The sequence below is a fragment of the Cyprinodon tularosa genome, unplaced genomic scaffold (assembly GCF_016077235.1).
Source record: "Cyprinodon tularosa strain WSP-4 unplaced genomic scaffold, ASM1607723v1 ctg559, whole genome shotgun sequence".
NCBI lineage: Eukaryota > Metazoa > Chordata > Actinopteri > Cyprinodontiformes > Cyprinodontidae > Cyprinodon > Cyprinodon tularosa.
Window position 1 is genome coordinate 35,464 of NW_024039295.1, and position 121,896 is coordinate 157,359.

General features: G+C 38.6%; 6 protein-coding genes across 10 annotated transcripts; 2 read left to right on the plus strand and 4 right to left on the minus strand.

Annotated features, from left to right (window-relative positions):
• The first annotated feature begins 1,846 nt into the window (after positions 1-1,846).
• Positions 1,847-46,038, plus strand: LOC119796737 (double C2-like domain-containing protein alpha). Of its 2 annotated transcripts, XM_038305422.1 has the most exons (12): positions 1,847-2,148; positions 2,335-2,481; positions 10,719-11,080; positions 11,367-11,446; positions 13,570-13,644; positions 13,904-14,013; positions 25,138-25,264; positions 27,743-27,802; positions 35,026-35,225; positions 41,189-41,270; positions 41,421-41,517; positions 44,681-46,038. In XM_038305422.1, exons 3-12 carry the CDS (start codon positions 10,723-10,725, stop codon positions 44,815-44,817), a joined length of 1,326 nt encoding a protein of 441 aa, XP_038161350.1. In that variant the 5' UTR covers positions 1,847-2,148; positions 2,335-2,481; positions 10,719-10,722; the 3' UTR covers positions 44,818-46,038. The 2 variants fall into 2 exon arrangements, with proteins under 2 accessions (XP_038161350.1, XP_038161349.1); XM_038305421.1 differs by lacking the exon at positions 2,335-2,481 and having other exon boundaries at positions 1,849-2,148.
• Positions 46,039-55,155: 9,117 nt separating this feature from the next.
• prrt2 (proline-rich transmembrane protein 2) lies at positions 55,156-67,226 on the minus strand. Its single transcript, XM_038305429.1, has 5 exons — positions 66,940-67,226; positions 59,900-60,190; positions 59,421-59,716; positions 59,208-59,337; positions 55,156-56,913 (listed from the first exon to the last, which is right to left on the minus strand). The coding sequence occupies exons 2-5, from the start codon at positions 60,126-60,128 to the stop codon at positions 56,897-56,899; spliced, it is 672 nt and encodes a 223-aa protein (XP_038161357.1). The 5' UTR covers positions 60,129-60,190; positions 66,940-67,226; the 3' UTR covers positions 55,156-56,896.
• Positions 67,227-67,452: 226 nt separating this feature from the next.
• Positions 67,453-77,505, minus strand: kif22 (kinesin family member 22). The gene is made up of 13 exons (XM_038305424.1): positions 77,341-77,505; positions 76,874-77,087; positions 75,743-75,870; positions 75,430-75,587; positions 73,611-73,820; positions 72,610-73,006; positions 72,175-72,295; positions 71,754-71,874; positions 70,231-70,411; positions 69,638-69,729; positions 69,235-69,435; positions 69,074-69,133; positions 67,453-67,658 (listed from the first exon to the last, which is right to left on the minus strand). Exons 2-13 carry the CDS (start codon positions 77,059-77,061, stop codon positions 67,629-67,631), a joined length of 1,887 nt encoding a protein of 628 aa, XP_038161352.1. The 5' UTR covers positions 77,062-77,087; positions 77,341-77,505; the 3' UTR covers positions 67,453-67,628.
• Positions 77,506-77,782: 277 nt separating this feature from the next.
• Positions 77,783-81,262, plus strand: pagr1 (PAXIP1 associated glutamate-rich protein 1). 3 transcript variants are annotated; one of them, XM_038305427.1, is made up of 5 exons: positions 77,783-77,984; positions 78,227-78,409; positions 79,781-80,114; positions 80,723-80,811; positions 80,897-81,262. In XM_038305427.1, exons 2-5 carry the CDS (start codon positions 78,235-78,237, stop codon positions 81,130-81,132), a joined length of 834 nt encoding a protein of 277 aa, XP_038161355.1. In that variant the 5' UTR covers positions 77,783-77,984; positions 78,227-78,234; the 3' UTR covers positions 81,133-81,262. The 3 variants fall into 3 exon arrangements, with proteins under 3 accessions (XP_038161355.1, XP_038161354.1, XP_038161353.1); XM_038305426.1 differs by having other exon boundaries at positions 77,785-77,984; positions 78,205-78,409; XM_038305425.1 differs by having other exon boundaries at positions 77,786-77,984; positions 78,202-78,409.
• Positions 81,263-84,183: 2,921 nt separating this feature from the next.
• On the minus strand, positions 84,184-100,277 carry tlcd3bb (TLC domain containing 3Bb). 2 transcript variants are annotated; one of them, XM_038305439.1, is made up of 8 exons: positions 99,870-100,277; positions 97,494-97,526; positions 96,944-97,147; positions 95,129-95,212; positions 94,720-94,945; positions 94,457-94,552; positions 88,100-88,209; positions 84,184-86,419 (listed from the first exon to the last, which is right to left on the minus strand). In XM_038305439.1, the coding sequence occupies exons 3-8, from the start codon at positions 97,066-97,068 to the stop codon at positions 86,152-86,154; spliced, it is 909 nt and encodes a 302-aa protein (XP_038161367.1). In that variant the 5' UTR covers positions 97,069-97,147; positions 97,494-97,526; positions 99,870-100,277; the 3' UTR covers positions 84,184-86,151. The 2 variants fall into 2 exon arrangements, with proteins under 2 accessions (XP_038161367.1, XP_038161364.1); XM_038305436.1 differs by lacking the exon at positions 97,494-97,526.
• A 1,228-nt stretch (positions 100,278-101,505) lies between these two features.
• On the minus strand, positions 101,506-114,735 carry maz (MYC associated zinc finger protein). The gene is made up of 7 exons (XM_038305435.1): positions 113,683-114,735; positions 113,364-113,514; positions 105,539-105,975; positions 104,882-105,129; positions 104,744-104,807; positions 104,487-104,658; positions 101,506-103,611 (listed from the first exon to the last, which is right to left on the minus strand). The coding sequence occupies exons 1-7, from the start codon at positions 113,713-113,715 to the stop codon at positions 103,265-103,267; spliced, it is 1,452 nt and encodes a 483-aa protein (XP_038161363.1). The 5' UTR covers positions 113,716-114,735; the 3' UTR covers positions 101,506-103,264.
• Between the last annotated feature and the right edge of the window lie 7,161 nt (positions 114,736-121,896).

A 121,896-nucleotide genomic window follows, 5' to 3' on the forward strand; every position in this document is an offset into this window, starting at 1 on the left:
CAGTTAAGAATGTTTGTTTATGAAGTTCTTATTAGTTTTAACATAGCTTGTCTAATAAAAAGGGAAAATGCTTGTTGTTGAATTGATGAGATTGGATGGTGCTTCTGAGATAGGTGGAGAGAATAGGTGGAGTAGTTATTAGTAATAAATATTGGAGTCACTGCAGTTTTAGATAGGAGAATTAGTGTTAAATTCTAATGTCAAACTAAAATCATGCTAACACAAGACATTTTTATCAGATCTTGTAATTGCTAGGCTGGCTATATTTTACTGAGTCATTTGTTCTTTTGACTAGAGTGTAACTTGACTTTAACTTTAAGTCCTACTCCATTCAGTAAGCCTTTATTTCCACCTGATTCTATTAACAAATTCTACTCTGAATGCTGTACTACACTATTATGTGTACTAGCCATACTTTCTGCTTATACAAAACAGCAGTTGTTTAAACTTTTCAAAAAAGGCAACAACAAAAAAACACCTGAAACAAGTATTAGAATTATTGTAATTGACAAACTTGGACAGAATTGCAGGTAACCCTCATTGAATGAAAGCAAAACCCACAATGGACCCATGAATAACATGCATTTGACAAAATTAAAATACATAACAATTCTATGAAGATGAATAAATGAAAGTTAGACATTGTGTTTCAACCATACTTCGACATAAATATTAAAAAATAACTCATTTAACAAGCCTGGAACAAAATAATGGCACTCTAGAAAGGACTGAACATAATGCGACAAAAGGGGCTTGTTAAATAAAGGCATGTTCATTAATTAGCCAGTGGGCTTATATATAGAGAGCTACTGTTAGTTATTCTGCTGTTTGGTGACATGGTGTGTACCACACTCAACATGGACCAGATGAAGTGAAGGAAAGAGTTGTCTCAGGTGATTAGAGAGGAAACTATAGACAAGCCTGTTAAAGGTAAAGGCTGTTCTAACCATTGTTGCTCACCATCAAATGTGTAAAACAGGTAAGTTGAAGCAGATTGAATAACTTTGTCTGGAAATAATGGACAACACACAAAATACATTGTATAAAACATCAGTTACCTGAAAAACAATATTTCTTCATGTTCCTCAGGAAAGCTGGAAACATATTTTACAAGAGCATTGTTTTATTGTTAGTACATTTCTGCCCTATAAGGAATCCTTTCATCCTTTACAATCTATTTGATCTCCAAAAGACTTGGCTTTTAGTTTTTTCTTATGGTTTTGGGTTTTCAGCATTTTCAGCGTTTTCTCAATGTTCTGCATTTTTCTTTCGAAAATAACTTTTTGGGGTTTCGTATATGTTTGTGCCTTGTTCTTTTGTGCTATAGGATCTTAGTTTCTCTATTCCCCATATTTAATAATGTTTAGTGTCAAAATTCTGCTGCTAAACAGTCATTCTCCCTCTGCTTCTCTGTTTTCTTTGGGCTCCAGCTGTTCCACATCTCTTCTGATTAGCTCTTCTGGTTCTTTGTCGATGTGTCAAACCCCATCCTCAATGGATTTAAGCTCCTAGTTATTTACATTGCTAATCCTCCCATAACCCCGTATTCAATGACTTGTTTCTACTGAAATCCTTGTAATTTTATTGTAACATTCTTGCAACTTTTAATTATTAAACAAATTTTTTTGCTGCAGCCTCTTTCTGTACTCGAATCTTTTCCTACCAAAAAACACATGACAGTTGAGTCATTAATACTTAGGTTTACTCAACAAAGGATGGGCGCAATGTTCTCTTAAGTGAGAAATAAGTGTGTGTGTGTGTGTGTGTGTGTGTGAGGGATGATGGAGGAGGATTCAAGAGCAGATAAGGCAAAGCCGTCACAGTCACAACTGACTGTTAAGGAATAAATCCCTGCTGCCTCTCTCTCTTTCTTGCTCTCTTTTTTAACTCCATCCTCTATCCTCTCCCTCCTCCAGCTTGCTGCTCTCCTATCTCCCCTCTTCTCCTCATTTCATCTCAACTTGGAACTATCAGCGCATTCATTTTTTAATGACACTCATTGCAGGCGCTCAGTGTCTCTCCCCCCGTCTGCCTCTGCTCCCAGCTCCCCTCTTCACCACCTGTTAGTCTCCCATCTCCTCCCCGCTCTGGAATCCCCTGTTTTTCCCTGTTTTTTATGAGGAGTTTCACGCTCGTTCTTTCTCTGAGGTAAGCCAATATTTTTGTGCATTTATTTTAGAAATCCACCCAGACTGAATCTGCTTTGGAAGCATGAAATATTGACAGAAATTGCTTCAAATTTGAACATCTCTATATTACCTGTTTTACCCTCCATTTTTTTCTCTATATGGATAAACGAAACCCTTAGACCTTTTCTTCTACTGTCTCCCAGAGCAGACAGATGCAACATGTGTCTGATGTCAAGTCTTTCTCTACTTTCCTCCTTAAATTGTCCACCAAACCCACAAGCATTTGAAGTTTACTCATCCCTGAGAATAACTTGTCTTCCAACAGACATGCCTTCTCTGCCACTGTGCTAAGGTATAAATTGTGCTCCCTATTACAGTCTAACAAGTAGCTACAGTGTGAGGCATTGTGCCATGCCATCTGCCTGTCATTCCGAGAGCTTGTTATTTAAAGGTGAATGGAGATACCTGCAGGTGCCTATTGTACGCATGGTATAAGTGGAAGATACCTTTTTGCAGCAACAGGTGAAGTGAAGAATGATGGAGAGATAATGAGAGGATAAACAGGGGGGGAATAGGGATGAATTTCTGACAGTGAAGACAAGAAGGTAGGGGCTGAGAGAGTGTGAGTGCCCCATGCTTGTCATATGATTCTAATTTAAAGTGAAGGAGCTAAAAGAAGAGGGAGGGGGAGGTCGCATGTTGCACAGAGATGTTTCTGACTGCCGGATGCAAGCTTTCTCTGTCTCTGTCTGTTTGCTGGAAACCTATGTAACGTTGCAAACCCAAGGTGGGGGCATGTATCTTCTGTTTGCAGACATAGAAACTACAGATGTGGCAAATGTCTGCAGGATACAAGCTGGGATATTATCTGCATATATTCATTTATTTGAAATTATTGCATAATAAGTTTTAAAGAAAGTAAAGCCACCTTATATTTCTTTATTTTATTGGAATAAAATCAAAGTTTGGGCAATAGTTTGGTGTGGTTTTATGGAAGGTCTATGGAACTGAAAAGATGTTTTGGTCCATTATTTGGACCAGATTTTAAACTGTTTATGATATCATAGACTCTTTTGGTGAGAGAAATTAAGATACATTTTTTTTTCTATTTAGATAATTTCTAATTAAAAGTCTGGTTGCCATATATTAACAAGAAATCCAGAGCAGGAAGAAATGACAGAGATGCCCATACAATGTAAGAATGAATTACCAGGAATTTTTATTGAAGAATCTTTGTCCTCTCCCAGCAGTGAAATGTTTCTTTGGTTTCTCTGAATGTTTTGGTGCAACACTCCCTGAAATACCTAAGAACAAACTAGCAGAGGGTTTTTTATATTTAATCTCCTCATCTCTTCTAAATATATGTGGTATCATGCACTCTAAAAATGTTCCCTTTACATTTTAGAGAGAAATAGGCCCATAGCATTACAGATCCTCCACCATGCGCAACAGCTTGTGTGGGAGTATTTTCCTCATCCATTTACATCAAACATGCCTAAAGGATAAACTCCTAACTCAGTTTAATGTAAATAAAATGCACAATTCCAATTAAACTCTAAAATGTCTGACATTAAATTCTTATATTTTAGATGGACGCTTTTTACGAAAATATCTGCACAAGGTAAGAATATAAGAAAAAATCATGGGAACATTTTTTAATAAACAGAACATGAATAAACACAAGAGTGAGCACAATGAGAATGAAACTTAGAAAAACACTAAACCAAAATGACAAAGTACTAATAGAGAATTAAAGTCTGACCAGTTTAAGAGGTTTCAAATTAAGAAATTTACATTTTTAAAGGTTTGCCCAGAGTACTAATGGCTCTGATACTGGAGATTTCTTAACATTAGACTTTTCCAATGAATAAGTTTTATCATATTGGATTCTTTAGCAACTCCTTTCATAGACATTTTAACGAAGCCTTGCTTATACAATGTCCAATCTATAGTCTGTAGGTCTGAGTTTTTCCACCAGAACTTACAAAGCTTGGAGAAATGTTTCCTTGCCAGAAACTGATGAGCAACTGAGCGTTAGGGTGATGGCACAGCAAGATATTTTTTTGCTTGTATGCCAACACTTTTTCAATGAGCGAGAGCATGACGGGAATAATGGGAGGGCCTCCAGCTGGCAGCGTGGGGGTGATCAATCATCAGCTCCCAGAGAGCCTCTGGTTCCCAGAGAGCTCTGGGGCCCGCAGGCTTTCTCCTGATGTACTCGTGCTCCTGGTGCTGCTGCTTGTGCTCAAGCTGCTCTAGCTCAAGGCCACATCTGCCAGAACCAGGAGCCGAATGACTGCACACATCATGTCAACAGATTTTACGCTCACAAAAAGGCATAATGTGTGTGAATGCAGAAAGTAACGATCAGACGAAAGTGTGGCTCCATTTATCTTTGCACATGTGTGTGTTTGATGAATTATACATTTAACCAAGGATTATCATTATGCAGACTGTTAAGTTTATCTATCTTTAAATCCATTCTAACATTCATAACAGAAGCGGCGTTAACTTATTAGCTATGCAATCAGACAATTCAGATTATATCCAGAAAAAGGGGCTTGTTAGTTTCATTTTGCTGAGTTTATTTTATATACACTGATAAGAGTTTTGATTTATCTCTTTGCATTATTTAATCAGAAGTAGACAAACTTATAAAAGGCTGAAGGTTGTTTCTGCAACTGTTAATTGGGCAATAACTAAAATTATACAACAACTCTTGTGTGACAAAGTTATTCTATCACTCCTTTATGAGACCGAAATAGTCGCTGATGGTTTTATAAAGTCGGCTTTTCCATCATCTTCCATCCCTGAGCCAGAAGACTGCCAAAGTCCTTTCAGTCTAATGAGTGAGGGAAGCTGGCGTTTTGACACGTTTCAGCGTATTTCAGACGGCAGTTTCATCACCAGCCAAGCTAAAGCTGGATGAGCTGCGGTGCATCTCACCCACCGCTGAGTTCACAACAGAGGAGGCTTGACCGCGGATCACGAGTGACCCCGGCTGCTGGTAATTTTGCCGAAGGTCAACAGTCAGGGGGAGCAGTTTCAGAGTCACTTTCTGCCGGGGCATTGCTGCTCAGATTAACTTCATCATGATGAATGAATGTGTATCTAATTTTTTTTGTTGTTTTCAACTCCGGAGGAGAAAGTTTACAGCAACAAAACAAACAGGATACAGTATGGTTTGACTAATCTGATGTTAAAGAAGTACATTTTAGGAAAATAGACTTGGTTTTTGAGCAGAGAGCATTCTACGGTTGGTTATCTAGCAATTCATACTCTAAACCAGGTTGCAATTCAAGGAGACATTTTTGCCCTTATTCTCAATGAAAACGTTTATCTAGAGCTGTTAAACCTCCATTATACCCTTTGCCTAGTTGTAAACACACCATATTAATTGTCAGTATTAATTAAGAAAACAACTTTATATATCGGTTTGATTTAAAAACAAAGAAAAAGGTCAAGCCTTTGCAATAAACCAACAATTTTCCTGACTGAAACATTACATATGGGAAATAAACGTGAAGCTGCAGCAAGAACTGAAAAAACAAATACCTTATTCTGCAGTGGAAATCTTTTTTTTTCTAATATAGCATGAAAAAAACATAGTAAACATAATATAACTAGCCTTTTATTTTATCTTTATATCTTAAAATATATCTCATGTCTTTAACAGTTTTAGCCAAAGTCATGAAGAGCCACTGCTGTCACACAGTGCTGTCCTCTAGTCTTTTCACTTATCCTTTTGGCTTCACTGAAGGGCTGTTGCTTCTATCCAGTGGGTGAGCCTGTCCATCACAGGGCAACAGGAACATACCAGAATACAACAATCCTTGTAAGCTCAGACGTGAGGAGACCACAGACCAATCTACCCAGCGGTCATATTTTTAGAGGAAGCTGGAGTAACCAGAAAGAATCCACAGATACACAGGGAGAGCCGTACATACTGCATGCAGAAAGGCCCCCTTCCAGCAAGCCCTCTGCTATAGCTGAAGAATGTCTGCCAGCATGTTGCTATGCTTTCTTTTTTTTCTCAGAATAGCACTGACAAGTCTACACTGCAATGCCTTTTATAGGAGCATAAATACAAAACACTTCAAGACTAAATGTATCCTGAAAGACTGAGGTGGCAAAAGGGGTTCAAAGCTGTTACATTCCTGAGCCAACAAGTGAGGCACTGAAGCCCTTTTTTTCTTAAGAATCATCACAGCAACACTAAAAACAAGATATTGCTTGCAAAGACTAAAAAAAAATATGACGCTGTATGAAGAAACTCCTTCAATACTGTGTTTAACCCGCAACTGAATTAATTTGAACTTCTGTAAAACTATTGAAGACATAAAATATTTGTTTTTAACCAATATCAATTTTAGATATTTAAACATGGCTTCAATGTATTTTCTTCTAACAACAGTTTTTTAAGGTAATTTTAGTCATCTTACAGAAGGGCGGGGTCCTCAGCTTACAATGACAGTTTGAACAATGTTACTTTAGGGAAGACCTCTTTACAGCATGTCAGTTTGTTATGCATTAAATCTCATTATTAAAACAAATGAGACAGAACATGTTAATGCAAAAACTTAATAATAATCAACAAAAACTGTCGTTTTCATGAATAATCTATTATTTTTTGATGATGGTACAAAAAAGGCAAATTAGGCTGAATTTTTTTTTTTTTTTACTAACTCAAAATATGTTTGTTTTTTTAAGAGAGAAGCTCTTTAATTAAAGGAAAAAACTGGAACAAAACATCAGACTCTGAACAGATGTAAAATTGATGGGAAAATCCTAAAAATTTTAAATCTTCATCATAATTTTCATACATGACCCAAATTATCAGGGTGATTTATTGAATAAATGCAATTATTATTGAAAAGTTAATTTATTTAAATAACTTTAATAATTAATTGAAACTCATTATATCGATTAATAAACCTTTATATTAATTATACTCATTTAATTTTAAAAAGCGACATTTAAAACAGTAGAAAAAGAATATTACATCAGATTATTACAGCAGAACATTTTAATACACATATAAAGTATGCTTAAAGGTCATTATTAACTGACAAACAAGCCTCATCTGTATTGGCACACTTTTAGCCCAAAATGTGCAGACAGTTTGTCTCTTGGATCATCTGTTATTGCTACATCCCACCGTGGAGACACAGGCTGGTTTATCTGGCTGAGGGAGAGAGACTCCTTTAGACAACTAGAGATGTGAAGAGAAACAAAGAAAAAACATCTAAGCAAGTAGTGCGAATGATAATCAGATATTTAACTGAAATTAAATTCAAACTTGCAAAGAAACATACAAAAAGAAAGAGGAAACTTGCAAAAGAATTGGGTAAGACCTTTTTGTACATAATTAAAGTAGTAAACACTGAAGACAAAGCAAACAAAAAAAACTAACGAACAACAACAAAGCCAATTTAGATGAAGAAAGACAAACATCAAAAAATCAATACATTTTGGAGGATTTTTAAGGACTTCTGTGTTTCGGGCTCAACTTTACAACTTTCCCCCCCAAAAAATTCAGCAAAGTAATCACATTTTTTTTTTTTGTTAGGGTTTGTTTTGGTGTATGCTGCTGCAAACTTGGTATTTGCATAGTGTTGGGGATTTAGCAAGAGGCATCCTGGTGCTTAGAAAGCAAGACAAGATTTTTTTTAGAATTTGAATTTAAATGAGGTCTATAGCAAACTAATACATTTAATCTACTTTTTATAATAATTCTGAAGGTAACGAACATCCTGGTTAGGTTTTTTGTTTATCATAGGGCTAGCAGAAAGACACAAAAATATACACAATGTAAACTCCCCACCTGTCCAAGAGAATTTTGACAATCATCTATCTTTACTGATTTATTATTTCCAGCATAATGTGATTGTGACTTTCTACAGGGAGCTAGAGAAGCAATATATTTACACAGAGGTTAATCCCTCATACTAAATTGTATGTTTGATTCAGGTGGAGGTATCGGAGAGTGGAAGTTTTTGTCAGAGGGCAAAAACTAGGTCGATGTCCAGAAATCAGAAAGCTCAGAATACTCTGGTGAGAGGAAGGCAAGGCATGGCATAAGGCAAAAGCAAGGTCAGGATCAGTCAATCAAGTATGGAAGAAATGCTAGACATCTACTTGTTATGATGCTTGTATATAATCTGGCAACAGTTGCTGGTTTGAAGTCTGGTTGAATACGCAAGGGAGCAGGTGGTAAGTATGAGCACTGATGAGAAGAGGCGGAGCTGCACAGGTGGGAAGAATCAGTGATTATGATGCCAAGAGCAGAGCTGAATGTAAACAAACCAGTTACTTTGTCAGAATCATGACAATTACAGATGAAACCAGACATTGCACATGTATCTGCCATGGATTTTTTCCAAAGACGGGTCTAGGATTTAGAAGTTATGTCACATTTAAATAATACCCTTTTGCTTTTGGGAACTGCTAACTATTTTGTTCAGCAATCAATCAGGTGTTTACAACACAAAATTTTGATACATACAGCTTTTTCAACAGTGGCAGTAAAATGAACATTTCTATTTTTAAAGCGCAGCAGTGATCAAAATGTAAACAGTGTAGGAGAGACATGGTGTAAAAGGCATTGATGAGGAAGGTTCAGAGCAGAGCAAAAACAAAAACATGGTGCAGAATGCAGTATAACACTAAGTTTAATTCTATTTAAAGGTATTTGAAAATTTGCCATGTAGTGCAAGTATTTTGTTTACAGTATGATACAGAGTCTCAATTTGTGACTGAATTCAAGTTTTCAACAGTTCAACAGTCTGATGGCAGTGAGGAAAAAGATGTTGCAGAACCTGTTGTACCTGCAGTGAATGCTGTAAAGCTTCTTCCCATAGGGCAGCAGGGAGAACAGTCCATAGTGGGGGGTATGAGGGGTCGCTGATGATGTTACAGGCCCAGGACAAGCAGCACTGGGATGAAATGTCTTTTATGGTGGGAACCCTGATGATCCTCTCTGCTGTTCTCACCCCTCATTTTCTTCCAGTCTGAAGCATTGCAGCCTCCATACCTCACAGTATTATATCTGTTGCGGCCGTTAGAGATTTTCAAAGCTGGGGCTCAGTGGCGGTTTCTGGTATGGGTGACATAGGCAGCCACCCATGGCTTATGGCTTTGCCATAAAGGGCACAAAGGGTGACATGAAATTCCCCCTCCACTTGCATCTGTGCTCTTGCCCAGTTTTTGTTTAAGATGGACGATAAGTAGGATGAGGAGCGCCTCTCTTGGAATGTATGTGAGGGTGTACGGCTGTGACTTCTGGACAGAAGTTGTGGCTGTAGGGTTTTTACAGATTACTAGAGTATAACAGGTGAGCCCCATTGCAGCACTGATCAACTGAGTTGCCTTATTGGGATTCTCAGTGATGTGCTGCTTCGTTTTTCATGCAACTTATTGATGGAATATAAAGCAAATATAAAATATATTTACTTTGGAGTTCTATGTACTGTAATGATGAAGTGTCTCACAGTTAGTTGTGTTTTGTTTTAAATAATAACCTGTATATTTGATCTAATTCATTTATTGTTATAAACCTACCCACAATCAGCGATTAGTCTATTAATAAGGCTACAGGTTACAACATAAAAGTATAAATAATCAGCCTAATATATATAAAGAATAGCCTAATATTGAATATATTTTTATTAGTTGATTGTTTTGCATGTTATTTACATCCATCAATCTTATATTCATAACCACAAATATCCTCCTTTACAAAATTTAGACCAAATCACCTGCCTTTTCAGAGGTGACAGGAGGGCCTTTTCCCATCATGCACCATTTTAGGCTCCTCGTACTGCTGATTTAAACCTCTGAAAATTGACCCCTGCATCCAAATAGAGCGCAGACGTTTCCTCGACTCGTTTTCAGAGGATGAACTCCCAGACAGCACAGAGGAAGTGCAGACATTCACAATATAAATACAAACTTCTCAGTTTCAATCGATTAATGCAGAGAGAACAGAAGGTAGTCCTGGGGTGGAGGGGGGGCTTTCTCCGCAGTATTGAGGCATAACGCCCCCTCAAGCCCTGCTGTCTTTAGAAAACCAAGGCTGTGATATGTGTGTTTTCCTCCCTCTCTTTCTGTATTTTCATTTTGGGAGCAGAGCAGACCAGTCAGCCATGTGCTCGACTCCCTGCAACCACAGCTTTATATAACTGCAATGGGCTTTTCTAACAACCCAAGTGGACAGAAGAGCTTTTCAGCCTGGAAAAACTTCCTCCTGTAATTACTTGTCTGAGTATGAAGGCTTGTCAGGGATTTTAGATATCAGAGGTGCTTAAACACAGACGCACACACTGCAATTTCATTGTGGATTGTAATTTAACTCAGACATTTTCCGTCCATTATCTCTTATCCTTCCTCAGCAGGTTTATTCAGATTTGTTTAATTGAAATGCAAATTTGTGCTCATCCTCCCCTGTGTTCTGTGGTCTTGTGAGAAGCTACATTAAACGGCTTTAATTTGGTTCAAAGGGTTTTTATTAAGAGGGCCACTTGTGGTAATAGCTTTCTGAAATGACTTCTTTAAGTGTTGGTAACACACTATAAATATGTTTCCCCTCAGCCCTATGACTGTGCGGAAAGGAAATCGTTTAGGCATCTCCATCCAGGAGCACATGGCCATCAATGTCTGCCCAGGCCCCATCCGTCCCATTCGTCAGATCTCTGCATACTTCCCTCGTCTCTCTCCAACTTCCTCCTTCTCGGAGCCCCTGTCGCCCAATCAGCTGACTGCGCCTGCACCATTAAGCCCTGGCAGCGCAGGTCAAGGTGGAGGAGCTGTTGGAGGAGGAGATGGAGAAGGAGGAGGAGGAGCAAACAGATGCCTTTTGTTACCAGGAGCTGCAGGAGGAGGGGGGTCACTGTCAGCCATGAGCAGCATGGACACCTCCATTGAGATCGACAGCTGCGACAGTGATGATAACAGTGAGTCTCCTCAGAGTGATGATCAGGTTTCATTCACAATAAACCTTGAAAATTACACTGACATAAATCTGGAGTCATAAAAAGCTGATTTTATTTAAAAAGAAAAATTCTGTAAAGAGACAGTTTTAGATTGCAGGAGCTGGTCAATATTTATTCAATATTCCCCCACTCACCTCTCTCCTATTTCTCTCCTTCTCCTTTGCAAGTAATGATGTTCACATAATAAAATAAATTACCTGTATAACTGGTGCACATTTCTTCTGACTTGTCGTTAACTCCCTTCCAGCCTCCCTGGGGACGTTGGAGTTTGACCTTCTGTATGAGAGAGCCACCAGCTCCTTACACTGCACAGTCCTCAAAGCAAAGGTACGGTGTCCTTGGAAAACTGCATTATGACCTCTAAATGCTGCCTGTCTTGATGGACAGAAAACTAGCAAAGGCAAACCAGCAAGGGCGTAGGTTTGATCTCAACTTTGGTAGGGACACAATTGGTCTTAAGTTGAATTGGTCTGATGTCATTGGTCCTTAGCATTATGCATGCTCCCATATTTTTTATGCTTGACGTGAGCATAGGGGCGCATTTTGTTTAAAGAGAAAACAGCATTTTTTGCTACATTTATACAAATTTTATAAGCACTACACACACAAGATGCTGTTTATCAATATTTGAAGCATCAGTGGCTCAAAATAATATAAAATTGGAAAACCTTAACACTTTGAAAAGGGTTACATTTGAACTTACCAGTGACTAAGACTGAAGGTAAATATGTGCCTTTTTAACCAAATATAGTCTAAATATGTCTGTTGTACGTGTATTTATGAGGTGCTATCTTTTGAAGAAATAGAATTGTGCAGAGGTAAACAGAAGTAAAACCCACTCTTATTTTTTTTCTGATATGCCGATATTCTCTGTATTGTAAAACAAAGCAAAATAACATATTCAAGGGGCTGCAAATAGATTTATTGTATTTACATGAGTGCGGGAACTATAAGAGGAACTGACACTGATCATTAACTTCAATATAAAAGTTGTGAGAAAAGAAGCGACTGCTGCAACAACGCTGTATTGTAAACTATAAATATGTTTATTGGTAGGTACAAGTAGGTCAGGACAAAATTTTGGTAGGGACATGTCCCTATGGTCGCTATGCAAACCTACGCCCATGCAAACCAAGTTCATTTATCTGTCTGTCATGACTTATTCAAGAAACTATTAAGAGATCGGCTTATGAAACCATCATTGTGAAACCATGCCATATGTGCACTTTTAGTTACACTAAGGTAACAATATCTTTACAAAAGGTAGGAAGGTACAGCTGATGATATTACGGCGCTGATTAGATTAATTTATATTAAATGTGAGGATGTGGGGATATCTGTGAATGTGATCTAAGGCAACACCTGAAGTACAAAGCTTTCTTGTGTGACATCATCAGAAAATGGAAAATACATTAGCAGAGATATCAGTGACATGTAAGAAGTCCTGTACATTTACCTAAAGGCCACTCTGAGAGAAAGAAGCCATAGCTATAAAAAACTGGAGAAAAAGACAGATTACAGTTTTCAAACACATTCAAGTGGGTCACAGCATCATGGTGTGTGGGCGTGCTTTTCAGTGGATGCACTATGAGAACTTTACATGAAAATATTAAAGCAGCACCACAAGACATCTGCCAGCTTGGCCCAAATTGTTCCTCCAAATACCAATAATTAGTTATAGAGTGGCAAACCTAACATGTTTGACCCAAATCAAAAGGTTTTATCAAATGTAAAATAAATAATTAATCCTTTAAGTTTGTAAGAAAAATTACACATTTATTCTGATATTAGTAAGTAACTATGGTTACTGATATAACGGGAGTTGGGAATTTTGATTTAATATTAAACAATGATAAAAAACAGATTAAGCGCATTTTATTACTACATGCTTTTACATATCTGGTTTCAGCTGCATTAAATGTTTACTCTATTATACACTATAATATCTCACCTCTGCAGAGCTACAGCCTGTGGACACTGGAGATTCTCCCTACTGATCCTTCTTAATTTAAACTGGTTGGCAACACATAAAATAAAATGTGAAAGTCATAAACTTTTCTTTACTATGTGGTTGTCACATAAAAGATTTAGTTTTGCATTTCATGATTAACCTTTTTTTCTTTTGTTTTTTGGGTATTTTAACACCACTAGGGAAGATAGTTTATCTTTTTTTAATAAAGTTGTTTGATAAACAACACAGGGAATATTTTAGGCTGGGAACATTTGTAATATGACAACTCAATATGACTATTAGCCTCTTACTTTATTAGTTTTACCCTTCATAATCGGGTTCTCTTCTTATCTACAATTAAATGTTATTAAAAAAAATTTAAATGAAACCCTAACTTTGCAGCCTGGATTTGGTTATAAGAAACGTATTCCATTGCTGACAGTTTGCAAAGTTACTGCCCCATTTTTTTTTTTGTTACTGCTTTTATCTTCTCTGTTAGGGTTTGAAGCCGATGGATTTCAACGGTTTGGCTGATCCCTACGTGAAGCTGCATCTGCTGCCAGGAGCCTGCAAGGTTGGATTTTATTACCACAAGTGGTTTTTCTTTCTGTGAAATTGAACGAGACCTTCAACTTCCTGTCGTGGGGAACATTGGAGGGCACTCTCCAATCATGGTCTCATTTTAGAGTTGTATGATGAAAACACATATGAATAAATCAGCAGTAATAGAATGACCTTGGAGCCTGTGAGAGCTGGAGTTATTTTTCTGCTGTTTGCACGTTGCAACAAAAGGTAGGAGTGACATTTACTTCTCCCCTCTGTTGTGTTGGCAGGCTAATAAACTGAAAACAAAGATTGTTAGAAACACACTTAACCCAGTGTGGAACGAGACTCTCACCTACTGTGGCATCACCGAGGAGGACATGTACCGTAAAACTCTCAGGTGTGTTCTTGTTTTCTCATTCGCTTCTTTTTCAACTATTTTAGATCAGACTCACCCTTACAAAAGATTCCTTATCCTCCATCTTCATCACTGAAGCTTTCCCTTTGAGTAAAAAAGTCTTTCAGAAGTTCTCAATGCTCCTTCCCTCTGTCCGTTGGGGCTCTTTCGTCTTCTGTCAACTCACCCTTGTTCCTTTTTATCCAAACATCTCTCCTGTCTTCTGAGATCAGAGAAGATCTTGCCTCCCTCCTTCCGAAACATCCACCTCTCTTTGTCGCTCCTTCCACCTGCCTCGTTGCTTTCTCTTTTTCAAAGTCGCACTGACAGATTGAGGTCAGACCATGCACTGCAGGGTGGTTTAATTTCATTGACCCCCCCCGGTGGCAACCAAAGCTGCGAATTGTTTCCGTCTGTGACTAAAACTTTGTCCTGGTGGACATGAGAAAGGAATTTAAAGAGGAACAGCGGGTTGTCTCTAAGGGACGATCAGAGAAAATGGGCCTTCTGACGACACTTAACACCAACTTTAGACAGTGGTGGCTTGTATGTAGAGGACACCTGCTGCACTTCATTGCCATGTTGCTTACGTATGAAAGTTGAGGCTTGGATGGTCTTTTTTTTTAGCTTCATGATTTTCTTCAAAGTCTTGAAGAAAGAAGTAATCTGAAAGACAGTGCTTCTCATTTTTGGAACGGGTGTCAGGGTATAATCAAACAAATTCAAATCAAAATTAAGCACAAAAAAAAAGTTTTTAAATCATGATTTCATTTCTTAAAAAAAAAAAACCAATAATGAGCCGACCTTCTATAGCCCTATAACTAGTTGTTCCACCCTAGATAAATCCAGGTTTGGATCAACAGTCCTTTTTGTTGCTATGGTGGAACTTTACCCTTCTCTGCTTTGCCAAATTGTTTTTAAATTAACCATATTGGAGGATTTCAGTTCCAGAATCCTGAAACCACATCTCTATAACTAGTCTATAGTTTTTCCTGGCAATTTCAAAACCTTCTTCTCAGAGAGAGACTTGCTAATATGATCTGGATCATTTTCTTACTGCCTTACAATTGGTTAAAAGAAATATCCCTGATTCTGAACCGGATTACCACCCCTTTACTTCTCATAGACATACATCAGACTGAACATGCGCCTTATGAGTCGTGCACAACGATTCGTGGCCCCATTTTATGTATCTGTCAGACAAAAAATGTTACTACAGCAGAAAGTGACAGACAGCAATGAAGTGCTTAGAAAAAACTGAAAGGTTATCCATCAAGAACAGGGGTGTCAAAGGCTACGTTTGCACCGTAGCCTGAAGTGACCCAAATCCGATTGTTTTGCCAATATGCGACCTGGATCTTTTTATGACAGTCTGTACAACAGAGATCCAATTTTTTTCCAATGTGACCCAGGCCACTTGGCTATGTGATCCTGAATCTGAACTTTTCAAATGCGACCTGTGTCTGAACGGCCAGGTCGTATTCATCTGACCTGTATGCCATTAATATCCGACAGTGGTCACTCTTCTGCTTCTTGCTACGCAGAAGTGGCAAGAAAAACAACAACAATGGTGGATGATGATGCGGAGAGCAGTATTTACGTTTAACCATCTTGGAAAGATTGAGTTTTTAATGTTGGGAAAGATCGCTAGATGTTCTCTGGCACTACCATACATGTTTATTTCCATAAACACAGAGCATGCTGGCTTGTGATGTAATTGCGTCCTCTACTGCGCATGCGGGACACTTAGGCTGTATGAAAGCAGTTCAAATAGGAGATCACATACAAGTCACATATATCTGGTAATGTGAACGGCAACGCAAAAAAAAAATTTGATTTCACAAAAAATCAGAATTGAGCATCAAGGCCTGCAGTGTGAACGTAGCCAACGTGGTTCCAAAAGGGACGTGTGGCTGCAGGTTTTCTTACCAAATGAGCAATAGCACACCAGACTCCAGTCATCTCATTAAGCCATCATGTTCAGATAGGACTCACTTGATGAGATGACTGGAGTCTGGTGTGCTATTGGCACTTTGACACCCCTGGTCTAGAAGGACTACAGCCAGATTTGAGTCCAAATCATAGGTGGTGCTAAAAAACTTAAAAAAATGGAGTGAGATTTACCAAGATTTGGACCATTTTTTGAATCTTCTTCTCTCACTGTTACTCTTAAAGACCCCCTTCTCTTGACCTTTTTTTTTGTTCTTTTATGCTCTTTAGCAGCCTGTGTATGCAGGGGCATGCATGCAGAGGTATTGCTGCCTTTCTGGTGCTTCGGAATAACTGTTCTGTTTATAGATGCATGAGCTGGAGGAGCTGCTTCTTAGCAAAGGCTCAGCCCTTTGCTGTGCCAATGGAGGAGAAAAGTCGTCTCAGTTCCAATTTATTATCAATTCTTAACTGAAAATAGTCTGTATTTGCTCAATCTCACATCAGTTAGTCAGTTCTTATTGTCAAATTATCTGTTTAATACAAAATTTGGTATAGTTCTGTTTAAGTCACAAACATTGCCCTTAAAGAATTTATGGTTTTATGGTATAAGCTCTTGAAGTAATTTTTAGAGTAAAGCCAATCCTGGGAAGGTCTATTATTGTTGCATATTTCCTCCATTTGTAGATGATGTGATTTGCCTTGATAACTGCTGGTTTTCTGATGTCGTAAGGTGTTAGACATTGCTTTATAATATCAATCATAAGTCTGATAGATGTAAGTTATTTTGGTTATATCCACACAGAGCAGAATAAAGTATCCACATGTAAACGTTTGAGTGAAAAGATTAAACCAGTCAATGCCGGAGAAGTCTTAATAGATTTAGTTTCGAGCAATAATGGTGCCTCAAAAAAAGAAAAGGAAGAAGAGGGAAGGAAGTAAAGCAGGACATAAACATCCAATGTGGAAAAGACAAAAAGAGGTGACTGTTTAGACCAACAATGTGGAGATCATCGCAGTCACTGTGGAGGAACAAAATGTGTTAAACTGAATAGCATCCAAAACACAACTGGAACTCAGTAGTCTGCCATTGTTGTTGTTTGTGTAGAGAAATGCGTGTTATGGTGTGTTCAAACCAGATGCGGTGTCCATGGTTAGTAAGGTGGATTTCCTATGTAAACCATGCAGGGAGGCGGCCAACGGTGAACTACCCAAGGTGAGAGTGTTCACTGCTCCGCTCTCACCTTGTGCTAATAGATAGAAATGAGCCGTTGTCAAACCGCAGCACCACAGGAAGAGAACAAAGGGCTGATCTCTGAAGTTGAAACAAGCTGTTCTAACTTTTCTATGAAATCGCAACATAGCAGCCAATCAGGGACTGGTTGTAGGTGAAGCTTTTTTCACTTAAAATGGAAAACCGTGAAAACAATGTTATAAAAGTTAGAATAGGTGGCTTAAAAAAGAACAGTTTTAATTTAGTCCCAGAATGACAGTTATCATCCTCACTTACCCTCAGCACAGACCACAGTCTGTGGATGTCCACTGCTCAGCATTGGAGCTTTCTGCATGGGTAAATTAACAATAATGTCCCGCTAAATATGAACGTCATCTAGACCAAAGTGCACTCTTTTTTTCTGTGCTTCCGGGAAGGGTTTCAAATATTGATGGTAATCCCAAGCCAATTCAAAAGTTGTTCATCGAGAACAATTTAGCATTATTCCGTGATGTTAAGTTTCCCCTGTGCTTTTATTATGAAATGCCGACAGCAAGACTTTTGGGGTTGTGGAATTTGGTGATTAACTCCATATTAAACAATCATTCCAGCCACTAAATAAGGTAAACATGCTCACTGTTATATATTCAATACCAGCCCAGTAATGACATTTGATGTTATGCCATAACTTTATATCAGCAAAGAGAACCCCACTAATGTCTGCTGGGATGGTGACGTCATCAGCAGTAATTAAAAATGATTCTTTTGTAAAAACCAAATCACAAATGACGGCTTTAGTTGAACGAATAAAGTAGCACTAAAAATGTTGATTAGTTTTATTCAATTTTGGGGATAGGTGACCTCTGGGTGACCTAAAATATTGACCTTTAATTGCTCTAAAACAACAGTACCACACCTGATCCATTTTTATGTATTTATTTTATTCATTTTTATAAATTACCATTTTAAATGGACAAACCTGCACTGAAGAAGCAATAACCATTCAGTCTTTTTGCTGGGTTTTTTCATGTCAGTGGGGTGTCAGCTTCATGCAGCTGACGGACCTCCTACTTGATGCAGTCCAGGGCGCTGTGCATGCGATTATAATTTGGAAAGAATGCGTTGGTTTCTTTGAGCTCACCTTGTGTATAAACTTTTTTTTCACACTGCACAAAAGAATAAAGCCATTTTAAACGTACTACCTTTTTTTTTTAACAGAATACAGAATACAAATAAGAACAACATAAAAAATGATTCTATTCTGCCCCCCCCCCCCCCCCCATATTAATCACTTTGAATTGTCTTGCTTCTGAAATGAATATCAAAATGCTCAATATTTTTCTGTGCACAAATGTTATTCATAGTTTAGTGCTTTCCTCCCAACATCAGTGTTATTACAGGAAATTCTCAGCAAATACATAACACATATTGCAAAGCCCTTGAGGCAGCAGTGTGCACAGCACCATGTTGTTCTGCATAAATTTTAGGGTTTCCCCAGTTTATACCAATTTAGAAGAAATAATACAGATGACCTGTTAGTGCATATGAGGTTATCCTTGCTCTGGTGCATCTGGGTCAGTGTACTGCTTCAATCTGTGGCGACTATGACTTCTGTGAAAATGTCAGTGAATGTTAAATGTCAAGGCAAAGATGGGTCATACATCATAAAAATGACAAGAGGCAACTGGTTTCACCAGGAGGGGATAAACACCCATGTTGAAATCCTAACCTAACTTGTCAGGCTGGAGGAGAATAAACTGAAAGCAGCAAAAGTCGAATAAAATCAAATCCTTTTCAAGGCTCATCTGTTCTGCAATGAACTTGACACAAAATTAGTATTAGAATTTTTTTTTATTGCATATGAGCTCAGTTCTCTACCAATGTTTTGTTTTTACTTGTTCTTTATTCCTTTTTTTGTTAAAAAAAAGAACACTCTAGTCCCCCAGTTTTTGTTATTAAATCTACATGAATATCAATATAAGTATTTAAGGATTTAAACACACACATATTGAACCAATAGGCTTTGTCTAGTAGTAAGCACATGGCTACTTATGTATTCAGGTAGAATCAGATGAAAGGTAGTTCTATTTGTGTATTTGTGCTCATGTGCAACCCCACTGTGAAAACAAAATCATAAAACCTCCTGCACACTGCATTTTTCAATGGTTTTCTTTTCAAAGTAACAGTTGATCAATCACAAAAGCCATGTCCCTGAATCCATTATTACAAAATTGAGAAGGTCAGAACCTGAGCAGACTGGAAGAGGAGCTGCAGATAGATGTCTTGTTTCACTCTGCTTTAAGTGGACTACAGTACAATCACTTCTAAATGTTTCCCCTCGGTGTACAAGGGCTTTATATGTGTGTAACACATACTTGGACTTTTACTTTGTACTTTTTTGTGACTGTAGGCATTTCAGATGAGTGAGGAAAAGTGGAGGAAATAAATGATCATGGCTGTAATGTTTACCTGGCCCCTAAAGTCCAGGTAAAGGATTCAGACAGACTAGAACAGAGCTGAATGATAACAGCAGCCATCTGAACAGTCCTTCACTACACAAGAAAATGAAAGTCAGATTGTACAAGCTACAATTAGTTCCTTTAAAGCTGACCCTGAAGAAAAAAACATATTTGAGGTATATATGACCAAAACGGTTATTTCAGGGGTGGTGCCAACCATTTGCCCTAAAAGCAAACACTGTGTGGTGCCCCCTACTTGGAAAAGAACCATAATACTCTATTTATTTGTAAATAACTTCTTAATAAAAATGTTTTGCTATAAATTGCAATCTTGAAAAAAAAAACATTTAACTATTTTTGCACCAACAACAATACAAACGCCTCCACAAAAAAGATGTGGAAGTACATAGAACAGTGTTTTTTACCTACCATGGAGAAAAATTAACAAAAGCAACAGATTTTAACAGGGATGAAAAAGAGGAAATAAGTTAAGTACAGTGAATAAAATACAACAATGTGAGGTATAATACAGAACTAGGGCACATCCTATAAATGATGAGGATAAAGTCCTCTAAACATAGTTAATGAGTATAGATCAATCTGGAAAATGAAACAAATTTATAGTTATCAATTCATCTAACAGAGAAGGCTAAGAAATCCAGAGAAAACCCTGCATGTAATGGGAGAACATTCAAAATCGAAGGTCTAATACATGAGGTTTGCTTCATGCCAGTAGTGCTATAACTGTACCACCATCCATACTAGAACCAATCATCTCAACCTTAAATCTGCTCTTAAAAAGAATGAAGTAAAGCTTCTCTAAACTCATATTTTCAGGACTTTACATTAATGTGAATAACAAATCCATAAAAATCCTTACAACATTATATTTAATATTTATTTGATCTCTTCCTTTAAACATATTTTTATTCATCTATACTCTGCTTCAGGGCTGCTCTGTGGCGCAGTGGGTAGCACTGCTGCCTTGTAGCAAGCAGGTTGTTGGTTTGATTCCTGGCCCGGGGTCTTTCTGCATGAAGTTTACATGTTCTCTCCAGGTACTCTGGCTTCCTCCCACTAACTAAAAAACATGACTGTTAAGTTAATTGGCTTCTATAAATTCTGCTGTGTGCATGACTGGTCGTTTGTCTCTGTGTTGCCCTGTGACTGACTGGCGACCTGTCCAGGCTGTACCCGCCTCTCACCCATTGACAGCTGGAGACAGTGCACTCTTGCAACCCCTACTTGGGATTAAGTGCTTTAGAAAAGGGATGGATATAGTCTGTTTCATTAAAAATGTAGTGATGCAGTGTACCAGATTCTGCAAAGAAATGTCTATAGCATGATCAATTTCATGTTTAAAAGAGGACACTTAATTATTTGACATTTAAGTCAACTGTTTTAAGTCTACAATCTGTGCATGGTATAATAAAAGGTATTTATAGTTCAAAGTCCTTTTTAGGTTTTTGCAGAAAAAGTCATTTCACTGGAGGCTGCAGAATGGCTTCACCTTTCTATTCTAACAACGTTTAAATTGACCCTTGAACTGTGTGAAGTGTTAAAAGATGTGTTATTTTACTGGTCTGACATGGATTTGTAGGTTGTTGATGACATGCTGACACAATAAATCATGTTGTAGTAAATACAAGCTGTCATAAGGGACAGTAAAATGTTTGCGTGGCTTCATGCTGTAACAAGTGAACCCTAACATCCAGTTGACAAACACATATCTTCCCCCACTTTTAACCTTCTGATCTGTTACAGTATTACTCATTGCTCCATCTTCCAGTCTGCTGTGCTTATTTTCAACATCTGTGGGTGACTTAATCCTTCTTTGTTCTTATTTGCTCCTACCTACCCCCTCAATGTTTTCTTCCATTTCTCCTCATAGTTTAATATTCTATTTTTTTTTTTTTTTCATTTTATTTAGTTATCAGACTAAAGATTTTCTCTGGAGATTAAGCACATACTGCATAACTGAGTTGCAGCACTTTGTTTTATAACCACAAACAAGGAAAACTGAAGGCGTGACTGCATCCTCTCTGCTTCTGAAGCTGAAAGAAGTGAGGAGACTTTCTGTCACTGAGGATTAGTTTTTATAAATAAAGATTTGAAACTCATTAGCTTTCAGTAACCTCAGGTTGGGATGCACATTAAAATTCTTTCTTCTGTCTTTAACCTTTCTTTCTCACCCGCGTCACTCTATCGTCATTAGATCTCACATCCACAACCTCCCCTTGCCTCCTTCGCTCCTGTCTGCTCCCACCCACCAACAGATCATAGCCAACATCATGGCCCTAAATATAGATTTGTTTAACCTCTCGTAATGCACTTACGCACTGCCTGTATTCCCTCTGATGGAAACGTGACAATTATCTGTAAGGATATGGAAACACATCCATTGCATTACAAGTGCATTAAACTGTTGTTTCTATATTTTGTCATGTTACAATTAAACTTTTTTGTATTTGATTGATATCTTATGTGATAGACCAACAGAAAGTTGTGAATAACTGTTAAACTGAAGGAAAAATCAGATGACTGCAAGAACTTTTTTCATATTTCCTGACTTCAGAACGGATTTTTTATTTGTATTTCTTTATATGACAGGGACAGTATACATCAGAATTAGCCAAGAGACTATTTTTGATCTGTTGTTCCTGGACAGATCTTAAAATTGTTTACCTAAAAACCCAACAGGAAGAATTGAACAATCCTAATATAAAAAGAAATAAAACAGTAGGGCTGAAGCAGTTAATCAGATTAATCACGATTAATCGATTATTAAAATAATCGTCAACTAATTTAGAAATCGATTAATCGTTACATGAACTAAAGAGACTGTAAACATGCCTTTAGCTGGCAGAGCAACACAATTAGAGCAGTAATTATATTAAAATTATTATATATATATATATATATATATATATATATATATATATATATATATATATATATATATATATATATATATATATATATATATATATATATATATATATATATATATATATATATATATATATATTCAATTCAGTTTATTTATATAGCGCCAAATTCACAACACATGTCATCTCAAGGCACTTTACAGTTCAACCAGATCATACAGTCAAATTGATACAAAGTTTTCTATCTAAGGAAAACCAGTTGATTGCATTGACTCATTGACTCAAATACAATCCCTCACACTAAGCATGCTTGTAGCGACAGTGGAGAGGAGAAACTCCCTTTTAACAGGAAGAAACCTCCAGCAGAACCAGGCTCAGTGTGAGCGGCCATCTGCTGAGGCCGACTAGGGTTCATGGAGACAGAAGCAGAGATACAAAAAGCAGCTGTAAAAGGCGGCCCAGTCCAGGAAACACACAGCCAGGCAGACAAGCTCCAAGGCAGCTCCCATGCCAGAGGACGAAGAGAGCACATCCACTCAGTCACGGTCAGAGAAACAGGACCACACTGGAAAACAGGCCGATCTCCAACATCTATAAACAAGGGTGTTGATGGAAGCAGCACAGCTGATGTTTCTCTCCAGGATGACGTCACAGCCAAACAGGAACAGACGAGGCAAAGCTACTCTGAGGAAAAGCAGAGAGAGCAGAAGGTTAGAGATTGAACTAACAGATTCTGCAGAATAGGAGAACAGAGAGAGAATGAAGCAGAATGATGAAATGGGGGTCCCTATGTCCTCCAAAAGTCTAAGCCTATAGCAGCATAACTATAGAGATAGCTCAGGATAACCTGAGCCACTCTAACTATAAGCTTTATCAAAAAGGAAAGTTTTAAGCCTAGCCTTAAAAGTAGACAGGGTGTCTGCCTCACGGACTAAAACTGATAGTTGGTTCCACAGGAGAGGAGCCTGATAACTAAAAGATCTGCCTCCCATTCTACTTTTAGAAATTCTAGGAACCACTAGTAAACCTGCAGATTGAGAGCGAAGTGCTCTGTTAGGAACATAAGGAACAATCAGATCTCTGATATAAGATGGAGCTTGGCCATTTAAGGCTTTATATGTGAGAAGGAGGATTTTAAATTCTATTCTGGATTTAACAGGAAGCCAATGAAGAGAAGCCAGGATAGGTGAGATATGATCTCTCTTTTTAATTTTCATCAGAACTCTGGCTGCAGCATTTTGGATCAGCTGAAGGCTTTTAACTACAGTTTGTGGACTTCCTGATAGTAAAGAATTACAATAGTCCAGCCTTGAAGTAACAAATGCATGGACTAGTTTCTCAGCATCACCCCTGGACAGGAGATTTCTAATTTTTGCAATGTTCCTCAGATGAAAGAAGGAAATTCTAGAAACCTCTTTGATATGGGATTTAAATGACAGGTCCTGATCAAAAATAACAACAAGATTTTTTACTTTATTATCTGAAATCAGTTTAATCCCATCCAAATGAAGTGACTGGCTAATCAGCTTCCATATATATATATATATATATATATATATATATATATATATATATATATATATATATATATATATATATATATATATATATATATATATATATATATATATATATATATATATATATATTTATATTTATATAATCATTTTGTGTTTAATATAAAAAAAAATTAATCTGTCAATGTTTTCTATCCAGAACTCCTCAAGCGGAAACATTTTAGTTTCAGCTGGTTTCATTTTGTAAAAAGAAATCTTCTTTAAGGAACCTTTAGATATCAAATATTAATCGATTAATCTAAAAAATTATTGACAGTTTAATCAATCTTCAAAATAAATATTAGTTGCAGCCCTATTAAACAGATATACATCTTCAAATCTTGTTGGCAAAGACAGTGTTCAAGTTTGCTAGACTATGAATTTTAGTTTTAATAAAAGTAAAATAAAACATTAAAATAATGACCACTAAGAATGCAACCTATGCTACGGTCATCATTTGCTCAGATGAGCTGCTGCAGGAAGGAGGAACTCTGCACCTGCAGATGTATCTGTGCTTTAACACACCTGCCTGACTCGAATAAGAAGGTCATTAGCAGGACTGAGAACTTGACAGTTTAGGGAATAATTCAGCCGCCTTGAGGAACCCTGGTCTTATCAAAGTCCACACCTATATTGATTAGAGAACTGGTGTCTGTACATGGAAATATACATGCACAGACATGATCCATGTACAAAGCTGATATAGCCTTTCACATTAAGGTTAATTTGTGTTCTTTTTCATTCACCTTTAAATCCAGTTTTTTTGAGGCGGTAATGTGAGTAAATCCAAAAAGCTTTGCAAATGTCAGTGAGTTTCCTGTCGGCTTCTTTTCTAATTCAGTTCAGCCTTCATCGCTGATTTAATTCCCTTATTATATTGCTGTAGTGACTTTAGGCATTTAATAAGATGTTGCATGTTTGAGTGCTTTACTCCCACACACACGTAGACCACCCTTGATTGGTCTCCTTTCAAATTCATACCCCTGACTCATTACCCAGCTACGAGCTTATATTTTATTCATGCTTCGCTCACTATTTGTCATTTTTTACCTCCCCCTACCGACTCTGTCTGTGTCCTCTAGGGTGTCTGTGTGTGACGAAGACAAGTTGACACATAATGAGTTCATCGGGGAGTCGAGGGTGGCCCTGCGCCGTGTGAAGCCTGACCAGACCAAACACTTTAACATCTGTCTGGAGCATCCACCTCCTGTGAGGAAGAGAGAGAGAATAAAACACAGGAGGATGAGGAGGCATGGGAAAACAGCAAATTGGAAAATAAATGTGCGAGAGGGAGGGAAATGACTGGAGGGAAGTGTATTGGTCGGTGCACTAATGCTTTCTTTATGACTCACGAGTGCAGCATTTTGAGTGAAGACAGACCGACATGGAGGAGATGGGGTGACCTGAAAAAGTAGATATTATTTCTCAGCCGTTAGGGAGGCCTCTAAACATCGATATTTATCAGCCCACTGAAATGCTTACCTCTCATTTGTGTCCCATTTATGAAGTCTTTTTTTGTTTTTAAGAAAATGTTTCCAGAAAGCAGTCATCCTTAAATACCTCACGTTATTCAAAATGTAACCTGTGGAGATAATTACTTGTTTATCTACACAGGATTATTTTTATGCTTCCACAATAAATCAAGATATAGTGCATCACACCTGAATTAAATAACAGGCTCATAAGCAGGCCTCTGCAGAGCAGAATTACATGCTAATGAGGAAATACAAGCAATTAATTCCAGTGTGTTGGTGGAGGGACGCAAATAAAAGCTGCAGCAAAACAGCCCTTAAGGACTGAACTTTCGGCACCTTGGATATACTTAAATATCCCTTTCAATTTGTGTTAGAAAACACATAGAGACAAAAATAATTACATATGGGAATTTGTTTACTTTGGTCCAAAAGCTGCAACTAAAGCAATGTTTTTAATTAGCTCTCAGTCCCTCTCAGTGATTATCGTCCAGGCGAACTGACTTTTTCTTTTCATTCCCTCAAGAAAACAATAATTTTTTGTTTCATGTTTAGAAAACTTATTTTTTGAAATGCAGAGTTATTTGTGCTTTCATCCAACAGTGAAAAAGCACTCTATCTGTTCTGTGAACAAAAGAAAATCCACAAAGCTGATTTTCATGTAAAGCTTTGATATATGATTTATAAAGATTTATCCTAGACAAAAGGAAACTTTCCCTACCTACCAATTAGAATTATTTAAGCCTACAAATTTGTTTAGGCAGCAAACCACCTGAGAAACCAGCAAGCTGTGGACTAACTAACTAACTAACTAACTAACTAACTAACTAACTAACTAACTAACTAACTAACTAACTAACTAACTAACTAACTAACTAACTAACGTAAGTTCTCATTCGTAGCTCAAAATCCAAAACATTCATGTTATGTTTAAATGACCTTGAAATGCAAAAAGACAGATTTGGTGTTTACAAAACACCTGCTCTACAGCTATGTAACTCTACGCTGTTAAATCTGTGATATTTGCTAACTATTAGTATAACTATGATCTCACATAACATTTATAATACATAACATAATAACATAATAATCAGCAAAGCCAAAATAATAAATGTATTCCTGCAACACTGCTGCTTTTTTAGCATGAGAACATAAGTTGGAGTCCTGCTAAAAAAAAAACTGCAACAGGCATACATAAAGAAGCAAGAGATGGACTGAATTATTCAACACAGAATTCAAGTCAACGCTATAGTTAATTTATTCCCTTTAGAATAAATCAGCAACGCTGCAAATGGCCCCTATTTAAGAATATGCTAATTTGATTGAATGATCCTTTTTCCACAAAAAACAGCTAGGTTCATACATTGCCTGTTTTCTTAAGGCATTTTAAACAATTTCTTGACAGAAAAATAAGGATTAAAAAAAGTGAAAAAGGTTACTGAATACGTTAATGCTTAACATTTGGCTCTGACTATACAGAGCATTTTTATTTGAAGTTCAAAGTTTCTACAAACAAATTTAAATTTGATTTTAATCAAAAACGCAAATGGCTGCTTAAAACATTTTTTATTTAATATATTTAACCCACAATTCAAAAGAAAAGCAGCAACTTTTGAGATATGCAGTGTTTTTTTTCTATTTGATTTGCTTCTGCTAGTTATATTGACCCAAAAACATGGTTTCACCCCCACAAAACTGCAAACAAAGACAGAATTATGTCTGCTCCTATTGCAGACAAATAGCTTTTTGTGCAGCCCAAATGTCAGCCAGGTCACGTGTGTGAAATGAGCACTGTGAGATCAGAAAAATGAAAGGTGAAGAGGAACTGTGAGAGGCGAGGGGGGGTCGTCCGAGATTCAGTAGACACCGAGAGAGATGAGAAACAAATGGATTAAAAAAATAAAGGGGGTAGCAGGGGGGCTGGTGTGTGAAAAGCAGTGGGATGGTGCTGGGGTTTTGTTCTTCATGTGATCGAAAGCTCTGCTGGTATTAGATTATCCCTCTGAGGCTGGTGGCCACTCTGCGATCAAACAGTAAAGCCCTTCTGTCATCCTATGAGCCAGACACCGTTTCAGCCCTCTAACTTTTAAAAGTGGCTTTGCCTCCAGTATGATAGATCTGTCCCTGTCTCCTCATCCTTATGTTTCTTCTCTGTCACTCATTCTATCCTAACATTTACCTTCTTCTCTTGCTCTCTGGTCTCCTCTGCCTCCAGCTGCCTTCGCCGACGGCGATGAGCACAGCCCTGAGAGGAATCTCCTGCTACCTTAGAGAGGTGAAACATTTTGCTGAACCTCCTGTTCCTTTGCTTAGTTGTGTTGCTTCTCATTTCTGCTTCTAAACTTGTCTTAAAGAAAATACTTTGCATAAATAATTATAGAGTTTAGGCCTTGATTCCTCTGTTTTGAGTACATTTGCTCTCCTGTGACAAAAATTTGGTTTCATGCTCAGCATTTGTTCTATAAGCATCTATTCCCTAGATATCTGCCAGCTGTACAAAGATCCCTCAAACAGCAGCTGTTTTCCTAAAGAGAATAAGTTACCAAAACCTTTACCAGATTAATGGAAGTCATTTTAAAAGCAGCTATTTTGCAGGGAAGCTCCTGAACTGCAAAATTTCAAACCTTACATTTATAAGAATCTATCCGTAAACAGTCCAAGATTTAAAATATTGAAATGCAATTTCACACTAATGAATTATTAACGAGTTAACATCCACTGACTCTACATGTTTGCCTTTCTAACAGGGCATGAAATAATCCAGTTATTAGTTAATAGTAATGATCATTTCTGAGACTTTTCTCGATAAAACAGATAAATCAATATAAAGTGTGCTGTTTTAAACTATTCAACCAATTACTTTCAGGGTAAACTTTAAAAAGAACTTCCACAAAAGTTTTCATTTCTTTAATAGTATTTATTTATTAATTTTTTTTATTTACTTATTTTTTTTATTAAAAAAAATAGTATTTATTTATAAGGTTTTAAATGCATCTTTCCTTCCCCCCTTCACTCCTATACTCCGAAAAACAGCCAGCCTTCTTCTGAAGTCATCTTTGCTGTAGTCAGGGCCCCTTAAAGTCCGATTTCTGCACCATTTAGATACATTTCTGCTTTAACACAACTGAGTCAAGTAATCGGGTCATTAGCAAGAACCTGGTGAAGTTGGTTTCATGCTGAGGAGATAGTTTATTCATTTGTTCAGATGTGTGGAGGCAGGACACGGGACCTAGATGGTTGGAATTTAGGAAGCCTGCAATAGAGTCCATCTGCCTGGGTTGCTTTTCTTTAGATGGACATATAGGCTGGTTAGGGATAAGGAGGAAATGGATTGAATGGACAAAAATGTCTAGATGTGCAGAGATGGTGCAGTAAAAGACTTGCAGAAATGATTGTATTATTCACATGCCTGCGGTTGTTATTTGGGGATTTTGTTTAGGTTGATGTTAAACAACATAAGATTTAAAATTGGGGCCACATTAATCTGTTTTTCCAAATGTCTCACAAAATTAGCAAATATGTCACAAATGTAAATGGTTTGTTGCTGCTTTAAATGTTGGGTCTTTTAGAAAGCAGTGGATATAAGCAGCCCTCCAGATAAACCAGCAGCAGCATAAAGATGTCAACACAAGCCAAGCATGAGACCTTAGGAGGAGCGAGCCAATAGAGCGAGCAGCTAGTGACGGGACAAATGCTGAAGTGAGGAAATATCTCCCAGCAAAAAAAATGTTTGAACTTCAAATATGAACAACAGGAAAAAAAAAAATATTAACTGCTTATTGACTCTTCAAGTAAAACCAGACAACTGTAAAAAAAAAAAAAAGACAAACTTTTTTTTCTCTGTCTGATGTTAAGTTTTCCTCTTTTTTGTTAGTTAATATGAAACCATATATATATCCTTTATTTTAAAACAATAAAGGAGATTTTTTTTTTCCAAATGTTTCTTTCTATTAACTTTCATCCAATGTGTGATTTAACATACAATTATTTTGACAAATTGCCAGAGAAAGTTATAAGTTAGGAAAAACATTGGGTTTTTTTTCCACAGGCTTCACACATTAGTTTGATGATACTATGACCCTACTGATGGGCCATAGTACCATTTAACCATGAGTCCTTATGTCAAAAAAAAGTTCTTATGTAAAAAAAAAAAATGTTTTAATAAACCACAAGAAACGTTTCCTTAAATTGGGGTCTTTGTCCTTGAGTGCATTTTTTAAACTAGTATTTGGCTTTTTATGTTGTTTTTAGGCACAGTTGCTATGCAGAAGAAGGACTTTGGCTAAAACTGGGATTCATATAATCTCCCAGTGCATTTTTGGATTATTTCTTCTCACTTTCTTAAACAGTCTTAGCTTAATTGGTTGTTCTTAATTGTCCTCAGGTAGATATTTTTCTAGGTGTCTTTGTGTTGTCCTCTGATGGACCAGTCCAGGGTTCACCCCACATGAGTAGATCAATGTTGCTTTTGGAAAAATGGCTTTTTCTTCTCTGAGTGGCTTTTCAGTCCATGTCTGTCCAAGACTTGTCTAAATGGGAAAATGACTCTCTCTTAGCAACTACAACTTCAGCCAGAACACATATTCAGCATGATCTAGGGGAAACTGAACCTGTCTCAATAGTGTTGCAAGACCATCCCATGCTTTGTACCTTTATATAATCCTCTAAACATCTGAAAATTAATCTGTGCACTGAAGCTTCAAGGTTAAATAATGAGGTCCATAGTTATTGTTCTTAGATATCTGGGGATTGATTTTGCACTGTGTATAAGATGTCATCTTAAGATACATCTAAAAGCACCAGAGGTTCTAGACTGGGCTTAGTGCCTATTTAGCATGATCTTGGCCCCTATTATGAAGACATAATACTTAATACATTTGTGATGATGGAATGCATCAGCACCTAAACTATAACTGATTGTTTTTTTTTTTTTTTTTTTTACATTTACAGCTTTATTTAACAATAAGAAGATGTTACTCAACAGACAGTGAAAACAAGCATATTTTTATATAGTTGTGTATTAATTTGTGTATTTTGTCAGGCAGCATGATGGGGACCATGTCCTGCAAATCAATGGCTTAATGCAACCAGCTGTTTTCTTTTTTGATAGAGACTTTGAACCAATCTAACTGTATTGTCTTTGTCAGACATGGGAAGTAACGAAGTACAAATACTTCGTTACTGTACTCAAGTAGATTTTTTTTAATATTTTTACTTTACTTTACTGCTTATTTTTATGGCGACTTTTTACTTCTACTCCTTACATTTTTACACAAATATCTGTACTTTCTACTCCTTACATTTAAAAAAATTGGCTCGTTACTTTAGTTTTGAATCATTTAAATGGAGTTACCGTTATTATTTTTCACCTCATCAATACCAAATTCAATCTAATTGGATGGGAATCTACGTTGCATTTGACACACCACTACAAGATGAATCGACAGATTCGGCGGTATTCATTAGCTGCAAATCATTGCAGCTTGGTGGCAGTGGCGTTAGCATAGTAGTATGGACGACGAGATGATTGAAAATGAACACAACAGAGATCTAGTCCTATTGGCAGACATCCATTTAAAATGTAGGCAATGGCATGAAAAAAGTGCTTTCTAACTTTTACTTTTATACTTTAAGTAAATTTACAAGTTTGTACTTTGTTACTTTTACTTGAGTAAAGAAGTTTAATCAGTACTTCCACTTTTACCAGAGTATTTTTTAACACAAGTATCTGTACTTTTACTCAAGTATGGAAAGTGAGTACGGTACTTTTGCCATCTCTGGTCTTTGTAAAGTGCCTTGATATGACCTGAGTTGTGAATTGGCACTAAATGAATAAACTGAATTAAATAGAATTGATATCCAGGACTGTCCAGCTGTCACAAATATGGGAAAGAAAAACCTAAATACTTTGCATTTTCAGCATGATATCAACACTTTGATAGAGAATCAGAGATGTCAAGTAAAAAATAACTTTTACTTACTTAGTACTCACTAATACTTTTTTACCTTAAGTAGAAATTTTAGCTATCTATACTTAACTGGAGTAATTGTTTTTTTTAGATCACTTATTAATTCTACTCCTTACATTGTTTTTTTGCTACTCCTCACATTGTAAAAATACACCCATTAGTTTTGTTTCATTTAAGCACATTTTCATTATGGCCTGTTGGTATTTGAAAAAATAAAACCATCTTTATAATATGTTTCACAGAGACAATTAAATTATTTGTCGTTGGACTTGGTGCAGCACCAATTTGTTGTTTGCTACGTACAAAAATAAATCGTTTTTCAAGATGATGCCAAATTAACTTTGACACTGTTGCCATTAGTTACACAACTAAGAAAATAACGATTAGGAAATTTTCACCAAATTGAAGAAAATGTTCCTTTAATTGGGTAGTGAAGTAAACAGTATATAAAGCTTCAGTCTATAACATTTTTTCCTGCATTCCTTTTATTTCTATACTTGAAGTAAAATTGTACTTTAACACTTTTACTTGAGTAAAAAGCTTAGGTTAATACTCTAACTTCTATAAAAGTGTTTAAAACCTCTACTTCTACTTGAGTAATAGACATTAATACTTTTGTGACCTCTGCTTAGAATTAACCTCTAAAAATACATTTATACTGCTTAACAGTAAGAAATCATCTTTTTTTTTTTTTTGTTATAAAACCTTAAAAGTTGTAGTCATATAGAAAGGGAACAATAGTGGAATCTTTCCATTGGCAAAAACACATCTCAGACCAACTGAGGGATCAGCTTTTTAGGGTTTTTTTTTTAAGCATTTTATGCCTCCTGGCTTTAGTATTTTCTATGGATAACACCAAGCTGTTATCAAAGCGTTTGACAACACATGTACCAACAGGGGCAGATTCAAAGTGACAGATAAAAGAAAGAGGCAGAAACAGAGAGAGAAGCAGGAAGGATGTTCTTTCAGACCCATGACTCACTCTCCTATAGCCTTCAGCACACATACATGTATGTTATTTATAGAAGAGATGTATATTTTGCTCTTTAAGTATCTGAATCCTTTTAAGAGCCCAGTTTCTACCCACTATCTCTGCTATTTCCTCTGTGATATCACAACCGTCTCCGCTTTGTATCTCTAAATCTCTCATTAAGTCTTATCTTTAAGGTTTGAGGTAGTCAGCCTAAGCGATCAATATGCAACATGTCCATGTTGCCAAATCGCTTTTTTTGATTGTCCCCACAGACCGCTGATTTCCTTGTCCTAATTTATTCTTTGTTTCTGAGGAAGTTAACACTACTGCCAGCTGTCCCTTTGCCATCTGTCAACTCTCAATGAGCTGCAGGCTTAAAGAACTCGCAATTAGAGGATGACTTGCACCAGGTAGCTGGTAGTACAATGGAACAGACCTTCACAGATCGATAGAGAGCAACTCATTAGCCGGGTGAAAAATAAACAGGTAGCCAGCTGTAAACAGTGAGAAACAGACAGGGAGGAGGGTTAATTTATTGGGTGCGGTTGCAAGACAGGAAAACATGGTGAGACACTGGGTAGATAAATGAGGCAACCTTGAATCTGGTGAAAATTTTAAAGTTTAACTTCAGTCTGACTAATGAACCTGACCGGGACTCTACAGTGCTTTTGAATTGATTTAGTCATTAAATCTAACAGTGACCGACTTTCCTTCATTTGATCAGCTGCTCTAGTTCAATCTGAGAGGAAATAAGATCCAGAATACATCTTGAAGTTTATATCGTTGAGAGGGCTGGAGTGTTTGAGCGTCATCGATGAAGTCAACAGAGCGCTCCCACCTGCCAAGAGCAGAGCAAGAGTGGAATCAGGAGGCCAGAGCTGATGCTGCCTGAATCCAGGATGTTGTCAAAGGTTGAATCGGTCGCAAGTATAGAAAAACATGAGTTTCTTCGGAACTCGCTAGCCTAATCGACAAGATTGATCCTCTAATTTCACATGAATAAAAATAAATTATAATTATAAAACCTACCAGTGACATGATAAAAGTTATCCTGCACTTTTGGTTTTGAGTTTTGACTTTTGGTTCTTGAGTGGTGCAGGTGAGAGGCAAACTAACCTTACACACAGCATCCTCTGAACTGGATGATCACGTAGCTAACTTGCAAACCTGCTGACCAAGACACCTACATGTTTTAATGATAATATTTAAATCTATACAGTAACACTTCATACATGTGTCAAAAACTCACACGAAGAGAAAAGACAATTAGGAGAAATTTATTGATACAATTACTTTGTCTTTGGTGCTCAAACCTCGGCAGGAAACAAAGCGCTTAATTTTGATAAACAGGAGCAAAGGCTCCCAGGCCTGAAACTGGTGGTGGAGTGGAGATAGATGAAGTTGGTCAGTCTGTAGACTGCTGGTTAGCGAGACGGTATGCTGAGCTTTATGGGGAGATCCAGTGGATTGAGTGAGCTGATACTAGAGCTTTACTCAGGGACCTGGAAGATGGAAGTCCAGTTGGATAACACAGGGTGAGAGAACCTGTCCATGATGAGCAAACATGAAGCAACAGTGGAGAGGAAAAACTCCCCATTGGGACGAAACCTCTGGCAGAATCAGGCTTAACATGGCGGTCTTCTGCCGGACCGGTTGAGATGAGAGGGAACGCAGTAAGAATCCGGGAGGAATGACACTCTGATGAAGCTTTAGCTACGCTGGTGGAGGAGGGGCTGGAGGTGGGTTGAAGCGGTGTCATCTGAATGAAGTCACAGAGCGCATCCACCACCTGCCACAGGAGCAGACAAGAGAGGATCAGAGGCCTTTTAAGATGAACTTTGGATGCTGCTTGGAATTCATGGAGGTGTGGTTCAAAGGTGATCGGCTCTGTCGCAGGTGGATGTATGAAAAACAATGAGTTTCTTCAGTTGAACTTCCGCCTAGGCTCTATTTCGTATCAAGATTTATCCTCTAATTTCATCATGAATAAAAATAAATAAATAAATAAACCTACATCATTGTTGACAGTGATACAGGTTGTCCTGCATCTTTTGGTTTTGGAGGTTTGACTTTTGGTTCTTTTGAAGTGGTGCAGCGGTTTTGAGACTTGGACATAAACTAACTCTTTTAACCACACAAGCATCCAAAAAAATTACTGAAAACAAGTTTAGGAATGGATAACGTTAGTTGCAACCTTTGCAAACCTGCTGCACAAAAGACAACCATCAGATTAAGATAAATTTTAAACGTTTCCCCTATATAAGTCTTTAAACATCTAGTCATACATGTGTCAGTGGCTTTCTGCCAGCTACAAAATCCACAAATAAAATCAACTTGTGCAACCAGTGCTTGTTTCCAAAAAGATCCAATTTGCATGTTAAATAATTAAACCCTGCTATGCAAACAGTTGAAATTACTCAATAAAAAGCTAACTTTTAAAAGATTTTCATAGCCATGTATATTAGTGAACATGTCAGCAAAACCTGTACACTCTCAGCTCACTAATCATGTCCTCGTTGTGTCTTTCTGTTTCCATCCAATCCTCTCCTCCTGCAGTGGGAGACGGAGCAGCAGAGAAGTCTGGAGGAGAGGGGCCGTTTGCTGCTCTGCCTCCAGTACCTCCCCCCGAACGGTGACAGCGAATTGAAGGGCGAGGCCAAGGAGAGAGCTCGGGGAGGGCTATGCGTGGGCGTCAAACGCTGTGCCCACTTGGCAGCCATGGATGTCAATGGCTTCTCAGACCCCTACGTTAAAACGTAAGTCTTACATTTCACGTCTCGTTAAATTGGTTATTCAAGACTTTGTAGGCCCAACTGTCCTTGACCTTTACTTCAAGGAGCTTCATTTGTGTAAAAAATCCAACATGCATCATCTAAAATGCTTTACTGATATTAATAAAAATTTAACAGAACATTTAGTTCTGATCCTAGTTTAGATTTATATTCCCTCTCAGATCTCTGTCATGATGAGCTGTTGACTGGGAAGAAACCCAGAAGCCTTTTTTTTCTCTCAGTGACAGTCCAGCCCAGTCATCTGGCTCACCATTTGGTATATGTCAGGTCTTTACACTTACCCAACTCAGCGCAACATGTTCATGAACTGACTTTTTAATGTCTCAAAAACCAGACTGCTACTAAAGGAGATCCACTTTGTTACAAAATAAAAGACAACATTTACTCCATCCCTGATGGTCACACTTTTTTTCCCCATCTGGAACCTATTCAAAATGCAGGGGAGCATTTTAACAATAGCTCTTTCGGGTTTTAATATAGCTTCCTGGATCCATATGGCTAAGAGAAAATGTTGGTACACTGAGTCCAAATCAGATTTATTTGGATTTTTTAACTTTAGCAGCTTGTATACTCATAATTGCATAAACAAATCAAAGAAGAATTATATGGATAGTGAGACATACTTGATAGTGCAAGTAAATTAAGATGAATTAACCATCATTAGCATCATTAGTATTTAGTTAAGCATACTTTTGCTGTTCTGACCTCCTGGACACAGGATATATAGCCAAGCTTCTGTCAGGATTCCTGCGGAATTCCTTAGACTTAGAGAGATTTATTTTGTTATTTTGTATAATTGAGTGTATATAAAAAGTCATTTCGTTTAAAACAGCTCTAGAAAGTTTCATTGATTGGCTAATAAGTGGACATGGGAGGCATGTGCCACTTAATTTACCCAATCAGCTCAAAGAACTCTACTGAATGTCCCTCCCTTTTTTTGAACTTTTTCTATAAGCAGTCTTCCAGAGGAAAACTGTGTACAATTGAACTACACGTATGAGTCTGGTTTATACCAGGTTCATACTAAACCGCTACGGATTAGGAAAAGGATGTTACTTAAAGGTATAGAGGACGATCTTTTATTTCTGGGTGGATCATCTAAATAAGTGGACCTCCTAATTGTCAATCATTCTGGTGATATGTTTATGTAAGGTGGTCCTACGTGCTCGTCCCATTAGCTATCTTTTTCTGCACATGCCTGCTTTCAGACGTATATGTGTGGCGAGCTTTGGTTTCAGACAGTCATTGAAGCTCACCTTTTTCACCTTGGTTCTTTGAAAATGACCGAGGGTCGTTAGAGAAAAAGTGTCTACAAAGAAAGGCCTCAGAGGAGGCAGATATATCCCGAAACACTTCCTCGCAAAGCGTTATGGGTTTTGCTGCAGCTACCTGACAGAGGTGACAACAGATAACAAAGATGGCGCAGGCACCACATGAGAGTTACGTGACCAACGGGGAGCAAAAAGTAGTGATCATCTGTCCAAACAGTAAGTTAACTGAGGTTACAATAAAGTCCACTATATAGTCCCCGTTGTGTATCTGGATTTAGGGGTTAGGTTGGACTATGAGAACAGCAACTTTTAAACAGAGCGTGCACAAGTAGAAATGAGCTTGTGCATGCTGTTGCACACGTGAAGAGGTTGGGTCTTTTAAAAGATTCGCGAAAAATCCTCCCCAGTACCTTTAAGCTCACATGTGAGTCCAGACAGGTGAGCAAATACTTTTGGCAATATAGTGTATGTTTTTCTGAGCTGAGCTTTATCAAGCACAGCTGATGTAACTAACGAAGCCCTCAGTTAGTTGCATCAGAGGTACCTGAGACCACAGCAAATAGTTGCTCTTATGAGGACTTCAGAGGTGGTAATGGGAGTAGTATGATTTAGCGATGAATTTGCATTATATCCTTTTAATAGTTGTGTTATTTTAAAGCGGATTCAATAATATATATTTAAAAAATTATAAAACTAATACATTTAATATTGTGTAAGTTTGTAGGTTATAGGGGGAAAATACTACATCCCTCAAGTCGTCTAGTTTTTGTGGTTCTAAATCTAAACGCTTTTGCCCCGCTGCAGCTCTAGGTGGTGAATACAAGACATCCGCCTTAGATTGATTTACTGACAGTTCACACCTATTTTAGGATGACCCTGCTCCAGTTTATCACTGCCATACCTGTTTGGTCTTATGAGGCTCCTTCTTGAGTGATAGATGGTTTAAGTTAATTCCACAGAGAGGAACGGTAACAATCTTCCATTGCATATGTGGAAGCCAATTCAAGTCAATGTAATCAAAATGTGTCAGTGTTGAGAAGGTGAGGAATGTTCTAATACAGAGTAAAGCTCAAAAAATGTCATGTTCGGGGTGTATTTTACTCCAGAAGGAGAAGCAAGATGGGGAGAATTGGATTATGTTGTTGTTGTTGGTGTCATAAGGTCGTCTGGAATTTCATTACTCACTGAGGACAGACAAACATTAGCGCGGGTCGCTGTCTGTGTGTCAGTGGCTCGACCAGGAAGGGCAGGAAGGTCCTTCAGTTGAATTATCCAACTTGACAGAATGTGAATAAATGAGATGTAAAATCTCTCTTTGTGTTCACTGACTGGTGAGGCTGCTAATGTCATATGTGGAAGAATTTAAAAGAACATCCATAGGAAGCTGCAAAAATAGTTTGGCTTTAACCTAAATAGATTTTTTTTTTTTTTACAAAAATGTTTTAATTTCATATTTAAACCCAAAGAGAAGGAGATGCTGATCGAAGTCGCATTAAACTTAATCTTCTTTTAGTTGCATAAACTATTGAGACTTGTGCATTTTTATGCTTTAGCACAAGCCTAGCGAAAATTACCAATAACATTTTAAATGAGGCTCATGTTACTAGTCTAAAAGCTAAGAAAGGGATTCCAAAACTTTTATTGCTGGGCTGCGCTTTCTTTTACGAGAAATTTTTTACTTTATTTCTGCTTCTAAATATTTTCTCCCTGCAAATATATCAAAACTTCAACTAAATAAGTAATTTGGCTTAGAAAAATCTTTCTAAAATATAACAACCTGAAAAGCATTTAGAAATTTGCTTCCATGGATTCCTAGTTGCATGTAATCTCTGTAACATCTTGCAACTCAGGAGCACAATGTATCCATGCTCACCTTATTGTTTTCTCTCTATGCTTCTAACATCAAGTTTTATCATCATCTTAACATCACCCAAACCCACTCATCCTTCTCTCAGCAATCTTATTCGCTGAGCATCACATCCTGCACCTGCTATCGTTTTGGATGCATGCTCACATCCTTGCCCTTTGGTGGGAGCTTCTTCCCAGATGCTTTGTTGTGTCTGAGAGCGTGTGGGAACATACGCATTCTGAGATGTGGGTGGTGGGTGGAGAGCAAATGCGAATAGTGATTTTGCCACTCTGCTTCCAGCTGGCTTAAAAATAACCTGTGAATTTAACGACCGCCTGCAAAGCAGTGCTGAGCTGGAGTCAGTGCTGTAATCCTGATCCATCCTCACACTGTTTTTTTGTTTACATTTAAGAGGTAATGCTTTTCTAACACTAAAAGTGCAAAAAATGTTTAGTGTTTTTCGTATTTTTTTTTTATGTGTGTTTTTTTAAGCGTCCGATAAGGACGCGTCTGTAGCTTAAGACAGTAGGGCAAAATATACACTGCCTGAAAATGATTCTTAAACAATGATTGCCATGAGTAAAAATAACACGGTAACCATAACTAAGAAAAGTTTTTTACTTCTCTCCAAAGTATTTTAAAGCACATATAATTTAATTATGTTACACCTATTATTATTTTGTTTGGTCATTTTGATACATAGGCATAGAATAGAATAAAATAGAATTCAATTTTGTCGTCATTGCACTGTCAAAATTACAAAGCAACAAAATATAGTTTGCATCATCTATCCAGAAGTATAAATATGTATTTACATGTGCATAGAGACTGTGTATGTTTTGACTATAAATGGTATATATAAGCAGAGAGTTTTTGCAAGAGGCTATAAATAAATACGTCAACTATATACAGATCATATAGGAAAGTTAGGATATGGATTGTATATATATATATATATATATATATATATATATATATATATATATATATATATATATATATATATATATATATATATATATATATATATATATATTAGTAGGGTTATAATACATGTTAAATAATGACAGATAATAGCAGATAAAAGATTTACTGATTATATACAGCTATAATTGAGTATGTGTAAGTGCTGTTGGATCCGTGGACGTGTGTGTGAGGACAGTTCATATGTTATTGTTGTGTGTTGGGTTTGTGTTTTGGGGCGGGGGGGGGGGGTGTACAGTCCTTATAGTTGGTGTCAGGAGGCGTTCAGGAGTCTGACAGCTGTGGGGAAGAAGCTGTTTCGATGCATGGTGGTTCTAGTCCGTAGGCTTCTGTAATCCCTCCTAGAGGGCAGGAGTGAGAAGAGTGTGTGTGCAGGGTGACTGGAGTCTTTGGTGACTTTCTCGGCCCTTTTCAGACACCGCTTCCTGTAGATGTCCTTGATGGCAGGGAGCGGTGCCCAGGCGATGCGCTGGGCAGTTCTCACCACCCACTGTAACGCCTTCCGTTCAGAGGCAGAGCAGTTCCCTTACCAAACTTTGATTCAGTTGGTGAGGATGCTCTCACTGGTGCAGCAGTATTAAACTATTAAATAATAATAAAATAAATAAATAATATGTTCTAATTGATTTGAATTAATTATTACTCAGGTTATTATGCCTTTCTACTGATCAGGTCCTTAGGGAGTTTTGCTGCGACCTTCTCAGCAAAACAGACACCTGCTTATTTAACAACTATAGTTTAAAAACCAGCATCTTTTTAAGTGCTTTTAATGTTTTCACACAATGATTGTGTTTGTTTATGTTCTACACAGTCCATGGGCCAACATGAACACTTGAATGGAAAATAAAACTCATTCTGATCTCATCAATTTGACTATATAATCTGGTGAACTGTAAAGTGCCTTGAGATGACATGTGTTGTGAATTAGCGCTCTTTAAATAAACTGAATTTAATTTAATCTCTTACCAAAATCGTTCAGGAAAAAAAAAAACATGTTGTTTGTTAGAATCCTGATAATAACCAAATTATGTCCTTTTGATATATTTAAACATTCATCCAAATAAATATATTTTCCATCCTTTCATTTATTGAATAATTATTAATACTTAGATCAGCACTTTTTCATCCTCCATTCTTATGTCCTCCAATGATTTGATTTTAAGGAAGTTAACCATTGATGATGTTCAGTGTTAATAAAATATTGATTCTTAACACATTAGCAAACAAAACTGTAAATTGTGTAAATTAAATACATTTCTGTTGTTTTTTCAGTTACTGAGCTTCGTCCAGAGGGATGTAAAAAGGAGTTTCTCTGTGCTTTACCTTTTGTCTCTTAACAACAACAAAAAATCGGGCATCTAAAAAAAATTTAAACAATTTTAAGTGTTAAGCCCATTGCTTATCTTTTTCAATTCAATCCTAAAATGAGTGTTGTTAAATTAAAGATGAGCCATCTTTTTTCTATGTTCTCTGGAAACCCATCATTGTTCAGTTTAAAGTTGCCAAAATATCTGATCTCTACTCAGGAGTGGCTACATTTAGGCTCATTTGTGCACTGAACCAGTCCAGAAATAAAAACAGATAATTTTATTTAAAAAAACACAACTTTGACTTAAAATAATTTTTCTATAGATACGCTCATCCTAGAAGTTATTCAGGATAAGATGCAAGAGAGAAGAAAATTAGTTAGACAATGATTAATTATTTTATGTTTCCCCACATTGACCTTTATTCCTGGCATTTGTTGTTTCTTTTTGCATCTGCTCACTTTCATGTTGAATCAAAAGGGTCAGACATGACAGAGTCCCACGTGTCTGTTTCAGGTACCTGAAGCCAGATGTTCAGAAGAAATCCAAGCACAAAACAGCAGTGATAAAAAAGACCCTGAACCCAGAGTTTAACGAGGTAATGTCCATGTCTGTTTATTATAAGTCAAACTGGATGCAAAGTTTGGTTGTTGCATAAAAAAAAACCTCTAAAGTTTTTTTTCTCCTATCATCTTCCACCTAACTAGATAATATTTGGTGACCTTCTGACCTTCTTTATACCCCCCAGGAGTTCTTCTATGAAATCACCTTCTCAGAGTTAGCCTCTAAGACACTGGAGGTCACAGTGTGGGACTATGACCTGGGGAAATCCAATGACTTCATAGGTGAGTTTATTTTAGAAACATTGACAGATAATAACACCCATTTTTTTCTGTTTGCTTTATTTTTTTTGTAAGGTCAACTGTTCTTTTCTTCCTAACAGTCTCCTTTACCACAGCAGATGTTAGCCAAGATATTTTAGTGTTGTGAATTAGTTGCTAACATAAGTGCAGTGGAGCACTGTGTATAATTTGCAAAGTTTAGTCACCAAATGGGTGTCTGTTTTGTTTAAGCCCACCAAAGGCTACTCTGAGTAGGCGTAAGTGATAACATTTATCTGGGTTGTTCTATTTAAATCCAGTCTGATGCTTCTGCTTCCTCTAATATATTTTCGTTATAAATTCTAAAGCATAAATCAAACCTGTTGTTTTTTATCCTTCTGGGAAAGAAGAGATAGAAAAAAGAGATAAAAAAGGACAGACAACTTCAACCAAAAATGTTCCATTAAATTAGATTCAGTTTATTTATATAGCACCAATTCACAACACATGTCATCTCAAGGCACTTTACAGACACAGTTCAACCAGACTATGCATTAAAACTGATCTATCTAAGAAAAACCAGCTGATTGCATCGACTCATTGACTTGAAGGCGATCCTTCACCCCAAGCATGCTTGTAGCGACAGTGGAGAGGAAAACTCCCTTTTAACTGGACGAAACCTCCAGTTGAACCAGGCTCAGAGTGAGCGACAATCTGCTGAGGCTGATTGGGGTTCAAGGAGACAGAAGCAGACATAGAGAAAGAAGCAGAGATAGAAAATGCAACTGTCAACCAGCACCAGGAGACACACAGCAAGGCAGATGAGATCCAAATCAGTTCCCATATCAGAGGATGAAAGAGATCAGATACAGTTAGTCACAGTCAGAGAAACTGGACTACTCTGAAAAACAGACCGAGCTCAAACATCTACAAACAAAGGTGTTGATGGCAGCAGCACAGCTAATATTTCTCTCCACGATGGTGTCAAAGCCAAACCAGAACAGAACAGATGAAGCTACTATGAGAAAAGCAAAGTTTCAAATCAAAATGTTGAAAATATTTAATAATTAGCAGCTAAAAGCAGAATTCTGTCTCAGCAGATAAAGTGGAGTTTTATAAAAAAGGTCAGAACCTGTATTGGAAAACAGTTTTCAGGTCTTCTGGTGCTTTGGTTCTAAACTTGTAGCTGCAATATATTCCTGTGATGTAGTGCATCTAATTGTGAATGCCATACCAATCTGCATACAGCCAGCTGACAGTCATTCATGGCGTGCAATCTGTCAGCATAGGTGACAAGGCCAGCCTCTCTTGTAAATATTCAGTTCCTAATTTCTGCTTTTTTTTCTGTTCAAACTCTGCAGTTTGAACTTTGTGTACTGTGTTTAATTTTTAAAGAGTTTAAATCTAGATTCATTCATCCCTATTAGCCTGTGGCTTATTTGTGCAAACTGCATAACTGTTTAATGCATGAACTGACATGACCTTATCCAGGGTCAATCATAATCTAAATGCCACTAATTAAAAAACTAATCAATGACCTTTAGAAATTATTTGGTACAAGAATGGGAACTAGAAATCAATATTGCCTAAAAGGAGGAGATATTTTCTTTGTTTTGTGACTGACCTCTTATGGGCACCAAAAGCCAGCATCTAAACCTTAATCTTTTTCACCATCCTCTCCTAATCTGGAATATCGTGAACTTTTCTTTCATGAGAGACATATACCCCCATCATCATCTCCTTCGAAAAATAAAGAATTTTTACAAAAAAATTATCTCACAGTATAAATAAAATAAAAAGCAGATATCAGTTTAACTGCATAAACATTCAATGCTGATAGATTATTTTTAGACATCAGATAGACATATGTTTATGGTGAAAATATTTCAGCCAGGAATGCATGATGTCCAGTTTAATGAACATAATATTTAGCCGTTTTCTCCAAGTATAAAATCAAAACTTCAAAACAATATAACATTTATATAACACCTTAGATGTTATTGATGATACTATATGTAATTTTGTAATACTTAACTACAGGGAGATAATCCTAAAGTCCAGTGAATTTCTTGCTGTCTATTGGCCAGTGGGTGGCAGTGTACTGAGTGAGGTAATGCAATCTATTGAGGTAACTTATATGCTAGTACATCAGCATCCCTTTATCCCTCCATCTCTCCCTCCTTCCATCCCTCCCTCCCTCCCTCCGTCTCTAATAGGAAATATTATTATCCTTCTACTTGCTTGATTAATGTCCCTTAACAAGTTGCACTTTCTCCATTCATCCATCCATCCATCCATCCCTCCACCCACCCATCCATCCCTCCATCCTTCCATCAATCTATCCATCCCTCCATCCATCCATCCATCCATCCATCCATCCATCCATCCATCCATCCATCCATCCATCCATCCATCCATCCCTTCCTCCCTCCCTCCGTCTCTAATAGGAATCATTATTCTCCTTCTAATTGCTTGATTAATGTCGATTAACAAGTTGCAATTTCTCCATCCATCCATCCATCCATCCATCCATCCATCCATCCATCCATCCATCCATCCATCCATCCATCCATCCATCCCTAATAGAAATAATTATTCTCCTTCTAATTGTTTGATTAATGTCCCTTAACAAGTTGCACTTCCCCCATCCATCCATCCATCCATCCATCCATCCATCCATCCATCCATCCATCCATCCATCCATCCATCCATCCATCCATCCATGGTGCAGTACACCCGGTAGCTAGTCCATCATAGGACAACAAATAAGCACAGTACCAGAGCAAATTGACAGAAAACTCAGAGATTATACAAGGTATCTTAGCTGCAATCAAAGGTAAATCCACAGGCGCTAATTTTTTTAACTTGGATCTTTGAAATGAGTCTTACAGCCATTACATTTATCAGGTTTAATGGAAAAGAATCATTAATGTGAGAAAACTTCTAGATTAGACGACACTAAGTGGAATATGATTATTCAGATTGTTAGGAAAAAGAGAAATTGTTATGGTGTTCCTAAATGACCTGAAACAGGAACAATATTCTGCTTCTTTACATTGTGTTTGAATATCCACTTTCAACAGTACCGTGTATTTGTTAACATATTCACAGGTCCCTGAAATCTAACTCAACTTGTCCCTCTATTCACTTTTGAAACTCTCCTTCTCTGCATCTCTCCTCTGAATAGGGGGGGTATCCTTTGGGTGCCACTCGCAGGGAGATGCTTTGCAGCACTGGATCGACTGTCTGAAAAACAAGGGCACCAAGGTGGAGCGCTGGCACACCCTAACCAACGAGCTCCCGGGCTCCACCCTGCAGGAGTGAACTGGGCCTCCATCTTAGTGCTGACGCTGAAGGAAAAGCACTTGAAGTCTCGGACTGGGGGACGTTTCACCGCATGCTCTTGAGACTTTCTGCATGACTTTGATGGATTCATACCCTGCTTACTTTGTCTCAGTACTGAAAGCAGCATTCCAATCTGTACTCTAATGTTTGATCTAGAGGGACCTGACTTAAGATATTCAGACATTCATGTCTCATGAGAGAATTTAATGGCTGAGTAAAATCACCAAACTGGTTTAATCTAATTCAACAAGAAAAACCTGGAAATACTGCATGTCTGTGTGAGCAGGGAGACAGTTTTAATCATCCTGCAGTTTGACTTCCACATGGGGTCCCTCATGTCAGGCGTGCTTGCTTTTATTAAATCCTGTCAGTAATTTTCATTAACTCCTGACATTAAATCTGGACGTTAAAATCCTGCAGCGCTCACACCTCTCCCTTGCAATATCTTTTTTTTTCTCTTCCCTGATGCTTCCAGTAATTTCTAAGTGGTCTTAATCCTGTCGGTGGGTTCCAATCTATTGATCTGCCTGTCACTGGGTTGCCTTCAGATGGCCCAGTCTGATAAGATAATTAACTCTTTTAATGTTGATGGTTCCTGTGAGTCGTTTGCATGTTTGATGTTGATGGAGCTGGACCTTGTGTCGAGCTCTTCTGTTTAAAGTAAAGGGAATTTTAATCTAAATCACATTTCAATGTTTGATGTGTCAGCTCTGATATTTCTGTGTCAGGTTCTTGTCAATGCCTTTTTTTATATAAATGAAACAGAGGGTGGTGGTTTGATTAAGCACAGAGTCTTTACAGCTGACAAGTGTGCATGGTTGTTGTCCGATGCATTAAATGACTTCTTCAGATTTCGTTTTAAACAAAATAAGAGATAAACTGTGTTTAAAAAGTTGTACGGTATCCCTCTGTCTCTGCTGCTTGACCAAGCTGCAGGGTTGATTAGTGGTGAATTAAGGCTAACACTGCTACTAATATTGATAATACTGGTGGTGTTCATATGGAAATACATTCTGTGTTTTAGCTGTTTTGAATATTTGTCCTTTTAGGAAGTGAGCATGATTGTTGTTTGCTCTTTATAAAACATGTTTATTTATATATAAATGGTTCCAAAGTGGCCTCTGTGAATCTCTGATGTTATGCACAGCCCAGTGGCTTCCTAATAAAGCTAAATACTGCCACCTAGCCTCCTGAACCTGACACTGCAGCCTCTTCTCTGACTAAGGCAGTGGTTCTCAAACTTTTTCTGTCATTCCCCACTTTGGACAAGAGGGAATTTTCAAGCCCCGCCTGTCCCCATCGCCCCAACACTATGCTAATGAAATATGCAACAATCTTAAAATGTTCCAATTTTATTGAAGTAACAAGTAGTATCTAAATACAAACTATCTACATCAAATAACAGCAAGCTCAAAAATAAAGAAAATAAAAATGCAGCTGTGTCAAAATTTGTATCAAGCTCAAAGATAGAAAAAATTAAAGTGCCACTCTGCAATCTGTTAATAAAAGAAAAGAAGTGAAATCCATCTGGCAATACAGGTCTATTTATCCCTGCATTAGTGGCTGCAGTGAGCCTGTTTTGCATTGCAGTTTCTCAAAACGGGGTTGCAGGCTTGATACTGCCACTCTCAAGTCATGCTCAATGTTCAGCTGAGATCTGTATTTTGTTTTCAGTGAAGCAACAGTTGAAAAGCCCATCTCACAGAGATATGATGTGGCAAAGGGAAGAAGAATGCACACAGCTCTCTGCCCGATGAGTGGATACTCCCTCTCCACTCCAAACCAGAATTCACTATGAGTCTGAGCATTAAACCTGAGCCTCAGGGTGGAGTCAGACGTCATTTCAATAAACTGGTCCTGTTTATTTAAGATAAAATATTTCAAATTCAGTTATTTATGATCTACCTGCGCCGTCAATCCCGGCGCACGTGCGCTTTATTTGCAGTCTAGACGCTGAGGGTAAACATGCTGTGTGTCTGACTGCAGCGCTGAGAGGGACTCCTGCGATAGCGGGGGAGAACGGGGTGGGGATGGGGGAGGCGCCCCACGGCAGCACCTGCCGCTGGAGGACAAGAAAAGGAACGATACGTGCTTTCACGTAAGAGTCTCCAAAAGTCGCTAATTTGTCGCTTGTCGCTTTTTTGATAAAGAGTCGCTGGAGGGGTCTGAAATATAGCGACAAAGTCGCTGAGTTGGCAACACTGGGGCGCGAAAGTTTATTCCGTTACAAATAATATGCCGACGTTATTTTGGCACTTCAGTTCCAGGTGAAATTTTTCTAATGTTCTTTTAATTAGACTGCATGTAGGCTAGTAATGATTACTTTGTGGGTTTGATTGGTCTAAAAAGCGGCAACATACAGCTATAAGGACAGTTTGCTCTCACACGTTCTACATTTATAGTCACACACACACACACACACCGGAACTTGGCGCGCCCCACCTGTCACGTCTCAATTCCCCACCAGTGGGTCGCGCCACACACTTTGAGAACCACGGGACTAAGGTGAGCAGAAAAAAAATCTTTATTAAAAAAGAAATGTAAAAAAAAACACTGATTATAGCACAGGTAGAATAATATCAATGTAAAAATAAATGCTTGAGACAGTCCATTACCAAAGCTCAGTGTTGGTCCAGTGGTTAGGGCATTGAGCTTGGAATCCAGAGGTTCTGAGTTCAAGCCCCACTGCCACTGTGGCTCTCTGAGCAAAGACCCTAACCCCTGATTGCTCCTTGGGCACCGCACAATGGCAGCCCACTGCTCCCCAAGGGGTCGGTGAAATACAGAGGTAAATTTCAACAATGTGAGATCAATAAAGTTCAGTTATTTATTTAAATCTTTTGCTATTTGGTGCAACACTACAAAATACATGAAACTGAAGCTTTATTTTATCATTTAAGATTGACTTTAAATGTGAATTACAGGGTAGCAAAAGTGACACCAACGATAATTTCTCATTAGCTTTCTTGAAAATGGGGAATTAAAGAAAACAACTAACTAAAGTAAGCAGATGCATTTTAAACTTCATAAATCAGGGAATGTCTACTAGAACACAGGTAACAATTTAAACTACATTTAGAAAGATATGCTGATGAAGGTTCTCAGTCATCCAGGTCATAGTCATTCTGTAAAAATTAAAAAAACATTTGAATTGAGAAAGCTTCCTGGAGAGATAGCGAAACGTCTTCAAATCTTGGAAACCAAGTCCAGTGGATATTTTTTGAATTTTTACGGAACATTTAGAAAGAGAATTTTACAAAATTATGATTTTCTAGTTTTAGATACCACTGTAATAAAAGATTTATTTGTTTTGGGGATTTTCATACATCTTTAATAGGTTTACCAAGAAGCCAAGAAGAGGCAAAATTGCAAAAAGTCTCTTTTTGTTATTGATTTTAAAAGTTAGACTTGATATCATGAATTCAAATAAATAATTTCATTTTTTCCAAAAAAGCATATTTTGCTTCAGTATTAACAAGAGTTGGAAAGTATGAGCACAGCTTTTAACATCAATCCTTGTTTATTTGGCTTGTTACCAGTGTTTGTATACTTTCACCATCAACAGTTGAGGTTATAGGACTTTGCATTTAAGGATGAAGTTTTCATGTTATCTTCATATCAAGAGTAAGGGATAAATTAAGCATGACCTTTTGTGCTCAGTGTTACTTTGGGTATTTGGCTGCAGCTGTTCAACATAAACGTTTGTTAAAAGTTAAAAAAAGTTAAAATCAAAATAAACATCCTAATAAATACACCAAACAAGTTCCTAAACATTTATACGAGGGCAGAACACTTCCAGATTATTGTTTGCTTGTTTGATTTGCAGTCACTTGTGAACGACTTTCCACAAGAGAGATTGCTAACCCAGAAAGAAACTGCTGTTTCAAAAGACCCACCATCTTCGAGCTTGATTGAATTTAGCAGCTGCTGACAGTAACAATGTGCAGTAAATGCCATCTGGAGAAAGGTTTTATGTTCAGAAGTGTCAAACACTGAGCTATACGGACACAATGACAACTTTACATGTTAAAGTCATCAACATAAACAAAAGTGGATGTCCAGAGTAGTAACTAATCCAAAGAAAAAAAACACTTCAATCTTAGGGTGGCCTTGAATTCAACTCAGATCAAAATATAATATAAGAACTTTACTTAAAAGTGTTATCTGGGCCATGAAATCAACTAATATAAATGAATCTAACCCATTCTGGATGGATGGATGGATGGATGGATGGATGGATGGATGGATGGATGGATGGATGGATGGATGGATGGATGGATGGATGGATGGATGGATTTCTTTTAGAGACAATCTTAAATTTACTGTTATATAATCATTCATCATTGACAAAAGAATGGCTAGAATAAAAAAGATAAAGCATAAAACTGAAATTAATTTTATAACCATGATGAATGACTGTTAATCTTTGAATGACAACATAACAACAGGATGTTAATCTTGTATTTCAGTGACACATTCTTTTTTACATTTAGGTCAGAGCCTGAGAAAAGCTTGTCTGATTTCCATTTAAAGAAATTCATGCCAAGCCTTATTTTAGCTCTGCTCTGTCGGACAGGGCGGGTCAGGGATCAGTGTCGGTGCATCACAATGTTTATGTAAAAACTCTGCTGGTCACCAGCATCTCGCCGTGAGAATCACCACAAGCTGACTGACCAAATCAAGAGCAGAGTCAGTGCTGCTGAGGAGGAGGCTCAGATTAAATTATGAAGGAGGGAGGACATGCAACGCTCTTAGCAGCAGCACAGTTTGTGATTATTGTGCATTTCCACTGCCTCCTAAGAGAGAAAGATGTTCCAGGCGAAATAAGAGAAGGCTGCTGATGTTTCATCTTAGTCACCATTAATTCCTGGCTGACTCCATGACAGAGGATCTGTCCTATGCAGCTGATGTCACAAAAAGATACAATCATAGTACTTTAACACTTAAGATATTTTGTCAACTATATTAAAATGATTTACCAAATATACAATATCCAGTCTGCTTTTAGTATTTAAAAAAAATAATTGAAACAATTAACTGTGTGAACCTTAAAGGTACCTATTTGTAAACTGAATTTGCACACAACCTTTTTCCAACTACCTTCAGAAATCAGTAATCAGTGGATAGCTAATGAAATGGAAATTACCTGAGTTCTCCATAAAGTAATTGTGAAAGTCTTTAGAAGTTCTGAAAAATGTGTCAGCTATGTTATTGTATAATTGTATTGGTGGTAAGTGTCATCCTCAAGCTCAGGTCCTTTACCAGAAGCTTGGTAGAAAGTACTTCTTGAGGTCTAGGAAGGTATTTATATGTGTATATATATATATATATATATATATATATACACATACATATACATATACATACCTTCATATACATATACATATACATATACATACCTTCCTAGACCTCAAGAAGTACTTTTCCAGAACTTACCAGATACTTTACTGGAGATTTCATAAACTTATACCTGATATCTTCCAATAAAAGTCAAGAAAATAAACCCTTGACTCCAGCGACAGAATTCTCTGAAAGGTATCCAGTCTACTAAAATTCCTGTTAAGTAAAATTTTTAACTCAGAAGTTTCATTTAAATACATGAGCAATGACTTTAAAGAGAGTAACTATTACATTATAACTAACTCATAAGAAAGTAAAATGCAGATAAGCACAGGGTAGTTTGCTGTATTATGTAGTGTTATATACATTCTTATATACTCTACTTATACATTCATAAGACTTTAAAGGTAAAAGACCAATAATTTTCCTGATCCAGAATAACTCCACCCACATCCTTAGCCACAACATATTTATTTCAATCAATTTAAACGTAAAATTCCAGTCTATTTCTCCATGCAACAAACGAAGTTACATCTGTCTGTTTGTTTGTTTGTTTGTTTGCAGACTGGCATTAGAGCAATCATGATGCATCCAAGCGATGCCAAGCTGAATCAAGTCTCTGTGTTTATTTGTGACCCAGCTAGATAATCTCTGACCTGCTTTCTGCCACTGGATGTATTTCCATTGGATCTACTTATCTCCCTGTGAGATGTCCTGTACCATAAAGAAACTCTTAAATTAGCTGAGAGAGAAGAAAAGTGCCTTTAAATGTCAAAATGTTAACGGGTTGATGCAGGAATTGCTGTTGTCAGATTTTAGCAGAGCAGTTTCATTTCTGTCAGTCTTGTCAGTTTATTTTCCTCTCAGTCGGCAGTTTTTCTCCTTAATGTGTGGCACAAGTTGCTCAACATATTTACTCTACGTGTTTGAGGCATTATTAAGGGTGGGATTGTTTGAATTTGGACCATTACAGTTCTGGTTCCAGTTCTGAATCCTGGTTTTGATACCAATTACTATTGATTCTCGATTCCAAGTCTTTTAAGAAAATAAATCATTAAAGTTTACATTATATAACTTAGCTGCAGCTAATCAGAGTTATCTCTGGATGAAATAGTCTGAACTTCCCATTTAAATCTTTATTCCTTGAACATCTTAGAGAGAAAAAACGATTGTTAGGACCTACATAAATCCCTCAGTAAAAGCCCAATCCTGCACAGCCTTGGTTTTGAAAAGGCCTTTATTCTACAGATTGATGCATTAGAGAGGGGATTGGTTGCTGTATTTCTGTAGGATCAGTCTGGACATTGTCATCCAGTGACTTTTATCAGCCACATTTGTTCCCAAGGGAAGTAAAATATTCAGTAGTTGAAAAAGAGGCCTGGCTATTAATTGGACCCTGGATTTCTTTAAGTATTACCTTCTCAGATGGGAGTTCACATTGGAAACAGACATTAGGGCTCGTCAATAGATAGAAAGGATGGACACAAATGGGAGGATCACATTGAGGTACCTGGCAAATCAGATATTCCAATTCACTGGAAATGATTAGTGCCCTGCAGACTGTCTCTCCTGCTGTTACAGCAAGATGTCTGACGAGAGAGAGGAACTTATTGCTGCAGTGACAGTCATACAATCTGGGTAATATTTATACGACTGCTGCGCTACAGAATGACAGATATTACTACACTTGCATTTTACTTTCTTTATAGTATTTTTGCTTACAGATCAATAAACAGAACAGTTTTGGTCTGAGATAAATTAATGTATACAATATCATCACACTGTATGCTGAAATTGTAGACATTTTACTTTACCCTGTTAAGTTAATGGATTGTTTTTGATTAGTTACTGTGTTTTTGAGACTTTTGCGTGTAATTTGGGGCTGTTCTGCTACAGTTTCTCATCTGGTAGTTCTGTCTCGCCCTGAATACCACACACATTATACCTTCTATCCCTTCACTTTTCATGGGGTCAACATAAGAGCAATATCCAGGGTAGGACAGGGCCGGAGCTAGATGAGGCCAGGGGTGGCCATGGCCCCCCTTATTCAATCATTGGCCACCCCTACCATTTATTTCCCTCTAATACAGATGGTGGCAAGAGTAATAATATGAAGTGGAATATTCAAAACATTTTCATTTTTCATATATTAACAATTACTTATTATATTTTAACAAAAACACTGTGGTTAATTATGCACATCAATATACTAACATTAAAGATAATAAGTACAGAATTCAAGCAGAAATAGATTTTGTGTTTTATGGGGTAAAGAGAAAATGATTTGTCTCTGCAAGTCATCTAGGAGTCTTCAGTGAAATAGATTAATAAATATTTTAATAAAAACTTTTAAAAAATCAATTTATGTGGATATTTGTACTTGTAAATATCAATTTTATGCAGAATGATTATTGATAAAAGTAGGTGAGTAATGACAATGGAAAAGATGTTCGCTCAAAACTCAAACCTGAAAGAATTTTATCGACTATACCTTTTATTTAGAAAGCACGGATAGATAGAAGGATAGTTTCTCTTAATTAGAAAATATGGATGTTTTGGAACAGTGTAGATTGACAACCCAGTCTCATGGGAAAATGTACCCCCACTACATTTTCCCATGAGACTGGGTTGAGATTGACCATGAGGTTTTGGTGGCTATCTACTGTCGGCCACCCCGGCGTACACCCCTGGTGTACATTGCTTATTGCCTGGCCACCCTTATAAAAATGTATGGCTACGCATCTGTGGTAGGAAAGGAATTTCTATCTATCTATGTATATATATACTATATATATATATATATATATATATATATATATATATATATATATATATATATATATACAGTATATACTGTATGTGTATATATATACATACAGTATATACTATATATATTATATATATATATATATATATATATATATATATATATATATATATATATATATATATATATATATATATATATATATATATATATATATATATATATATATATATACAGGTGCTGGTCATAAAATTAGAATATCATGAAAAAGTAGATTGATTTCAGTAATTCCATTTAAAAAGTGAAACTTGTATATTATATTCATACATTACATACAAACTCATATATTTCAGATGTTTATTTTGTTTAATTTTGATGATTACAAATGACAACAAATGAAAATCTCAAATTCATCATATCAGAAAATTAGAATATTACTGAAGACCAATAAAAACAAAGGATTTATAGAAATGTTGGCCAACTGAAAAGTATGAACATGAAAAGTATGAGCATGTACAGCACTCAGTATTTAGTTGGGCCTCCTTTGGCCTGTATTACTGCAGCAATGCGGCGTGGCATGGAGTCGATCAGTCTGTGGCACTGCTCAGGTGTTATGATAGCCCAGGTTGCTCTAATAGTGGCTTTTAGCTCTTCTGAATTGTTGGGTCTGGTGTATTGCATCTTCTTCTTCACAATACCCCATAGATTTTCTATGGGGTTAAGGTCAGGAGAGTTTGCTGGCCAACTAAGAACAGGGATACCATGGTCCTTCAACCAGGTACTGGTAGCTTTGGCACTGTGTGCAGGTGCCAAATCCTGTTGGAAAATGAAATCTGCATCTCCAAAAAGTTGGTCAGCTGCAGGAAGCATGAAGTGCTCTAAAACTTCCTGGTATGTGGCTGCGTTGACCCTGGACCTCAGAAAACACAATGGACCAACACCAGCAGATGACATGGCACCCCAAACCATCACTGACTGTGGAAACTTTACACTGGACTTCAAGCAACGTGGATGAAGTGCCTCTCTTCTTTTCCTCCAGACTCTGGGACCTTGATTTCCAAAGGAAATGCAAAATTTACTTTCATCAGAGAACATGACTTTGGACCACTCACCAGCAGTCCAGTCCTGTTTCTCTTTAGCCCAGGCAAGACGCTTCTGACGCTGTCTGTGGTTCAAGAGTGGCTTGACACAAGGAATGCGACAGCAGAAACCCATGTCTTTCATACGTCTGTGTGTGGTGGTTCTTGAAGCACTCACTCCAGCTGCAGTCCACTCTTTGTGAATCTCCCCCACATTTTTGAATGGGTTTTGTTTCACAATCCTCTCCAGGGTGCGGTTATCTCTCTTGCTTGTACACTTTTTTCGCCCACATCTTTTCCTTCCCTTCGCCTCTCTATTAATGTGCTTGGACACTGAGCTCTGTGAACAGCCAGCCTCTTTAGCGATGACCTTTTGTGTCTTGCCCTCCTTGTGCAAGGTGTCGATGGTCGTCTTTTGGACAACTGTCAAGTCAGCAGTCTTCCCCATGATTGTGTAGCCTATAGAACTAGACTGAAAGACCATTTAAAGGCTTTTGCAGGTGGTTTGAGTTAATTAGCTGATTAGAGTGTGGCACCAGGGGCCATCAATTTTGAACCTTTTCACAATATTCTAATTTTCTGATATGATGAATTTGAGATTTTCATTTGTTGTCATTTGTAATCATCAAAATTAAACAAAATAAACATCTGAAATATATGAGTTTGTATGTAATGTATGAATATAATATACAAGTTTCACTTTTTAAATGGAATTACTGAAATCAATCTACTTTTTCATGATATTCTAATTTTATGACCAGCACCTGTATATATATACATACATATATATACAGTATAGATAGATAGATAGATAGATAGATAGATAGATAGATAGATAGATAGATAGATAGATAGATAGATAGATAGATAGATAGATAGATAGATAGATAGATAGATAGATAGATAGATAGATAGATAGATAGATAGATAGATAGATAGATAGATAGATAGATAGAGCGGCAGTCGATTATTCCTAGTATTCCTAAAGCAGTCACTAAATGTGCATTTTTTATGACTGAGGGACGCAGGTGGTTCACAAAATGAAAGAACCCCCAAGAGTTGAAGCAAAACCCTTTTCCATCTGCCTGTAGTTGTTGCTCTTAATCTTATCAAAACAACACAGAGAACATGTCACATGCATTGTCTTTATTATGAATGTGTTGCAGAATATATTTAATGTGCCAACCTTTCTTTGTAGGTTATCACCATCATACATGAATAAAAATTCATAACATGCTAATAGCTGCAAAGATTATAGAGGCCTTCTGGGAATACAACGATTACCAGGAGGCTGGCTAAATAATTCTAACTCATTTTAACGTTTTAACTAGAGAGATATTACACTACTGATATATATATCTGTAGAATACATACAGTTGATTACAATTAAACTTATAAGGGGCTGCAATAATAGTAGAGAAAAACCAGGATGCAGCAAAAGAAAATTATACCTGGTCTTAAATAAAACCCATTTGTTGGAATTACAATGAGAAATCACAGGTAGAATAATGTTAAGAGATATTTGAAGACACAAGAGATATCATAACAAAGAAGGCTCTACTGCTACATTTCTCACCCACATAAATATATTAGAAATTAACCTTTAAGGATTCTCATTTGTACACAGAAATAGAAGGACTTTAAACATAAAGGTGTAAGCACATTTAGGTAAAAAATAATGAGCTATTAGGGGCTTAATTAAGGGACAAGAACACTACCTAGAGTCTGATTTTAAAGCACCTGTGGATAGAAACTGAGGTTACAGCTGCATCTCTGACAGCAATAACAAGCAATCAGATTTGTTAACCAAATATTGATGCCCACACAAACACACGGACATAGTTCAGCTTTCAATTGAGGCTCTGGAGGCTATAAGGGCATCGCAATCATGTCTGAAAAGGACTTTTTACAAACTTTATAAAAAGGTTGGTTATAGATGATTCAGTTAGACTTGGATTTTGCTACATTAGAGTTTTCCATTCAGACCAACCCATATTCCCAGGTCACAGTGGTCAGTGGTGTAGAGCAGGTACACAGTGAAGTAGCAGAGGAGTGAAAACGTATTTCATGCTCCTGTCAAGAGTTTTGTGTTCATAAAAAAAAAAACAAGCTTTCCTTCTGAACTTCTTTTATTTGGCACATATTTTCCTCGCAGTGACGACTGTGCCTTCTGTGGGAGACTTTTCATAATCCTTCCCGATTCATCTCCCCCAGCTAGTCCGAGCTTAAACCATCCCTTCCCCCTCCTTCTTTGATCCTCTTTTACCACCCGTATGCTCAGTCTCATACACAGAATTGAAGCTCTGAAAGTCATAGAGGACAGTCTGAAACAAAGAGGACACAGTGCTGTTCAGAGTGTTTCCTCTCTGACGAGTGATGGGTGAAGTTCTCCAGTTTGAATCCACTGCAGTGTAAATCCTGCAGCCTCTCCGTGTGTCTGAGGGGATTTAACAGGCGAGCTGGTGCTTCTTGTCGGTGCAGTGGAGGGTGGACTTGGCAGGCATTTTGTTGGGATTGATGCTGTAGAGCCAGTAAACATTTCTACTGGCTTCCCTGTTTTAAGTAGTCGCAGGCTTAAAAAAACATTTGGAGTGTGTCGGCCAGGAGAGAAAGGGACTCATTAGTCTCCATTTGTGATCAGACAGACCACTAAATCCCCCAATTGAGGCCGAGAAGAGCAGCATTTGGTTTATTCTGGTTTCTTCCACAAAAATGAAGGGGTTGTATACAGATTACAAAAACATAAGTAAAGCGCTGTATAACAGGAGCATGTCTGTCACAGATCCGGGTAATGACTAGGCGGTAAAGGTGGTGCAGGTGCAGGTGCGGGCCAGACGTTCAGCTCTTATCCGGTTTCATCCTGGGATGAAACTCAGGTTTTCACATTTACTAAAAAAAGAGAAGGAAGCATATTAGTCAGAGCTATGAGTTCTGCAATGTAATCTGGATATATAAAATTTCAAAGACAAGAGGACAGTTACATAATGAGGGGAAAAACAAGGGTCCTGCTGATTCCCAAAGGTTCTACAACTCAAGTTGCATCTACAATCACTCCTCTCGTCATCGAGCTAATTAGAACATGGCTTGGTTTAATGAGACCCAACAGACTGAGACCGAGTACACTCAGAGGGGAGGATAAGAATCTGTTTAAACTGAACTTAAATGGGAAAAAAATAGATGTATTTACTTAGCCTAATGGAAAATTAATTGTAGAACATTTATCTAAAGGTGAACCTTTTTGTCTGTTTTTTTTTCTATAAAACCACCATTGCCATTAATATTTTTCATGCCATGTATTAACTTTGAAGTAAATGTAACTAAACTTTTGTTCATGTAGTGTCATATTCAATAAGTTAGAATACCCCTTCCATTAAGGCTCGTTTGAAAAACGATCTTTAAGCAGATACTAAACACACTTTTCATTAAGCCCACATTGAAAAGCTCCCTAATCTTAAAGCAGAGAATCATCCTAATTAACATGAGTAAAGGCTTAAAGCATCAGACTCTGTTCTACTCACTGAAATGGGCTACTTAAATAAAACAAAACTTATTAATAATATATAATTTGTTGAATATTAATACAAAAGGTACTTTATTTTTAAAGTTAGAGTGTGAAAGTATGATTTAACAAAGGCACTCCTCAAAATGAAAAAAACAAAAAAAAACAAAATTTAGGTAAAAAACAAAATTACATTTATCTTTCATCCCATTAAAATAATCTCCTCAGGAAAAATAATACGATTCAGTACTTATCTATTTTTAAGAAATAATTTAGTCTGGGGCTGAAACAATTAATTCGATTAATCGATTATTGAAATATAATTTAGTAATCGTTACTTGGAGTAGAGACTTAATCGTTCCTTTACCTGACAGAGTAATCCACTTATAGCAGTAATTATATCAAAATGTTAAATGTATATACAGTATATATATATATTACATAAATATATATATATTACATAAATATATATATATATATATATATATATATATATATATATATATATATATATATATATATATATATATATATATATATATATACATATTTTGGTTTTAAAACTAAAAATGAAGTTTTCCTCTGTCAATGTGCTCTATTAAGAACTCCCCAAGTGGAAAAGTATTAGTTTACCTGGTTTATTTTGTAAAAAAAATTACATTTAATAATTAGAGAGCCAAAGCTCTCTAATTATTAAATGATTAATCGGAAAAACAATCAACAGATTTATCGATTTGCAAAGAAATTGTTGGCTGCAGCCCTTATTTTCTACAGTATCAATATAAGGACACTATTCAAACTGAAAAAGACAAATATATCACAAAAAAATTGAAAGCATGAAATATAAAACCAAATAACTAATATAAAATAACTAACAGCGATAGTGCTAATCTTCCCATTTATTTCTCATATTTACTACTCTTTTCCATTTTGACAAGGGAATAACGTTGGTAACCTGGTTTCTGTTAGTAATATTTACCCCAGCAGGGTAACAGGAAGTTCCGATTTATTGAAAGGTAAACATAAAAAAGGTTAAGGTTGCATTAAGGGTTGCATTACCCTTTAACTTTGTGAATCTATTATTTTGCATTTCTCTCACCACTAAATCAGTGTTCTCAGATTAAAGCTTGAACAACGTTGCTGCAATAAAATAAAGGCTTTTCAAACATCTTTACCAGGGTTGAGTGTTTATCTTAACTTAGCAAGAAAGCACAAAGCTCCACACTAAGGAAGTGACTAAAACCATCACTAATCTGTTCTCAGAATCTTTTTATTTGAAAGGTACAATAAATGCACATTCGTTCGTACTGTGAGCCGTTCAATAACTCACACACTGTCGTACATAGTTTACATACAGGAACAAGACTTCACATTTGGTACAAGCAAACAGGACAAGGAATAAACAGACAATGAAGTACACTGATCAATCTACAGGCATACTGAGGCATGCAGTACAGCTGCACATGTGAATGCATGCATCCTCTGGAAAAGGAGCCATAATGAGCAAACAGATTGTAGCGATACTAGAGATCAAGACCACATTAAGCTCTATATCATTGGATATAGATTAAAGCGGAATAAATAGGTCAGAGGAGAGTTCAGAGAAGTAGGTCAGCTGTGCACAGATACACAGGGGAGTAAAGAGGTGTAGTAAGGGGTTAAAGGTCAGATTTGGGACACTCACTGGCCAGGTTGACAATGCAGGCGATGATTATAACCGTCCCTCCTACTAGTGACACCATGGACAGCATCTTGGCAACACGTCCGAGACGAACGGCACCATCCAGGTTTCCCTGCTCGAGGCTGTTCTTGGACTGAGGGAGGAAATAAACCTCTTTGTTAGATTCTTTTCACCTGACACGGGTTAGCCCCCAACTTGGATAACGTCCCTTCTTACCATGATTGAGTAGACGAAGCCAACAATGTTAATGGGCCACACAGGACAGAAACAGGCCAGCACGGAGAGTAGGAGGTAGTCTTTGACCTTGGTCCTGTCCAGCGGAGGGTTGGTGGCGATGCTGGAGTGGCGAGAAAGTGAGGGCCTGGGCGAAAAGGCAGTGTACCCAATGGAGCTTGCCCTACTGCCCTTTCTGGTTTTGCCGTGATGAGGGTAGGAGACTGAGTGCTGTCTTCTGGGAGGAGAGGAAATGACTGGAGAGGTGCTCTCTGCCGTTCCCGGGTGGATCCCGTTACCTGCACATGAAATATGCCAAGGACAAGCAGAAAGTCAGCATATGTGTACTGGGCTGTGTGTATGTATTTGGTCTCTTGGGTGCTATTCCACGTAGAGATATTTGACTTTGCCTGAGCTTGCTGAGTATGCAGAAGCAAACGACCCAATCTCCAACCAATGCCACAGTATGAGGTCAAACTTACCGTTCTTCAGTTTCTCGTTGATGACGATCACCAGTTCTCCTTTGGATTTGCTGCGGGGAGGCCTCGTGTCGGTTGGGCTGCTACAGCTGTGCAGGAGTTCTTCACCCACCGGTAACCCGCATGGTACAGAGATGGCATCCGGACTTGAAATGGGGCCGTCCTGATCCATTAGCGATGGTTGTTCTTCTCCCGACCAAACGGCAGGAGCTGGATTCATATTAACAGCCATGCTGACAACAAAGTTATGCCTCTGATTGGAGTCAATCCTGTTTGTGCTGCCTGTAGTTAAACCTGCAAGAGCAGAAAGCAGTTTTAATTAAGAGTTTAAAATGGAATATTTGCTGGAATGCAAATATAAATAATTGCTTAAACTACACTTAGAGTTTTGAATCCATAAACAGAACCCATTCAGGAACAATTCTACACTTTTGGAACAACAGCTAGAGTTTTAATCCAAATCTTTTCTGAACATAAAGTAAAACCTAGTTGTATTACAGTGCATAAAAATGAATAGTTGGAAATGGTTGCTGTATGGAAAAACTTAAAGCCACAATCTTTAAAGCGATTGCTTAACTATGTTCATTTAATCTTCCTTTCTAGCATCCTATGGGAGGAAGCTATGCTTTAATTTTGGTTAACTTCAAGTATTTTTATGCATACATCTTAATGCATTTGGCTGAAATAAAGATTATTGCATGAAATGCCAAAAAATATTAAGCTTGGCAAAAAGGTAAGGGCCAAGAACCTGAGACCTTGTGGCTTGTAATATCTTTGACTGAAAAATATGGAATTTTTTATTCATGTTTTGATGAAAGTTTTGCACAGCAGAGTGTAAATAATTGAAATATTAATAATGTATATTCACTAAATATTGTTTGTCGTTAGGCATGCTTTACAATAAGAATCAAATTTCTTTGAGATCTTTGATAAATAAAATACAGCAAGTCACCATTTAAAGAGCTTGAGGCAGTCTGATAGTTCAGCTTGTTGCACAAGTTGTTTTTATTTGTCCATAAAACCCCAAAATACAAGCAAAATTTAAAAATCCGGAAACCCATTTTACAAGGGAAATTTTTTGTAGTTGGTATTTATATAACTTTCTAAGGAAATTTCATTTAGTACAAAGGAAAAAAATGGGACTTTGAATAAAATATGAGCAGGCTGACCACCAACAAGCATGAAAAAAACACACCCTGTCAAACTGATATCAAAATATGATAAAGGTGATTATAATGAGATTATTTAAAGGCATATTAGTGGCTAGCTGCAAACTAAGAGTGAATAAGGTCAATGGATGGTCCAAAACCACTGTCCAAAATCAGATCAGCAGCAGTAAATTTCTCCACTGTGAGATCAATAAAGACAATCAATCAATCAAGCAGAAATGGGGCACTTAACATAGCCATATTGTGCAATTCCCATTTCTGGGGTAAAGGATTTTAATAAACTTCTGATTCAATATATCAAATATTCTTTCAGCTATCTCTAAGAAATTCTATCTGGTTTGGTAAATGCCTTTTACTATACACCAAATTACACTATTATTTGGCTTTGTACTCAAGCAAAAAATGCAAAAGGATTTCATAATGGTGAAGTTAAAAAAGGAATCAAATAACAGACCATAAAGAACCATATTCATTTTAACATGACTGCTGATTGAAGTAACCTTGGTTATTGTAGCTCAGGAATTAAAATAATATGAAAACCAAGCTGATAAGCCATTTGTTTTGCTGATAAGCTAAAGGTATAATGGAGTTTTTTTTTTTTTTTTTTACAAATTTCAGAAAAAAACAGCCCTCTCCACTTTTAAAAATTTTTTACATGCAAGACGTAACCACTCCCGAGAGGAAAAGCCTATTAAACGCATGCAAGAGCATGCACAAGCCCATTTCTCCTGTTTAAAAGTTGCTATTTGCATCGATCATACAAAAGAAGATATGCAATTTTTCCACAATGTCAGACTCACCAGTGGTAAGTGAAAAATGGGGACGAGCACGTAGGACGGCCTTAAGTAAACCTATCAGCAGAATGATTGACAGCTAGGAAGACCACTTGTTTTGATGATATATCCGGAAAAAGGACATTCTCCACAAGACCATTAAGATCAAGGTAATAAAACAACTTGTGTGTTCAAACATAAAAAATAAAGTCAAAGATAAATGTTGTGCAGAACAATGTGATATTGGAGTTAATGCAGTAATAAACCTGTTCTGTCAGACATTGGCATACATTGTTCTAATAAGCATGCACGCACATGTGCAACAGATAGTTGTCCCCACATTGATTTCTAGCAGCAGATTACTGACCAATAAAAACAGGTTTATTTTAACTTCTAAAAAAGCAAATCAGCTTGATTATACTGTTATTTCTTGGATGTATAAACGGCCAAACATGATTGAAGTTTCCGGAATGTTGTGAGAAGAAGCTTCTATAGCAAAAATCATATTAATCACTATTAATTTAATTAAGTTACTTTAGTAAAAAACGAGAATTTAAATTGGTTTAGGTGTTGTTTTCATGTTTAAAATAATAGAAAACATTCCAAAAAAAAAGAAAAAGTAAAACAATCGATTGGACTTTGTTTCAAAGTTTGAAGATGTTTCGCTTCCCATCCAGGAAGCTTTTTTTTTTTTTTTTACAGCATTAGTGGCTCGTTTTTCTGACAGGATAGGGGGATTCGAACCCCGATGGGCCGCGTCGAGAACTAAGGCCTCCATACATGGGTCTTGCGCACTAACAACTGCACCACCTGGATGCCCGTCCAGGAAGGGTCCACCACTTTGAAATGGGTGGACCCCTTCGTCTGTTCCAATTTGCATGTTTTCAACACAAAAACAAGGCTTTGTTTGGCTAATGTAAAAAAAAAAAACTCAAACTATTCCTGACATTTTGAACTGAAAAAGCTTCCTGGATGGGAAGCAAAACATCTTCCAACTTGAAAAAAAAAGTCCAGTTTTTTTTTTTGGAATGGCCATGACCTCGATGACTAAGAACCCTCACCAGCACATAGAAAACATTGGCTGTGGTTTATATTCATTTTGGTTAGATGAAAACCTAAGCGTATGCCGATCTGACAGACAACAATGTGCACACAGTCTGTCTTTTAGCATGTAGCTTAGCCGCAATGCTACCAATAGCTGGTATGTAAAATGGATAAAAGCAAAATGTTTTTAACCTATGTTCCAGTTTCTACTTCTCTGGGAAAACAAAAAAGCTGTTCACAATGCCTGTTAATGATAGGTTTACTCTAGAGTTCCTGAAATGTAGCAATCTAAGGGGAGTTAGAAGGCTTCCCGCCCCAACAGCTGTGTGTCCACAGAGGCTCCAACCTCATTGCAGAATAACACTGAAAATGCTTTTATTAAAGTAGTAATTGCAAACCAACTTGTTTCATAACAATTTTACATATTAAACATTTGCTGCATTGGTTAAATAAGGAACTAGAGTGATTATGTGACTTTATTTACTGCAAAAGTAGCTCCCAGCTGTTTACATGCAATGCTTGTTCAAAGTCTCAGCAGGCTATTTACTTTGACGCGTGTCTTTGCATTGTCCTCCACAGCTCTCTGCTCATATCAGCATTGATTCCACTCAGCGCTGCCCTGAATTCTGTGCTGCTGTTGTCATGGTCTGTTGTGTCAACTGGACACAAAAGGCACACTTCCTCTGAGATGAGACTAGAAGCATATTTTGATTAAGATTTACTTGGTTTCTCAAAGCCGTCGGGATTTACCAGCAAAACATATCCCGAAACCATGGGAACCAAGTTTAAAATGAATGATGTAAACTTCTTTTTGTTGGACATTTAAATTTGTATTTCTATTTTAGCACTGCCCTAAACCTTCCACATCAATGCAGTTTTGCACCATGTCTCTCTTCAGCTGTTTACATTTTGCAACGTGCATCTCCTACGCCGTTTATGTTTTGCACTGTGTATCTCCTACTCTGTTTATGTTTTGCACTGTCTCTCCTACTCCGTTTATGTTTCGCACCGTGTCTCTCCTACGCAGTTTACGTTTCGCACCGTGTCTCTTCTACGCCGTTTACTTTTTGCACCTTGTCTCTCCTATGCCGTTTACGTTTTGCACCGTGTCTCTCCTACTCCGTTTACGTTTTGCACCGTGTCTCTCCTACGCCGTTTACGTTTCGCACCGTGTCTCTCCTACACCGTTTACGTTTCGCACCGTGTCTCTCCTACGCCGTTTACGTTTCGCAACGTGTCTCTCCTACGCCGTTTATGTTTTGCACCGTGTCTCTCCTACGCCGTTTATGTTTTGCAACGTGTCTCTCCTACTCTGTTTACGTTTCGCACCGTGTCTCTCCTACGCTGTTTACGTTTTGCACCGTGTCTCTCCCCTACAGCATTTACGTTTTGCAACGTGTCTCTCCTACTCTGTTTACGTTTTGCAACGTGTCTCTCCTACGCCGTTTGTTTTGCACCGTGTCTCTCCTACGCCGTTTACGTTTTGCACCGTGTCTCTCCTACGCCGTTTACGTTTTGCACAGTTTCTCTTCTAAGCCGTTTACTTTTTGCACCTTGTCTCTCCTACGCCGTTTACGTTTCGCACCGTGTCTCTCCTACGCCGTTTACGTTTCGCACCGTGTCTCTCCAACCCAGTCTCAGTTGGTCTCTCCTACTCCGTTTACGATTCACATCGCGTCTCTCCTACGCCGTTTACGTTTTGCACCGTGTCTCTCCCACTCTGTTTACGTTTTGCAACGCGTCTCTCCTACTCTGTTTACGTGTTGCAACGTGTCTCTCCTACGCCGTTTGTTTTGCACCATGTCTCTCCTACTCTGTTTACGTTTTGCACCGTGTCTTTCCTACGCCGTTTACGTTTTGCACTGTTTCTCTTCTAAGCCATTTACTTTTTGCACCATTTCTCTTCTAAGCCGTTTGCACCATGTCTCTATTTCTCCGTTTACGTTTTGCAGTGTCTCTCCCACTCAGTGTACGTTTTGCAATGGGTCTCTCCTACGCCGTTTGTTTTGCACCGTGTCTCTCCTACGCCGTTTACGTTTTGCACCGTGTCTCTCCTACGCCGTTTACGTTTTGCACCGTGTCTCTCCTACGCCGTTTACGTTTTGCACCGTGTCTCTCCTACGCCGTTTACGTTTTGCAACGTGTCTCTCCTACTCTGTTTACGTTTCGCACCGTGTCTCTCCTACGCTGTTTACGTTTTGCACCGTGTCTCTCCCCTACGGCATTTACGTTTTGCAACGTGTCTCTCCTACGCCGTTTGTTTTGCACCGTGTCTCTCCTACGCCGTTTACGTTTTGCACCGTGTCTCTCCTACGCCGTTTACGTTTTGCACCGTGTCTCTCCTACGCCGTTTACGTTTTGCACCGTGTCTCTCCTACGCCGTTTACGTTTTGCACAGTTTCTCTTCTAAGCCGTTTACTTTTTGCACCTTGTCTCTCCTACGCCGTTTACGTTTTGCACCTTGTCTCTCCTACGCCGTTTACGTTTTGCACCTTGTCTCTCCTACGCCGTTTACGTTTTGCACCTTGTCTCTCCTACGCCGTTTACGTTTTGCACCGTGTCTCTCCTACGCCATTTACGTTTCGCACCGTGTCTCTCCTACGCCGTTTACGTTTCGCACCGTGTCTCTCCTACTCCGTTTACGTTTCACAACGTGTCTCTCCTACGCCGTTTACGTTTTGCACCGTGTCTCTCCTACTCTGTTTACGTTTTGCACCGTGTCTCTCCTACTCTGTTTACGTTTTGCAACGCGTCTCTTCTACTCTGTTTACGTGTTGCAACGTGTCTCTCCTACGCCTTTTGTTTTGCACCGTGTCTCTCCTACTCTGTTTACGTTTTGCACCGTGTCTTTCCTACGCCGTTTACGTTTTGCACTGTTTCTCTTCTAAGCCATTTACCGGTACTTTTTGCACCGTTTCTCTTCTAAGCCGTTTGCACCATGTCTCTATTTCTCCGTTTACGTTTTGCAGTGTCTCTCCCACTCAGTGTACGTTTTGCAATGGGTCTCTCCTACGCCATTTACATTTATCACAGACTATATACAAAATGACAAAGTTTGTCCAGGTCTAAAATAAATTGTGACATTAAAGTTGATGTCGCACAGCTTCTACCAGTCAGTTAAATAACATGCTGCTGTCCTTTTGCAAATCTCTGATACATTTTTCAAATATCCATTACTGTAAAAATGTCCATAGCTGTATATTGGTTAATTATTCTCCAGTCGCAGGTTTACATTGTTAAAACACTTTACAGTACAGTATTTTATCATTTGTCTTTCAACTCTTCGCTATTAAGTTATTCTTATGCATTTTTCTAAGGTCCACGTTTGTCATTTTTCTATAAACTTTTTGCTGCTGTAAACACCAGAATGTTCCCAATGTGGGACAATAAGGAGTTTCTTTTGTATTCTAAAATGTAGGGTACCTTTTTTAACCTTTTGTGGGTTTATGAATATATTAAAGGGGGAAGTTTTTAAAATGGATTGAATGCATTTAGCCTAATTCATTTTTATGGATAATTCAGGCTGAAAAATATATATACAGTTGACATATTTTACAAGTCCATCGACATGGAGCTGTGTCTGTATGTGGGCCACTGGTGACATTTAATCAAAACATTCTCGGTGTATTTACAATTTAAAGGTAAAACCAAGAATGAAATACTGCAGATGCTTTGTAAGCATAAAAAATGCACAATTGATTAATTATAAATAAGGCCTGAAAAGTGCTCAGGAGTCATTAGTGTAGCCTGGTTTGCTGAAATGAGAAGAAAGCGGGTCACAAAGGCAGAGCAGATGGAGGCAGCTTTCTTTGATATCATTGCAGCCGCCATAGACCGTGTGCAGGTGTGCACACAACTGCAAACCACCATATGGTGTCAGGTATAAAAGCAACGGGAAAAAACGGTGAAGGACAAAAGGAAAACACTAATAGAGGCAGCGAGCGTGCTCGTTAATTAGCTCTGCTTTGTTTTCTAGTGGATGGAGTTTAAATGCAAAGAAAAACACGCACACAGTTCAATGCATGTATAAAACCTTGAATGCAATAAACAAACTGACCTTTTTATTGCAACGCCTGCCTCATTAGAGCCGGGTTGCCCCTGGATTCGGCATCGTGGGAGCGAAATTCTCAGATGGAGGCAAAACCAAAATAATCACACGCAAAGAAACATCTCAAAGAAACCTTTTTTTTTCTTCCACTGGGGTTTTTATTCTACGAGCAGATTGTTGTAAATCGTGTTGCGTGTAGATCGTCGCTGAGGCGCAGTGAGATGCGATGGATGGAGTCTCCAGGATGGCAGGGTGGATCCGGGAGGAGGGGTGTGTTTGTGTGAAAGGAAAAGTGAAATCCACCAGAGGGAGGAGGTGAGGGGGGGGGTTATGGCATCATCCTCACTGCAAACCCAAGGACAGAATATATATATATATATATATATTGAAGTTCTTTACATAGGAGACATCAGCTCAGAATAAAATGGAAGATGAAAGCATCCCAGAGGATGGTTGATCAGGGAGAGGAACCATGGACCTGCATGAGAGACGTGACTACTCTATGAAATAAACACACACACCTTGAGTTCATGAGAGGTTTATTAAAATATGTTCGTGTGCCACCAGCAGGAAAAAACATGTAACTACAAAAATATATAAAAGGAAAAAAAAAAAAAAAAGAAGAAATACGTTTTGTCACAGAAATTATTTACAATAATAAAGGCTGGTTGAAACATGTCAGAAAAAAAATAAAAAATTTATTTTCCAAGCGAACTCAGGATGTTTGTCTGCAAGAGAAGAGAATGATAATCCATGAGAATCTTAAGCAACACTACAATATATATTTGACTGAAGCAAATGTTTATGTCATTAAAAAATTTATATATAAAGTCAAATCTGATTAGTTAAACACAAATGAAACAATGACAAGGCCATTTATCAATTCTGGTAATTTAGAGTATAAATAAAAGTTTTAAATACAAGTAAAAAACGAGTAACATAAAAAAAAAAAAAAAAAAGTCATATTTTTCCCCTTTTCCAACAAGCTGCACACCTAATACTTTGAGTATGTTATGTATAAATGTGAGAACAGCTTCCTGTGACAATATTTTACCAAGTTTAGCAAAGAGAAGAGAAAAGAAAAAAAATATCCACCAGATATGTCCGGTGGATTTTTTGTTTGATTCTTTCATTGAAGTAAACCAGAATCTGTCCTGAAGTTTCATTTAGAGTTAAAAAGTAGAATAAAATAGCCTTTCGAGAAAAAAAAAAAAAAAATACTTATTCAATTCATATAATTGCAAATCTAAATCTTTAAAGCATGCTGATTGGGAGATTGACGTGCAATGAGCCAATTCAGGGGTAGAAACACGCAGAGGATCAAAGTCTACATTTAAGACCTATAGAAAACTGACAGGAAGCCTAAAATAATAGATGTATAAGACTCAAAGCTACATAATTAGCCACAGTTTAATTTTAGAAGCATGACCTGGTTTTATCACTTGATAAGGAGTGGGAAACCCTCCAGTCATGCGGAGAATAAAAGCCACCCAACTGCTTCCCGTCAGTGCTGTTAGAGCAACCAATCAGCTTGGAGGAATGAAAGGAAAATTTTAAGCAAACAATCTGGTCAATGATGCTTAAAAAGCCAAGTCTGTCAGCAACTACAAGCTGCTGGTAACTGGGAGTGATTCATCCCAGCTGGTATGGTTCGCCTTTGGATTTACGAGTCAGGCTATGGGCCGTTTTCCCAAAAGCTTATGGAGGGATTTAACATTAGTCAGGAGCTGTGCTGATAGACAACATGTGACCAGACTAGCAGAGGTTCAACATGTCATTTAAGTTCACCAACTCCTAATAAGTGGGATTCCTTAAACCATGAGCAATAATATGTTTCTTATACAGAGATGATCTAGTGCAATGCAAATATATTACTTTGATATTTTCAACCTTCAAAGCAAAAAAAAAAAAAAAGCAGAGCTTGATGATAAAGATGCATTAAACACACATTTTATTTCACATGTTAATCTTTGCATAATTAACATAGAATTACCTCTGCTGTTAGAATGAAATTATATTCACAGGCCTCATAAACTAGTCTATTTATGGATCCTTTTATTAAAGGAGTGCCTAAATCATCAGATCATACATCCATTTTCAGTGTACAGTGACCAGACTCCAACACTGCTGTCAGTTAACCTACCTTCACGAAGGAAGAGAATCTCTTCTCAGACATACCCTCTATGTTCATCAGATCTTCCAACTGCAGAAAAACCATCGAGAGGCAAACCAAAAGCCAGTTTAGGTTCAATTTGTTTGAATAAAAACATGTCAGATTCTGGTTGTTTAAAAGCTCTCTCAAACCTTTATGAAAGGACCATTGATCTCCCTCCAGCCCAGAATGAGTTTGGCCTTCTTGTCACCGATCTGCTGCAGACCTTTCAGGTCTTTGAGGCAGCCCGTGTTCAGAATATGGAGGATTTTCTCTTTGGACTGATCCAGCACAGATTCGTCAAGCTGGAACCCCATGGCGACCCCTTTTGGGTTCTCCTTACCATCTGGGAGCTAGCATAAAAAATAAAAATAAAATATAAACATGTATACATCTGTAACAATTCAAAGAGGACAGGGGGAAAAGTTGACCCATAAATCAGAGTCAGAGTGCGTGTGTGCTAGATAGAAAATGCCCTGCATCAGCTTGTATCTGATGCTTGCAACTCTGCAGATGTGTCAAGCTGAACTCTGCAGTCAGGGCTCAGATGCTGACCTCAACCAGGCCTGAAAGCTTCTTCTCTTTCTTAATGACGCAGACCGACTGTTTCTTGACTGGAAGCTGCTGAAGAGGCTGGCGCTGGGACACTGAAGGAAGGGAGAAAAGTTAGGATCCAGTTCTTTCAGACACCACGACCATCCCCCTCCTAATTCATGAAAAGGGTTTAAATGCTACCAGTTCTGCCAAAATTTAAGCTACACTTCCAGCCTGTAAAGTAAAATTGATTTAAAAGCAAGCAGGAGACCAGAGTTATCTGGGCTGCAGGCCATGATGCTGAGGAGGGTAAAAAAATAAAATCTTCCCTCCTCATCGTCATCTGATCCGTCACTGGCAGCAGAATAGTAGATGTAATTCAGGTGTCACATTGCGGCTCATCAGTACTTCTTGTAATTTAAAAATGGAGCCAAAAAACAAAAAGGAACAGATGTCTGACAGTTTGTCCCAATTGCCTCCTTCTGATTGAAGGACATTTAAAGGTTAGAAAAATCTGATGAATTAACAAATTAAAAACGTTTGCGATTAATTTTCCAACCTATTAAAATTCTGACTTCATAGAAAATCCAGGACGGCTGGAGCGGTTCCCTGACCTTGAAGAGGTTGGACCACGGCCTGCTGCTTAACGAGTTTCGTAACATTTGGCCGTTTCCTCTGCAGGGGAGCGGAAGTGTTGTCGAAGACTGGCTCCTCTGTGGAGCTCGACTTTTCCTTCGCCAACTGACTGAGCAGCAGGGCCTTCCTTTCAAACTCCATCTGTTTCTCTTTGAGCTCCTGCAACAACAACAACAACGGAATCAGAACCTGAAGGACACATTATCCATCTTAATCCGATTACATTAAAACCAATGCTCAAGCTCTATTCTTCTAACATTTTCAATGTTTTTTCCCAGGGGTTACAAATCATGAAATGCTCCCTGCTAAAGCTAACCATGTACTGCCTCCAGGCCAATGGACCAAATCAACTGAAGATCAGCTCCTTGTGAAAGTCTGTACATATTTGGGGTGTGGCTTGCTAAAAATCTGTTGACATGATTTATAAGTCCTGAAAAATGAACAAAGAATATATTACAGTGGCTGGTCTAGAGCAGCTGACTAATAGGCTCCAGAGCGGCATGCTGTCAAATAGCGGTTGGAGTTTAAGATTTATACAAATCTCGATAAAATGGATGGTTTCATATTTAAGATGGATTTAGACATGTTGTGGATCAATACCAATAAATATTGATATTTGAGAATCTATTTTTTTTCCTAATACATATATTACTGTGTCCAATCAGGGATGGATCATCTGACAAACGCTTTAGGCTTTGTCCAAACATCCCCCCTGACCCCTAGATCCCTCGATCACTATATAGAGTGAGGGCTACATATGGGACTGTATAGTGATCTCAGTTTACTGACCGCTCAGACAGATGGTCACTACTTCTTGCTCCCTGTTGGTCACATGACTGCCTCCCTACATGGTGCATGCCCCATCTTTGTTATTTGGCCCGCACAAATCCCATGATGCTTTGCGAGGAGAGGTCTCCTTGCATTGCATTCTGGGATATATCAGCTCATCTAGTGACCATGATTCATAACCGCTTTTCAAGGTGCATTGTGGTAAATTTCGAGTCCACCACTCTTTCATCCAGTAGATGCTAACCCTATATAGGGGTTAGGGCATTGGACACATCCTTAGAACCTTTTGTGGTTTTTATTTTATTTGTTAGGATCAAAGCAGCTAGATTTACATGGAAATAAGTAATGGGGATCAGACCAAAAATGTCTTCTGGAAAGAAGAATATTCTAACTGAACTCTGCAGAATGAGAATAAAAAATGTAAGGTAAGGAGGGGGATGTTTTATGCTGATCAACATGCATGTAAATAGTCGCAAGGATCAAGTTACTCTGAATGACACAAGCTGACCAATTACACATGTACATATATTTTCCCCCAAAGCGGATGAGTTTTGCTTTGCAACTGCGTCTCTCTTCCTGACAGACCCATAAAATTTACTGAGCGCCACAGCCTCGACTGACTATTTTCTGTTGGATAGAACGAGGGAAAAAAAACAAACAAAAAAAACAGATTTAATGCGTTCAAAGCTTTAAAATGAGTGGCTAACATCACCTGGATCTCTCTGCGTGACTCGGCCACATCTTGGAGGACACTCTGACCATCTCTGTCCTGGCAACTCATCATCCGCTTCTCCAGAGCTATCAGTCGCTCCATCACAGATAACTCTGTCAAACTGAAACAGAACCAAAGGCAGATAGGCGGGTAAATATTGGGGGAGAACTGATCTTGTGTTTCAAAACAAGTCAAAAGGTCAAACATCTGGGCTGAAAACAGATGGTTACAGAGCAGCAGCTCATCTTTCTCACAGCGAGGCCAGCAGCTAGAGCTGTGCATCAATTGGCTTTCAGAACAAGCTACCAGATCTTGGCTCACTCTGCTGATAAACCATGACTGGTGACATTTTACAAGAGCAAAAATCTCCTTTCTGAGACACAAAACCAGCGAAAGGTTTAATCAAACTGGGAACTTTAACCTGTTGTAATTTGTAGAGTGAGAGGAACCATCCTGTTCAGGTTTCTTCTCATCTTTCTGCTTTTTCTTGTTTGGCTCAGTGCCAGAGCCTGCTGCTTCGTGCTCCTCTCTGGATCGCTTCACTGGAGGCAGAGAGAAAATGAACGGTTTAGTATTCAGTGCACTGACAGATGGGTGTTAGGATTCTCTGGGGTAAAGATGGCACAAGAAGGCTGTACTGCAGACCCCAATTTACAGACAGCAGCTTCTTCCTAAATAAGGAATCCAGTAAGAAAATACAAATGAGACAACTGTTAAAAGAAGATCTAAAAGCTACTGATTTCTGCTGTTTGTCATAACCTGTAGGACAGCCCTGCCCTCTAGTGGTCACCAAATTAAAATCAGAGCTTCTTCTCTATGAAATCGATTCAATTAATCGGAAATTAACATGACTCACCTGGCAGCACAGGAACTGCCACAGTCTCTCTGGTAAAGGGCTTGTTCACAATGAGCTTCGATTTGGCTGCAAAGTTCAGTGCGCTAAAGGTGTCGAAATAATATTTATACTCTGGTGCAATGTTTGTGATCATGACGGAGTGAGCCGAGCCACCCAGAGAGTCCTGGAGCAGGCGTGTCAGTTTACTGTCCCTGTAGGGGACGCGGACTGCTGTGCCAGAGTTGAGAGCGTCCACCACTTTGCTGAGCGTGAAGAGAGACAGGTTGATGGCGCCGCTCTCTTTCAGACGGATACCCTGGTTGCCGGTGCGGCGGTTATCCTCAGACCCAGCTAGGTCCACCAGGTACAGTTTCCCCGTCTGCTGTCGGTGAGGTAAAGACCTCTGAGTCCGAACCACCTGGAAGGAGAAGATCCAGATTTGAACAGCAACATTAAAAAAAAAAAAAAGGTCAGACAAGTTAAATAGGGTTGATTTTGCAGCAGAATTCTGGAACAGAGGAAACAAAATGCTTTTAAATTAAAGTTTGAGGAGCATCTTTCAAATGCCCCCAAGTCACTTCAAAGCAGCCTTTCCAGTTTTATTACAAAACAATTTAGAAATGTATCCAAATGTATGACATATTTTAAAGAAAAATGTCAAAATTCATAAGAAAAACATGCTTTATTAAACCTAAAGTCCGCTGCTATCATACCAATGAGGAAAAGATGAAAGAAAAAAAATCTTTTAGCAAATTAAGTTTTAAGAGCTACAAAAAAAAAAAAAAAAAAAAGAAAAAAGGACATAAAGAGTCTGTATCTCTCGAGTAGTAGTCCCAAAAAGCACAGTGGTTGCCAGTGGGACTGTTGCACAAGAGAATTGATTTTAGCACCAGCTACCAAATCCTGGTCTACTGCCCAGAGACCACGACCTGTTTAAGATGCTGTAGGATAATTTAGTAAATAAAAACAGCAAAAAAAAAGCTTTATGACCAGGGTCCGTTGTGGAGCAAATAATGTCAGACCTTGATGAGCAGAATAGCGTGACTGCGGCTGGATCGCTGGTTTAACTTGGTGGATGCTGTGGTGCGGTTCAGGGTTGCAGGAACAAATAGTTTCTCAAAATCAGAGAAAGAAGAGAGCGTCGTGTGGGTGAGACCAGGAATGAGGATGTTCTTGTCTTTGTCCTCTCGGATGGGCAAATCTGGGGAGTTTGGTGATAGAAGATCGAGAACCTGAGAGGATAGACAGTTATGATGGATTACATGGCGTTAAAACACTTTGCATTAAAAAACAGGTTGGAAATGTAAAAGAATGTAGATCTGAGGTTACAAATAAGAAAAAAATATATATAGTGCATTTATTCTTGCAAACAATTTATGGAGTTGCTTCAGTTTCTTTAGAAGAAGGGTTACCCATTGGGGGGGATGACATTTCTGCATCTGCTGTTGGTTTACATTCCACTCTTTTGAACAGATACATAACTTTATATAATTTCATTTTTTTTTTAAAGACAAAAGCACACCTCAGAAGGGAAATATACGATACAGTGGAATTCAAAGAAGAAAACAAAAAAAAAGAACTGAACTGCACATTAATACTTTTTCCTTCTTAAAAAGGTTTTCCATATTAAACATGTTAACCTAAAGGAAGGTTTCAGTGTGAATACTTTCACACATCATTTGCATGAGAGTCTGCTAATAAACAATCAGAACCTTTAAGCAGCTCTGCTTTCCTTGTGCTTGTACTGCCACCATCTTTGCTTTGTGTTACAAGAATCACCAATCTAGTCTCACCCTTTAGGCTCAGTCCTACAAGACTGCTTGAAAAACTGATATTTAGCATTAAAATTAAGAAAACCAGAAGATATGAGGAAAACAAATCTGCAAAAGCTCAATTAAATTGCAGTACAGTTTAATTTAGCCACTTCTATATTTAAAATGACCAAATATGATGAAGTCCTACAACTTCCATTAATTGTGGATAATATACCGTAATATGATAAGGGCAGCACAAGCTGCTAGTGCAAAAACAAGTAATTTCACCTTTAAGGGTCTGTTTTATGTTTGGATCCAAATGGAAATACTAACTAGTCTTCAAACATCACAAAAAAAAAATACAAACAAACCAGACGGCAGAAAAAAACATCAGTATTCTTCACAAGCAGAGTCTAATTTAAAAGGTAAAGTGGAGGATCTTCTTTTTCCAGGTGGATCACCAAAATAAGTGATGTTTACATAAGGCTGTCCTATGTGCTCATCCCCATTTTAACTTACCTGTGGCGAGTCTGACATAGTGAAAAAAAAAACTACAAATCTTTTGGAAAGTAAACAGCAATGTTTAAACAGAGCGTGCACGAGGGGAAATGGGCTTGTGCACGCTCCCGCACATGTTTGATAGGCGTTCCCTCTCGGGAAACATGTACAGGGTTGTACATGTGCATTTTCTGTTTTTGTAGAGGGTGAGTCTTCTCAAAAACTTGCAAAAATCCAAATCTAATAACCAATTAAATAACTTTGCTTTCATACCGTAAAAATTCCACTGGACTTGGTTTTCAAGATTTGAGGACGTCTTCAAATCTTGAAAACCAAGTCCAGTGGAATTTTTACGGAATGACTATGACCTCGATGACTGAGAACTTTCATCAGCATATTTGCTTTCATACCGAAAAACAACAGTAATTTAGGTTTTCCATAAACAAGAATACATTAGCCTCAAATAGCTTAGCATGAAACATGTGTACTAAGGATATTTTCTCTTATCTAAACTGCTTTGTCAACATAAGACAATCTTAACAACAGTCAATGCAAGCGATGCATGTTTATTTAGCTTTTTAAAGCATACCTTTTCATTGTAAATTTCCATATAAGACATGCCAACGCTGTAGTTCCATCCGTCATCTTGGGCTTTGTCTTTGGCCCTGACCAGGTTAAAAACCTCTCGCACAGCTCGGGGGATCACACCTGGCTGCTCCCCAGTTCCCAACATAGTGTGGGTCTTACCTAGTGAAGAACTTAAAGTAAGGAAAAACCAACTGGGAACAAAAAAACACTCAGCAAGGCAAATCTATAGAAATCTTGGAGCCTTTTGGCTAAACTCACATATCGATTTATATTGTTCAAACATCAACCATAATAAACTGTTAGATTCAACATACCAGCCCCTGTCGGCCCATAAGCGAACACGCTGGCATTTTGTCCGTTTAAAATGTGCGGCAGAATGGGCTTCACCGAAGTGAGGAAAACCTCTTGCTGTGTGGTTTGCTCCCCATGAAAGACATCAAAACTAAAGATAGAAACATACCAGATTAGTACTCATTTGTCATATTAATATAATCAAAAAAAATATGCCCAACCACCCACTTAATTTTTCTTTTCTTTAAAACAGTCAGGTTATTTCTGATATTAAATGTGTCTGCATTGATTATTAAAAATCTCAGATGCATACTAGGGGTAGGCATTTATTGTTTATCATTATTGTGATAAATTTGTTGCCAAGATAGAATTTTGACTTCTTGTAAACTGAACATCATTGATCTCTCAATGGTGAAATTCACTCTCTGAATCTTAACCCATCCCCTTGGGGAGCAGTGGGCTGCCATTGTGCATTAAGGTTCTTGCTCAGGAACCCAGAGTGTAGGCTGTGGGGATCGAACTGGATACTAGCAACCTTCTCAGACCACTAATCCACCACACCCCTAAAAATGATTGAAATTATATATTAGAATAAGTGATTACAAAAAAATTAATTGTCAAATAAACCCTTCCCCTCTGTCTTTTTCCTTTTTTGTTTGTCTGCTGGGGGAAGAATAGGATTAAATGTGATAAAGTTATATGCTTAGTGCTATAAATCACATTTTTAATGTCATTGAGGTCCCAAAGAAGTTCTCAAATCTGTATAGTTGTAAGTAGTAGTATTTGAGGAGTTATAATTGCTTTGGCAGACGGCACAGCCATGGTTACCTGAGAAAGACTAAAGACATTGTTACTTTTTAAATCCTCCTGCTTACCATAATAAGCATAGTAACACAAAAATAATATATATATATATATATATATATATATATATATATATATATTACAGTTATGACGGCCTTAAATTCTTATTTTTTGTGATTTTACTTTTTCTTTTTGAGATAATCAATTTACAAAGGTGCTATAAAAAGCTGCGTAAACTGATACAGACAACGCCAAGGGTTGTAATCATTACAAGCATACAACTAAACACTTAACATAATAAACAGTCAGTGGTTCTCAAATAAAACAGTTGTGCGCATATAAACACTTACTGGTACTTTACGGTCTCCATTGCGTTCCTCCAGTTGATTATCTCCAGGTTCTGGGAGTCCAGGCCTCGGACACACGGCTGCTCGCTTGGGTCATCCTGTCCGCACATGTAGGGACGGAGACGGACCGCTACACGAACCCTGGAGGTCTTCTTGCTCCCCCCGTCTGATCCAGCCACGCGTTGCGCCATCTTTGAAGCTTCCCCAAAACAAAGGCCTGCGTGACATCAAGAGATCGGCGGATTATATATGTTTCCTTCGTGTTGCAAGTTAAAAACAACATACGTGTACGTCAATACTTCGTTTGGAACCGAACGTCAATCGTCTAAAAACGTTACTAATATGATAGGCTAATAACAGGAAGATGGTTCGACGTTAGCTTGAAAGCTAAATTTAACTTAGGCTGTAGTTTATCTGCCTGTTTTCGGTTAAATAAAGCAGAATGATGCGAAGGTTTTTCTGATGCTCACCGATATTACTGCATTGGCTCTAAGTCTTAATCGTGCGCTATTGTCCAAACTCCAGTTTGAACAATAATCACAAGACCCTTTATCAACTGTGACCGTCGTTGTCTCGCCCTCTTCCCGAACGCCTTTTCAAACTATGAGACCGGAAGTGTCCAACTACCAATCAGAATTCACAAACGCTTCCGCTTTATTCCGGCTTTATTAAATTGAACTGATCGAAAAATATGCATTTTCTAAGTGATAAAAAATTAACTAATTATACACATATTTTTAGAATAAACATAACAAGTAAAATAAGTAGATTTTTATTTGCCCGCGCCATTTTTGCTTACGACAGAGGAAGTGACGTCCAACCCAGATCTCCATCGAAATGCCTTTAAGATTTCACAACCGGTTTATTGAATGAGCGGACCATCCATATGTTTGTTCTATCAGTGGAGTTACTGCGTCCAACGGAACGACGAAACTCGTCACAGACGGTGACCTCCAGCCAAAATGGCGCTATGTTTACGTCTCTTTTTAATCCTTTATTGCACTTAAAAAAAGGGATTCATGGCGAGATGCGATAACTGTATCGCTTGGAAAACGGCGACCCGTTTAAGCACAATTTAACATATCCATGAAATAACCCGTGATACAATTTAAAGGTATGGATCTTCTTTAATTGTGTATATCTAAAAAAAGAGCTTGTAGCCACAGGCTACACTGTAGCTAGCATTTGATGTGCAGGATTAGTCAATTTTGTGCTGAATGATAAAACAAGATAATCCGCAAAAGCTGCACAAGCATTTGGAAGTAAACGTGAAGTCTCACAGTGTTGCTGTTATTTTCTACTTTAATTGCACTAATCAATTATTCTTACAGCAGATCTTTGAACTTCCCGCTGCAGCTGTTAAGATGCAGGCTGAAGCTACAGACTCTGCCCTTAGAGAGGGCATTGAGGCCATGGGCATGAAGGACTCTGAGAAACCAGCTGCAGGCAAAGAGGAGGAGAGCAAAGTGGAACAACAGGACACAGAGATGACAGCTGCAGCAGAGGAGGAAGACTCTGCAGCTAAGGATGAAGAACAAGGTAACTCATTTAAAACCAGCAAACAGCACCTGCTAATCTATTGACTTGCAAAATGATTAATTTTAATCCATCATTCTCCAAAAATATTTGGGTTTCTTATGTGATACCCCCCCTCAAAATGTAAATAAATAAACCATAGATCCTGAAACTCTGACATGCAATTATATATAAATCCCATCTGTTCATTGTAACAGATGTTCCCTACTTAAATGCTGCATAACTGGTTTAAATAAATCTTATGCAAGATTTATTGATATGAGGAAGTGATGGCATCTTTTGATTCAGGAGACATTTAAAACATGCAGGGAGGAGAGTCTGCAGGATCTTGGACTTTAAACCCATGTTGAGGATTTTGTAGCCTTTATACAATGACTCCCTGATATTATTTATCCTCCTCCTATCAATTTTTAAATGGTTGACCACATCTTGCAGGGTTTCCGCGGGTCATTAAAAATCATTAAATTATAATTTTTTTTAAATTAAGGCCTTAATTGGCATTAAAATTCATTATGTTTGATAATGGTGGCATTAAACTGGCTTCGGAAAAGAAGCTTGAGGTGGAGAAAAGGCTAGAGAATGGGAAAAATGCAAATTTGAACCAAAGTGGCGGGAAAACGAGGAACTCGGGACATGGCTGCAGCCTGTCCACTGTGAAGCTGACGAAGGATTTTGCCGTGTATATATATATATATATATATATATATATATATATATATATATATATTTTTTTTTTTTTTTTTTAAGTCATGGGTACTTGTTGACGGCATTAAGATTATTTCTAAAAGGATTAAAAGAGCATTAAATAAGAGTTACTCATTCATGTATAAACCCTGTCTTGGTAGTTGGTCCATCTTGTTTAGGAGCCTAATAAACTTCTCCACAACTTGCTGTCTGCTGTCCCCCTTGGTCGTCGTGATCCTGATCGTTCTCAGATGTCTCTCAGAACAGCTGGTTGCACTGGATCTATGAGTATCAAGAGTTAAAGGGGATGAATATAAATATTGGATTTCAGATTGTTTTGTTAGAATAATATTAAGAAAACCTGAAATATTTTTTTAATTTGTGTCTGGGGATCACATAAAATGAAATCAAAGTTGATAATTAGTCAGATGATTAACAGCCTATTTTAATGTGAGTCAACTACTGATTTATGCAATGGCTGGATATGGAGAGTGTTGGCCTACTGGTTGGAGCAGCGCGCTTGTGCGTTAAGAAGGTTGCAAGCAGCCAACTGCTCCCCAAGGGGATGGGTTAAAATACAGAGAGTGATTGTACCCATTGGGGGACAATAAAGGGATTTACATTACAAATAAAAAAGAGACATGTGTGTAAAAGCTAAAACTCCTATTTTTATTTTTATCTTTTGCTAAGATGAAAACACAGATGCATCCAAAGGAGAGACGCAGAATGGCGAAAGTCAAGCAGAACCCGGAGGGGACGCTGAAGAGGGGAAACAGGCTGCGGTGGCAGACGACGATTGGGAGCTTCCGTACAGCGACGAGGAAATTGAGGACCCCAAAAACTGGATGCCTGCTCCGGCTGAGATCAAAAGACTCTACGAGGTCCTTGCAAAAGGGGAAATGCTGGAGCTGAACTTTGTGCCCCTCTCCAGAAGGCCACCAACGCCAGAACGCACCCCTTCGCCTGAGAGGGACGAGGAGGAAGAAGCAGCAAAGGAAAGGGAGAGGCTGGAGAGGGAGCGCAAGTTAGTACAGCTTTTAATCCACTTCTCAAAAGAGAGTATTTTGTTTTAATTTAGGAAGTCACTTTACATTAGGGGTGTGCAAAATAATCGTGATGATGATGCATCGTGATTCTAATTTTCGTGATCTACTGCATCGATTCTTGATGCCAAGAATCGATTATTAATTTTAAAAAATGAATAAATAAAATTGCATGAATGGTTGGCGAACATCAGCCAAAAACTAGTGCAATACCACTTCCAGTCCAGTAGATGTCGCTGCAAATGTGTTGAAGCACGCTGCCTTGTGTCACAAGTATTTCCGGCCGTGGGATACTGTGCCGAGTCATTCAAAAACAAAACATGGAGGAGAAAATATTGCAATGCATCGCAATAATTCAAGTATCGCGATGCATCGTGATAGAATTGCATCGTGGCCTGTGAATCGTGATTCGAATCGAATCGTGACTTCTTTGGCAATACCCACCCCTACTTTACATACGCTACACAACAGGAAGGCAGAATCTGATACCCAGGTACAGGTACTGAACCCTGGGTCACGTGCATTCCGGTTACATGAGTGCAGATATTTCGCCTGCTTCATATAAACAGCTTTATTTGATTTTTCTTAGGCCTCCAACTCCGACAGAGTTTGACTTCGATGAGGAGCAAATGCAAAGCACCCCGAAAAACGCCTTCCTCAACAGACGCAGAACACCAGGTGAGATGGCACCGACTAGTGCTTCAGCAAAATGGAACAGAAAACCGAGTCGATTGATAAAACCAGCATTTTTCTCCTCTCTTAGGGTCTTCCGCCCGCTCCTCCGTGAAGCGAGAAGCCCGCCTGGACAAAGTGCTGTCGGACATGAAGCGCCACCGGAAAATCGAGGAGCACATCCTGCGTACGGGGCGGGACCTCTTCAGGAGCGAGAAGAAACTGGAAGAGGCCCTTTCCCCGAACAGCCAGAAGGAGCGTGAGAAGGAGAGGGAAAGGGACAGCAACCCCAATACCATCTTCTCTCCGAAGCAAAGGAGATACTGAAATATTCCCTAATGAGGACATGTTCACAGAGAGAGGAGAGCTGTCCTCAGAAAACCCAGACATTTCTAATGTGAAACGTTTTGTATGCTTTTGTTTTGTATGACGAGAATAAACATTTTAAAGTAACATTTTTCTGGGTTACTACAAACAGACTTTCAATTAAAATTGTTTTTTCACGTAATGAAATGCTGTATTTTATCATTTTGGATTTCAAGAGGATCTTTGGGTAGAAAACTCACTCAAGAGTAGCACTACTTCATATTTTTATCCCCAAGTACTGAGTAACAGATGTTTTAAATACTACAGCTACTAAGCAAATGATTAGTTTAAACTTAGGAAGCTTGTTATACGTTTGAAAAACTCCCACTTTTATACAAATGTGAATCTGATTCCTTTTTGGTTAAAATAATCTTGTTCCTCATTTAGTGAAGTTACTCTATATTTAATTAAGAGTAGTGAAAATACTCATATTAGTCAAGTATGAATGTTTCTACTTTGGAACTGGCTCCTACCTACCTCTGCCAGGACCCCTACAGGTTTATGGGTAGGAATAAGAGCAACTAACATCTCTGCAGATCCCCCGTTAGACATCCTGAACGCAAACTTTTCAGACCTTTACCATCAGCTAAGTGCTACACATTGTTGGGGCTCCATACCAGATGTAACTGGTCATGGATGTTGAAAAAGATGTGGGTTTGGGATCATCAAGTTGGGGTTTTTTTTCTGCTAAATCTGAAAAGTAGAGAATACAGAAAATGATTAGGAACACTGAAAAAAAAAAAGATTTTAAAAACTTTACTTTTTTTTTTATTATAGTTCATTCTGACTTTAATCTTAGAATTCTGAGAAAAAAAGTGTGAATTGAGTAGTGTCAAAATTCTACCAAAAAAAAAGTCTAATTCTGAGAATTAAAGTCAGAATTTGGAGAATAAAGTTAGAATTAATGGATTAAAGTCCAAATTCTGAAACTTTTTCCTATATTAAACTAAGCTAAAATAAAAAATCTGTTAACATAAAAAACCTTACCTTACCCCCGCGGTTCTCAAAGTGTGTGGCGCGACCCACTGGTGGGGAATTGAGACGTGACAGGTGGGGCGCGCCAAGTTCCGGTGTGTGTGTGTGTGTGACTATAAATGTAGAACGTGTGAGAGCAAACTGTCCTTATAGCTGTATGTTGCCGCTTTTTAGACCAATCAAACCCACAAAGTAATCATTACTAGTCTACATGCAGTCTAATTAAAAGAACATTAGATATGAGAAAAATTTCACCTGGAACTGAAGTGCCAAAATAATGATTGACGTGACGTCGGCATATTATTTGTAACGGAATAAACTTTCGCGCCCCAGTGTTGCCAACTCAGCGACTTTGTCGCTATATTTCAGACCCCTCCAGCGACTCTTTATCAAAAAAGCGACTAGCGACAAATCGAGGGACTTTTGGAGACTCTTACGTGAAAGCACGTATCGTTCCTTTTCTTGTCCTCCAGCGGCAGGTGCTGCCGTGGGGCGCCTCCTCTGTCCCCACCCCGTTCTCCCCCGCTATCACAGAAGTCCCTCTCAGCGCTGCAGTCAGAGACACAGCATGCAGACTGCAAATAAAGCGCACATGCGCCGGGATTGACGGCGCAGGTTGATCATAAATAACTGAATTTGAAATATTTTATCTTATCCAATTTTTATCTTATTGGAGCCACCACAGTGATCCCATGTATTAAGCAGCACCTCTCTTCCCTGAGTGGATTGTTTCAAAAATAATTCCCAAACAACAGTGCTCAGTATGCCTGGGTTATTATGGATCCATTCAATGCAGCAGGTTGGTATTTTGACATTTTATTGAATATTATACTCATATATTATACATTAATTTATTTCTGTTGTATGCTACTAGCTGGAATGGATTGTTGTCAAACTGATTTCTTTGTGTTTATTATGCATTGAAAAATAAAGTAAGTCTATTTTTTTCTATTCTGTCTGCAGCACCTGCTGATTTTAGGTCTGCTGAGGAGGACCAGTTTATTGACATGATGTCTGACTCCACCCTGAGGCTCAGGTTTAATGCTCAGACTCATAGTGAATTCTGGTTTGGAGTGGAGAGGGAGTATCCACTCATCGGGCAGAGAGCTGTGTGCATTCTTCTTCCCTTTGCCACATCATATCTCTGTGAGATGGGCTTTTCAGCTGTTGCTTCACTGAAAACAAAATACAGATCTCAGCTGAACATTGAGCATGACCTGAGAGTGGTAGTATCAAGCCTGCAACTCCGTTTTGAGAAACTGTGCAATGCGAAACAGGCTAATTGCAGCCACTAATGCAGGGATAAATAGACCTGTCTTGCCAGATGGATTTCACTTCTTTTCTTTTTTTAACAGATTGCAGAGTGGCACTTTAATTTTTTCTATCTTTGAGCTTAATACAAATTTTGACACAGCTGCATTTTTGTTTTCTTTATTTTTGAGCTTGCTGTTATTTGATGTAGATAGTTTGTATTTAGATACTACTTGTTACTTCAATAAAATTGGAACATTTTAAGATTGTTGCATATTTCATAAGCATTGTGTTGGGGCGATGGGGACAGGCGGGGCTTGAAAATCCCCCCTTGTCCAAAGTGGGGAATGACAGAAAAAGTTTGAGAACCACTGCCTTACCCTCTTACGAAGAAAAGAGAAGCAATTTAATCCAACAAAATTTCTCTCTGGTTAAATAAGCTGTACATCAAAGTTAATCCATGATTTAAGATCGTTTGGGTTCTTTCACATAGATTCAGGTTTGTTTGGATAGACCACCTTTTTTCAGATAATCTCGGTATCAACGTTGATGATCTAAAACAATATAGTGATACTAATAAATAAAAGTTCAAACTAAAAGTTAATTTGTGAGGGCGCTAAAGTTATATATACAGTATGTTAAATTACTCAAACTTTAGCTCCCCCTACTAGTTGAGCCAATTTCACACTGATGAACATTTCAGTACCTTAGTAGAGATTAATTATTCTAAGGAACACCAAAACTGCAAAAAAACAAAAAGGAAAGAAGAAACCACTCAAGACAGAATCAGGACAGCGAAGTATATTTAGCTAGTCTGAGTAACAATACAGCCTTCACCTAAGGCTTAGAAGCATAGAGTATATGTATGCATAAATATGCATTCAAATCCACAAACCAAATAAATAAATAAATAATTACTTACAAATAAATAACAAGCATTTGTGGAATATACAGTACAGCAGTTGAAATGTTCCAGTATTGTCAAGAAGCAGTACCTCATGGATCCACAGAACGAGGGAATGGATATTCAGTGTTCGACATGCCTACACGTGTCCAAATGCTTGGGCACACGCTATCCTGTCCTTATGGTCTCTGATTTAGTTTTTCAATTTTCCTTTTTTAATTATTATTTATTTAGACCTACATCACAGGAAACTGCAGTTGCATTAAAGCAACATCTATTAGAACAAGCCAGTTTGTTCATAGGTGGTTCATGGAACCAGTGGCTCACTGATTGGGGCTTTTTCCCCCGCTAAATCTAAAACTTAAAATAAATTTAAAAAAACAGCTAAAACAGAAATAAGGACAAAATGTGCAGCAAGTCAGTCATGAGGGAGTGCTTCCTGTAAGGCAACTCTCCGCTCATTTCCCTTCAAACAAACCATGTAAAGCCTCCTGACAAAAATAAAAACTGAAACATTGTGAATCCATTTGTGAAATAGTCCTGCAAAGCAAACGGATAATTTAAGATCCACATCAGCACCAGACATTTTAAACAAAAGAGAAGGTGGGGGTGTGTATTTAGAGAAGGTGATACCAGTGAACGGAATGACATTAAAACTACACTGAAACAAGAAGCACAGCTAAAACCTTTCTAGGGAAGTTTGTGTAGATTAAGCTGTAAACCCAACTGCTTGATGGTTATTGATAGAGAAAACTGTATAATAACTGATGCAAACATGTCAATGGGCCTGTTATGGGTCAAATGGAATAAAGATTAATACTCAGATTGTGATAAATTGAGGCTAAAGATAAAAAAACCACGAAAGAAGGACTTAAATTTGGGGCCCAACTCCAACTAAACTACTCCACTTTTATTATTCTAACATTTCCTGAATTGTTGAACTAGTATAATTTACATAATGATAATCATTTTATGACTCATATTTTCTATTTCATAGTAATTTTTTTTTTCTGAGCAGAACTCCTATTCCATTTTCCCATCACAGCAGACCCAATTAGTCAAAATAAAACCAAACAATACTGACATGGAAAAGACAATTTTACATCTGCTATGTACAACCGTCACATTTTGCTGTCTGACGAAAGCCTTTTGTTCCATCTCACATTCTAAACTAAAAAATGCAAAGTAACCTAGAAGAGTTGGGAAAGGGGGTAAGGCAGCAGAATACAGTATAATGACAGTATCTCCCTCCTAAAGATGAGTCAGTCTGCAGGTCGGTTACATTTTGTTAGAGTGACAGTGTCTACATAGAGGATACAGATAAACACTAACAAGTCAAAATACTGCTTAGCTGAGTTATTTTTATTTTTTTACCTTTTTTTTTTTTTTTCTCTGAAGGTCTTCTTCATTACTAAACTGAATCAGGCCTTTCATCTACAGCAAACATACTAACATACAATATAATACATTCCTATTTTCCTCCTCTTCCTGTAATACGAGGCAGCGAGGACTGTGTTTGATCTACATGAGGGGAATTGGCCACCTACGCTTGCTAAAGTTCCTCTCTGGTCAGTGCAGGTTCCTGTCAGTCACAGTGCCTGATGACATCTTAAATACTGAGTGCCCTAAAGCTCCATTTGGTTCCTACAAACAACCAAGCTGAAGTACTTGAAGGTTCGGCCATGAATCCCTTTACTTGTCTGCTGGCTCCAAACACTTCAGCGTGATTTGAGGTCATGATCTCAACTTGTAAGTCTTACTCTTTGCCTTCGTTCCCGTTACATACTCATTGGTACATTCGCCTTCCTTCCCTCTTCTCCCCCCCTTCCCTCCCCCCAGCGTGGCCCCTCTCAGTGAGTGGTCAGCTCGGGCTCTGTGGAGCGCGTGCTGTAGCCGTTAGCGGGCTGCGGCAGAGCGTTGCCGTCCGTCGGGTGCTCCTTGGTATCGGCTGTGGGCGGGCGCGGCCTCTGGGAGCGGGAGGTGCCGGTGAATAATCGCAGGGCGCCCCTGCAGATGAGGGAGAACCAGTAGAGCTGGGGTGCCATTAGCAGGGCAGCGCCAAGGTTACAGTGCCAAGGTACTGTGAAGGGAACCATGAGGAAGGGGATGGATGCATACCTGCATCAAAACAGAAGAAACGGAAAAAGGAACATTTAGTCTGAGCTTTATTCTATCTGATGCTGTCAGAAGTGGAGTTCCCTGAACTCGTCATGGCCATGAATGTCAATCACTTCTGGCTTTCAAGCCATTTTAAAACAATAAATAGATGTGCAACTTTTCATTTGTTGTGGCTTTTTTACTTTTCTAAATTGAAGTTTCTAAACGTTCCCTGAAGTTTTTATGTGACATTATTGTTATTAGAGTTCAAATCATTGGCAGAGGTGGATTTTATAATTGAATCTACTTTTACTCCAAGTCTAGAAACAACAGTGCTGAAAGCTGAATTTCCCTCAAGTTCTGGATCCTTCTTTCACTAAATCTGTACTATCTGAAAAAATCTGGATTGGTCTTTTATTCGACAAGGTTTATCTCTGAGACCCTTGGGTGTGCTTTACAGGGGGAAGTAATGGGAGCTAAAAAAATATTAAAAATTAGAAGAAAAAAATGCTAAAAACAAACAAAAAAAACCCAGTTGTTGTGGGATAAACTAAACTAAATGTCAATCTAAAAAAGTAATTTTAAAAAATCCTCTTTTTATTTCCTCCAGAAATTCATATATTTATCCTCTATATAACACAATGAAACACAAAGTCTTAAAACTCCAACATTTTATTTCAATTTCTTACCAAATTTTAAAAAGATAAAATCAAATTCCAGACCTTTCCATGCTGAACCCTCAGAGCTGACCCATATATAATCACATTTTCTAACATCTTAATAACCACTTTCTCTGGCCTTCAGTGCATAATTCTGGCTAACAGGAAGTTAAACCAGCTCTATTTTTAGAGAAAAATAGAGTTTATTAATGCCGACTTGTTTCCTCACATGTAAGCAACGTCTCAAAATTCCTGAAGCTTGATTTGCTTTACCAAATACAAACCCATGGCTTCATCGCCATGTTGGTTAACCCAAAATGCGCAATGCGCCAAGTTGCATACCTCTGACCAAAATGAAAGGATGTTGGTCAGGAAGATAAATCCCTGAAACTTCAAATTCCACATCCAGATGCTTAATCTTAATGATGGGGGAAAAAAATCCAAAAAGTTAAAATTAGATATTTTTATTAACTTATTATGGTTCTGTGGGTCAGTTGCAGCCTGTGATACTGATATATGGCTGAGTTTCCAATTGCCTGTTTTCCTCATGGATGACACAGAGAAGCTGTTCCAGGAGGATCACAACCAGGAACGTGCATCTCAACTGTGACAGAAATTTGTAACTTTAATAAAATCATTTTATCAAACACTTTTTATTAAGAGTTTGATAAGAAAAGGGATGAAATATGCAGCCAAAGTCAAAACCAAAGCTTTTCTACATCTACAGAAAGACGGTTAAGGTAGCCAAAGGTGAAACTGATAAAAACATAACTTCTGTATCTGTACGTATTTGTGGTTTAATATACAATTTTAAATGTGTATTAAAATATATCAATATTCCAATGTGTTGCATCCAATTTGGTTTTCAAAAGCAAATGTGGTACAACTCTTCTACCCCAAACAAAAGACACTTTTAAATAAATCATTAAAAATGAATGACATTCTGACCCATAATGAGTCTAAGTGCCTTTCTGATTCATTCTGTGCAGGTTAGTGACCCCCAGCTCAAACAGCTGAACGGAGATGGAAAGAAAAGACGTACCTTCCATAGACGTAGTAGAGGTAAGGGAAGAGGAGGACCCGAAAGATGAAAAAAGTGACCAGCATAAGAGCCCCATTCACTTTGTGCAGCAGAGTGTGTTGCTGTTTGTACTGAGAGTGAAAAAAAGAGAGGGAGAAAAGGAAACGCAAGAGGTACAAGCCAACAATGTTAATATTCTTCAAGTTATAAAAGGCCATTCTAACACTGTTAGATTTGATGCTAAATGCTCTGATTGATTGAGGGATGACAGGAGACCACAGGGATGATATATATTTCTGGTCAAATGTTTGCTTTCTAAAGGATGCAGGCAGAGTTTTCATAACTAATTTCATCCTAATTTGGCTAAATGTAGGTGTTTTCAGACCAATAAGAACTGCAGGCTCTTAAAAGCTGATATCTTTCTTTGTTTTGCTTTTGCACTGCTTGAGGACCACAATGGTTTTACAACTGCAGATATTCATCTTACAAATATGCCACTAAACTGAAAAGTTATGCCATCAGGATTGTAGGACTAAATTTATGGCTAAATTCATTTGGGTTTTTTAAGGTTTTTAATTTGTCAAATTATTTTTTTTTTTAGGGTACAATACCTTAGTTCTGTTTAGTGTTTTTTGAATGGTTTTATAATAGAAGTGTGTCAGTGGGATGTGGTTCCCTTGAAAGAACCAATCCCAGGTTTAAACTGACCCAGAAGTTAGTTATTTTCAGGTGCTGCTGTGGAACATTTGATAAAAAAAAATAAAAAAAAAACAGGTGGCAAACTGCTGATTTAATGTTTAAAGAGAGACTCTGATCTATTTGAAAATATCAATATATTTTCAAATCAGATTACACGACATGTTTTATTTTTTCAAAGAGAATAAAATAAAAATAAACAAAATCAGATTTTGTAAAGCATAGTCCTGTTGGGTATATAGAATAACAGTGATGTCCGCTGCCTCAACGTTTCAGGTAGAAATGTACAAAGTTAGTTTAGTCGAACCGTTAATGTCTTGTTTCTTTATTTTATACACTCACCGGACACTTTATTAGGTACACCTGTCCAACTGCTTGTTAACACTTAATTTCTAAGCAGCCAATCACATGGCGGCAACTCAGTGCATTTAGACATGTAGACATGGTCAAGACAATCTCCTGCAGTTCAAACCGAGCATCAGTATGGGGAAGAAAGGTGATTTGAGTGACTTTGAACGTGGCATGATTGTTGGTGCCAGAAGGGCTGGTCTGAGTATTTCAGAAACTGCTGATCTACTGGGATTTTCACGCACAACCATCTCTAGGATTTACAGAGAATGGTCCGAAAAAGAAAAAACATCCAGTGAGCGGCAGTTCTGTGGGTGGAAATGCCTTGTTGATGCCAGAGGTCAGAGGAGAATGGCCAGACTGGTTCGAGCTGATAGAAGGGCAACAGTGACTCAAATAACCACCCGTTACAACCAAGGTGGTCAGAAGAGCATCTCTGAACGCACAGTACAGTACGTCGAACTTTGAGGCAGATGGGCTACAGCAGCAGAAGACCACACAGGGTGCCACTCCTTTCAGCTAAGAACAGAAAACTGAGGCTACAATTTGCACAAGCTCATCAAAATTGGACAATAGAAGATTGGAAAAACGTTGCCCCGTCTGATGAGTCACGATTTCTGCTGCGACATTCGGATGGTAGGGTCAGAATTTGGCGTCTACAACATGAAAGCATGGATTCATCCTGCCTTGTATCAACGGTTCAGGCTGGTGGTGGTGGTGTCATGGTGTGGGGAATATTTTCTTGGCACTCTTTGGGCCCCTTGGTACCAATTGAGCATCGTTGCAACGCCACAGCCTACCTGAGTATTGTTGCTGACCATGTCCATCCCTTTATGACCACAATGTACCCAACTTCTGATGGCTACTTTCAGCAGGATAATGCGCCATGTCATAAAGCTGGAATCATCTCAGACTGGTTTCCTGAACATGACAATGAGTTCACTGTACTCAAATGGCCTCCACAGTCACCAGATCTCAATCCAATAGAGCATCTTTGGGATGTGGTGGAACGCGAGATTCACATCATGGATGTGCAGCCGACAAATCTGCGGCGACTGTGTGATGCCATCATGTCAATATGGACCAAACTCCCTGAGGAATGCTTCCAGCACCTTGTTGAATCTATGCCACGAAGAATCGAGGCAGTTCTGAAGGCAAAAGGGGGTCCAACCCGTCACTAGCATGGGGTACCTAATAAAGTGGCCGGTGAGTGTATAGAATAATGGCTTGCACAGAACAGCTGTTTGACCTAAAGAGGGTCTTTTTCTAAAACGGTACCTTACAATTGTTGCCAGATAGGCTACAAGTTACCTAACTTACCAATCTGAGGACTAACAAGGTCAGAGCATCTTAAAGGAAAATTCCGGTTTTTAACACTTTAAGCCCATTTTCTGTAGCCTGACATAGTCCGACTCAATTCTAGTCAGAATATGAGTCTGATACTGCTCCATAGAGCTGTGATTATGGGGCGTGTTTTGAACGAACCAGGAAAAAAATGCCTCTGTACTCAATTGGATAGACCTACAACCAATAAGAGCAACGGAGTGCGTGACGTATCTTAAGCGAGGCATAGTTGTTGTCCACAAAAATCAAAGCGTGCAGTTTCACGCCTAGAATAAGAAGATGAGACTTGATCGCGTTTCTCTGTTCCTCTTTTAAAATTAATTTGCTGTCGATATCTTCTAGAACAGACCTAATAGCAGAATCTACTCACCCAAACTCTCCAGCGGCAGCCATTATTGTTGTCACCCAAGCGCGCTTTGGTCACGTGGTTGATAACGTTACTCTTGATCATCTGTCCATCATCGTATAAAGCCCGCCCTGACAATTGGATTGGATCGCCTGACAGTGGGCTTTAATACTCGCGCTACTATGGAGCAGAGCCAGACCGAACTTCCCCGAACTCAAACCTTGTGGGCGGGACTAAGTTTGGACTGGCACCCAGGCTACATTTTCTGTAGTGTCCAGGATGAAATCGAATGATAGACACCAAAATTTTGACAATTGGTCCTGTCTCTGCTATTTGGCTCATGCAGAATCCCCCCCTGGCTGCTTCAGAATGGCTTCCATAGTGCATGTCCGATAATGTCCTTAAAACAACCTTAAACGTTCTTTTTTTTAAATATGCTACTCACCGGGTCGTCAGCGCTGTTCAATGACGTTCCAAAAAAAGTTTCGTAAAGAAAAAACTTTCCTGTAGTGTTTTATTTAGCATTTTGTAAATCCCATTGAGTTCTGTTGGAATTAGGGCTGCAACTAACGATTATTTTGAAAATCGATGAATCGGCCGATTATTTTTTCGATTAATCGATGAATCGGACACAAAATATTTTTTTTATATTAACCTCTTTATTCCAAAATAAACATTTTAGACAGAACAAACAAGCACACAAGTACAGGTTGCTCATTAACTGTACTGGTGCAATATAAAAAATAAATGTTTGTGTTAAAACTACGCAAACTTACATGAGAAATGTAGCTGTACATCCACAAAATATAGGGTACTTTGTTTCATAAAGCGCAAAAAGAGACAGGCATTTTTGTTTTTTAAAGCCCCTAAGGGGTTCAAACAATAGGTCCCCCCATTTCAACAAATGAGGTTTTTTTAGACTAGAAGAGTTCTGCCTTTTAAGACAGGAAAGTATAGCAGTTAAAGTTGCTACTTGAGAAAATACTGAACCATAGAGATAAAAATAGCCCTGTGATTCAAATTATAAATTGTATTTGGAATAAAAATGAGAGAACTAGGGGTGTTAAAAAAAACACATCCTCCAAAGACTCCAATTTACATAGGAATGTGGCAGATAATTAATTGACATATTACTGATCTTGCTGGATTTTATTCTGCTTTACTTCCATAAATTGCAGGATCTTCTTTACTTTATCTTTGCGAGAAGATTTAAACTTTAAAAGCCTTGCCCTCATAATTTGCAAATTTATTTATTTATAAAGAAAATATAAACGCTGCTTAAGCTAATTCAAATGAAATTAAAAGTAAAATAAGTAGCCAACCTTATCACTGTCTGTAACCTACTAACACGGTAAGGAAAGCATCAGATGAGCTACCTGAGAAACTAACTTACGTTTCCCCACTTTAAAATGAAACAAACATGGTTACACATCCTGCTGATCAGCTATCTTCACTGCCATTGAAGACTCCAACGTGTTTTCTTTTCAGGTGCTGCGTCATAACAGTGGTGCTTCCGTGCCATGTTCATTTGTTTTTACAAAAGTTGCATGTTACGAGTTTTTTCACTTTACAAAGCGCAGGCTATTTTAATTATTGTGATCAATTTGCGCCGTCAATCCCGGGGCATGCACGCTTCATTTGCAGTCTGGACGCTGAGGGTAAACTCCTCACTAAAATCCTGCGGCTCGGACTGCAGCGCTGAGAGGGATTCTGTGGGAGAGGGAGAAAGGCGTTGGGATGGGGGAGGCGCCCCACGGCAGCAGCTGCCGCTGGAGGAACGATACAAGCTTTCACGTAAGAGTCTCCAAAAGCCGCCAGTGACACCGTAAAAAGTCGCCAGATTTGTCGCTAGTCGCTTTTTAAAAAAAATAGTCGCTGGAGGGGTCTGAAAAGTCGCTGAGTTGGCAACACTGCAACTGCGGCGCTGACTCGCTCCGCCATATTTTTTTTCTTACCCGGGATGACGGCGGCGGCGGATGACGCATTAATCGCGCGACACAACTAATCGATGATTAAATTCGTTGCCAACGCTTTTAAAAGTCGATTTTTATCGATTTTATCGATTCGTTGTTGCAGCCCTAGTTGGAATAGTCAATATCCCTCCGCCACCGGAAACGGAAAGGGGGCCTGTTTACGCTTAGTTGTAGTCTTTTCGCAAGGCCCAAGTGTTTCTGCTCCACTCTGTGTACTCCGACGTCGAGGTGCTAACGTCTCTGTTAAACACTTTAAAAAACTCTGAAAATGGAATACGAAAGGTGGATTCTTGAGGAGGACATATTGGGCTTTGAGTTTGACGGTAGAGGATACCGTCGCCAACTAGTGGTCTGGAGTGTGCAACGCTTCAGATTCGAACGGGAAGCGGAAGTTTATAAGCGGTTGTGATGTATCGGAAAAAATAGTTCTGGGATTTACAAAATGCTAAATAAAACAAGACAGGAACGGTTTTTCTTCACGAAACTTTTTTTGGAACGCCATTGAACAGCGCTGACGACCCAGTGAGTAGCATATTTAAAAAAAAGAATGTTTAAGGTTGTTTTAAGGACATTATCGGACATGCACTATGGAAGCCATTCTGAAGCAGCCAGGGGGGGATTCTGCATGAGCCAAATAGCAGAGACAGGACCAATCGTCAAAATATTGGTGTCGATCATTCGATTTCATCCTGCACACTACAGAAAATGGGCTAAAAGTGTTAAAAACCGGAATTTTCCTTTAAAAGCTCAATCTTTAAAACATCTAAAACTAAGTAATACCCAATCAAAATTAAAGTTGTCAAAGTTATAAATTTCTTTAAGTACATGAACACATTTTCTGCCCAAAATATTAATCACCTGGTTTTTCATTTTCTCAAAAGCCTGATGGATGTTGATTTTGCTTTGATCCAAAGGTCACACATACACACATATATATTTATATAAATATATACACAGACCCTCAAATGGGAAAGTCATTTGATGCATGAAAGAATTCGAAGGATGTAACTGAAGAAAGTCTCTCTTTAGTCTAAATACAAGTTAAAGAAAAAATAAAGAACATGATATTTAACTACCATTTTTTGTTTTATTCAGAGCCTGAAGCTATTTTATTCGATCTAATTCACATTGGTTATTGTTGCGTTTTCTCCCCCCATCACCCAAAGACTTGCTTCCTAAACTCCAAATCAAAACCTGAAAAGAACCAAATGAAAGCAGTTATAAAATCTCTGAATGGTCAAATATCTGCAGTGCAATAAAACAAAGAAAAAGACAAATTTATGTGTCTTGTTAAGTGTGGTCTGAAGGCACCTAGGACATGTTGTGAAAGCCTAGGTCTAATCCTCTGAGGCAAACAGTTACCAGGTTTGAGCTAATCTCCTAACATACATTAAAAGCAATGCAGACACAAAAAACTAACCTGAATAGATGCAGTTGTGTTGCAAATCATACAATGTTTATCCAAGCACACTGTCAGCAATTAAAGAGGGATATTTTACATTTTATCATCTGACAGAGGCCTACTGGAGTGAACAAGCTGCATACTGGGGATGACCGGAAATATACTCTCTCCAATAAATTAATAAGGAAAAGAAATTTTAAAAAAGGGTAAATTAATATGTTTAGTCGGAGACATGCACATGCGAAAATGAAAGGCGCCTCAACACTTACCTGGATCAGGATTTTCCCTAAGCAGACGGATGGAGTGCTGAGCTCAGCCATGAACATTATGCCCTGGAAATAGTCTCCCTTTCCTTGTCTCCAAAACTGGAATAAACAAAAAAAAAATTCAAAATAAATTTAATTTCTTTCTCTAAAAATATTCCACAGTAACTACAGTGAAGGAAATTAGGTGACTGTCCCTTTCTATAACCATCAGCAGCTACATTTCCTTCCACATTTCAGCACAACAAGAAGAGCAAAACGTAAGTTACCACAGACACGGGGAAGCAGACGGTGACCATGACAACATGGTGCAGCACCATGAGGAACTCTCGGCGCAAGTAGCTCCTCACTGCTGATCTCATGTGTTGGGGGGCTGCCGACGCCTCTTCGTGTCCTTTGACCCGCAGCTTGTACCAGTAGCACATAAACATGGCATAGATGTCGTACACAAAGTAGGGGACAGCAAACATGATGTAGGTGCTTGTCAGCCAGTGCCTGTGCAAAAAGGAGGAGATAAAGGATTTTAATAAAGGCAGCAAATCATTTAAGGTCATGATAGACCAAAAGCTAGAACCATACTATTACAGTTCAGAGCAAATAATACAAATTAGTCCAGCTTACTATTTTTTATTGATGAAATTAGAATGGCTGGCTAAATAAAGCAGCTATACCACTTACTGGTCCTCAATAATGTCCTCACAGGAAGACGCAATGATGTAACCAGCTGAAGAAGCCATAACAGCCTGAATGGATGATACCAACCTGTGTGATCGAACAGCAAGACAATCATTAATAAAGTATAGACTGCATCATCAACTAAAGCCATTTTCTCTTTTTTTCATGTCATAACCAAACACTTTAATAAATCATTTTAAATGTAATACTTTTTAAAATCTTGTCACTTTTTAAATCACAGGTTCCTTTCAGGTATGTGGTCTGCAAATATTACAATCAAAATGTCTACTTTTCCTCAGCCCTCTTATACAAGTATACCTGATTCCACAAAATCTCCATTACCCTTTGACATAAAATGTTGTAAAAGCATTTAATAATCAAGGCTGAGTGTATCCTGACATTCCTGAAGACATAAGAAACAAATGACAGACATTCTATATTGGGACAGACAGTTGTTAATTTAATAAAAGAAAGAAATTATATATATATATATATATATAAAATTTTATGATGATTTTATGAATTAAAATTTTAAAAAGTCAACATTTCACACAATTTCCTTATTTAAATTTTAAATGAGAGGGTAATCACCTATTTCTGAGAATGAAACTTTTTTCAAAAAGCAAATCAGCATCAGGTCAATGACATCCAGAGAACAAAACCACACCCAGTGGAATAGTTCTCATCCCATTAAATCATCTTGTTGAAATAGCTACTAAATAATAGATGAGAGCCTCTCCTAATCCTTTTACATTACAATACACAGCTGTTTGATAAGACTACTGGGAAGTTCTGCAGCACAATTAAGATGGTGAGTTTAAAATTATGTACCGCATCAAGTTTCATTTCGATCTCGTTCTTCTGTCACCAAACCTTATTTTGTTTACCAAAGAGACATGAGCCACATAAAAAAAATAAAATAAAAACTAATTGTATGGCTTTCTTTCTCCTTTTTCCTCTTCTATAAATATCAGATTTGCTGAGTGTACCACTGTCCTGTCGATAGATTTTCCAACCTAAGCTTCGGATTCCTGCTGCTCTACCAGTTATTGTAGCCCTGTCAGAGGTTCTTTTGATTAATTTTCTCCTTCACCTGGGTTGCATGGTTCTCTGTCTTCATTATAGGGATGTACTTAAACAATCCCCTGACGCCTTCAGAGAACAGCTGTACTTTCACGGAGATTAAAAGTTCACACAGAGGGACTACTTTATTATAAGACGTCATCACTCAGAAAACAACTTCTGTGTTGGTGTTGGGCATCAGTTAAACCATTTAAACAGTCTGGAAAGTGAAAGGGGCTTGTTTTATTTCTTTTTAAAAGCTCTTTGTTCAAACCAGCAAAGCCCACAAGGGGGCACTCTTAACATGGTGTGATTTTGGTACCCTCTCATTAAATTCAAATGTTTATATCTGTTTGACAAAAAGGTTTGATTCGAACAATTAGGAACTCTAGGAACTCATCTGGTGGCCGTCCTTAAGTTTTGCTGCTCATGTTACTTTTTAACCTTCTGTGTAGTAGATCAGCAAACAGTGGTAAACAAACCATGCTAAACCGCTAATGTTGCTAATGTACGACACAAAAATGATCCTTTTTCCTAAAAATTATTAAACATGAATTTGAAGCAATATAAGAAGGATTATGGATGTAAAATATAAGGTTAGGACTACTTTATTATCTATTTGATAAAATATTCAAAACCAGAGCAAGGGAATGTAAATAAAATTATTTTAAAAAAGTGTCAGATAATTTAAGTGTTATCGAAACAAATACTGTATATTCAGGAACAACAAGTCAAAAGGTCTTGAGTAATTCTGACCTGGCTGATACAATGACCGCATCCCCTTCGCTCCATCTCAGAGCCGGAATGGACTTCAGGCATTGTTTGGACAGAAGGAAAAGGCCTGGAAAGAACACAGAGCCAGCAGCCAAGATGGTCAGCATGGTCCCTGACGATCTGTCTTAGGAGGCAAGAAGTTCAGCAGAAAATCTGGTCCTTGAGATCTGTCGCTCTCTGTCCTCTCTGAAAAAAGACAAAGCAAAGCAAAGAGAATGAGCAATAACACTGATCGAACTAGAAAACTCCAGAGTGTACCCATAGGCTGCGCTTATAGAGATAAGAAAATAGAACATGCTATCACTGTCCAACATATGTAGCTGTGCATTGACTGTACGTTGCAAAGGAAAGCTCTGGGTTTACATCTTTAAGCTTCATATCTCCTATTCCTTCCTAAACTGAGATAACTCGGAACAAATACTTTATGTTTATGTATTAAATGACTATATAAACATGACAACAGATTTAAAATAAATTTCAATCTTATTCAGACCAAAGAAATGGTTCAGGTTATACAGTGGTAGTTCTTTACCATCGGGCTTGCTTCGTCCGGACGTCTGCAGCCCTGAATAACAGTTAAAGAAGCATTTTATTCGTCTCCAGGGTCACACCCTGCCGCATCATACATGTGTTTGTAAATGAAGATACTTCACTGGCTCCAGCCGTGTCGAAGTATCACAGCGATCTAGATCAAGCACAATCCAAATAGAAAATCCCTTTATAGTCCCACAATGAGGAAATTGTGGTGTTTCCAGCAGCAAAAGGTTATAGTAGAAGTGGTCACACAATGTGCACCTTAGAAAAGTGTTTAAAAATAACAGATAGGAAAATAAAAGAAATTGAGTATTGCACTGTACAGTGTTTTTACAATATGAATAATCTGTATCTGGAGAATAAAAAACAAAAGCACACTGATAAAGCTCTCTGCCAAGAATTATCCTCTCTGTCTATATGCCCATTTTCAAATTTTGTCCTGATTAGATAACCTGCTTGGGAAAACATTAGCCTTAACACATAACGGGAAGCTAATATTACAGTAAATACGTGATGGAGCAACAAATGGCTCTGAGCATATTTTCTTAAGGAAATCTTTCATAACAAAAATAAATAAATAAATCTCTGCAGTTTGAGGTTAGCATCAACTCACACCGAAACCTGACCAGGGAAGTTGTAAAGCATCCCAGTCACGCTGCCAAGTTTGTCAGAAAAACAAGAACAACTAATTAAGAGAAAAAATAATCCAAACCCTAACTAATACAGGTTGAAAAGTACATCATTTGCTCTTTAGGTTCAAATATTGGAGCTTACTATAGTTGACTCTGGGCACTGCAAAAACACATTATTAAACCTAAAATATCAGGAAAAACGTAGTCCATAACTATGAGTTGCAAGGCTCTATAATGTAATTTAAAATCAGACAATGGAGCTGGAGGTTTATCGAAACTTGGATCATGTTAAAGAAAAAACAAACACATACAGAACAATAAACCTACACAGAACATCTATTTTAGCCTCTATCTGCACAAACTATCTCATTAGATAAAAATGTAGTAGACAAGAAAGATGGGAAACAACCCAGAAACCGGAAAGAAAAAAAAATGAATGGAAGACCCAAACACCTTCTGGAGAAGAAACTGACAGACCAAGTCTAAATGATGAGTATTTTCAAAATGAATGCATCAGCATTGTGTGTCGTTTTGCAAAATATCCTCTCAGAATTATGTCCAAAAGGTGCTGATGTCTACAAAATGCATGCGGGTGAGCTGCAAATGCCAAGAGGCTTCTAACAAGGTAATAGTGTCGATGTATGCAAGTATTCCAGCAGGTATGGATTACTTTAATACTTAGAATGCATCAATTTTTCCCCCCATATGTTATTAATATTACCCCAAACCTACACAATGAGATGTACCTTTAAGATTAAACAACTTAAAACAAGTCAGATACCATTAGTCTGAGCTTAGAGTTAGGCCTCAGTGACATATATTTAATATTACATTCTGGATCCACCTGCATCATCCAACCTATAGATAGAGTATTACTAGATTCCTATTTAAATTACAAATATGTGGGTTTTAAAGTTTGCATGCTCTGCACTCATTGGCTCATTAGAAAAACAAGTACAATTCCCTTAGCAAAAATGCGCAATGCGCCTTTTTTAAGCTGTCGAAAATATTGACATAGTATGGGACAGCTAGTACTTGTTATTCCTAAAGGAAAAACATCAGGCAGTGCTGCCTGTCTGAGAAGTGAAGCTTCGTTACAAAACAAAAACGCTCACACGTAAATGTCAGTCCAACGTTATCAGCTATGATAAAATATTTTGATTTTAGTAAAAATCTCCTAAATTAAACAGACATATAAGACAGAACAAAGACAATAGCTGACATGGAGTTACACTTACTTAACTACGCATTGTGTTCTTATTTCTAGCTAATTGACCAGCTAGTGATGCTAACACGCGCGAGGATATGAACAAGTCATCATTCAAAGTATTTAAATAAATAACAGCGTGATTTTACTGTTAGTAAAAGTAGATGGTAACTAAAATTTAGCATGAGCAGTTTGCTTCAAATTCAAGCGAGTTGTGTCGTTTTTATTAAAAAGACCGACTGCCTGAGCTGTTGAATCACCTGCTAACAATGACGATGCTACGAACACTAGCGGTTAGCTAGCGGTTAGCTAAGGTTGCTTTGAACAAATTAATGTGAACACTTTTTTTTCACCCTGAAAACAAATTCACTCCTTTCAATATTTGCGGCTATTTTATATAAGCAACATTCTTGCGTTTAAATGTTGTTTCCTTGTTTGTATGTAGCACACAGCTGCCGCAGTTAAGCCAATAACGGCTAACCTTAGCTTAACCCAAAGAGTTTGAGCATGTTCTGAATAAATATGAAACAATTACACAGCGGCTCCGCAGAGTCCAGTCAGCGTCCAGCCGAAGGTCGTGTCCTACGGGAAGCGTTTAAAGATATCCCTGGGGTCTCGGCCTCGATGCTCCGCATGTTTTTTTGATGTGGTCGCTGAATGTTAGGAGGGTTTGGAGACGGAGGGGCGGCGAGCTAGCAGCAGCAAGTTGGATGGAAAATCTCCGCGAGGTTAGCTCGCTCGTGCCTGTTGGCAACCAGCATGCGAACCCGGTGGGATCAGGTTGTCTAAAGGAATCAAATGCAACAGACTTCAGTTGGAAGATGCAGGGTTATGGTTAACGGATGCTGTCGCTATGTCATCCCTCCTCTGTCTCGCCACATCAGAGATGATGCTGCCGCTGCCTCAGCCTCTCAGATGCAGCGTTGACTCAACAACGCTGCGCCAGCCACTTCCCAGCAGAGAAACGTGCATAAATCACATCTCTGCATATTTTAAATCCGTTTTATAGAGATACACAATATAGAACGAATTCTGTATGTTACTGCTTTAATCTTCTATTTTTGCTTTGAAAAATATCCTACACCTGTTTGCAGAGGATTTAATCAGGCATTATATTTGGGATACTATAATCCTGTTATTAGCATTTAAAAACAGCAAATATACATTTGCAGAATAGTTCTTTGAACAGTTTCACATGAGCTGCAGGCCTCTGCAGCTCCTCCAAAGTTACCAAGAACCACCTCATAATGGCCTCTTTAACTGTTCTATATAATAATAATAATAATTGAACTTTATTGATCTCACATTGGCTGCTCAGTGGGTAGCACAGCTGCCTTGCAGCAAGAAGATTGTGGGTTCGATTCCCAGCCCCAGGGTCTTTCTGCATGGAGTTTGCATGTTCCCCCACTTGGGTCCTCTAGCTTCCTCCCACCATCCAAAAACAAACCTGTTAGGTTAATTGCCTTCTCTAAATTCTCCTTAGGTGTGAGTGTGTGCGTTGTTTGTCCTGTTTGTCTCTGTGTTGCCCTGCGATGGATTGGCGGCCTGTCCAGGGTGTACCCCACCTCTCGCCCATAGACAGCACCCCTTGCAACCCCACTTGGGTTTAAGCATGTCAGAAAATGGAGAAATTAAACTCTGTATTTAACCCATCCCCTTGGTGAGCGGTGGGCTGCCATTGTGCGGCACCAGGGGAGCAGTGTGGGGTTAAGGGTCTTGCTCAGAGACCCAGAGTGGCCGTCTGTGGGTGAGGCTCAATTCAAGTGGACAACTATATCTGCATTTGTGTTTTATTTCCATTTTGAAATCAACTAAACTGAGCTGTTTGAGACATATAAACCTCAGGATATCATTATTCCAACCCGATCCTGCTTTAAATTTCCCTATAGCTTCTTCCCTGGAATCAGGAAGGAATGGATTACACATAATAGAAAGTTAAATTCATAGGAAAGTTTTATCTAAACACATCATGGCTGCAAAACATTTCGGTATGCTGTTTTTGTCCCACAAAAGTTTAATGTTCACTTTCCTTAATTAATTTACATAGATTCATTTAAATATATTCCACTTTTGTAATGCATCACTCATTCCCTGGTGAGATTTTCTTTTGATGTACTTAAAATCAGGTATTAATAACAATACGAGGAAAATGAAAACAGCCCATACAGCAGTTCTTGTTTAATATTTTTACTTTAAACTGTCCAAATTATAAAATAACATGATATCTACTCGATCTACAAAAAAAAAAAGAAATTACTGTAGTAAGCATTGATTTTTTTTTTTGCTCTAACATTTTTTTAGACATGCATACTGTTGAGAAATATAAAAATATAAATATAAATACATCCCCTTAATATTCTTAATGAATCCATGACTAAGATTTGAAATATTTTGTCATAAAAGAATTAAAATGCAGTTGAGTACGATAAGGCATTGAAGATGTATCACAAGAGCTGTACAGAAGCCTAGAGTAGAGGTATCATCATTATTTTTTTTTTAGTGTCATGAAAAAAACAAAACTAAAATTCATTTGCAATAAATCACTATGTTTCTCAACAGAGGGAACACATTTCCAAAGGAAGAAACAGACAAAAAAAAAACAACTCTACAGATTTTAAGGTAAGAAATGAACACAAAACTGAAACTGCACTCATCACCGACTTATTGTCTTTTTTTGTTGACTTAAAGTGACTTTTTTATGCCCTTTCTACACCACGGGTCACTCACAACAGACAACCGCTTGTTCATTACACCACTGACTCAAAAAACGAGATCTATGCAGAGTTAAAAGACTAAATCTATATAAAAAAAAAAAGGTTCACCCATAGGACTGGAACACAGAGAAAATGAAAAATAAAGTGAATGACTATGGCGATGACAGCTGCAATCAAATGAATGGCAATCTATGTGAAAAAATCCAGAGTAAAATCAACTTTTTCATAAATAGCATCATCTACAGCTAACTAACTTAGTGGAACTGCTAATTTTTATCCTTGTCATAACAGTTCTCTAACAATAAACATGGCCGAGCTTGCTTGGTTTATTTCGTTTTCATGCAAAAAGGTAGTTCAGAAGCTGAAGTGCTGATTAGCAGTTTTTTTTTTTGTTGTTTTGTATTTTTTTGTTGTTTTTTTAAATGTAAAGGCCGGACCCAGAGAGGAAGACTCAGAGCAAAATAATCCGAGAACACTTAAACCTCCGTCCTTACCGAGTCTGACGACGACAGCTTTAAGGTGCTTGATGCTCCTGAATAACAACTCTTCTTTATTTCGGTACCTTTAAGAAACAATGAGCACAAACATCCCCAACAGGTGGATTTCATTTCCTGATCAACTCCACAGTAAAAAGATATTTAGCTAGCATTAAAATCTAATTTTCATCTCCATCTTGTGAAATTAAACAAACATGCAAGAGGAGCTCAAACTTACACACACACGCAAACGCGCCACTTTCCTTCTAATTTTCTCGTTTCCTCCCCCTGAAACGTCGACACAAACCGTTTGGATTTTTTTAGTATTCTCGGTACGCGAGTTGCTAAAATGGAGGTAAGATCAGAGCTGGTGTGAGATTTACAGTACTTGGTGCAGTTGTAGAGGGCAGCCAATGCCACAAAAAAAAAAAAAAAGGTGGGGAAGGTCAGACAGAGAGAGGGGAGAGAGGAGGGATGACCACACTTTGACTAGAGTCTTCATTCTGAAATATTTGGACAGCACATCCATGTTTGCCATTAGCGTGGTGAACCTGCTAGAGCCTCTTTTTCATCACGTCTCAAAGCTCCAGCTCAGCTGCAAAAACATTTTCCTAAACAGTTTTTCTCCCTCCGAGGTTTTAACTCTAACCCCTAAGTGCCATTTTAAAGAAGAAAGAAACCGAATCAGGATCTCCAAGCAACTGCCTCAGACTCGCAGATCCATCCATCAGATCATCCTGCTAACTGTGGGACTGCGGCGCCGCGATGCTAGAGCAGTCCGTCACCAGCAGGTCCACCACCGTATTCCCGGTGACGTACACGGTAGGAGCAGCTGTCACCATGTTGCTGAGGGAGACGGAGCTGCTGGCGACCACGTTGGAGGTGACGGGGTTCGGCGCGGCCTGGCTGGTGCTGTGGGTGCCCATGTGGCCCTGGAGCTGGGTGGGCGTCTTACACTGGACGCCGCAGAGGTGGCAGACGAGAACGCCGCCTGCAGCTGTGCCGCCGAAGCCGCCGGGGCTCTCTTTCCACTCCTGGCCGTGATGCTTCTGGGCGTGGACGCGGAGGTACGTCAGCGTGGTGAAGCCTGGAGGACAGGAGAGAGTGATGCTCAAATATACATTCCAGCAGGTCTCAGGTTCCTTTTTAATTATATTTGCTTTCTCTTTTTCTAAATCTGTTTTGAATGTTTATTGGGAATGTGTTTTATGAGCTTTAAACCTTATTTGTAAAATACTATAGTCTAATACAATGAATTTCAACAGTTTTAACTGAAGAAATAATGGATTTGTTGCCTCTCTATAGTGTTTTCCAGTATTATTCTTACAGCTTTGTTTTGAAAACCAAGGAGAATTTAGAGTTACTGTTATGGTCACTGGTCATATTCTGATGTTTTAAACAATAAAAAAGAAAACAGAATATTAAATCAGCAATCCCATCTTATAAAAAAAAAAAAATCACAAAATATTTGATACAGATCATCTGTAAACATCAATATTAAAGCTACGCCACACAGTTTTTAGTGACGTAAAGCTCTGGCTAAACTGGGCTATAATAAACAGTCATTTATAGAAGCTCTGGCTGTATGTTTCAGGTTTTTGTTCTGCTAGAAGGTTGAAAATAATCATAGTATCATTTTCTATTTCAGCCCCCCAAAATTGATTTTTTTAAGGATTTTTCTTGCATTTAGATCCAAAAATCTTCCAATCTACACTGACCAACTTTCCTGTTCCTGAAGAGAAGCATTCCCTTAACATCATACTGCCACCATCGTGTTTTAAAATGGTGATGGTTTCTTTCCTTGCAAACTGCAAATCAGGGTTCTCTAATGAAACTCTTAAAGCAAAGTTTTTCCATCTCCTGGTTTTCCCTCCTATGACATGGCTTGATCATTTTCTAATAATTTAACTTAATCTTTTGATCAACCACTTAAAAAAAAACAACCCAAACTTGTGAACTCACTTCGGTTACAGAGGTGGCAGACGTGGTGCTGTGACTGGTTGTGCACCCTCATGTGATCGGTGATGTAGGCAGCAGACAGGAGCTTCCCGCAGATGTGGCAGGGCACCTTCTCCTCGTGGCGAATCATGTGAGCTCGCAGGCGATCCTTGGTGGCGAAACAGGACTCACAAGTCTGCAAAGGAAGATGAAGCATGGTGAGGATTACAACTCCTTGGCCGAATGTTCAGTATAAATAAATCAAAAAAATAAATACATACCGGACATTTGAATGGTCTTTCTGAGGAGTGTACCTGTCTGACGTGACTGTTGAGATGGTCAGGCCTATAGGGGAACATAAGAGAGACGTATTAGAGTAGGAGAGGAGGCCATAACGTGCGGCCGCAGCGCAGCATCACCTGGAAAATGCCTTTCCGCAGTGAGGGCAGATGTAGGGCTTCTCCACCCCACCCTGGTGCGAGCGCACGTGGTGGCTCATGCGGTCCTTCCTTTTGAAGCGCTGCTGGCAGATAGGGCAGGAGAAGGGCTTCTCGTCCGAGTGGGAGAGGCGGTGACGGTTTAGGTGATAGACGTCCCGGAAGGCCTTACCGCAGGTGTCGCAGGCGTGGTTCTTCTTGACGGGGTTCGGGTTGGGATTTGAGGGCCTCTGAGGCGAAACACAAACAAGCTGCTGAGTTTAGGTCTGAGGTGTTTTTGCACAGACTGAAAGAGAATTTTATAAAATTGTATTCCATGCAAATGCAAAGAAAATTGGCCGTTTAATTAAAAAGAAAAATGATTGCAGTTGTATGACTTGTGCGTAATCGTCTGGCTAGTTTTTGAGAACATGCAGGGGAGCGTGTGTGGGGGGGGCTTCGAGCACACTGTTTCTTAATCTGGGGACCAAAACGGTCCCTCCACCAATCAGTGCTCAAGGATTTCTCCTAAAATCCAACACAGGAGGTGAATTTGCTGCAAGATGGTTCCCCCATCCTCATGACAAGGCAGCTTAAGAAACAACGCTCTCGAAGGCTTGGGGGTTGACGACAACCGTCTCTCACAAGGCCCTGACCCACCTGTACTGTCGCCCCTGTGGCCATGACGACAGCAGCAGGAGGCGGAGCATGAGGGTTAACAGTAGCCATGACGTTTGGCATGGCAACCCCTTCACCATCCTGACTGCCCAGGGGAGGCTGCTGAGCGCCCGCCAGCAGGCCGGGAGGGGCGAGAGAGGGAGACACGGAGAGGTGCAGCAGGGAGAGGGGAACGGTGGGCCTCTCCGTCCTCCCTCCAACCCCCACCACCATCGCCGGCGGGGTCGCCGCTGCTACCACCACCTGGCCAGCGGCTCCCTCCTTCGCTCCCTCCGCCTGCACTCTGGCCCTGTCCTTCATGCGTACCCCAGTGTGGACCGACTGGTGCCGCCGCAGGTTGTAGTTGTTCTTGAACTGCTTGTTGCAGATGGCACAGATGTGTTGCACACGGGTCGGCCGAGGCGCTGGCTTCACCGGCTCTGAGGGAACCAGAAGATAAAATAAAACTCAAAGTTGATCACTTTCACACTTAAGTGAACTGGTTACAATTCACTGGAACCTTACCACAATAGGAATTTTGAATTATTCTTAAGTTTGTGTTTAAGATGCTACATATCTGTGTTGAGCTCCATGCATGTACGACAATGCCAAGCTGCAAAAAATTTTCCTGAGGACAATAAAGGAACTGAACTTAACTTAACCACTGAAAGCTTAGTCAAAAATACAAAAATAAAACACTTTAAGAAAAAAAATGAAATTTTGGCAGACTTTTGTCGAGCTTTGATTGCAAAAGAACTGCTGTGCTTTAAGTCAGCCTAAACACATAATGCAAAATGATGTGTGTGGCTGGAGCATCATGCAGTGAGGATAGGAACAAGGAGCTCAATTCAGCACGATGCGGAAGAGATCCTGTTACAGGTTGCAAAAGACCAAAAATAAACAACCAATCTGTTATAATGGCCTAGTCACAGTCTAGACCTTAATCTAAGACACTCTCCAGCTAGTCTGACTTAATTTTCAGTCATTTCCAAGGAAGAATGTGAAACAAGAAGATATGCACCGATCCGATACCTGGATCAGATATCAGCTCAGATATTGGCTAATTATCTGTATCGGATATCTGAGATCCAAACCAATTCACTTTACATCAACTGTTAGTTGTTTCTTTTTGCTGCTTTTTTAAAATAAATACATTCATATTTTTGCTAAGTTGTTACATTTTAACCAATGTTTATATCAAGGATAAAGCCTTCAAACGCAGCATGATATGTGCTTCATTCAACGGTTGATGCAGATCGTATTGGATATCGGCCAATACTCTCATCCCAAGTATGGGTGCATCTCTAGTGTTAAGTCAGATGATATACACCATAGTCTAAAAAGACGCAGATTTGACAGCAACCAAACTCAGTCCAACAAAATATTTAGGGTAAATACATATAAATATATAATAAATTAGCATAATATTGTGTTGGTTTGTAACCAAAAATAGAGATCAATTACAGAGAAGAAAAAATAAAAAGATTAGAAGAACTTTACACTCTGTCCAGGATGGTCACAGACATGTTCTACTCTAAAGGGCTCCAACAACAGCAACCCTTTACTTACGATACAGTTAAGTCATTCATAAAAAGGAACTTTAACACAAATAAATTTAACTAAATTAAATCTATTTTAAAGTTTTCGATAAAATTAAATCTCTGATCTTAGAGTGGTAGTCTGGTTAGGAAGTGGAGGTTTGAGGGGAACCGCCTACATTTAGTGGCCTGATTTGTGATCTGGGACAACTCAGTTGCACTGAGTTTGTGGTTGCAGGTCAACGAAATATAGAAAAATTAAATGGAATACTGATGCTCTTAGAGAGCAACAGATCCAGAGATTTTTGTGCATCTGGGCTGCTACTGAAGCATTTATTATCATCTGTTAACAAGGTGACAAGTTTTCTGTGTTCTAACATGTCTTTAAATAAAGTATAAAATAGGGATGTCCTCATTTGACTCTTTCATTTCAAATATTGAGCAGATATTTTTTCAGCACCTTTTATATATTACTTGTTTTGTAAACATTAAAAAGAGCTTGATCAAATGACAAAAAAACTAAGAGGAAATAATTACCTAATGGATTACAGTTTCCATCAGCTTGCTTATATCAGAGATTTTACACGTAGGCTGATATGTTCCAATATTAATTTTCTGGCTGTTATTGAACTGATTTTCTATATTCCTGGTATAAATCATCAAAAACAATGTTGTAAGAGATTGAGCTTGCTTTCAGGTGGGTTCATACAGCTCTGTGCATTAGCTGCAATTAATTTCTTAAAATAACTAATTATGTAAATAGCAAAGGGTTAAGATTTTTTCACTTAGTAACAGTGTTCACACTGAAGAGTGTTAAGTCGGGGATGATCATCCTAATTCGTCAGATTCTGGTCAAAGGCCGATTTCCCTGTGCATCTCTAAATGTACTAATGTACCCTTCCATTAAAGACAGTGGACTGTGAGTGAGATAAGTGGAAATTGATAAGAGTAATAATAAATAAAAATATTTTAAAAATTGAAAATGATTCAATTGTTTTGCCTGATGGAGCTCCTGAATAAAACATTTTTTGAGCAACACTTTTCTTCTGTAATGTTCAGGAGATGTTCAGTCAGACTGCTGCACCTGCAGACAGGAATGTTCACTCTTTATGAGCAAAGTACTTTATTTTGCCTCGGACAGTTTTTTTTTAGATTCCTTTTAAGCAAAAATTGAAAAACTTTAGTCTATTTTACTAAATTATCATTTAGTAAATTTTTATCAATTATTATTTCAGTTTTGTGTTATTTTGTGTAATTTGGGTATGTAAAGTCTCAAGCATAACGGTACATATTTGAATACTTTTAGAGAGGAGCTACATCTACATCGGTTTGGGTATACAAGTTGCCTGCTGATCCAGATCAATCTGTATGATTTGCAGCAACACTTGGCCTAGCACAGTGTTTTTTTTTTTATGCTTAATCTATGAAATGTTCTAGCCACAAAAAAAAAAAAAATCGGAGGATGAAAAAAATAAATAAATAAAATAAAAATAAAAAAACGACATCAGTGGGCATGTTTTTAAATAACGCAATAACATATTTCGTTTTACTTTAAACTGCAGAAAGGACTTAAGCAAAACTGCAATCAAATATCATGCCTCTTAAAATTTTTTGTAGAAATACTGTTTTTTTATGGATTTCTTACCTTAAATAACAGAAGAAAGAATAAAATAGTAATTGTTTAACAATACCGTCAGGTTGAGGTGACATCATTAAATTAATAGTTTGTCTACATTTTCCAGACCTGAATGAATTTTCTGACATTATTAAGAAAAATGATATATACATAAATAAACATATAAGGAATTTCTGCCCTTAAAATAAGATAATTACATACTATGCACTAGGGATGCACGATATAATCGGCCCCCTATCGGTATCGGCCTTAAAACTGAATATCGGACATCGGCCACCCCACCAATATTTAACCCGATATTTGATCAGCTTCTGAGTTTCTAAAGTCTAAAAAAAAAAAAAAAAAAAAAAAAACTACTTCTTCTTCCTCAAAAACTTCTTTTTTACAGACTTAAAAACTTCTAAAGATGAGGGAAAAAATATTGATACATTAAAATATCACAATATCTTCATATTAGGGGTGTAAATCACATCCATCATGGCGATTCGATTCAGTATCGATTTCCTGACCCAACGATTCGATTATTTTCGATACTCAAGAATACACCACGATTCGATTCGATTCGATTAATCGGTTATTTTTTTTTTTATTATTATTTTTTTTTTTACACCTTACAGGCTAAACAAAGTTTCAAGTTTGAAATAAATCAATGAAAGCTGTAATATCATTATGCATTTTCTTTAGAAACAACAACAAATAACAGAAGTAGAAAAGTTGCATCAAAAAATACTGCAAAAATACTGCACAATATCAGTGTAATGAGTTCAATGCAATACCTCGGCTCCAGAGAAACTGTCCAACATATTTTTTTAGAATGTAATAAATATACTCAGGAAAGAGAGATGTTGCTTAGAGAGTTAGACAGGAATAAAAATAAACTAGATATAAGGGAATTGTTTCAAAGGTCATCTGGGGATGTAGTTTTTGGTAGTATTTTTAATTTTCTAAGAAGAACGGGTATTTTAGGGAGAATATAATAGTTTTTCTGGTCCATACTCCATTCTGGAAGGTGGCGGTAATGCACCTATAAGTTGTTTGCCAACCGCCATTAAAAAAAAAAGAAGAAGAAGGCTTCAGAGTGTTGACGTCACCGCCCCCTTGAGAGACGCTCCGCTGCTCCTCTCCCAGATTGTAGCTGACCGCAAACAGTGCACCAGACAGAAGGCCGGCTTGTTTTGTTTTTATGACCGAAATTGCGGAAAACAACTCGTGAAGTTTGACCCGCTAGAAGAGCGAGGTGCGCGAGAACGCTGGGACCCTTTTTCCAGCTGAATCTCCGCTCTTTTTGCCCTCATGTCCCTTTGTCGTCGGACTAAACTCGTCCCCACTTCCTCACCGCCTCGGCCGTATCTAGACCCACAGTGTGTAGCACAGACCACGCTTCAATATTGAGCATAATTTAAAAATGTCTGTGTGAAGCTTGCTGCAACAAACTGCTGTAAGAGTATAACCAGGAAGCGCGGTAGGAGGGCAAAATAGGTTTAGCGGCACCGCAGCACGGGAGGGAGAATTACGCCCAGGAGCAAATGGATAAAAATAGACCGGAGGAAAAAAAAACATGAATCGATTATCTTGCGGACGTGTAGATGCATCGGATCGTCGGCTTTTGGAACGATGCATCGATACAAAACGATTATTATTTACACCCCTACTTCATATGCTGATATATTGCCATTTAAAAACACCATATCAATCTCTTTTACTAATGAAATATTGCTATATGTCATCATTATGCTACGAAATCCCCCGAAAATTCACAAAATTTTGCCATATTTTATATGTTGATATATTGACGCGGTATCGATCTATTTTACTAACAAAATCTCACAAGAATTTGCAAAATATCACGAGAGTTTGTAACAGAATGATGAAAAATTTCACAATATTTTGAAAGTAAAATAGATCGATACCGCGTTTTTAAAAATCTATTTGATATCAGTATATGAAAATATATTTGAGTACCGTATTTTCACGACCATAAGGCGCACCGGACTAAAAGGCGCACTCTCAGTTATGTGTCCCATTTCTGTATTTAACACACACATAAGGCGCACCGGACTATAGGGCGCGTTTTTTATATACAGGTACAAGTCCTCTACTACCTTTAAATACCTCTACTGCGTATTTAAAAATACAGCGGGGGCAAAACTGAGTATGACTGTGCTTTATTCATGTATTTATTACAAAGTATTAATCAAACCTGGCAGCTGGCCGTGAGACAGACACATCGCAGATGACACAGCGCTGTGGTCACTCCTAAATTAACTTAAAATCCTGAAACCTGCTGACGGAATATGTTCGCTTTTATTGCCGGTATCCTGGTGCCTGCAGCTAAAATTATTTAGATGAAAAACACCTGCCAGCAGCCGCGGTGAACCCCAGGCTGCCCAGCCTACAGGCTGCTGATGAAGAGATTTCTGCTGTCAGCGCACCGCTGGTATGTGGGGGTCTGAGCGCCTCCGACAGAAATAGATAATCTGGATGAACTGACTGCAATTATTAAATTTTCAGGTGGACTTTCTCACTTAAAAACATATTAAAACTACTTTATTCCCACTGATCACAGCAAATATAGCTGCAAGATTTAGATTATTTAGATGAAAAACACCTGCAAGCAGCCGCGGTGAACGAAAGGATTTCTCCTGTCGGCGCACCGCTGGTATGTGGGGGTCTGAACGCCTCCGACAGAAATAGATAATCTGGATGAACTGACTGCAATTATTAAGTTTTCAGGTGGACTTTCTCACTTAAAAACATATTAAAACTACTTTATTCCCACTGATCACAGCAAATATAGCTGCAAGATTTAGATTATTTAGATGAAAAAACACCTGCCAGCCACCGCGATGAAGAGGAGGAGACGCGCCGGGGATGCTGTTGAATTAAGTTTTCAGGGAGAAAAATACAGCGGGAGCCAAACTGAGTATGATTGTGCTTTATTCATGTATTTATTACAAAGTATTAATCAAACCCATCAAAGTCATCATCCTCTGTTTCTGAATAAAACAGCTGCGCTAAATCAGACATGCCAGTTTCCCCTTCTTCGCTGTCAGTCACTTTCCGTGCAGCGCGGCTCCTCAGAAATAATGCCGGCTTTTGCGAAAGCTTGAACAACAGAGCCAGCAGACACTTTAGTCCAAGCATCTACAATCCATCCGCAAACTGTGGCGTAATCTGCCCGGCGCTGCCTTCTTATCCTGAAACTTTGGTCTCCGTCGGTCATCCATCGCTCCCACGCCGCTCGCAGCCTTACTTCGAACGGCTGCTTCACACCGATGTCGAGCGGTTGAAGCTCCTTTGTCAGACCCCCGGGATAACGGTGAGCACAGCGTTCATTTGATTCACCTTTTTTTCACATCGGCTGTGAGATGGGCACACAGCGATGGTGATGCGTGGAAAAAACCACCTAGTCTTCTCACATACACCTGCCTCAGCCACGCATCCATCCAGCCTTTTCCATTTGCGTTAATATCATATGTCATCAGAGCGCTGTCTGTCTCGCTGGCAGCTCCCAGATCAGCTTCTCTGATTGGTTGATGCGGCGCGTCCAGCAGCAAAACTTCAATTTTTCCATCTCGAGCAGCAGAAGCGCGGCGCTTCAGATGCTTAAACGCTCCCGACGTGCTGCACCAAAATGCGCTGCGGGACCTTTTGCTGCACCTATATGCGCGTCAACCATTGACTTTGCATGTAAACTCGCTGCTTCTGCTGCACCTGCTGGGTCCGGTTCACACCGATGTCGAGCAGCGTTAATTTGTTTCCCCATGTTTTTCACATCAGCTGTGAGATGGGCACGCATGGAGTTACATATTAACAGCGATGGTGAGGGGTGAAAAAAAAACACCTGGTCTCCTTACATTCAGCCACTCTTTCATCATCTCCTCAATGAGGTGGTCTCAAAAGTCGCAGTTACAACACACATAAGGCGCACCGCACCATAGGGCGCACCGCACATTTTGAGGGAAAAAAAAGACGTTTAAGTGCGCCTTATAGTCGTGAAAATACGGTATATTATTTTTCAAAGTGTCAGAAATGGATAACAAAACTGCTATTTTCAATGACTACTTTTTTTTGTCCAGCTTTAACATCGGTAATCGGGTACATGAGTTTTAAAATATCGGCATATCGGCCAAAATCCCAATATCGTGCATCCCTACTATGCACATGAAATAGGATCAAATTTTAAACATAAATCATCTTATTCCATCTGCGAATAGTCTTACCTCCTTAAATCACAAGACAAATTGACTTACTTATATCTAAATGTTTATTGTGTGTGTTTTCAGTACAGGGGCCATAGGCTAGAACCAGTTCTACAGGGGCACTGGCCCCTGTTGGCCCCCTTCGCCAACGTATCTGCTCTTTCATTTCTGAAATATATCAACATGTGCAGGAGCCTACGCCATTACTATATGGTTCACGTTCAATAATGAACGAATAGTTTCATTCAGGATGCCCTGATGATTATCTGTACTATGATAAAACATGATAAAATAAACCATTTAACCGCTTATTCAATCTTTATGTTTCCACAGTGATAAAATGCATCTAGCTGAAAACATGCATGTTTTAACAGGGCGTTTATTGACCTGAAAGGACTCGGATGGGAGTGATTTCAGCTCCAAAGGTGGTGATGATGTGCAGTCTGACTCACCAGGCAGGGGTTCCTCACTCAAAGCAGTGGTGTCCACAGTTGAAGGAGGCTGTGCTATGTGCTCTGTGGGTGGGGTCTGGGGAGAACTCGTATGCACTTGCATGAGCTCTGATTGGAGGCTCCCCTCCACTTGGTTTTGGGTGGGAGTACTCTGGAGGAGCAAGGAGAAGGCCATCACCAAATGTAAACACAAGTCACAATATTTATCTTGCAGAGGTGGTAACACAAGACGTTAGCTAGGGTGGCAATGGCACACAGAGAGGGCCTGCATGTGTTCAGGTGGGATCAAGAGAAAAAACAGGAGCCTGCAAAAGCTTACCTGGAAGAGAAAATTGCTCCAAGCAGCGTCCATTCTGCGCCACAGACAGCGGTGGAGATTATGAAGTCAGCTTCTGATTGAGGTCGTGGGGAGCAGCCTTTGCATGGCTCGAATCGGCCCTCCGGTGGTGATCGGGGCGCGGACGGAGGCCCGAGCCGCAGTAGGAACGATGGGCTCCCGGGTTGTGTAGTAAAAGGCGAACAAAGCTGTGTGTTAAAGTCTGCTTTTCTAATTGAGGTAGAGCTGGGAGCTAAAATGCACGGCGCTGCTGGGACTAACGCAGGCCCAGTCCAATAACGGCCTGCTGTCTCATCCGCCTGGGCCTTTAACTTCAATGATTCCCAACAATAACACAAACAAATCCCGCTAAACCAGCAGAATTAGCCCCTCTGGTGTCCTTTATAAACAACTAAAAATAACCGAACCGTGCAGTTTTACTCTTTAGCATTACGCGAAAAACGGTCCAATAAATGCTTTTTTTTCAACGCAAGACAAACAAATATTAATTATAATATTCATTAAGAAAAGCGTGTCATGCTTTGCTTTTTCCGATTTTAATCAGTCTGTTTTTTTTTTTCGGTTTCCGAACCCTCCCGGTAGGCCGTTCGGGTGTTTTGTCGACGCCTCGCTGTCGGATTCAAGCCCTGACCCAGGCGAGCGGCGCTCTCGCCGGGCCGCAGCCTACCGCTCCACCTCGGCCGTTCAGCTGTGAGGATGTCATCTTTCTTTTTTTATCGCCCGCTCTCCCTCCTCCCTCCCTGTCTCTTTCTTCCTTTTCTTTTTTAATTCCTCTTTCTTCTCCCCCTCCTCTCCTTTTTCTCGCACCGCTATGTCCCACTTGCTCTTAAAGGGGTAGAGTTTCCTTTTTGGACACCCCCTCCCCTCCTCTCTCTCGATATTTGCGTCCTCGCTCGTTGTCCTCTCTTCTTCCTTCCTTCCTGGATTTTTTTTTTTTTAGGCCGACAGAAAATGCTCCCCCTCCTTTCCTGCTAGCTAGGCCAGGCAGTGCCGTACCGAGATCTGCAGCGGGGAAAACAAGCAGTGACTTTTCATTAGCTGAGGGATGACAGATGCACCTTAAAGGGCAACACACACATTTTCTCCCAGTTAATCTATAATAATGATGTCAGACTATTAGAGCAGTACACCACAGTGGAAGCTCAGGACATGTGCAATATGGGAGACATTTCATTGGTATTTAAAAAAAAAACAGTGTCATAGGAAATAGGGGAAAATTCATAACTACAGTTTTAAACTACAAAGATTTAACAGGGTTATATATTTATTAATTTATTTATCTATTATATGATAAGTAATATTGCATTCTATGGCTGAAACAATTGGATTAATCTTGATTAATCGATTATTGAAATAATTGTCAACTAATTTAATTTATTGATATAGCACCAATTCACAACACATGTCATCTCAAGGCACTTTACAGTTCACCAGGTCATACAGTCAAATAGATTCAAAGTGTTCTATCTAAGGAAAACCAGTTGATTGCATCGACTCATTGACTCGGATGCAATCCCTCACACTAAGCATGCTTGTAGCGACAGTGGAAAGGAAAAACTCCCTTTTAACAGGAAGAAACCTCTAGCAGAACAAGGCTAAGTGTGAGCGGCCAACTGGGGTTCAAGGAGACGGAAGCAGAGATACAAAAAGTAGCTGTAAAAGGTGGCCCCGTCCAGGAAACACACAGCAAGGCAGACGAGCTCCGAGCCGACGCCCATATCAGAGGATGAAGAGAGCACATCCAGCCAGTCACAGTCAGAGAAACAGGACACTCACTGCATGAAAAGTGGGATTTTCGTCATTATGCGGCACTGTAGATTGTCGTGGAACTTCAGGTTAGCGGCAGTTTACGACAATTTGCAGGCTTCGCCGAAAACTCCCGTAAATTGTCAGAAATTGACGTGGACTCTCTTAGGCAGTGTTCCCCCCATGCCTCCCCCCCATGGAATTCTAGGGGAGGCTTTAACATGTAAATGAACATGCTGTGAGCTATACAAATGCAAACCAGGGTTGCAGGGGGGGTTTTACCCCAAGTGACATCTTTCTGGGTAAGAAATTCTCTGATACAAAGAGATCAGGCTTAGTATAGCCTCTTCCATTTTAGCTTGAATTGATTTATTTAATTAAAGTATAGAGACCAAAACAGATCTTTAGCTGACAGAGCAATACATTTAGAGCAGTAATTATAAAAAAAAAAATTGCATTTAAGATAAAAAATAAAATGTTGTCTGTCAATATGCTCAATTCACAATTACTTAAGTGGAAAAGTTTCAAGAAATGAGTCTGAGATGATTTACTTTATAACATGGCGCATTATCCTGTTGGAAGTAGCCATGAGAAGATTGGTACACTGTGGTCATAAGGTCCGGCCAGGTCAAGATCCGCAATTGCAATCGCACCAAACAGGAAAAAGAACATCGACAAATTCCGGTTCGTCAAATTAAAATATAGCAGCAACAGATCGGTGACTAGAAATTATAGCACAATTCTTATATAGTATATATATATATATATATATATATATATATATATATATATATATATATATATATATATATATATATATATATATATAAACTAACACCGTTTATTTAAATGATTGGATCCAAACTATTGGTTATTCACCAACGAGGAAGCAGATTTCTCATCTCCATCAAAATATTTATTTTATACATAGGGACTTAAACTTTAATCAAATCCATTCAAAAGAAACTTCTTATTACAGGAATGAAAAGAGATGCTGAGTTTGGAAGTAGTGAACAAGTTCATTAAAAAAAAAGCAGTTTTGAATTATCCTTATCCCCGTTACAAAAATCTACATATATATTTGGGCAGAAACTGAACATATGCTGGATGATGGTGGGATTTTTTTAATATGTCATATTAAATTAAGCACTCACAGGGTTCATACAGGAATGAGTGACTCTAATTTAATGCTATTTTAATGCTATTTGAAATGATTTTAATGCCATCATCAAGAACCATGTACACAAGTTATTAGTGTACATGAAATATGAAGGAGCTGCAAGCAGAGTTCCATGACTCCTGTATGTATGTAAACACACACACACACACATATACGTATATATATATCCTCTAGCTATTTCTCCGCCTGGAGCGATATAATATATCTGACGAAATTGTTTTTATAAGCATTTTTTATTAAAGAATTATAAATACTTCGATAAACATATTTAAATAATTTTAGTGCCAATTAAGGCCTTGATTAAAAAAAAAAAAGAATGATTTTTTAATTATTTTTATTGATCCGCGGACACCCTGGTTCATCTCGCGCATGCTCCCTACGATCTCCAAGAAACTCAGAACGGCGGTGTGCAGCCACAGTGGAGGATGTATGCTTTGCTTTGTGCAGCGGTCTGGAGCTTCTGGATTTCGGGGTAAAACTCCTCTTGGACGCGATGGCGACTCTGCATCGAACAAGACGAACTCAAAGAAGAGATGCTAGCGGTAAATATATGTTCGATTACTGCCTGCTAAGCTAAAAGCAGCCTAGCCTAAGCTACCGGCTAATAGCGGCTAATAGTAGCCTTGCTAGAACAAGCTTTATTAAAGTGTATTTTTTGTGATTTACAGGAAGCAGTACGCCGTCTTAACAACTCGGAGACTAATTGCAGGCGCTATGAACCGGAGCAAGGGTAAGATTTAAAGAATATGCTTTCATTCTGCGGTAAAAGGCAATGGATACGGATGGATACCGATCATAGCTTTTACATTTTGTTTTCACAGACCTCCCATCTCGGCAAGTCCAGATTTGCACGATGTTGATAAAGACGACATTGTGTGTAAGTGACTTGTTTTAATGTTTTCTCCTTCCTTGTTACTGTGACTTGCGTTTGATTTTTTATTTATACCACTCTCATTTAATTGTTTTCCAGCTGCCTGTAAGACGTATTTTCAGACGGTACGCAGGAGCTTCAGATATACGCAGCCAGCCACACGCTGCGTGCGGAGGCTATCTGCTCGGAGTCGGGCCAGAAGAAAGAGGGTAAGACTTTATTTGGTGACTATTTTTCAGGTGCATTAATAGATGTGTTGTGTCCATAGGCAGTGCGCTGATTCATTGTTTTTTTTTTCAGCTGCTGAAAGCGAGGCAGAGTGTGCTAGCAGATGAGGAAGTGGAACTCTGGAAGTCCGCCTTCCTCTGCGGTGTCTCTGGATGGATTGTACGGTCGCCGCCATTTCGTAGGCCGGATCTCACTGAACTCTGTGTTAAGGCCCATTCATACCTCACGTAAAAGACGGATACGTGTGGAGTGTTTCATACGTTCTAACCGTCGATTTCGTCCGTACTTTGACACGAAAATTGGGAGCTTACGCTAACGGACGAAACGGATCAATACGGAGCAATACTACCGGAAACGGTGGGGGCGCTATTGAGTTTTTAGTACAAAATGTCAACAGAATCAGGTCTTGGACCATCGCCATGTTTTGATCAATGACGAATCATTGGCGCCCAGCACTGCCACCTAAAGGAAATACGGGTTATTGCGCACCTCAACGGACGGAGGTATGAAGGAGTCAACGGATAGAACGTACGGACAGAAATACGGACGTGCAGGCCAAACGTGAGGTATGAATGGGCCTTTAAGCTGCAGTCCCGGTTAGAAGCGATGCCTTAGTACAGGGCCACGCACACTAGGCGTCTGCACATCGGACCTGCCTCGGAGGGAATGCTGCCAGTTACCTCCAACCCAGAGGAAGCAAACGGACCGTTCACGGAGTTTTAATTTTTAGAAACGCATGTGTTTGGATACGCGTTGTATATAGTTGTGTTTCAATAAAGCTCTTTCTTTGCATAAACAGCTTCCTGGCAAATCTTCATTTCCTGTATAAATTCATTCATGTCCTTGATGGTAGCATAATAATTGTGTAGTAGTGTAGGATAACATAAATACACACCATATGAATGAATAAATATATGAATGAATAAATATATTTATATGAATGAATAAATATATTTATATGAATGAATAAATATATATATATATATATATATATATATGAATAAATATATATATATGTAAATATATATATATGCCAACCAATCACGAGCGACTTTACTTGTTTAAAAAGAAGTGGTTCCGTCCAATACTCAGTAAGAAAATTAAAGCCTGGCGTGGCCACGTGTGGTTTTGCTGCCAATCACGAGCGATTTTACGTGTTTGAGAATAGTGGTTTCAGCCAATACTGAGAAGGTTATTCAAGCCAGACTTGGCCAGCCGCGCGGGTTTGCTGTATTCATATGCTAATTAGGGCCATTAGTACAGCTGATCGCTCTCCACATACGTCACGGTACGTTTCCGACTATTTGTGGCACGACAAACGCGGACAAGCACGGGTTGCAAATTGTCGGAAACTGACGAAAATCAGGCAGATCTGCGGGAGTTTACGGGGGTTTACGGGGACGAAAATCTCACTTTTCATGCAGTACTGCAAAAACAGGCAGATCGCCAACATCTATAAACAAAGGGGTTGATGGCAGCAGCACAGATGATATTTCTCTCCAGGGTGGTGTCACAGCCAAACAGGAACAGATGAGGCGAAGCTACCCTGAGAAAAGGCAGACAGAGCATGATGTTAGAGATTAAACTAACAGATTCTGCAGAGTCAAAGAATAGAGATAGAATAAAGCAAAATGATGAAATAGGGGTCCCTATGTCCTCCAGAAGTCTAAACCTATAGCAGCATAACTATAGAGAAAGCTCAGGATAACCTGAACCCCTCTAACTATAAGCTTTATCAAAAGGTAATCTTCACGCCTACCCTTAAAAGTAGACAGGGTGTCTGCCTCACGGACTAAAACTGGTAGTTGGTTCCGCAGTAGAGGAGCCTGGTAACTAAAAGATCTGCCTCCCATTCTACTTTTAGAAATTCTAGGAACCACTAGTACACCTGCGGATTGAGAGTGAAGTGCTCACTTATGGACATGAGGAAATAATCATATATCGGATATCAGATGGAGCTTGGCCATTGAAGGCTTTAATTTAGTAACCGATTAATCGTTAACTTGAGCATAGAGACTCCAAAAGATGCCTTTAGCTGATAGAGGAACACAATTAGTGCAATAATTATATAAAAAAAAAAAAAAAAACATAAAAATAAAGTTTTTCATTTAATATGTTCTATCCAGAACTTTTCTCTTCAATTCAATACAGTTTAGTTATATAGCGCCAATTCACAACACATGTCGTCTCAAGGCACTTTACAATTGTTCGGATAATTATCATTGAAGATGTGTGAGTTTATTACACCTTGGTATTGGCGCCTGTTGCTTGGCAGAACTGATGTTTTCCACAATAGTTTATCTAATTAAGACAGTTCCCCTGTCCCGAGTTTGTCCTGAGTGATCTCTTTTCAGGGAAGAGAACCAGAGAGATAGAGCTTCAAGGTGCATACACAGAGCTTATCTTTAACACAATTCAATCAGATCATACAGTCAAATTGATTCAAGGTTTTCTATCAAAGGAAAACCACTTGATTGCATCGACTCATTGACTCAAAGGCAATCCTTCACACCTAGTACGCTTGTAGCGACAGTGGAGAGGAAAAACTCCCCTTTAACAGGAAGAAACCTCCAGCATGACCAGACTCAGTATGCCGAGGCCGACTGGGGTCAAAGGAGACAGAAGCAGACATACAGAAAGAAGCAGAGATACAAAAGGTAACTGTCAACCACCTCCACAGGCGGTCCCATCCCGGAAACACACAGCCAGGCAAACAAGCTCCGAGCCAGCCCCCTCATCAATTCAAATCAATTTACCTTCAGTTTGTTTATATAGCGCCAATTCACAACACATGTCATTTCAAGGCAATAACTATACAATTCAACAAGATCAGAGGCGTCAGATGAGAAAGAGAACACATCCAGCCAGTCACAGTCAGAGAACCAGAACTGCAGTGAAAAGCAGGCTGAGCTCAAACATCTATAAACAAAGGTGTTGATTGCAGCAGCTCAGCTGTTATTTCTCTCCAGGATGGTGTCACAGCCAAACAGGAACATACCAGATGAAGCTACTATGAGAAAAAGCAGAGAGCATAATGTAATAAATTGAACTAACAAATGCTGCAGAGTGGGAGAATAGAGATGGAATGAAGCAGAATGATGAAAAATGGGTCCCTATGTCCTCCACCAGTCTAAGCTTATATCAGCATAACTATACAGATAGCTAAGGATAACCTGAGCCACTCTTTCACCTAGTTTTATTTTGTAAAAAGAATTTCTTTAAGGAACTTTTGGCTATCTGATTATTATTTAATCAACAGATTAATCGATTAGCAAAATAATCATTAGTTGCAGCCCTAGTGCATTCTGTTTGTACTCCGAAGTAACAAATTTAAGCCCCTGAGAAGGAAAGTCAGTATTAGGGCCAAGTGAGGAAAAAAATATGGGGAAGAAATTTTTCCTTCTTCCTAACCAAGTGTAAATGGTCCGTACTAATATAGTGATTTTTCAAGACATTACAAGTGATATTACATTAAGTCATTAACTCATTCATGTACACACTTACAGGTGCTGGTCATAAAATTAGAATATCATGAAAAAGTAGATTGATTTCAGTAATTCCATTTAAAAAGTGAAACTTGTATATTATATTCATACATTACATACAAACTCATATATTTCAGATGTTTATTTTGTTTAATTTTGATGATTACAAATGACAACAAATGAAAATCTCAAATTCATCATATCAGAAAATTAGAATATTGTGAAAAGGTTCAAAATTGATGGCCCCTGGTGCCACACTCTAATCAGCTAATTAACTCAAACCACCTGCAAAAGCCTTTAAATGGTCTTTCAGTCTAGTTCTATAGGCTACACAATCATGGGGAAGACTGCTGACTTGACAGTTGTCCAAAAGACGACCATCGACACCTTGCACAAGGAGGGCAAGACACAAAAGGTCATCGCTAAAGAGGCTGGCTGTTCACAGAGCTCAGTGTCCAAGCACATTAATAGAGAGGCGAAGGGAAGGAAAAGATGTGGTCGAAAAAAGTGTACAAGCAAGAGAGATAACCGCACCCTGGAGAGGATTGTGAAACAAAACCCATTCAAAAATGTGGGGGAGATTCACAAAGAGTGGACTGCAGCTGGAGTGAGTGCTTCAAGAACCACCACACACAGACGTATGAAAGACATGGGTTTCTGCTGTCGCATTCCTTGTGTCAAGCCAC

Bases quoted from the DNA above. Each gene is read 5' to 3' on its own strand.
- LOC119796737 (XM_038305421.1), top strand. From the start codon at position 2,117: ATGAGGAGTTTCACGCTCGTTCTTTCTCTGAG. The intron at 2,149-10,718 runs GTAAGCCAATAT...GTTTCCCCTCAG, and splicing joins ACGCTCGTTCTTTCTCTGAG to CCCTATGACTGTGCGGAAAG. The intron at 35,226-41,188 runs GTAAGTCTTACA...TGTCTGTTTCAG, and splicing joins TCAGACCCCTACGTTAAAAC to GTACCTGAAGCCAGATGTTC.
- prrt2 (XM_038305429.1), bottom strand. From the start codon at position 60,128: ATGGCTGTTAATATGAATCCAGCTCCTGCCGTTTGGTCGGGAGAAGAA. The intron at 59,717-59,899 runs GTAAGTTTGACC...TTTCATGTGCAG, and splicing joins CAACGAGAAACTGAAGAACG to GTAACGGGATCCACCCGGGA. The intron at 59,338-59,420 runs GTAAGAAGGGAC...TTCCTCCCTCAG, and splicing joins GCTTCGTCTACTCAATCATG to TCCAAGAACAGCCTCGAGCA.
- pagr1 (XM_038305427.1), top strand. From the start codon at position 78,235: ATGCAGGCTGAAGCTACAGACTCTGCCCTTAGAGAGGGCATTGAGGCC. The intron at 80,115-80,722 runs GTTAGTACAGCT...GATTTTTCTTAG, and splicing joins AGGCTGGAGAGGGAGCGCAA to GCCTCCAACTCCGACAGAGT. The intron at 80,812-80,896 runs GTGAGATGGCAC...CTCCTCTCTTAG, and splicing joins CAACAGACGCAGAACACCAG to GGTCTTCCGCCCGCTCCTCC.
- kif22 (XM_038305424.1), bottom strand. From the start codon at position 77,061: ATGGCGCAACGCGTGGCTGGATCAGACGGGGGGAGCAAGAAGACCTCC. The intron at 75,588-75,742 runs GTATGTTGAATC...GTTCTTCACTAG, and splicing joins TTATGGGCCGACAGGGGCTG to GTAAGACCCACACTATGTTG. The intron at 70,412-71,753 runs GTGATGTTAGCC...TTGTTGTTGCAG, and splicing joins AGTCACGCAGAGAGATCCAG to GAGCTCAAAGAGAAACAGAT.
- maz (XM_038305435.1), bottom strand. From the start codon at position 113,715: ATGGACGCTGCTTGGAGCAATTTTCTCTTCCAG. The intron at 105,976-113,363 runs GTGAGTCAGACT...TGGTTCCCTCAG, and splicing joins GAGTGAGGAACCCCTGCCTG to AGCCGGTGAAGCCAGCGCCT. The intron at 105,130-105,538 runs GTGGGTCAGGGC...GTTTCGCCTCAG, and splicing joins CCACAGGGGCGACAGTACAG to AGGCCCTCAAATCCCAACCC.
- tlcd3bb (XM_038305436.1), bottom strand. From the start codon at position 97,068: ATGCTGACCATCTTGGCTGCTGGCTCTGTGTTCTTTCCAGGCCTTTTC. The intron at 94,553-94,719 runs GTAACTTACGTT...TGTTTATTCCAG, and splicing joins TCTGCTTCCCCGTGTCTGTG to TTTTGGAGACAAGGAAAGGG. The intron at 86,420-88,099 runs GTACGTCTTTTC...GTTTTGATGCAG, and splicing joins CTCTACTACGTCTATGGAAG to GTATGCATCCATCCCCTTCC.